Source organism: Phyllobates terribilis, unplaced genomic scaffold, assembly GCF_046119375.1.
Source record: "Phyllobates terribilis strain yellow unplaced genomic scaffold, ASM4611937v1 Scaffold_1__5_contigs__length_1240528914, whole genome shotgun sequence".
Classification (NCBI taxonomy): domain Eukaryota; kingdom Metazoa; phylum Chordata; class Amphibia; order Anura; family Dendrobatidae; genus Phyllobates; species Phyllobates terribilis.
Genome location: NW_027362761.1, coordinates 949,878,327 through 950,020,868, shown reverse-complemented (window position 1 = coordinate 950,020,868; position 142,542 = coordinate 949,878,327).

The window sequence follows — 142,542 nt, the reverse complement described above, 5'->3', positions numbered from 1 at the left end:
TGTGACCCCCATGCTCCCCTGACCTCTACCCCATTCAGAACCTCTGGAGCATCATCAAAAGGAGTGTCTATGATGGCGGGAGGCAGTTCACATCTAAGCAACAGCTCTGGGAGGGTATTCTGTCCTCATGCAAAACAATTGAAGCAGAAACCATCCAAAACCTGACAAATTCAATGGACGAGAGAGTTCAGAAGCTCCTTTCGAACAAGGGGTCCTATGGGAAAATGTAACATCACCTAGAATAAAGTTTTGAGTTGAAAACTGTTTGATTTCAGTTTCTAATAACCTGCTAATGCTTATAATTTCAAAAATGACCATTTTTTTGGTCTTTATTAAAATGAAAAGGTTGATCGAAAAGTTTGGGGGATCTAAGAGTGTAGCAACCCAGTAGTCATGATTACTTCGAATTCTGACAATATGAGGGTCATGTTGCAGGTAGTGCAGCAAGAAGGCACTTATGTGTCTTGCGCATCTCGGAGCCCCAAAATTATTTTCCGGGCTAGATGCAGCTAAAAATTATTATTAATTTTAAATCTGGTGGAGCTTAGTATAGATGGGCTAATAGGATCAGTGCTGCACACTGCTACAAAGCCCAAATTATTTTCCAGTCAAGATACAGATAAACATGATTAGTAATTTGAAAGCTTAAAACGGTTGGTAGGGTGATTTTAACCAATCATCAAGCTTTTACTCTCCCCAGGATGACACGGGGGTAGAAAAGTCATTTCGGATCCATGATTTGTTCATCTTTATGAACGTGAGTCTGTCTACATTATCAGTGGAGAGCCGCGTGCGCTTATCTGTCAGCACACCACCAGCAGCGCTGAACACACGTTCAGACAGAACGCTGGCTGCGGGGCATGACAAGATCTCCAAGGCGTAAGTGGCTAGCTCCGGCCACTTATCCAGATTGGAAGCCCAAAAGGAGCAAGGGTCCAGTGACACAGTCATGGCTTCAATGTTTACTTGGAGATACTCCTGTACCATCGTCTCTAGGCGTTGACTATGTGTCAGACTTCTTGTCTCCTGTGGCCTTGCAAAGGATGGGCTAAAATAGTGGTGAAATGATTCCGCAAAATTGATGTTACCAGCAGATACTGTGGTTCTGTTACGGTTTGAGTGCTGAACACTTGACGGTCCCACGGTTGGCAAGTTGGAACTGTGAGATTCACTACGTGCACCACTGGTGTTTTTTGGAAAAGCACATGTAAGATTCTGCAACAGTCTCTGCTGATACTCCTGCATGCGTGCATCCCTTTCTATGGCAGGAATAATTTCTGCAAATTTACTTTTGTACCGGGGATCTAACAGTGTGGCAACCCAGTAGTCAGGATTATTTCTAATTCTCACAATTCTCACATGTTGCAGGTAGTGCAGCAAGAAGGCACTCATGTGTGTTGCGCATCCAGGAGCACCAAGTCCCTGTTGTGTTGGTGGCGAGGTAACAATCATGCTTCCTTCCTCTTTCCTCTCCCCCCAGCCTCGCACAACAGAAATGTGATCAAGGTCTCCCTCATCTGATGAGTCTTCCATCAGTTCGTCCTCCACTTCTTCCTGGGCTCCTGCACCTTCCTCACTAGTTTGGCTGCTACCATGCGCCCTGGTAAAACCATCTCCCCCACCCTCACATGCCTGCCGCCTTGGTGCTGCCGACCGTCTGGACCTTGCAGATGTTAGCCCTTCCGCATACAACTCCTCCTCCTCTACTTCCTCCACCTCCTCTTGTGCCACCACCTGACTCCGAATTCTGTTTAACATGTGCTCCAGCATGTAAATCACCGGAATAGTCATGCTGATAATGGCATCGTCAGCACTAAACATCTTCGTCGCCATTTCAAAACTGTGCAGAAGGGTGCATAGGTCCCTGATCTGAGACCACTCCTCCAGCGTGATTTGCCCCACCTCCGGATCTCATTGGCCCAGGCTATACGTCAGAACGTATTGCACCAGGGCTTGTCGGTGCTGCCACAGTCGCTGCAACATGTGCAGAGTTGAATTCCACCAGGTAGGCACATCGCATTTTAGCCGGTGAAGTGGCAGGCCCAACGACTTCTGTAGAGATGTAAGTCGCTGAGCTGCGGGATGCGAATGGCGGAAGTGAGCACACAGTGACCGTGCCCTCTGCAGAAGGCCATCTAGTCTGGGATAGTGAGCTAAAAATTGCTGGACAACCAGGTTCAACACGTGAACCATACAAGGCACGTGTGTGACATTGCCCCGGCGAAGGGCCGCACCCAGGTTTGCAGCATTGTCAAACACGGCCTTCCCTGGTTTCAGGTCCAGTGGAGACAACCATTCATGAAATTGGTTCTCCAGAGCTGACCACAACTCCTCAGCTGTGTGACTCACATTTCCCAGACATTTCAAAGTAAAAACCGCCTGATGACGTTGAGCCCTACTGCCAGCATAGTAAGGAGGTGTGCAGGATCCCTTCTGCGCAGTTAGAAAGCTTGTGGCATGACCAGACAGGCTTTGGGTGCAGGTGGAAGACCGAGAGGAGGTTGAGGAGGCAGAAGCAGTGGAGGAACTTTGACATAAAGAGGATTGACGCACAACTCGTGGGGACGGCAAGACTTGGACAGCAGCCCCTTGTCCTGCTGTCACCATAGTTACCCAGTGCCCAGTCAGCGACATGTAACGCCCCTGTCCATGCCTACTCGTCCAAGTGTCTGTGGTGAAATGCACCCTGTCACACACAGAGTTTCTCAAAGAAGCGGTGATGTTGTGTGCGACATGCTGGTGGAGCGCAGGCACACCTTTCTTTGAGAAGTAGTGCCGACTGGGCATCTGGTACTGGGGCACTGCGACGGACATAAGGTCTCGAAAATCCTCTGTGTCCACCAGGCGGAAAGGCAGCATTTCTGTAGCCAAGAGCTTGCAGATGGTGAAATTCAACCTCTTAGCTTTCTCATAGCTAGGAGGAAATGGTCTTTTACTTGTCCACATCTGAGGGACCTAGGGCTGGCTATTGTGCTTAGACGGGGTTGATAAGGGTGTTCCCGGCAAACTGCCGGTCTGTGAGGAAGATGCAGGCGGACATGTTAGGTTGCCTTGATCCAAAGGTGGTGCTATCGATGTCGGACAGCGCTCAACACCAGCTGGTGTTACCACCTCCAAAGAAAATGATGACCTGCCAATCACGCTGGCTGTTGCGTGTAAAGAGGTGGCAGGTCTGCGCCCCAAAACAGGTGTGACTGCTGTCCCCCCAGTCATAGAGGATGAAGAGGCCGCGGATCCACAAGATATGGCAGACGGTGGTTGGCCCGGCCGGCTAGGCCGCATTGTAGCACACTGAGCTTCCCACTGCAACTTATGCTTCATGTCCATGTGCCGGTTCATGCATGAAGTACTCAAACTATGCATTTTTTGGCCTCTACTTAGCTTTTGCTGACAAATGTTACAGATAACACGAGTTGGGTCATCTTTATTGATCTGAAAAAATTCCCAGGCTATGCAAGGCTTAGCACCCATGCGACCTGAAGAGCCACCACGACTTGTGGTGAGAGGCAGAGTTGTGTTTGAGGATGCAGTTGTTGACGTGCTTCCAGTACTACGTCTCTGTCCAGGAAGGCGCAACCTGACCTCGTCGTCACTAGCATCTTCCTCCACCTCTTCTGCTGACCTCATCTCTTGGCTGACTGTGGGTTGACAGTAAGTGGGATCTCCAACCTCATCATCATCACCCTGTGCGTTATCACACCCGTCGTCCTCAGAGCCAACCTGTTCCTGCCCTGACAAAAAACTAAAGTTGTCGCTCCAATCAGGTATTTGAGTCTCATCATCGTCTTCCTCATTGTCTCCACCAACAGGAGTTACAGTTTGGGAATGAGGGTCTACATTATGGTCAGAACCTTCTGCGTCTGGTCCTGGATCCGATTCATAAAGATTCTGGGCATCAGTGCAGATCATTTCCTCGTCTGGATTCACAGAAGCGCTGGAGTCGACCTCTGATTCCCAGGCTATAGTATGAGTAAACAGCTCTGCAGACTCAACCATCTGTTCTACCTCATACTCAGACGGGCAGCTGGAGATTTGGGAGCTGTGAGGAAGCAAGTGCGATTGGGGTGACACCTTTGAGGACTGGAGTATTTGTGATGTTGAAGTTGATGTGGAGGAGAACCCACTTAAAGGAGCACTTGATATCCGTTGAAGCACCTGCTGTTTTTGTGCCTCATCTGGAATTTGTAGCGATTGGCGTGACCGTAAGAAAGGGATCTTATCACATTGTCCGCTAAAAGAAGTAGACATTTTGGTTTGGCTGGAAGATGGTCTTTCTTCTGTAGATGTTACTGTTGTTTTAACACCTACCCCACGGACACAACCTTTTTTCCCCTTCCCAACACGCCTATTCCCCTTTCCACCAGCAGCAGGCCTTTTTCCACTCATTTTGGTGGTTAACTAATTCACAACTCTGGAGTTGTTTGCACAAAAAAACAATGGATGGGAACTGAGCAGAGATGAGTGGCCAAACTGTGGTATTAGGCCAAAAGTATTGGCTGGGTTAGATGCAGAAAAAAATTATATTCAATTTGCAACCTGATGGAGGTCAGTATAGATGGACTAATAGAGAAAGTCCCACACACTGCTAGAAGCCCAAATATTTTTTCAGAGGTAGATGCAGAAAAAAAATTATTTTTAATTTGCAACCTGATGGAGGTCTGTATAGATGGATTAATAGAACAAGTCCCACACACAGCTAGAAGCCCAATATTTTTTCAGAGGTAGATGCAGAAAAAAAATATATTCAGTTTGCAACTTGATGGAGGTCAGTATAGATGGACTAATAGAGAAAGTCCCACACACTGCTAGAAGGCCAAATATTTTTTCAGAGCTAGATGCAGACAAAAAATTATTTTTAATTTGCAACCTGATGGAGGTCAGTATAGATGGACTAATAGAGAGAGTCCCACACACTGCTAGAAGGCCAAATATTTTTTCAGAGCTGGATGCAGATAAAAATTATTTTTAATTTGCAACCTGATGGAGGTCAGTATAGATGGACTAATAGAGAAAGTCCCACACACTGCTAGAAGGCCAAATATTTTTTCAGAGCTAGATGCAGAAAAAAATTATATTCAGTTTGCAACCTGATGGAGGTCAGTATAGATGGACTAATTGAACAAGTCCCACACACAGCTAGAAGCCCAAATATTTTTTCAGAGGTAGATGCAGATATAAATTATTTTTAATTTGCAACCTGATGGAGGTCAGTATAGATGGACTAATAGAGAAAGTCCCACACACTGCTAGAAGGCCAAATATTTTTTCAGAGCTGGATGCAGATAAAAATTATTTTTAATTTGCAACCTGATGGAGGTCAGTATAGATGGACTAATAGAGAAAGTCCCACACACTGCTAGAAGGCCAAATATTTTTTCAGAGCTAGATGCAGACAAAAAATTATTTTCAGTTTGCAACCTGATGGAGGTCAGTATAGATGGACTAATAGAACAAGTCCCACACACAGCTAGAAGCCCAAATATTTTTTCAGAGGTAGATGCAGAAAAAAAATATATTCAGTTTGCAACCTGATGGAGGTCTGTATAGATGGATTAATAGAACAAGTCCCACACACAGCTAGAAGCCCAATATTTTTTCAGAGGTAGATGCAGAAAAAAAATATATTCAGTTTGCAACCTGATGAAGGTCAGTATAGATGGACTAATAGAACAAGTCCCACACACTGCTAGAAGCCCAAATATTTTTTCAGAGGTAGATGCAGAAAAAAATTATATTCAGTTTGCAACCTGATGGAGGTCAGTAGAGATGGACTAATTGAACAAGTCCCACACACAGCTAGAAGCCCAAATATTTTTTCAGAGGTAGATGCAGATATAAATTATTTTTAATTTGCAACCTGATGGAGGTCAGTATAGATGGACTAATAGAGAAAGTCCCACACACTGCTAGAAGGCCAAATATTTTTTCAGAGCTGGATGCAGATAAAAATTATTTTTAATTTGCAACCTGATGGAGGTCAGTATAGATGGACTAATAGAGAAAGTCCCACACACTGCTAGAAGGCCAAATATTTTTTCAGAGCTAGATGCAGAAAAAAATTATATTCAGTTTGCAACCTGAGGGAGGTCAGTATAGATGGACTAATAGAACAAGTCCCACACACAGCTAGAAGCCCAAATATTTTTTCAGAGGTAGATGCAGATAAAAATTATTTTTAATTTGCAACCTGATGGAGGTCAGTATAGATGGACTAATAGAGAAAGTCCCACACACTGCTAGAAGGCCAAATATTTTTTCAGAGCTACATGCAGACAAAAAATTATTTTCAGTTTGCAACCTGATGGAGGTCTGTATAGATGGATTAATAGAACAAGTCCCACACACAGCTAGAAGCCCAATATTTTTTCAGAGGTAGATGCAGAAAAAAAATATATTCAGTTTGCAACCTGATGGAGGTCAGTATAGATGGACTAATAGAACAAGTCCCACACACTGCTAGAAGCCCAAATATTTTTTCAGAGGTAGATGCAGAAAAAAATTATATTCAGTTTGCAACCTGATGGAGGTCTGTATAGATGGATTAATAGAACAAGTCCCACACACAGCTAGAAGCCCAATATTTTTTCAGAGGTAGATGCAAAAAAAAAATATATTCAGTTTGCAACCTGATGGAGGTCAGTATAGATGGACTAATAGAGAAAGTCCCACACACTGCTAGAAGGCCAAATATTTTTTCAGAGCTAGATGCAGAAAAAAATTATATTCAGTTTGCAACCTGATGGAGGTCAGTATAGATGGACTAATAGAACAAGTCCCACACACTGCTAGAAGCCCAAATATTTTTTCAGAGCTAGATGCAGAAAAAAATTATATTCAATTTGCAACCTGATGGAGGTCAGTATAGATGGACTAATAGAATGATGCTATGCCCAAAAGATTTTACTTCACTAGGTGCAGTAAAAAAATTGGTATTCTATACACAGGTGGTATATCTTGCAACACAGATAGGCTACTCCACTGACTAACACACTCTGCAATAGGCCAAAAAGGATTAGCTTTGCTAGATTCAGCCAAATGCTGTGAAAAAAACTTGCACAGCACTGGCACAGACCTGCCTGGCAAAAACTGATAGGAACTGATGTAACCTAGTCCTGAAAAGGACTGCAATTACAATTAGTCTTTACTCCCACAATCTATCTATTTAAGAGCACAGACCTGCCTGATAAAAGTCGTAGGAAATGCTGTAACCTAGTCCTTAAAAGGACTGCAATCACAACTATTCCCTACTCCCAAGCTATCTGTAGATTTGTGCGAAAATTGGCTTGAAATTAACAAGGTATAGCGCACACAGCAACAGCGGTGCCGTCTAACACGCAGCTGCAGCAGTGAGAAAATGGTGGCGACGGGGAAAATGGCTTGGTCTTATAGGGCAAGGACATGTGACATACACTGCCAATGACACATGCCCTTGCTTGTGTGAAAAAAGCACTTCGCTCCATGTGTGCGCTGCTGATAGGCTGACAGATTGCACCTCCCCACTGTAAATGCGGGAAAGAGAAAAAAAAATGGAGATCTTCATTATTCCTGCAGAGATCCATCCCCTGCCCCTCCCCCCACCCCGCTGTACACTCAAACTGTGTATTAACATTAATTTTCATCATTACTGAGAAAAAATCCAGTTATGATTTTGGTGCACGAACAGTTATCGAACATAACCTCGAACAGCCGAATTTTTCTCAAATCGTTCGTGTTCGCCGAACGGCTCGAACACCGCCCAAAACAGCTCGAATTTGAGATTGGCGAACAGTTCGAGTAGAACAAGGCTCATCTCTAGTTCTATTACATGCACAACAGCAGAAGAAGCAGTGGTTCGCCCCATAAAGTCGGGTGCTTTGCTGCCATGTGCCTGATCATGCTGGTGGTGGTCAGGCTGGTAGTTTTGTCACCCCTGCTGTTGGGGTACTCTGCCTCCCTCACCCTGTGTACTGCTGGCCTCGCTCTGCGTGTCCTCCTGCCACGTTGGGTCAGTTACTAGATCATCCACCACCTCCTCCTCTTCCATTTGCGCACCACCATCCTCCTCCTCACTTCGTGGCAATTGTGTCTCATCATCGTCCACCTTTTGTGACAAATTGCCAGCGTCGACTTCCTATGCCCGCGGCTTTTCAAATATTTGGGCATCGCAACATGGGATCTCCTCTTCCACCACTTCAAGTGGAGCAGGCGAGGGGCACAAATATGGAAATGGACCAGTGAACTGCTCTTCAGAGTGTCCAAGTGTTGTATCAGTTGCTGTCTGACCACACTCGGCATGGTGGGAGGAAGGAGCATCAGGGTGGGGAGGAGTATGCGGTCGAGACTCACAGCTACTAAAACTTGAACGTGTGGAAGACAGACCGGAGGTGGTGGTGCCCAGGTAACTGGAATTATTTTCTGCTATCCAATTAATAACCTGTTCACACTGATCAGTTCGCAATACTGGTGTTGTAGTGTGCTTACCTAGTAATTCGGTCCAGAAGTTGGAGCGAGAAGATGTGGCTGTTGGTTGTGGCACATTTTCACCCTGGCCACAGCCCCGTTCTCTACACGCACCATCACCAGAACATCAAGTTCCACGTCCCATGCCACACGCCAAGCCCATTGTAAATGAAGTAAAATAGCTTACACTCGCACTATCAATGGAAAAAGGGTAATAAAAAGTAGATTAGAACCGTGGAAGAGGAAAACCACAGTTATATTTTTCTGGCCTACACCATACTCTTTTAAACAGATATATTTGTGTCTGACCAGTCAGGGAAACCCTATTACAGTTTTTTTTTTACGGCAAAAAATGCCAAAAGCAGGATAATACAGAGATTTGACCCGTGGAACTGCAAAACCACAGTTCAATTTTTCTGGCCTACACCAGACTCTTTTAAACAGATATATTGGTGTCTGACCAGTCAGGGAGACACTATTACAGTTTTTTTACGACAAAAAATGCCAAAAGCAGGATAACACAGAGATTTGACCCGTGGAACTGCAAAACCCCAGTTATAGTTATGTGGCGTACACCAGACTCTTTTAAACAGATATATTTGTGTCTGAACAGTCAGGGAGACACTATTACAGTTTTTTTTACGCAAAAAATGCCAAAAGCTGGATAATACAGAGATTTGTCCCATGGAACTGCAAAACCACAGTTCTATTTTTCTGGCCTACAACAGAATGTTTTAAACAGATATATTGGTGTCTGACCAGTCAGGGAGTCACTATTACAGTATTTTTTTATGGCAAAAAATGGCGAATACAGGATAATATAGAGATTTGACCCGTGGAACTGCAAAACCACAGTTATATTTTTCTGGCCTACACCAGACTCTTTTAAACAGATATATTGGTGTCTGACCAGTCAGGGAGACACTATTACATTTTTTTTTACGGCAAAAATGCCAAAAGCAGGATAATACAGAGATTTGACCCGTGGAACTGCAAAACCACAGTTATAGTTATGTGGTGTACACCAGGATCTTTTAAACAGATATATTGGTGTCTGACCAGTCAGGGAGACACTATTAAATATTTTGTTTACGTCAATAAATGCCAAAAACAGGACAATACAGAGATTTGACCCGTGGAACTGCAAAACCACAGCTATAATTATGTGGCATATACCAGAATCTTTTAAACAGATATATTGGTGTCTGACCAGTCAGGGAGACACTATTACAGCTTTTTTTATAGCAAAAAATGCCAAAAACAGGATAATACAGAGATTTGACCCGTGGAGCTGCAAAACCACAGTTCTATTTCTCTGGCCTACACCAGACTCTTTTAAACAGATATATTGGTGTCTGAACAGTCACAGACACACTCAATTTTTTTTGGGGGGGGGGGGTGAATACCAAAAAGTTAATAAGACGCGTATTTGTACAGTCTGACTGAGGAAAAAAAAAATACAGGATTTAGATGAAAAAAAAAAAAATTTCCTGGCTACTGAGACCGGTGTGATAAGTCTAGCAATTTGACCAACAGGAGCACACAGGACTGTAATGCAGCGTTTGCTGGTATAACCACTGCGCCTCCTATACAGCCTGCCTGCCTGCCTGATATCTGGGATGGATATTAGTCCTGAGAAGGACTGTTTGTTTGATTTGGCAGGCTTTAGAGACCCTGCACTACCTATTTCACACTATATACAGTACAGACCAAAAGTTTGGACACACCTTCTTATTTAAAGATTTTTCTGTATTTTCATGACTATGAAAATTGTACATTCACACTGAAGGCATCAAAACTATGAAGTAACACATGTGGAATTATATACTTAACAAAAAAGTGTGAAACAACTGAAAATATGTCTTATATTCTAGGTTCTTCAAAGTAGCCACCTTTTGCTTTGATGACTGCTTTGCACACTCTTGGCATTCTCTTGATGAGCTTCAAGTGGTAGTTACTGGAAATGCTCTTCCAACAATTTTGAAGGAGTTCCCAGAGATGCATATCACTTGTTGGCCCTTTTGCCTTTACTCTGCGGTCCAGCTCATCCCAAACCATCTCAATTGGGTTCAGGTCTGGTGACTGTGGAGGCCAGGTCATCTGGCGTAGCACCCCATCACTCTCCTTCTTGGTCAAATAGCCGTTACACAGCCTGGAGGTGTGTTTGGGGTCATTGTCCTGTTGAAAAATAAATGATGGTCCAACTAAACGCAAACCGGATGGAATAGCATGCCGCTGCAAGATGCTGTGGTAGCCATGCTGGTTCAATATGCCTTCAATTTTGAATAAATCCTCAATAGTGTCACCAGCAAAGCACCCCCACACCATCACACCTCCTCCTCCATGCTTCACGGTGGGAACCAAGCATGTAGTGTCCATCCGTTCACCTTTTCTGCGTCGCACAAAGACACGGTGGTTGGAACCAAAGATCTCAAATTTGGACTCATCAGACCAAAGCACAGATTTCCACTGGTCTAATGTCCATTCCTTGTGTTCTTTAGCCCAAACAAGTCTCTTCTGCTTGTTGCCTGTCCTTAGCAGTGGTTTCCTAGCAGCTATTTTACCATGAAGGCCTGCTGCACAAAGTCTCCTCTTAACAGTTTTGTTGTAGAGATGTGTCTGCTGCTAGAACTTTGTGTGGCATTGACCTGGTCTCTAATCTGAGCTGCTGTTAACCTGCGATTTCTGAGGCTGGTGACTCGGATAAACTTATCCTCAGAAGCAGAGGTGATTCTTGGTCTTCCTGTCCTGGGGCGGTACTCATGTGAGCCAGTTTCTTTGTAGCACTTGTTGGTTTTTGCAACTGCACTTGGGGACACTTTCAAAGTTTGCCCAATTTTTCGGACTGATTGACCTTCATTTCTTAAAGTAATGATGGCCACTCATTTTTCTTTACTTAGCTGCTTTTTTCTTGCCATAATACAAATTCTAACAGTCTATTCAGTAGGACTATCAGCTGTGTATCCACCTGACTTCTGCACAACACAACTGATGGTCCCAACCCCATTTATAAGGCAAGAAATCCCACTTATAAAATCTGACAGGGCACACCTGTGAAGTGAAAATCATTTCCGGTGACTACCTCTTGAAGATCATCAAGAGAATGCCAAGAGTGTGCAAAGCAGTCATCAAAGCAAAAGGTGGCTACTTTGAAGAACCTAGAATATAAGACATATTTTCAGTTGTTTCACACTTTTTTGTTAAGTATATAATTCCACATGTGTTAATTCATAGTTTTGATGCCTTCAGTGTGAATGTACAATTTTCAAAGTCATGAAAATACAGAAAAATCTTTTAATGAGAAGGTGTGTCCAAACTTTTGGTCTGTACTGTATCTCTCCCTAACTCAGCAGCACCCTCTCTACACTGTCTGATCCGGAGCAACTGTGTCCAAGATGGCGGCGCCCGATTTTAAATACTCGAGGTGACGCTGTGCGACCAGCCAATCACTGTAATGCCCACAAACAACATGGCTGCGGCATTCTAGTGACTGACTGGCAATCTCTGCATGTTCATTGGCTTTGTAAAGAGCGCCAAACGTGCAGGGAGAAGACCCGAGCTCCCGCCCGAGTAACCCGGAAATGCTCGGTGCTCGCCGAACATCCCAAGTAGTGAGATGCTCGGGCGTGTAACGAGCAGTGTCGAGCATGCTCGCTCAACACTAGTGATAAACCATTTTTGTTTTCTCCCCAGGGTTCTCGGTTGTGTCTGACAGCCCAAAACTGGAACAGCTCCTGCTAGATTGAAGGAGCTTTTATCCTATTCACCAAAGTCACAATGGCATAAGGTTAAAGCCCTGTACCACGTGTTGTAATTTTACTGAGTAAATGCGTGGCCATGTTTTTTTTTAGATGATTTTAATAGATTTTACATATATGATGAGGTTTTTTCTTTTTTTTAGCATTTAAATGAAGAACAATTCACATAATAATGTGTGTGATTGAGCAAAGAAAAAGTATCACTGCCATTAGAGTGTCAGAGGTAATTGTTGGTTGAATCTACATTCTTTGACTTTAGTTCATTATTTGGTAAGTACTGCCTTTTGCTTTTCAAGCTTCATCTAAATCAGTACGAATCAGTAAATCTATTTTGAAGAATACATCTAAAAATGTCATATTAATTTCAAGGTTCAGCAGAATGATTACTTCATCCATTAGGGGTAGATAATGTTATAATTTTATGATAAATATTGGAAAATTGAAGCATCATGCATAACAATATTATTAGTATACCATTCAATATGTATAGAGCCAACTAATTTGTATGTCAGCATGATATCCATTTCTTTAATGTCAGCACTAGAATGGCTCTTCATTGTGGTTGTAAGCAGCCTAGAATGAGCCTTTGTTCACTGACCGATTGATAATTTCATTGACTTTGATAACCTGACAGCATGAATAACTGTTGTGAAGTTTAACTACTTCAGTTCATGCAAAAAAATGTGTTTTCCACCATGCAGAATTATACTAATGTAAACTATCAATTAATCCATCAGAGATCATACAATCTATCCACTGCAAATGGATTTTATGTTGAATTTCATGAAATCCAAAGGTCCCAGTGAATTTGAAAAATTTACAATGCAAATCACACAGATCTAAAAAAAAATAAACCCCATGATAAGCAAGGAGCAACAACAATTTACTTATCCGTGTAAACAAGCCCTTATACTGTGTAGATACGGAATCAATATTTGCATCCAGTAACTTACTGCTGACTCTTCATCTGATTAGAGCCATTTTCTTGTTTCCATGTTTTTTCTCCACCATGTCAAACGTTCATGTCAATGTGCTAAGGCCGTGTCACAGTCACTGAAGAATTTACCGCACAGATCATCGTGCCCCTAAAAATAAAAGGTCACATATAAATATACATTTATTTCCTGAATACCAAATTTCCCCACACTGCACTGTCAGACATGCACCCACCATTAATATACTACTATGTAACCCACCATTCACAATATAAACTGACAACCCAACATTGTGCCCCTATTCATTATAATTAGTTAATTTTCCACCTCCAATAAAAATACAAATGAATTAGCCATGGTACTCTTTACCCCAATTCATTACCAGTTATTTTTCTGTGTCCTCAATGCCCTACCACTCCTCCTGCTCTCCCAATTCATTATAATTAAAGGTCCTCCCCTTAATTTAATACTGTTACATGTCCACCATTTCATTATGTCTTTTCTCCCACCCAATCCCCACTCCCCAGCTCATTATAATGTAATATTCTCTCTCTCACCATGAATTCATTATAATGTAATGTCCTCTCTCCCAACCCTAATTCATTATTCGAGCGCATTGCTGCGGTGGAAAAAGGGGAATTACCTGTACCTATTCAGGATTTTTGGAGAGTTTTTTCTGAGGAGAAGTCACAAATTTTGCCTCCCCATAGAGACTATGATTGTACCATTGAATTTGTCCCTGGAGCGACTCTTCCTAAAAGTCGTTTATTTAATCTTACTATTCCTGAGAGAAAGGCTTTCGAGGAATACATACAGACAAGCTTGGCCGCCGGTCACATTAGGCCTTCCAAGTCTCCTGTGGCTGTTGGATTTTCTTTTGTAAGAAAAAAAGATGGCGGTTTACGTCCTTGTCTGGACTTTCGTGAGATTAATAAAATTACTGTACGAAATCCTTACCCACTGCCATTGATTCCTGATTTATTTAACCAGCTAGTGGGGGCCAAGTGGTTCTCTAAAATTGATCTCCGGGGGGCATACAATTTGTTGCGCATGAAGGAGGTTGTTTGTGCCTAGGACCTTTAGGAGAGATTTGTTTGTTGAGTGTCATGAGTCTCGGTTGGCAGGTCATCCAGGAATTTCTGAGACCAAGAGACTTGTGGGTCGCAGTTTTTGGTGGCCTGGATGGCAGAAGGAAGTCATTAAGTGGGTGCACCAATGTACTGTGTGTGCTAGATCCAAGTCTTCGCATGCTCCTGCTGCGGGGTTGCTTTGCCCTCTGGAGGTTCCTAGTGCACCTTGGACACATCTGGCTATGGACTTTATTACTGACCTTCCCCCCTCTGAAGGTTTCACGGTCATCTGGGTGGTCGTGGACCGTTTTAGCAAGATGTGTCACTTGGTTCCCTTCATCAAACTGCCTTGCGCTAAGACACTCGCTAAGGCCTTTGTCAAGGAAATTGTCAGACTACATGGTGTTCCTACTGACATTGTTTCTGATAGGGGACCTCAGTTCGTGGCTCGTTTTTGGCGTGCCTTTTGTGACAGGTTGGGAGTTCATTTGTCGTTTTCATCTGGATATCATCCTGAGTCTAATGGCCAGACAGAAAGGAAGAACCAGGATGTTGAGCAGTTCTTGCGTTGTTTTGTGGCAGACAATCAAGAGGGGTGGTCTGAGTTTCTGCCACTTGCTGAATTTGCTTTTAACAACCATACATCCTCTTCTGCTGGGTGTTCGCCTTTTTTTTGTTGTTCTGGGAGACATCCGTCTTTTGGGTCATTCTCCAAATTGGTTTCGGCTGTGCCTGAGGAGGAGAGTTTTTCCGGTGATTTGGAGAGAGTTTGGACGGATGTGCGTGGTAATCTTCAGGAGGCTAACAAAAAATCTAAGAGGTACTTTGATAGGAAACGGCAAGAGGTTTTGTTTGCTGTTAGTGACCTGGTTTGGTTGTCCTCTAAGAATCTGCGATTGAGGATTCCTTCTAAAAAATTGGGTCCCAAGTTCATAGGGCCCTTTAAGGTGCTTCAGATAGTTAACCAATCTGTTAGGTTGGAGGTTCCTACGTCCTGGAAGATTAACCCGGTGTTTCATGTTTCTCTGTTGAAAAAAGCTGATGTGTCGGATGGTGACGCCTCTGCCACTGTTCCTCCGGTGGTGGAGGACGGGGAATATGAAATTTCCCGCATCCTAAATTCTAGACGGTATAGAGGGAGTTTGCAGTATCTCGTCGCTTGGAAGGGTTTCGGACCTGAGGATAACTCATGGGTGAGGGCAGATGATGTTTCTGCTTCCAGACTGGTCAGAGCGTTTCACAGGAGGTTTCCTGGTAAGCCTGGGCCTAGGGGATCCGGAGGATCCTCTTAGAAGAGGGGGTACTGTTAGAACTCTCCTGTTAGGTTTTTTTTAGTTTGCTGGTCACATGACCATTTTTGCCTATTTAATCCGGCTCCGCCCTCCTGGTCTTGCTGGACTTCATTGTATTTACTACTCTTGAGCTAGCTTGGTGCTCTGTTGCCGTTCTCTGCTAGTTTTGCTAGGTCTTCTGACCTCTATGCTTTTTGTTGTGTGTTTGTCTTTGACTGCTACTATTTCCGCTAGGAGGTGTCCAACTTATCCCAGTCCCTAGTTCTTGTAGGGATCCCTCCCTCACATCTATAGCTCTTCGTACAGACTAGCCGAGGACTTTAGCGGGTCTGATCGCAGGATCAGGTTCCCCGTTGCATCGTAGGGATCTAGTTTAGTTCTATTGTAGGGACAGTTCTCCTGTCTTTCCTTAGTCCCTGTAGCAGGTCATAACAACAGTAGCTTAACAAGACGTTTTTAATGCCCTTTGGAAGAGACGTGGAGTTCAGAGCGGTTTAACAAGACGGTTTTAATGCCCCTTGGAAGAGACGTGGAGGTCACAGTAGCTTAACAAGACGGTTTTAATGCCCCTTGGTAGACACGTGGAGGTCAGAGTGGTTTAACAAGATGGTTTTAATGCCCCTTGCAAGAGACGAGAAGGTCAGAGTGGTTTAACCAGACGGTTTTAATGCCCATTGGAAGAGAAGTGGAGGTCACAGTAGCTTAACAAGACGGTTTTAATGCCCCTTGGAAGAGACGTGGAGGTCAGAGTGGTTTAACAAGACGGTTTTAATGCCCCTTGGAAGAGACGTGGAGGTCAGAGTGGTTTAACAAGACAGTTTTAATGCCCCTTGGAAGAGACACGGAGGTAGATTGGATTAACAAGATGGTTTTAATGCCCCTTGGCAGAGACGTGGAGGTCAGAGTGGTTTAACAAGACGGTTTTAATGCCCCTTGGAAGAGACGTGGAGGTCAAAGTAGCTTAACAAGAGAGTTTTAATTCCCCTTGGAAGATACGTGGAGGTCAAAGTGGTTTAACAAGACAGTTTTAGTGCACCATGGAGGAGACATGGAGGTCAGAGTGGTTTAACAAGACGGTTTTTATGCCCCTTGGTAGAGACGTGGAGGTCAGAGTGGTTTAACAAGACTGTTTTAATGCCCCTTGGAAGAGACATGGAGATCAGAGTGGTTTAACAAGGCGGTTTTAATGCCCCTTGGAAGATACCCGGTGGTCAGAGTGGTCTAACAAGACGGTTTTAATGCCCCTTGGAAGAGACGTGGAGGTCACAGTGGTTTAACAAGACGGTTTTAATGCCCCTTGGAGGAAATGTGGAGGTCAGAGTGGTAACTAGACGGTTTTAATGCCCGTTGGCAGAGACGTAGAGGTCAGAGTGGTTTAACCAGACAGTTTTACTGCCCCTTTGAAGAGACGTGGAGGTCAGAGTGGTTTAACAAGACAGTTTTAATGCCCCTTGGAAGAGACGTGGGGGTCAGAGTGGTTTAACAAGATGGTTTAAATACCCCTTGGAAAAGACGTTGGGGTCAGAGTGGTTTAACAAGATGGTTTTAATGCCCCTTGGAAAAGATGTGGAGCTCACATTAGCAAACAAGACGGTTTTATTGCCCCTTGGAAGAGACGTGGAGGTCAGAGTGGTTTAACAAGATGGTTTTAATGCTCCTTGGAAGAGACGTGAAGGTCAAAATGTTTTAACAAGACGGTTTTAATGCCCCTTGGAAGAGACGTAGAAGTCAGAGTGGTCTAACTAGACGGGTTTAATGCCCCTTGGAAGAGACGTGGAGGTCAGACTGGTTTAACAAGATGGTTTTAATGACCCTTGGAAGAGACGTGGAGGTCAGAGTGGTTTAACAAGACAGTTTTAATGCCCCTTGGAAGAGACATAGAGGTCAGAGTTGTTTAACAAGACGGTTTTAATGCCCCTTGGAAGAGACGTAGAGGTCAGAGTGGTAACAAGAAGGTTTTACTGCCCCTTGGAAGAGACGTGGAGGTCAGAGTGATTTAACAAGACGGTTTTAATGCTCCTTGGAGAAGATGTTGATGTCAGAGTACCTTAACAAGACGGTTTTAATGCCCCTTGGAAGAGACGTGGAGTTCAGACTGGTTTAACAAGACGGTTTTAATGCCCCTTGGAAGAGACGTGGAGGTCACATTAGCTTGAAAAGACGGTTTTAATGCCCCTTGGAAGAGACTTGGAGGTCAGAGTGGTTTAACAAGATGGTTTTAGTGCCCCTTCGAAGAGGCGTGGAGGTCAGAGTGGTTTAACAAGACAGTTTTAATGCCCCTTGGAAGAGACGTGGAGGTTAGAGTGGTTAACAAAACGGTTTTAATGCCCCTTGGAAGAGACGTGGAGGTCAGAGTGGTTTAACAAGACTGTTTTAATGCCCCTTGGAAGAGACGTGGAGATCAGAGTGGTTTAACAAGACGGTTTTAATGCCCCTTGGAAGAGACGTGGAGGTCAAAGTGGTTTAACAACATGTTTTTAATGCCCCTTGGAAGAGTCGTGGAGGTCACAGTAGCTTAACAAGATGGGTTTAATGCCCCTTGGAAGAGACGTGGAGTTCAGAGTGGTTTAACAAGACGGTTTTAATGCCCCTTGTAAGAGATGTTGACGTCAGAGTACCTTAACAATACTCTTTTAATGCCCCTTGGAAGACACGTGGAGTTCAGACTCGTTTAACAAGACGGTTTTAATGCCCCTTGGAAGAGACGTGGAGGTCACAGTAGCTTTACAAGACGGGTTTAATGCCCCTTGGAAGAGACGTGGAGGTCAGAGTGGTTTAACAAGACGGTTTTAATTCCCCTTGGAAGAGGCGTGGAGGTCAGAGTGGTTTAACAAGACGATTTTAATGCCCCTTGGAAGAGACGTGGAGGTTAGAGTGGTTTAACAAGACGGTTTTAATGCCCCTTAGAAGTGACTTGGAGGCCAGAGTGGTTTAACAAGACAGTTTTAATGCCCCTTGGAAGAGACGAGGAGGTCAGAGTGGTTAAACAAGATGGTTTTAATGCCCCTTGGAAGAGACATGGAGGTCAGAGTTGTTTATCAAGACGGTTTTAATGCCCCTTGGAAGAGACGTGGAGGTTAGAGTGGTTTAACAAGACGGTTTTAATGCCCCTTGGAAGAGACGTGGAGGTCACAGTAGCTTTATAAGACGGGATTAATGCCCCTTGGAAGAGACGTGGAGGTCAGAGTGGTTTAACAAGACGGTTTTAATGCCCCTTGAAAGAGGCGTGGAGGTCAGAGTGGTTTAACAAGACGATTTTAATGCCCCTTGGAAGAGACGTGGAGGTTAGAGTGGTTTAACAAGACGGTTTTAATGCCCCTTAGAAGTGACTTGGAGGCCAGAGTGGTTTAACAAGACAGTTTTAATGCCCCTTGGAAGAGAAGTGGAGGTCAGAGTGGTTTAACAAAACTGTTTTAATGCCCCTTGGAGGAAATGTGGAGGTCAGAGTGGTTTAACAGCACGGTTTTAATGCCCCTTGGAAGAGACGTGGAGGTCACAGTAGCTTAACAAGACGGGTTATAATGCCCGTTGGAAGAGACGTGGAGGTCAGAGAGGTTTAACAAGACGGTTTTAATGCCCCTTGGAAGAGACTTGGAGTTCAGAGTGGTTTAACATCACGGTTTTAATGCCCATTGGAAGAGACGTGGAGGTCACAGTATCTTAACAAGACGGGTTTAATGCCCCTTGGAAGAGACATGGAGGTCAGAGTGGTTTAACAAGACTGTTTTAATGCCCCTTGGAAGAGACGTAGCGGTCAGAGTGGTAACAAGACAGTTTTAATGCCCCTTGGAAGCGACGTGGAGGTCAGAGTGGTTTAACAAGATGTTTTAATGCCCCTTGGAAAAGATGCTGACGTCAGAGTAGCTTAACAAGACGGTTTAAATGCCCCTTGTAAGAGACGTGGAGTTCAGACTGGTTTAGCAAGACGGTTTTAATGCCCCTTGGAAGAGACGAGGAGGTCAGAGTGGTTAAACAAGATGGTTTTAATGCCCCTTGGAAGAGACATGGAGGTCAGAGTGGTTTATCAAGACGGATTTAATGCCCCTTGGAAGAGACGTGGAGGTTAGAGTGGTTTAACAAGACGGTTTTAATGCACCTTGGAAGATAAGTGGAGGTCAGAGTGGTTTAACAAGACGGTTTTAATGCCCCTTGGAAGAGACGTGGAGGTCACAGTAGCTTAACAAGACTGTTTAATGCCCCTTGCAAGAGATGTGGAGGTCAGAGTCATTTAACAAGATAGTTTTAATGCCCCTTGGAAGAGACTTGGAGGTCAGAATGGTTTAACAAGACAGTTTTAATGCCCCTTGGAAGAAACGTGGAGGTCAGACTGGTTTAACAACACAGTTTTAATGCCCCTCGGAAGAGATGTGGAGGTCACAGTAGCTTAACAAGACGGTTTTAATGCCCCTTGGAAGAGACGTGGAGTTCAGAGTGGTTTAACAAAATGGTTTTAATGCCCCTTGGAAGAGACGTGGAGGTCACAGTAGGTTAACAAGACAGTTTTAATGACCCTTGGAAGAGACGTGGAGGTCACAGTAGCTTACCAAGAATGTTTTAATGCCCCTTGGAAGAGGCGTGGAGGTCATAGTAACTTAACAAGACAGTTTTAATGCCCCTTGAAAGAGAAGTGTATGTCACAGTAGCTTAAAAAGACAGGTTTAATGCCTCTTGGAAGAGATTTGAAGGTCAGAGTGGTTTTACAAGTCAATTTTAATGCCCCTTGGAAGAGACGTGGAGGTCAGAGTGGTTTAACAAGGCGGTTTTAATGCCCCTTGGAAGCGACGCGGAGGTCAGAGTGGTTTAAAAAGATGATTTTAATGCCCCTTGGATGTGACGCGGATGTCAGAGTGGTTTAACAAGACGGTTTTAATGCCCCTTGGAAGAGACGTGGTGGTCAGGGTGGTAACAAGACGGTTTTACTGCCCCTTGGAAGAGACGTGGAGGTCATAGTAGCTTAAAAAGACTGTTTTAATGCCCCATGGAAGAGACGTGGAGGTCAGAGTGGTTTCACAAGATGGTTTTAATGCCCCTTGGAAGAGACGTGGAGGTCTTAGTGGTTTAACAAGACGGTTTTAATGCCCCTTGGAAGAGATGTGGAGGTCAGAATGGTTTAACAAGACGGTTTTAATGCCCCTTGGAAGAGACATGGAGGTCAGAGTGGTTTAACAAGATGGTTTTAATGCCCCTTGGAAGAGACATGGAGGTCAGAGTGATTTAACAAGACGGTTTTAATGCCCCTTGGAAGAGACGTGAAGGTCACAGTAGCTTAACAAGACGGATTTAGTGCCCCTTGGAAGATACGTGGAGTTCAGAGTGGTTTAACAAGACGGTTTTATTGCCCCTTGGAAGAGACGTGAAGGTCACAGTAGGTTAACAAGATGGTTTTAGTGCCCCCTTGGAAGAGACGTGGAGTTCAGAGTGGGTTAACAAGACGGTTTTAATGCCTCTTGTTAGAGATGTTGACGTCAGAGTACCTTAACAAGACTGTTTTAAGGCCCCTTGGAAGACACATGGAGTTCAGACTCGTTTAACAAGACGTTTTTAATGCCCCTTGGAAGAGACATGGAGGTCACAGTAGCTTTACAAGACGGGTTTAATGCCCCTTGGAAGAGACGTGGAGGTCAGAGTGGTTTAACAAGACGGTTTTAATGCCCCTTGGAAGAGGCGTGGAGGTCAGAGTGGTTTAACAAGTCGGTTTTAATGCCCCTTGGAAGAAACGTGGAGGTTAGAGTGGTTTAACAAGACGGTTTTAATGCCCCTTAGAAGTGACTTGGAGGCCAGAGTGGTTTAACAAGACAGTTTATTGCCCCTTGGAAGAGAAGTGGAGGTCAGAGTGGTTTAAGAAAACTGTTTTAATGCCCCTTGGAAGAGATGTGGAGGTCAGAGTGGTTTAACAACACGGTTTTAATGCCCCTTGGAAGAGACGTGGAGGTCACAGTAGCTTAACAAGACGGGTTATAATGCCCGTTGGAAGAGACGTGGAGGTCAGAGAGGTTTAACAAGACGGTTTTAATGCCCCTTGGAAGAGACTTGGAGGTCAGAGTGGTTTAACAACACGGTTTTAATGCCCATTGGAAGAGAAGTGGCGGTCGCATTATCTTAACAAGACGGGTTTAATGCCCCTTGGAAGAGACATGGAGGTCAGAGTGGTTTAACAAGACTGTTTTAATGCCCCTTGGAAGAGACGTAGCGGTCAGAGTGGTAACAAGAAGGTTTTAATGCCCCTTGGAAGAGACGTGGAGGTCACAGTAGCTTAACAAGACGGGTTATAATGCCCGTTGGAAGAGACGTGGAGGTCAGAGAGGTTTAACAAGACGGTTTTAATGCCCCTTGGAAGAGACTTGGAGGTCAGAGTGGTTTAACAACACGGTTTTAATGCCCATTGGAAGAGAAGTGGCGGTCGCATTATCTTAACAAGACGGGTTTAATGCCCCTTGGAAGAGACATGGAGGTCAGAGTGGTTTAACAAGACGATTTTAATGCCCCTTGGAAGAGACGTGGAGGTTAGAGTGGTTTAACAAGACGGTTTTAATGCCCCTTACAAGTGACTTGGAGGCCAGAGTGGTTTAACAAGACAGTTTTAATGCCCCTTGGAAGAGAAGTGGAGGTCAGAGTGGTTTAACAAAACTGTTTTAATGCCCCTTGGAAGAGACGTGGAGGTCAGAGTGGTTTAACAACACGGTTTTAATGCCCCTTGGAAGAGACGTGGAGGTCACAGTAGCTTAACAAGACGGGTTATAATGCCCGTTGGAAGAGACGTGGAGGTCAGAGTGGTTTAACAAGACTGTTTTAATGCCCCTTGGAAGAGACATAGCGGTCAGAGTGGTAACAAGACGGTTTTAATGCCCCTTGGAAGCGACGTGGAGGTCAGAGTGGTTTAACAAGACGTTTTAATGCCCCTTGGAAAAGATGTTGACATCAGATTAGCTTAACAAGACGGTTTTAATGCCCCTTGTAAGAGACGTAGAGTTCAGACTGGTTTAGCAAGACGGTTTTAATGCCCCTTGGAAGAGACGAGGAGGTCAGAGTGGTAAAACAAGATGGTTTTAATGCCCCTTGGAAGAGACATGGAGGTCAGAGTGGTTTATCAAGACCGTTTTAATGCCCCTTCGAAGAGACGTGGAGGTTAGAGTGGTTTAACAAGACGGTTTTAATGCACCTTGGAAGATAAGTGGAGGTCAGAGTGGTTTAACAAGACGGTTTTAATGCCCCTTGGAAGAGACGTGGAGGTCACAGTAGCTTAACAAGACTTTTAATGCCCCTTGCAAGAGATGTGGAGGTCACAATCATTTAACAAGATAGTTTTAATGCCCCTTCGAAGAGACTTGGAGGTCAGAGTGGTTTAACAAGACAGTTTTAATGCCCCTTGGAAGAAACGTGGAGGTCAGACTGGTTTAACAAGACAGTTTTAATGCCCCTCGGAAGAGATGTGGAGGTCACAGTAGCTTAACAAGACGGTTTTAATGCCCCTTGGAAGAGACGTGGAGCTCAGAGTGGTTTAACAAAACGGTTTTAATGCCCCTTGTAAGAGACGTGGAGGTCACAATAGGTTAACAAGACAGTTTTAATGACCCTTGGAAGAGACGTGGAAGTCACAGTAGCTTACCAAGACTGTTTTAATGCCCCTTGGAAGAGACGTGGAGGTCACAGTAACTTAACAAGACAGTTTTAATGCCCCTTGAAAGAGAAGTGGAGGTCACAGTAGCTTAAAAAGAAGGGTTTAATGCCTCTTGGAAGAGATTTGGAGGTCAGAGTGGTTTAACAAGACAGTTTTAATGCCCCTTGGAAGAGACGTGGAGGTCAGAGTGGTTTAGCAAGGCGGTTTTAATGCCCCTTGGAAGCGACGCGGAGGTCAGAGTGGTTTAAAAAGATGATTTTAATGCCCCTTGGAAGAGACGCGTGCGTCAGAGTAGTTTAACAAGACGGTTTTAATGCCCCTTGGAAGAGATGTGGAGGTCAGAATGGTTTAACAAGACGGTTTTAATGCCCCTTGGAAGAGACGTGGAGGTCAGAGTGGTTTAACAAGATGGTTTTAATGCCCCTTGGAAGAGACGTGGAGGTCACAGTAGCTTAAAAAGACGGATTTAGTGCCCCTTGGAAGATACGTGGAGTTCAGAGTGGTTTAAAAAGACGGTTTTAATGCCACCTTGGAAGAGACTTGGAGGTTAGAGTGGTTTAACAAGATGGTTTTAATGCCCCTTGGAAGAGAAGTGGAGGTCAGAGTGGTTTAACCAGACGGTTTTAATGCCCCTTGGAAGAGACGTGGAGGTCACAGTAGCTTAACAAGACAGTTTTAATGCCCCTTGGAAGAAACGTGGAGGTCAGAGTGGTTTAACAAAACGGTTTTAATGCCCCTTGGAAAAGACGTGGCGGTCAGAATGGTTTAACAAGACGGTTTTAATGCCCCTTGGAAGAGACGTGGAGGTCAGAGTGGTTTAACAAGATGGTTTTTATGCCCCTTGGAAGAGTCGTGGAGGTCAGAGTGGTTTAACAAGACAGTTTTAATGCCCCTTGGAAGAGATGTGGTGGTCAGAATGGTTTAACAAGACGTTTTTAATGCACCTTGGAAGAGATGTGAAGGTCACAGTAGGTTAACAAGATGGTTTTAGTGCCCCCTTGGAAGAGACGTGGAGTTCAGAGTGGTTTAACAAGACAGTTTTAATGCCTCTTGTAAGAGATGTTGACGTCAGAGTACCTTAGCATGACGGTTTTAAGGCCCCTTGGAAGACACGTGGAGTTCAGACTGGTTTAACAAGACGGTTTTAATGCCCCTTGGAAGAGACGTGGAGGTCAGAGTGGTTTAACAAGACGGTTTTAATGCCCCTTGGAAGAGGCGTGTAGTTCAGAGTGGTTTATCAAGACGGTTTTAATGCCCCTTGGAAGAGGCGTGGAGGTCAGAGTGGTTTAACAAGTCGGTTTTAATGCCCCTTGGAAGAAACGTGGAGGTTAGAGTGGTTTAACAAGACGGTTTTAATGCCCCTTAGAAGTGACTTGGAGGCCAGAGTGGTTTAACAAGACAGTTTATTGCCCCTTGGAAGAGAAGTGGAGGTCAGAGTGGTTTAAGAAAACTGTTTTAATGCCCCTTGGAAGAGATGTGGAGGTCAGAGTGGTTTAACAACACGGTTTTAATGCCCCTTGGAAGAGACGTGGAGGTCACAGTAGCTTAACAAGACGGGTTATAATGCCCGTTGGAAGAGACGTGGAGGTCAGAGAGGTTTAACAAGACGGTTTTAATGCCCCTTGGAAGAGACTTGGAGGTCAGAGTGGTTTAACAACACGGTTTTAATGCCCATTGGAAGAGAAGTGGCGGTCGCATTATCTTAACAAGACGGGTTTAATGCCCCTTGGAAGAGACATGGAGGTCAGAGTGGTTTAACAAGACTGTTTTAATGCCCCTTGGAAGAGACGTAGCGGTCAGAGTGGTAACAAGAAGGTTTTAATGCCCCTTGGAAGAGACGTGGAGGTCACAGTAGCTTAACAAGACGGGTTATAATGCCCGTTGGAAGAGACGTGGAGGTCAGAGAGGTTTAACAAGACGGTTTTAATGCCCCTTGGAAGAGACTTGGAGGTCAGAGTGGTTTAACAACACGGTTTTAATGCCCATTGGAAGAGAAGTGGCGGTCGCATTATCTTAACAAGACGGGTTTAACGCCCCTTGGAAGAGACATGGAGGTCAGAGTGGTTTAACAAGACGATTTTAATGCCCCTTGGAAGAGACGTGGAGGTTAGAGTGGTTTAACAAGACGGTTTTAATGCCCCTTACAAGTGACTTGGAGGCCAGAGTGGTTTAACAAGACAGTTTTAATGCCCCTTGGAAGAGAAGTGGAGGTCAGAGTGGTTTAACAAAACTGTTTTAATGCCCCTTGGAAGAGACGTGGAGGTCAGAGTGGTTTAACAACACAGTTTTAATGCCCCTTGGAAGAGACGTGGAGGTCACAGTAGCTTAACAAGATGGGTTATAATGCCCGTTGGAAGAGACGTGGAGGTCAGAGTGGTTTAACAAGACGGTTTTAATGCCCCTTGGAAGAGGCGTGTAGTTCAGAGTGGTTTATCAAGACGGTTTTAATGCCCCTTGGAAGAGACGTGGAAGTTAGAGTGGTTTAACAAGACGGTTTTAATGCCCATTGGAAGTGACTTGGAGGTCAGAGTGGTTTAACAAGACAGTTTTAATGCCCCTTGGAAGAGACGTGGAGGTCAGAGTGGTTTAACAAGACTGTTTTAATGTCCCTTGGAAGAGACGTGGAGGTCAGAGTGGTTTAACAACACGGATTTAATGCCCCTTGGAAGACACGTGGAGGTCACAGTAGCTTAACAAGACGGGTTATAACGCCCGTTGGAAGAGACGTGGAGGTCAGAGTGGTTTAACAAGACGGTTTTAATGCCCCTTGGAAGAGACTAGGAGGTCACAGTATCTTAACAAGACGGGTTTAATGCCCCATGGAAAAGATGCTGACGTCAGAGTAGCTTAACAAGACAGTTTTAATGCCCCTTGGAAGAGACGTGGAGGTCAGAGTGGTTAAACAAGATGGTTTTAATGCCCCTTGGAAGAGGCGTGGAGGTCAGAGTGGTTTACCAAGACGGTTTTAATGCCCCTTGGAAGAGACGTGGAGGATAGAGTGGTTTAACAAGACCGTTTTAATGCACCTTGGAAGATAAGTGGAGGTCAGAGTGGTTTAACAAGACGTTTTTAATGCCCCTTGGAAGAGATGTGGAGGTCAGAATGGTTTAAAAAGACGGTTTTAATGCCCCTTGGAAGAGACTAGGAGGTCACAGTATCTTAACAAGACGGGTTTAATGCCCCTTGGAAAAGATGCTGACGTCAGAGTAGCTTAACAAAACAGTTTTAATGCCCCTTGGAAGAGACGTGGAGGTCAGAGTGGTTAAACAAGATGGTTTTAATGCCCCTTGGAAGAGACGTGGAGGATAGAGTGGTTTAACAAGACGGTTTTAATGCACCTTGGAAGATAAGTGGAGGTCAGAGTGGTTTAACAAGACGGTTTTAATGCCCCTTGGAAGAGATGTGGAGGTCAGAATGGTTTAACAAGACGGTTTTAATGCCCCTTGGAAGAGACGTGGAGGTCAGAGTGGTTTAACAAGATGGTTTTAATGCCCCTTGGAAGAGACGTGGAGGTCAGAGTGGTTTAACAAGACGGTTTTAATGCCACTTGCAAAAGACGTGGAGGTCAGAGTGATTTAACAAGACGGTTTTAATGCCCCTTGGAAGAGACGTGAAGGTCACAGTAGCTTAAAAAGACGAATTTAGTGCCCCTTGGAAGATACGTGGAGTTCAGAGTGGTTTAAAAAGACGGTTTTAATGCCACCTTAGAAGAGACGTGGAGGTTAGAGTGGTTTAACAAGATGGTTTTAATGCCCCTTGGAAGAGAAGTGGAGGTCAGAGTGGTTTAACCAGACGGTTTTAATGCCCCTTGGAAGAGACGTGGAGGTCACAGTAGCTTAACAAGACAGTTTTAATGCCCCTTGGAAGAAACGTGGAGGTCAGAGTGGTTTAACAAGATGGTTTTAATGCTCCTTGGAAGAGTCGTGGAGGTCAGAGTCGTTTAACAAGACGGTGTCAATGCCCCTTGGAAGAGATGTGGTGGTCAGAATGGTTTAACAAGACGGTTTTAATGCACCTTGGAAGAGATGTGAAGGTCACAGTAGGTTAACAATATGGTTTTAGTGCCCCCTTGGAAGAGACGTGGAGTTCAGAGTGGTTTAACAAGACAGTTTTAATGCCTCTTGTAAGAGATGTTCACGTCAGAGTACCTTAGCATGACGGTTTTAAGGCCCCTTGGAAGACACGTGGAGTTCAGAATGGTTTAAGAAGACGGTTTTAATGCCCCTTGGAAGAGACGTGGAGGTCACAGTAGCTTTTCAAGACGCGTTTAATGCCCCTTGGAAGAGACGTGGAGGTCAGAGTGGTTTAACAAGACGGTTTTAATGCCCCTTGGAAGAGGCATGTAGTTCAGAGTGGTTTATCAAGACGGTTTTAATGCCCCTTGGAAGAGACGTGGAGGTTAGAGTGGTTTAACAAGACGGTTTTAATGCCCATTGGAAGTGACTTGGAGGTCAGAGTGGTTTAACAAGACAGTTTTAATGCCCCTTGGAAGAGACGTGGAGGTCAGAGTGGTTTAACAAGACTGTTTTAATGCCCCTTGGAAGAGACGTGGAGGTCAGAGTGGTTTAACAACACGGATTTAATGCCCCTTGGAAGACACTTGGAGGTCACAGTAGCTTAACAAGACGGGTTATAACGCCCGTTGGAAGAGACGTGGAGGTCAGAGTGGTTTAACAAGATGGTTTTAATGCCCCTTGGAAGAGACTAGGAGGTCAGAGTGGTTTAACAACACGGTTTTAATGCCCATAGGAAGAGACGTGGAGGTCACAGTATCTTAACAAGACGGGTTTAATGCCCCTTGGAAAAGATGCTAACGTCAGAGTAGCTTAACAAGACAGTTTTAATGCCCCTTGGAAGAGACGTGGAGGTCAGAGTGGTTAAGCAAGATGGTTTTAATGCCCCTTGGAAGAGGCGTGGAGGTCAGAGTGGTTTATCAAGACGGATTTAATGCCCCTTGGAAGAGACGTGGAGGTTAAAGTGGTTTAACAAGACGGTTTTAATGCACCTTGGAAGATAAGTGGAGGTCAGAGTGCTTTAACAAGACGGTTTTAATGCCCCTTGGAAGAGACGTGGAGGTCACAGTAGCTTAACAAGACTGATTAATGCCCCTTGCACGAGATGTGGAGGTCAGAGTCATTTAACAAGATAGTTTTAATGCCCCTTGGAAGAGACTTGGAGGTCAGAATGGTTTAACAAGACAGTTTTAATGCCCCTTGGAAGAAACGTGGAGGTCAGACTGGTTTAACAACACAGTTTTAATGCCCCTCGGAAGAGATGTGGAGGTCACAGTAGCTTAACAAGACGGTTTTAATGCCCCTTGGAAGAGACGTGGAGTTCAGAGTGGTTTAACAAAACGGTTTTAATGCCCCTTGGAAGAGACGTGGAGGTCACAGTAGGTTAACAAGACAGTTTTAATGACCCTTGGAAGAGACGTGAAGGTCACAGTAGCTTACCAAGACTGTTTTAATGCCCCTTGCAAGAGACGTGGAGGTCACAGTAACTTAACAAGACAGTTTTAATGCCCCTTGAAAGAGAAGTGTATGTCACAGTAGCTTAAAAAGACAGGTTTAATGCCTCTTGGAAGAGATTTGGAGGTCAGAGTGGTTTAACAAGTCAGTTTTAATGCCCCTTGGAAGAGACGTGGAGGTCAGAGTGGTTTAACAAGGCGGTTTTAATGCCCCTTGGAAGCGACGCGGAGGTCAGAGTGGTTTAAAAAGATGATTTTAATGCCCCTTGGAAGTGACGCGGACATCAGAGTGGTTTAACAAGACGGTTTTAATGCCCCTTGGAAGAGACGTGGAGGTCACAGTAGCTTAAAAAGACTATTTTAATGCCCCATGGAAGAGACGTGGAGGTCAGAGTGGTTTCACAAGATGGTTTTAATGCCCCTTGGAAGAGACGTGGAGGTCTTAGTGGTTTAACAAGACGGTTTTAATGCCCTTTGGAAGAGATGTGGAGGTCAGAATGGTTTAACAAGACGGTTTTAATGCCCCTTGGAAGAGACATGGAGGTTAGAGTGGTTTAACAAGATGGTTTTAATGCCCCTTGGAAGAGACATGAAGGTCAGAGTGGTTTAACCAGACGGTTTTAATGCCCCTTGGAAGAGACGTGGAGGTCACAGTAGCTTAACAAGACAGTTTTAATGCCCCTTGGAAGAAACGTGGAGGTCTTAGTGGTTTAACAAGATGGTTTTAATGCCCCTTGGAAGAGGTGTGGAGGTCAGAGTGGTTTACCAAGACGGTTTTAATGCCCCTTGGAAGAGACGTGGAGGTTAGAGTGGTTTAACAAGACGGTTTTAATGCACCTTGGAAGATAAGTGGAGGTCAGAGTGGTTTAACAAGACGGTTTTAATGCCCCTTGGAAGAGATGTGGAGGTCAGAATGGTTTAACAAGACGGTTTTAATGCCCCTTGGAAGAGACTAGGAGGTCACAGTAGCTTAAAAAGACTGTTTTAATGCCCCATGGAAGAGACGTGGAGGTCTTAGTGGTTTAACAAGACGGTTTTAATGCCCCAGGGAAGAGATGTGGAGGTCAGAATGGTTTAACAAGACGGTTTTAATGCCCCTTGGAAGAGACATGGAGGTTAGAGTGGTTTAACAAGATGGTTTTAATGCCCCTTGGAAGAGACATGGAGGTCAGAGTGGTTTAACAAGACGATTTTAATGCCACTTGCAAGAGACGTGGAGGTCAGAGTGATTTAACAAGACGGTTTTAATGCCCCTTCGAAGAGACGTGAAGGTCACAGTAGCTTAACAAGACGGATTTAGTGCCCCTTGGAAGATACGTGGAGTTCAGAGTGGTTTAACAAGACGGTTTTATTGCCCCTTGGAAGAGACGTGAAGGTTACAGTAGGTTAACAAGATGGTTTTAGTGCCCCCTTGGAAGAGACGTGGAGTTCAGAGTGGTTTAACAAGACGGTTTTAATGCCCCATGTTAGAGATGTTGACGTCAGAGTACCTTAACAAGACTGTTTTAAGGCCCCTTGGAAGACACTAGGAGTTCAGACTCGTTTAACAAGACATTTTTAATGCCCCTTGGAAGAGACGTGGAGGTCACAGTAGCTTTACAAGACGGGTTTAATGCCCCTTGGAAGAGGCGTGGAGGTCAGAGTGGTTTAACAAGACGGTTTTAATGCCCCTTGGAAGAGACGTGGAGGTTAGAGTGGTTTAACAAGACGGTTTTAATGCCCCTTAGAAGTGACTTGGAGGCCAGAGTCGTTTAACAAGACAGTTTATTGCCCCTTGGAAGAGAAGTGGAGGTCAGAGTGGTTTAAGAAAACTGTTTTAATGCCCCTTGGAAGAGACGTGGAGGTCAGAGTGGTTTAACAACACGGTTTTAATGCCCCTTGGAAGAGACGTGGAGGTCACAGTAGCTTAACAAGACGGGTTATAATGCCCATTGGAAGAGACGTGGAGGTCAGAGAGGTTTAACAAGACGGTTTTAATGCCCCTTGGTAGAGACTTGGAGGTCAGAGTGGTTTAACAACACGGTTTTAATGCCCATTGGAAGAGAAGTGGCGGTCACAGTATCTTAACAAGACGGGTTTAATGCCCCTTGGAAGAGACATGGAGGTCAGAGTGGTTTAACAAGACTGTTTTAATGCCCCTTGGAAGAGACGTAGCGGTCAGAGTGGTAACAAGAAGGTTTTAATGCCCCTTGGAAGAGGCGTGGAGGTCAGAGTGGTTTAACAAGACGATTTTAATGCCCCTTGGAAGAGACGTGGAGGTTAGAGTGGTTTAACAAGACGGTTTTAATGCCCCTTAGAAGAGACGTGGAGGTCAGAGTGGTTTAACAAGATGGTTTTAATGCCCCTTGGAAGAGAAGTGGAGGTCAGAGTGGTTTAACCAGACGGTTTTAATGCCCCTTGGAAGAGACGTGGAGGTCACAGTAGCTTAACAAGACAATTTTAATGCCCCTTGGAAGAAACGTGGAGGTCAGAGTGGTTTATCAAGACGGTTTTAATGCCCATTGGAAAAGACGTGGAGGTCAAAATGGTTTAACAAGACAGTTTTAATGCCCCTTGGAAGAGACGTGGAGGTCAGAGTGGTTTAACAAGATGGTTTTAATGCCCCTTGGAAGAGTCGTGGAGGTCAGAGTGGTTTAACAAGACGGTTTTAATGCCCCTTGGAAGAGATGTGGTGGTCAGAATGGTGTAACAAGACGGTTTTAATGCACCTTGGAAGAGATGTGAAGGTCACAGTAGGTTAACAAGATGGTTTAAGTGCCCCCTTGGAAGAGACGTGGAGTTCAGAGTGGTTTAACAAGACAGTTTTAATGCCTCTTGTAAGAGATGTTGACATCAGAGTACCTTAGCATGACGGTTTTAAGGCCCCTTGGAAGACACGTGGAGTTCAGACTGGTTTAACAAGACGGTTTTAATGCCCCTTGGAAGAGACGTGGAGGTCAGAGTGGTTTAACAAGACGGTTTTAATGCCCCTTGTAAGAGGCGTGTAGTTCAGAGTGGTTTATCAAGACGGTTTTAATGCCCCTTGGAAGAGACGTGGAGGTTAGAGTGGTTTAACAAGACGGTTTTAATGCCCATTGGAAGTGACTTGGAGGTCAGAGTGGTTTAACAAGACAGTTTTAATGCCCCTTGGAAGAGACGTGGAGGTCAGAGTGGTTTAACAAGACTGTTTTAATGTCCCTTGGAAGAGACGTGGAGGTCAGAGTGGTTTAACAACACGTATTTAATGCCCCTTGGAAGACACGTGGAGGTCACAGTAGCTTAACAAGACGGGTTATAACGCCCGTTGGAAGAGACGTGGAGGTCAGAGTGGTTTAACAAGACGATTTTAATGCCCCTTGGAAGAGACTAGGAGGTCACAGTATCTTAACAAGACGGGTTTAATGCCCCTTGGAAAAGATGCTGACGTCAGAGTAGCTTAACAAGACAGTTTTAATGCCCCTTGGAAGAGACGTGGAGGTCAGAGTGGTTAAAAAAGATGGTTTTAATGCCCCTTGGAAGAGGCGTGGAGGTCAGAGTGGTTTACCAAGACGGTTTTAATGCCCCTTGGAAGACACGTGGAGGATAGAGTGGTTTAACAAGACCGTTTTAATGCACCTTGGAAGATAAGTGGAGGTCAGAGTGGTTTAATAAGACGTTTTTAATGCCCCTTGGAAGAGATGTGGAGGTCAGAATGGTTTAACAAGACGGTTTTAATGCCTCTTGGAAGAGACTAGGAGGTCACAGTATCTTAACAAGACGGGTTTAATGCCCCTTGGAAAAGATGCTGACGTCAGAGTAGCTTAACAAGACAGTTTTAATGCCCCTTGGAAGAGACGTGGAGGTCAGAGTGGTTAAACAAGATGGTTTTAATGCCCCTTGGAAGAGGCGTGGAGGTCAGAGTGGTTTACCAAGACAGTTTTAATGCCCCTTGGAAGAGACGTGGAGGATAGAGTGGTTTAACAAGACGGTTTTAATGCACCTTCGAAGATAAGTGGAGGTCAGAGTGGTTTAACAAGACGGTTTTAATGCCCCTTCGAAGAGATGTGAAGGTCAGAATGGTTTAACAAGACGGTTTTAATGCCCCTTGGAAGAGACGTGGAGGTCAGAATGGTTTAACAAGATGGTTTTAATGCCCCTTGGAAGAGACGTGGAGGTCAGAGTGGTTTAACAAGACGGTTTTAATGCCACTTGCAAAAGACGTGGAGGTCAGAGTGATTTAACAAGACGGTTTTAATGCCCCTTGGAAGAGACGTGAAGGTCACAGTAGCTTAAAAAGACGAATTTAGTGCCCCTTGGAAGATACGTGGAGTTCAGAGTGGTTTAAAAAGACGGTTTTAATGCCACCTTGGAAGAGACGTGGAGGTTAGAGTGGTTTAACAAGATGGTTTTAATGCCCCTTGGAAGAGAAGTGGAGGTCAGAGTGGTTTAACCAGACGGTTTTAATGTCCCTTGGAAGAGACGTGGAGGTCACAGTAGCTTAACAAGACAGTTTTAATGCCCCTTGGAAGAAACGTGGAGGTCAGAGTGGTTTAACAAGACGGTTTTAATGCCCCTTGGAAAAGACGTGGAGGTCAGAATGGTTTAACAAGGCGGTTTTAATGCCCCTTGGAAGAGACGTGGAGGTCAGAGTGGTTTAACAAGATGGTTTTAATGCCCCTTGGAATAGTGGTGGAGGTCAGAGTGGTTTAACAAGACTTTTTCAATGCCCCTTGGAAGAGATGTGGTGGTCAGAATGGTTTAACAAGACGGTTTTAATGCACCTTGGAAGAGATGTGAAGGTCACAGTAGGTTAACAATATGGTTTTAGTGCCCCCTTGGAAGAGACGTGGAGTTCAGAGTGGTTTAACAAGACAGTTTTAATGCCTCTTGTAAGAGATGTTGACGTCAGAGTACCTTAGCATGACGGTTTTAAGGCCCCTTGGAAGACACGTGGATTTCAGACTGGTTTAACAAGACGGTTTTAATGCCCCCTTGGAAGAGACGTGGAGGTTAGAGTGGTTTAACAAGATGGTTTTAATGCCCCTTGGAAGAGAGGTGGAAGTCAGAGTGGTTTAACCAGACGGTTTTAATGCCCCTTGGAAGAGACGTGGAGGTCACAGTAGCTTAACAAGACAGTTTTAATGCCCCTTGGAAGAAACGTGGAGGTCAGAGTGGTTTAACAAGATGGTTTTAATGCCCCTTGGAAGAGACGTGGAGGTCAGAGTGGTTTAACAAGATGGTTTAAATGCCCCTTGGAAGAGTCGTGGAGGTCAGAGTGGTTTAACAAGACGGTTTTAATGCCCCTTGGAAGAGATGTGGTGGTCAGAATGGTTTAACAAGATGGTTTTAATGCCCCTTGGAAGTGACTTGGAGGTCAGAGTGGTTTAACAAGACAGTTTTAATGCCCCTTGGAAGAGACGTGGAGGTCAGAGTGGTTTAACAAGACGGTTTTAATGCCCCTTGGAAGAGATGTGGTGGTCAGAATGGTTTAACAAGATGGTTTTAATGCCCCTTGGAAGTGACTTGGAGGTCAGAATGGTTTAACAAGACGGTTTTAATGCCCCTTGTAAGAGATGTTGACGTCAGAGTACCTTAGCAAGATGGTTTTAAGGCCCCTTGGAAGACACGTGGAGTTCAGACTGGTTTAACAAGATGGTTTTAATGCCCCTTGGAAGAGACATGGAGGTCACAGTAGCTTTACAAGACGGGTTTAATGCCACTTGGAAGACACGTGGAGGTCAGAGTGGTTTAACAAGATGGTTTTAATTCCCCTTGGAAGAGGCGTGGAGGTCACAGTGGTTTAACTAGACAGTTATAATGCCCCTTAGAAGAGACGTGGAGGTCAGAGTGTTTAACAAGACGATTTTAATGCCCCTTGGAAGAGACTTGGAGGTCAGAGTGGTTTAACAAGACAGTTTTAATGCCCCTTGGAAGAGACGTGGAGGTCAGAGTGTTTAACAAGACTGTTTTAATGCCCCTTGGAAGAGACGTGGAGGTCAGAGTGGTTTAACAACACGGTTTTAATGCCCCTTGGAAGAGATGTGGAGGTAACAGTAGCTTAACAAGACGGGTTATAAAGCCCGTTGGAAGAGACGTGGAGGTCAGAGTGGTTTAAAAAGACGGTTTTAATGCCCTTTGGAAGAGACTTGGAGGTCAGTGTGGTTTAACAACACGGTTTTAATGCCCATTGGAAAAGACGTGGAGGTCACAGTATCTTAACAAGACGGGTTTAATGCCCCTTGGAAGAGACATGGAGGTCAGAGTGGTTTAACAAGACGGTTTTAATGCCCCTTGGAAGAGACATGGAGTTCAGAGTGGTTTAACAAAACGGTTTTAATGCCCCTTGTAAGAGACGTGGAGGTCACAGTAGGTTAACAAGACAGTTTTAATGACCCTTGGAAGAGACGTGGAGGTCACAGTAACTGAACAAGACAGTTTTAATGCCCCTTGAAAGAGAAGTGGAGGTCACAGTAGCTTAAAAAGACGGGTTTAATGCCTCTTGGAAGAGATTTGGAGGTCAGAGTGGTTTAACAAGACAGTTTTAATGCCCCTTGGAAGAGACGTGGAGGTCAGAGTGGTTTAACAAGGCGGTTTTAATGCCCCTTGGAAGCGACGCGGAGGTCAGAGTGGTTTATAAAGATGATTTTAATGCCCCTTGGAAGAGACGCGTGCGTCAGAGTGGTTTAACAAGACGGTTTTAATGCCCCGTGGACGAGATGTGGAGGTCAGAATGGTTTAACAAGACGGTTTTAATGCCCCTTGGAAGAGACGTGGAGGTCAGAGTGGTTTAACAAGATGGTTTTAATGCCCTTTGGAAGAGACGTGGAGGTCAGAGTGGTTTAACAAGACGGTTTTAATGCCACTTGCAAAAGACGTGGAGGTCAGAGTGATTTAACAAGACGGTTTTAATGCCTCTTGGAAGAGACGTGAAGGTCACAGTAGCTTAAAAAGACGGATTTAGTGCCCCTTGGAAGATACGTGGAGTTCAGAGTGGTTTAAAAAGACGGTTTTAATGCCACCTTGGAAGAGACGTGGAGGTTAGAGTGGTTTAACAAGATAGTTTTAATGCCCCTTGGAAGAGAAGTGGAGGTCAGAGTGGTTTAACCAGACGGTTTTAATGCCCCTTGGAAGAGACGTGGAGGTCACAGTAGCTTAACAAGACAGTTTTAATGCCCCTTGGAAGAAACGTGGAGGTCAGAGTGGTTTAACAAGACGGTTTTAATGCCCCTTGGAAAATACATGGAGGTCAGAATGGTTTAACAAGACGGTTTTAATGCCCCTTGGAAGAGACGTGGAGGTCAGAGTGGTTTAACAAGATGGTTTTAATGCCCCTTGGAAGAGTCGTGGAGGTCAGAGTGGTTTAACAAGACGGTTTTAATGCACCTTGGAAGAGATGTGAAGGTCACAGTAGGTTAACAAGATGGTTTTAGTGCCCCCTTGGAAGAGACGTGGAGTTCAGAGTGGTTTAACAAGACAGTTTTAATGCCTCTTTTAAGAGATGTTGACGTCAGAGTACCTTAGCATGACGGTTTTAAGGCCCCTTGGAAGACACGTGGAGTTCAGACTGGTTTAACAAGACGGTTTTAATGCCCCTTGGAAGAGACGTGGAGGTCACAGTAGCTTTACAAGACGGGTTTAATGCCCCTTGGAAGAGACGTGGAGGTCAGAGTGGTTTAACAAGACGGTTTTAATGCCCCTTGGAAGAGGCGTGTAGTTCAGAGTGGTTTATCAAGACGGTTTTAATGCCCCTTGGAAGAGACGTGGAGGTTAGAGTGGTTTAACAAGACGGTTTTAATGCCCATTGGAAGTGACTTGGAGGTCAGAGTGGTTTAACAAGACAGTTTTAATGCCCCTTGGAAGAGACGTGGAGGTCAGAGTGGTTTAACAAGACTGTTTTAATGCCCCTTGGAAGAGACGTGGAGGTCAGAGTGGTTTAACAACACGGATTTAATGCCCCTTGGAAGAGACTAGGAGGTCAGAGTGGTTTAACAACACGGTTTTAATGCCCATTGGAAGAGACGTGGAGGTCACAGTATCTTAACAAGACGGGTTTAATGCCCCTTGGAAAAGATGCTGACGTCAGAGTAGCTTAACAAGACAGTTTTAATGCCCCTTGGAAGAGATGTGGAGGTCAGAGTGGTTAAACAAGATGGTTTTAATGCCCCTTGGAAGAGGCGTGGAGGTCAGAGTGGTTTACCAAGACGGTTTTAATGCCCCTTGGAAGAGACGTGGAGGATAGAATGGTTTAACAAGACGGTTTTAATGCACCTTGGAAGATAAGTGGAGGTCAGAGTGGTTTAACAAGACGGTTTTAATGCCCCTTGGAAGAGACGTGGAGGTCAGAATGGTTTAACAAGACAGTTTTCATGCATCTTGGAAGAGACGTGGAGGTCAGAGTGGTTTAACAAGGCCGTTTTAATGCCCCTTGGAAGATATGCGAAGGTCAGAGTGGTTTAACAAGACGGTTTTAATGCCCCTTGGAAGAGGAGTGGAGGTCACAGAAGCTTAACAAGACGGTTTAATGCCCCTTGGAAGAGACATGGAGGTCAGAGTCATTTAACCAGACAGTTTTAATGCCCCTTGGAAGAGACGTGGAGGTCAGAGTTGTTTAACAAGACAGTTTTAATGCCCCTTGGAAGAAACGTTGAGGTCAGAGTGGTTTAACAAGACGGTTTTAATGCCCCTTGGAAAAGATGTGGAGGTCACAGTAGCTTAACAAGATGGTTTTAATGCCCCTTGGAAGAGACGTGGAGGTCAGAGTGGTTTAAAAAGATGGTTTTAATGCCCCTTGGAAGAGACGTGGAGGTCAGAGTCGTTTAACAAGACTGTTTTAATGCCCCTTGGAAGAGATGTGAAGGTCAGAATGGTTTAACAAGACGGTTTTAATGCCCCTTGGAAGAGACGTGGAGGTCAGAGTGGTTTAGCTAGATGGTTTTAATGCCCCTTGGAAGAGACGTGGAGGTCAGAGTGGTTTAACAAGACGGTTTTAATGCCACTTGCAGGAGACGTGGAGGTCAGAGTGGTTTAACAAGTCGGTTGTAATGCCCCTAGGAAGAGACGTGAAGGTCACAGTAGCTTAACAAGACGGTTTTAGTGCCCCTTGGAAGATACGTGGAGTTCAGAGTGGTTTAACAAGACGGTTTTAATGCCCCCTTGGAAGAGACGTGGAGGTTAGAGTGGTTTAACAAGATGGTTCTAATGCCCCTTGGAAGAGACGTGGAGGTCAGAGTGGTTTAACCAGACGGTTTTAATGTCCCTTGGAAGAGACGTGGAGGTCACAGTAGCTTAAAAAGACAGTTTTAATGCCCCTTGGAAGAAACGTGGAGGTCAGAGTGGTTTAACAAGATGGTTTTAATGCCCCTTGGAAGAGACGTGGAGGTCAGAGTGGTTTAACAAGATGGTTTTAATGCCCCTTGGAAGAGTCGTGGAGGTCAGAGTGGTTTAACAAGACGGTTTTAATGCCCCTTGGAAGAGATGTGGTGGTCAGAATGGTTTATCAAGACGGTTTTAATGCCCCTTGGAAGTGACTTGGAGGTCAGATTGGTTTAACAAGACAGTTTTAATGCCCCTTGGAAGAGACGTGGAGGTCAGAATGGTTTAACAAGACGGTTTTAATGTCCCTTGTAAGAGATTTTGACGTCAGAGTACCTTAGCAAGATGGTTTTAAGGCCCCTTGGAAGACACGTGGAGTTCAGACAGGTTTAACAAGATGGTTTTAATGCCCCTTGGAAGAGACATGGAGGTCACAGTAGCTTTACAAGACGGGTTTAATGCCTCTTGGAAGAAACGTGGAGGTCAGAGTGGTTTAACAAGATGGTTTTAATGCCCCTTGGAAGAGACGTGGAGGTCAGAGTGGTTTAACAAGATGGTTTTAATGCCCCTTGGAAGTGTCGTGGAGGTCAGAGTGGTTTAACAAGACGGTTTTAATGCCCCTTGGAAGAGATGTGGTGGTCAGAATGGTTTAACAAGACGGTTTTAATGCCCCTTGGAAGTGACTTGGAGGTCTGAGTGGTTTAACAAGACAGTTTTAATGCCCCTTGGAAGAGACGTGGAGGTCAGAATGGTTTAACAAGACGGTTTTAATGCCCCTTGTAAGAGATGTTGACGTCAGAGTACCTTAGCAAGATGGTTTTAAGGCCCCTTGGAAGACACGTGGAGTTCAGACTGGTTTAACAAGACGGTTTTAATGCCCCTTGGAAGAGACATGGAGGTCACAGTAGCTTTACAAGACGGGGTTAATGCCCCTTGGAAGAGACGTGGAGGTCAGAGTGGTTTAACAAGACAGTTTTAATGCCCCTTGGAAGAGCCGTGGAGGTCACAGTGGTTTAACTAGACAGTTTTAATGCCCCTTGGAAGAAAAGTGGAGGTCAGAGTGGTTTAACAAGACGGTTTTAATGCCCCTTGGAAGAGACGTGGAGGTCAGAGTGGTTTAACAAGATGGTTTTAATGCCCCTTGGAAGAGACATGGAGGTCAGAGTGGTTTAACAAGACGGTTTTAATGCCACATGCAAGAGCCTTGGAGGTCAGAGTGGTTTAACAAGACGGTTTTAATGCCCCTTGCAAGAGACGTGGAGGTCAGAGTGGTTTAACAAGATGGTTTTAATGCCCCTTGGAAGAGATGTGGAGGTCAGAGTGGTTTAACAAGACGGTTTTAATGCCACTTGCGAGAGACGTGGAGGTCAGAGTGGTTTAACAAGACGAATTTAATGCCCCTTGGAAGAGATGTGAAGGTTACAGTAGGTTAACAAGATGGTTTTCGTGCTCCCTTGGAAGAGACGTGGAGTTCAGAGTGGCTTAACAAGACGGTTTTAATGCCCCTTGTAAGAGACGTGGAGGTTAGAGTGGTTTAACAAGATGGTTTTAATGCCCCTTGGAAGAGACGTGGAGGTCAGAGTCGCTTGACCAGACTGTTTTAATGCCCCTTGGAAGAGACGTGGAGGTCAGAGTGGTTTAACAAGACGGTTTTAATGCCCCTTGGAAGAGATGTGGTGGTCAGAATGGTTTAACAAGATGGTTTTAATGCCCCTTGGAAGAGACGTGAAGTTCAGAGTCACTTGACCAGACTGTTTTAATGCCCCTTGGAAGAGACGTGGAGGTCAGAGTGGTTTAACAAGATGGTTTTAGCGCCCCCTTGGAAGAGACGTGGCGGTCAGAGTGGTAACAAGACGGTTTTAATGCCCCTTGGAAGAGACGTGGAGGTCACAGTAGCTTAAAAAGACAGTTTTAATGCCCCTTGGAAGAGACGTGGAGGTCAGAGTTGTTTAACAAGATGGTTTTAATGCCCCTTGGAAGAGATGTGGAGGTCAGAATGGTTTAACAAGACGGTTTTAATGCCACTTGGAAGAGATGTGGAGGTCAGAATGGTTTAACAAGACGGTTTTAATGCCCCTTGGAAGAGACGTGGAGGTCAGAGTCGTTTAACAAGACAGTTTTAATGCCACTTGGAAGAGACGTGGAGGTCAGAGTGGTTTAACAAGATGGTTTTAATGCCCCTTGGAAGAGACGTGGAGGTCAGAGTGGTTTAACAAGACAGTTTTAATTCCCCTTGCAAGAGACGGGGAGGTCATAGTGGTCCTACAAGACGGTTTTAATGCCCTTTGGAAGAGACGTGACGTTCAGAGTGGTTTAGCAAGATGGTTTTAATGCCCCTTGGAAGAGACATGGAGGTTACAGTGGTTTAACAAGATGGTTTTAATGCCCCTTGGAAGAGACATGGAGGTCAGAGTGGATTAACAAGACGGTTTTAATGCCCCTTGGGAGAGACGTGGAGTACAGAGTGGTTTTGTCACGCTGTCTCTGTATACTGGAGGTAGGGGGCCTAAGCTGACCCTAAGCTGGGGCCCTGACTAATCCCTCAACCTGGAGGTACTGTTAAAGGTACAGAGGTCCAGGCCGCCAGCGTAACCCCTACCTCCTGAAGATCCCTGCACCTCAGTAATCTAGTCCTGAGAAGGACCCCGATCACAACCAAAGGGAACAAGAAATAATATGCCCAAACACAGTATTTAGACGAACGAGACAGTACAAGGGAAAAACCAAAACCACCTTGCATACAAACAACTACTCAACTACAACAGAGGGAAAACCAACGGGAAAGGAGATAAATGATAAAGCGAGGAAAGGGAAAAAACACTTCCAAATACACTTATCTCAGCAACTCCAAACACCACGATCCGCTCTGTCAGTCTGAATGAAATGCTTTCACCGACACCTCCCAAACAGACCAGCAGGTATATGAAGGAGTCTCACTACAGAAGTATTGATTGCAGCTGGGCGAGGCTGGACCTCATCTAGCCCAGAGAGAGAGAGAGAATTAACTCCCTCACTGCCGAGAAACACAAAGCACCAACAAGTCAGCTGCGAGAAGTCAGGCTGTGTACTCGTGACGATCTTCGTGGCAACACACCCGTGACAGTACCCCCCCTTCTACGAGGGGCCTCCGGACCCTCAGGGCCAGGTTTATCCGGGTGAGTCGTGTGGAAGGCCCGAACTAATCGGTCAGCGTTAATATCCGACGCAGGAACCCACATCCTCTCCTCAGGACCATACCCCTTCCAATGAACCAGGTACTGAAGGGACCGGCGATTAAAGCGTGAATCAATGACCCTCGATACCTGGAACTTCAAGTTACCATTGACAACCACTGGAGGGGGAGGTAAAAGTGACGGTACCACCGGCGCCACATACCTCTTAAGCAATGATCTGTGAAACACGTTGTGAATTTTAAACGTAGGGGGGAGGTCAAGACGGAATGCCACCGGATTAATAATAGAACTGATTCTGTACGGCCCGATGAACCTGGGACCCAGTTTCCAGGAGGGAACCTTAAGTTTTATATTCCTGGTAGACAACCATACCCGATCGTTCACACTTAGGTCCGGACCAGACACTCTCCTCCTATCAGCCATACGTTTGTATCGGTTCCCCATAGTATTCAGATTCTTCAGCACCCCTCTCCATACTGAAGCGAGTGATGAGGAAAATCGTTCCTCCTCAGGAACCCCCGAAGAGCCCCCCCCACTGAAAGTACAAAACTGGGGGTGAAAACCATATGCCCCAAAAAACGGGGACTTACCAGTGGACTCGCTCCGCCTATTATTAAGAGCAAACTCTGCCAGAGGTAAGAAAGAAGCCCAGTCCTCCTGGTTCTCTGACACAAAACACCGGAGATATGTCTCCAAGCTCTGGTTCATACGTTCCGTCTGACCATTGGTCTGAGGATGAAAAGCCGATGAGAATGACAACTGCATCCCCCGCCGTGCACAAAACGCCTTCCAGAACTTAGACACAAACTGAGACCCCCGATCAGACACCACCTCGGAGGGTACCCCGTGAAGCCTCACAATCTCCCCAATGAACACCTGCGCAAGAGTTTTATCATTAGGGAGAGCCGGAAGAGCGATAAAATGTGCCATCTTGCTGAACCTGTCCACTACAACGAGTATGACCGTTTTACCCGAAGACGGAGGGAGGTCCGTAATAAAGTCCATAGACAGATGAGTCCAAGGACGCTCCGGGATCTTCAAAGGTAAGAGGGCCCCAGACGGACGGGTATGTGAGGTCTTAGAGCGCGCACAAACCCCACAGGACGCGACAAAAGTTACCACCTCCTTATGTAAATTAGGCCACCAAAACCGACGCGAGAGGAGATCCACAGTAGCTTTACTCCCCGGGTGTCCTGCAAAAACTGAGTTATGGTGTGCCTCGATCACCTTTTGTCGCAACTGATCTGGAACAAACAATCTCCCTGGAGGTCCAACAGGGGCGTCCCCCTGAGCCTCCAATACCTCCTCCTCCAGCTCAGAGCATACTGCCGAAACCACCACCCCCTCCTGAAGGATAGGAATCGGGTCGTCCGTATTCCCGGCCCCCGGGAAACTACGAGATAAGGCATCCGCCTTTACATTTTTTGACCCAGGACGATATGTAACGACAAAATTAAACCTGGTAAAAAACAATGACCACCTAGCTTGTCTGGGATTCAGACGTTTCGCGGACTCCAGATATAGCAGGTTCTTGTGATCGGTGATGACGGTGACCGGATGAACAGCCCCCTCCAGAAAATGGCGCCACTCCTCAAAAGCTAACTTAATGGCCAAGAGTTCCCTATTGCCGACATCGTAATTCCTCTCAGCGGACGACAATTTTTTAGAGAAAAAGGCGCACGGATGCCACTTACCAGGGGACGAACCCTGTGACAATACTGCTCCCACCCCTACCTCGGAAGCGTCTACCTCTACAATGAATGGCTGAGACGCATCAGGTTGAATGAGTATGGGCGCCGAGGCAAAACATTTTTTCAAAGAGGAGAATGCTTGACAAGCCTTGTCAGACCACCTAGAAAAATCCGTCCCCTTTTTAGTCATGTCAGTGAGAGGCTTAACCATGGACGAGAAATTACGAATGAACTTCCGGTAATAATTAGCAAACCCCAGGAAACGTTGTAGTGCCTTAAGATTCTCTGGCCGATCCCACTCAAGAACTGCCCGCACTTTCCCAGGGTCCATACGAAAACCGGACGCTGAAACCAGGAAGCCTAAAAACTGGAGTTCCTGTACGGCGAACACACACTTTTCCCACTTGGCATACAGTTTATTATCCCGCAAGATCTGTAACACCTGCCTAACGTGCTCCTGATGAGACACCAGATCCGGCGAGTAAATTAGGATATCATCCAGATATATGACAACAAACTGTCCCACCAAGCGGCGAAAAATGTCATTAACAAAGTGTTGAAACACCGCCGGGGCATTAGTCAGACCGAATGGCATGACAAGGTTCTCATAATGCCCCTCCGGAGTGTTAAACGCCGTCTTCCACTCATCCCCCTCCTTCATCCTAATCAGATTGTACGCCCCCCTGAGATCCAACTTAGAAAACCATTTGGCGCCCACGATCTGATTAAAGAGATCGGGAATAAGTGGGAGCGGATACGGATCTCGGACCGTAATCCGATTAAGTTCACGGAAATCAAGGCAAGGGCGTAGGCCTCCATCTTTCTTCTTAACAAAGAAGAACCCCGCAGCCACCGGTGAAGATGAAGGTCTAATATGCCCCTTAGCCAGACTTTCTGAGATATAATCCTTCATGGCCTGCCTCTCAGGACCAGAAAGGTTATACAACCTAGCTTTAGGTAACTTGGCCTCAGGGAGCAGTTTTACAGAACAGTCATACACGCGATGAGGAGGTAGTTCCTGACACCCTTTCTCCGAGAATACATCCTCAAAGTCCGCCAGAAATGGAGGTAAGACCCAAGGAGTAACCGCACCAATGACCGTGTTCATGCAGTTTTTATTACAGAATTTACTCCATTGGCTTATCTCCCTGGTTTGCCAATTAATAACCGGGTTATGCTTAGCTAACCAAGGAAGGCCCAACACAATAGGAGTGGGACGACCCTCCAACACGTAGAAAGACAACAGTTCTTTATGTATTGCCCCCACTTGAAGTTTTACGTCATGCACAACTTGCAAAAAACTTCCCTGCCCGAGAGGCCTGGCATCGATCGAGAATATGGGGATGGGTTTAGCCAACTCACTCAACCGCATACCTTGAACCCGGGCAAACCGAGCATCAACCAGATTAGCCCCGGCCCCACTATCCAGAAGAACAGATATCCTCTCAGTTCTCGTACCCACCACCACCTCCGCCGGTACGAGAAACTGAGACGAACCTAGGGACGAAATACCTACTCCCAGATTGCCGTCCACCACACAACCTGGGATCAACAGTTTTCCGACGACTCTTCACTCTGCAAGGGACGGGATGGACACCCCCCAATAAAATGTCCCTTTCTCCCGCAGAAGAAACACCTTCCTGCCTTATGGCGCACCACCGGTCCCCTCCCCCGAAATGATGTCCCTCCTAATTGCATAGGCTCCTCTGGACTGACCAGGGGAACCACCATATGAGGGGACCTTGTAGGAGGTGGAGTCATCACAGGGGGTAGAGTTATCCCGCACCTCTCCCGAAGCCGTCTGTCCACGCGAATAGCGAGGGCCATAGCGGCTTCCAGAGACACGGGAGAGTCATACTGTGCCAACACATCCTGTAATTTGTCGGATAAACCATGACAAAACTGGCTCCTAAGAGCCGGGTCATTCCACTGGGTGTCCGTGGCCCACCTACGGAACTCCGAACAGAATTCCTCTGCCGGACGATCTCCCTGCTGGATCCTACGTAACTTAGACTCAGCAAGGGAGATCCGATCTGGGTCATCATATACGAGTCCCAGGGCAGCAAAAAACCTATCCACTGACTGGAGAGCCAGGGAACCCGGGGGAAGAGAGAACGCCCAAGATTGTGGGTCCCCTTGTAGGAGCGAGATGACAATTCCCACCCTTTGTTCTTCACTCCCCGATGACCGAGGCCGCAGCCGAAAGTACAATTTACATGCCTCCCGGAAAACAAAAAACTTGTCCCGCCCCCCAGTGAACCTATCAGGGAGAGCTACTTTAGGTTCTGGTCCAGCTTGCTCCTGAGGATGCCAAACCTTGGACCTAACGTCCGCCAGCTCCATGGACAAACTCTGCAATTGCCGAGCTAGACCGGCTACTGGATCCATAGTAGCTGGAGAAAAACTAAGTGGGTCGGTGAAAATGTGACGCTGTCTCTGTATACTGGAGGTAGGGGGCCTAAGCTGACCCTAAGCTGGGGCCCTGACTAATCCCTCAACCTGGAGGTACTGTTAAAGGTACAGAGGTCCAGGCCGCCAGCGTAACCCCTACCTCCTGAAGATCCCTGCACCTCAGTAATCTAGTCCTGAGAAGGACCCCGATCACAACCAAAGGGAACAAGAAATAATATGCCCAAACACAGTATTTAGACGAACGAGACAGTACAAGGGAAAAACCAAAACCACCTTGCATACAAACAACTACTCAACTACAACAGAGGGAAAACCAACGGGAAAGGAGATAAATGATAAAGCGAGGAAAGGGAAAAAACACTTCCAAATACACTTATCTCAGCAACTCCAAACACCACGATCCGCTCTGTCAGTCTGAATGAAATGCTTTCACCGACACCTCCCAAACAGACCAGCAGGTATATGAAGGAGTCTCACTACAGAAGTATTGATTGCAGCTGGGCGAGGCTGGACCTCATCTAGCCCAGAGAGAGAGAGAGAATTAACTCCCTCACTGCCGAGAAACACAAAGCACCAACAAGTCAGCTGCGAGAAGTCAGGCTGTGTACTCGTGACGATCTTCGTGGCAACACACCCGTGACAGGTTTAACAAGACAGTTTTAATGCCCCTTGGAAGAAATGTGGAGGTCAGAGTGATTTAACAAGACAGTTTTAATGCCCCTTGGAAAAGATGTGGAGGTCACAGTAGTTTAACAAGACGGTTTTAGTGACCCTTGGAAGAGACATGACGTTCAGAGTGGTTTAACTATACGGTTTTAATGCCCCTTGGAAGAGACATGGAGGTTACAGTGGTTTAACAAGATGGGTTTAATGCCCCTTGGAAGAGACGTGGAGGTCAGAGTGGTTTAACCAGACGGTTTAATACCCCGTGGAAGAGACATGGAGGTCACTGTTGCTTAACAATACGGGTTTAATGCCCCTTGGAAGAGACGTGGAGGTCAGAGTGGTTTAGCAAGACTGTTTTAATGCCCCTTGGAAGAGACGTGGCGGTCAGAGTGGTTTAACAAGACTGTTTTAATGCCCCTTGGAAGAGACACGGAGGTAGAGTGGATTAACAAGACAGTTTTAATGCCCCTTGGTAGAGACGTGGAGGTCAGAGAGGTTTAACAAAACAGTTTTAATGCCCCTTGGAAGAGACGTGGAGGTCACAGTAGCTTAACAAGACGGTTTTAATGCCCCTTGGAAGAGACGTGGAGGTTAAAGTGGTTTAACAAGACAGTTTTAATGCCCGTTGAAAGAGACTTGGAGGTCAGAGTGGTTTAAGAAGACGGTTTTAATGCCCCTTGGAAGAGACGTGGAGGTCACAGTAGCTTAACAAGACACTTTTAATGCCCATTGGAAGAGACGTGGGGGTCACAGTATCTTATAAAGACTGGTTTAATGCCCCTTGCAAGAGGTTTGGAGGTCAGAGTGGTTTAACAAGACAGTTTTAATGCCCCTTGGAAGAGACGTGGAGGTCAGAGTGGTTTAAAAAGACGGTTTTGTTTCCCCTTGGAAAAGACATGGAGGTCAGAGTGGTAACAAGACCGTTTTAATGCCCCATGGAAGAGACATGGAGGTCAGAGTGGTTTAACAAGACGATTTTAATGCCACTTGCGAGAGACGTGGAGGTCAGAGTGGTTTAACAAGACGGTTTTAATGCCCCTTGGAAGAGACGTGAAGGTCACAGTAGGTTAACAAGATGGTTTTAGTGCTCCCTATGAAGAGACGTGGAGTTCAGAGTGGGTTAACAAGACGGTATTAATGCCCCTTGTAAGAGACGTTTAGGTTAGAGTGGTTTAACAAGATGGTTTCAATTCCCCTTGGAAGAGACGTGGAGGTCAGAGTCGTTTGACCAGACTGTTTTAATGCCCCTTGAAAGAGACGTGGAGGTCACAGTAGCTTTACAAGACGGGTTTAATGCCCCTTGGAAGAGACGTGGAGGTCAGATTGATTTATCAAGACGGTTTTAATGCCCCTTGGAAGAGACGTGGAGGTCAGAGTGGTTTAACAAGACGGTTTTATTGCCCCTTGGAATAGACACGGAGGTAGAGTGGATTACCAAAATGTTTTAATGCCCCTTGGCAGAGACTTGGAGGTCAGAGTGGTTTAATAAGATGGTTTTAATGCCACTTGGAAGAGACGTGGAGGTCACAGTAGCTTAACAAGACGGTTTTAATGCCCCAAGGAAGAGACGTGGAGGTCAGAGTGGTTTAACAAGACGGTTTTAATGCCCCTTGGAAAAGTTGTTGACGTCAGAGTAGCTTCACAAGACGATTTTAATGCCCCTCGAAAGAGACGTGAATTTCACATTAGCTTAAAAAGATGGTTTTAATGCCCCTTGGAAGAGACGTGGAGGTTAGAGTGGTTTAACAAGACTGTTTTAATGCCCCTTGGAAAAATTGGAGGTCAGAGTGTTTTAACCAGACAGTTTTAATGCACCTTGGATGAGACGTGGAGGTCACAGTGGTCTAACAAGAAGGTTTTAGTGCCCCTTGGAAGAGACGTGGAGTTCAGAGTGGTTTAACAAGATGGTTTTAATGCCCCTGGGAAGAGACGTGGAATTTAGAGTGGTTTAACAAGATGGTTTTAATGCCCCTTGGAAGAGAAGTGGAGGTCAAAGTGGTTTAACTAGACGGTTTTAATGCCCCTTGGAAGAGATGTGGAGGTCAGAGTGGTTTAACAAGACGGTTTTAAAGCCCCTTGGAAGAGACGTGGAGGTCAGAGTGGTTTAACAAGACGGTTTTAATGCCCCTTGGAAGAGACGTGGAGGTCAGAGTGGTTTAGCAAGACGGTTTTAATGCCTCTTGGAAGAGATGTGGAGGTCAGAGTGGTTTAACAAGACGGTTTTAATGCCCCTTGGAAAAGTTGTTGACGTCAGAGTAGCTTCACAAGACGATTTTAATGCCCCTCGAAAGAGACGTGAATTTCACATTAGCTTAAAAAGATGGTTTTAATGCCCCTTGGAAGAGACGTGGAGGTTAGAGTGGTTTAACAAGACTGTTTTAATGCCCCTTGGAAAAATTGGAGGTCAGAGTGTTTTAACCAGACAGTTTTAATGCCCCTTGGATGAGACGTGGAGGTCACAGTGGTCTAACAAGAAGGTTTTAGTGCCCCTTGGAAGAGACGTGGAGTTCTGAGTGGTTTAACAAGATGGTTTTAATGCCCCTGGGAAGAGACGTGGAATTTAGAGTGGTTTAACAAGATGGTTTTAATGCCCCTTGGAAGAGAAGTGGAGGTCAAAGTGGTTTAACTAGACGGTTTTAATGCCCCTTGGAAGAGATGTGGAGGTCAGAGTGGTTTAACAAGATGGTTTTAAAGCCCCTTGGAAGAGACGTGGAGGTCAGAGTGGTTTAACAAGACGGTTTTAATGCCCCTTGGAAGAGACGTGGAGGTCAGAGTGGTTTAGCAAGACGGTTTTAATGCCTCTTGGAAGAGATGTGGAGGTCAGAGTGGTTTAACAAGACGGTTTTAATGCCCCTTGGAAGAGACATGGAGGTCAGAGTGGTTTAACAAGACGGTTTTAATGCCCCTTGGAAGAGACGTGGAGGTCAGAATGGTGTAACAAGACGGTTTTAATGCCCCTTGTAAGAGACGTGGAGGTCAGAGTGGTTTAACAAGACGGTTTTAATGCCCCTTGGCAGAGACGTGGAGGTCAGAGTGGTTTAACAAGACGGTTTTAATGCCCCTTGGAAGAGACGTGTAGGTCACAGAAGCTTTAAAAGACGGGTTTAATGCCCCTTGGAAGAGATTTGGAGGTCAGAGTGGTTTAACAAGACAGTATTAATGCCCCTTGTAAGAGACGTGAAGGTCAGAGTGATTTAAAAAGGCGGTTTTAATGCCCCTTGGAAGAGACGCGGAGGTCAGAGCGGTTTAACAAGACGATTTTAATGCCCCTTGGAAGAGACATGGAGGTCAGAGTGGTTTAACAAGATCATTTTAATGCCCCTTGGAAAAGATGTTGACGTCAGAGTAGCTTAACAAGACGGTTTTAATGCCCCTTGGAAGAGACGTGGAGTTCAGAGTGGTTTAACAAGATTGTTTTAATGCCCCTTGGAAGAGACGTGGAGGTCACATTAGCTTAAAAAGACGGTTTTAATGCCCCTTGGAAGAGACGTGGAGGTCAGAGTGGTTTAACAAGATGGTTTTAATGCCCCTTGGAAGAGGCGTGTAGGTCAGAGTGGTTTAACAAACGGTTTTAATGCCCCTTGGAAGAGACGTGCAGGTTAGAGTGGTTTAACAAGACGGTTTTAATGCAACTTGGAAAAGAAGTGGAGGTCAGAGTGGTTTAACAAGACAGTTTTAATATCCCTTGGAAGAGACATGGAGGTTAGAGTGGTTTAACAAAACGGTTTTAATGCCCCTTGGATAAGAAGTGGAGGTCAGATTGGTTTAACAAGACGGTTTTAATGCCCCTTGGAAGAGACGTGGAGGTCAGAGTCGTTTAACAACACGGTTTTAATGCCCCTTGGAAGACACGTGGAGGTCAGAGTGTTTAACAAGATGGTTTTAATGCCCCTTGAAGAGACGTGGAGGTCACCGTAGCTTAACAAGACGGTTTTAATGCCCCTTGGAAGAGACGTGGCTTTCAGAGTGGTTTAACAAGACCGTTTTAATGCCCCTTGGAAGAGACATGGAGGTTAGAGTGGGTTAAAAAGATGGTTTTAATGCCCCTTGGAAGAGACGTGGAGGTCAGAGTGGTTTAAAAAGATGGTTTTAATGCCCCTTGGAAGAGACGTGGAGGTCAGAGTAGTTTAACAAGACAGTTTTAATGCCCCTTGGAAAAGATGTGGAGGTCATAGTAGCTTAACAAGATGGTTTTAATGCCCCTTGGAAGAGACTTGGAGTTCAGGGTGGTTTACCAAGACGATTTTAATGCCCCTTGGGAGAGACGTGGAGGTCACAGTAGCTTAACAAGACGGTTTTAATGCCCCTTGGAAGAGACGTTGTTGTCAGTGTGGTTTAACAAGATGGTTTTAATGCCCCTTGGAAGAGATGTGGAGGTCAGAGTGGTGTAACAAGATGGTTTTAATGCCCCTTGGAAGAGATGTGGAGGTTAGAATGGTTTAACAAGACGGTTTTAATGCCCCTTGGAAGAGACGTGGAGGTCAGAGTGGTTTAACAAGACGGTTTTAATGCCCCTTGGAAGAAACGTGGAGGTCAAAGTGGTTTAACAAGATGGTTTTAATGCCCCTTGGAAGAGACGTGGAGGTCAGAGTGGTTTAACAAGATGGTTTTAATGCCCCTTGGAAGATACGAGGAGGTCAGAGTGGTTTAGCAAGATGGTTTTAATGCCCATTGCAAGAGACGTGGAGGTCTGAGTGGTTTAACAAGACGGTTTTAATTCCCCTTGGAAGAGACGTGGAGGTCACAGTAGCTTAACAAGACAGTTTTAGTGCCCCTTGGAAGAGACGTGGAGTTCAGAGTGGTTTAACAACACGGTTTTAATGCCCCTTGGAAGACACGTGGAGGTCAGAGTGTTTAACAAGATGGTTTTAATGCCCCTTGAAGAGATGTGGAGGTCACCGTAGCTTAACAAGACGGTTTTAATGCCCCTTGGAAGAGACGTGGCTTTCAGAGTGGTTTAACAAGACCGTTTTAATGCCCCTTGGAAGAGACATGGAGGATAGAGTGGTTTAAAAAGATGGTTTTAATGCCCCTTGGAAGAGACGTGGAGGTCAGAGTGGTTTAAAAAATGGTTTTAATGCCCCTTGGAAGAGACGTGGAGGTCAGAGTAGTTTAACAAGACGGTTTTAATGCCCCTTGGAAAAGATGTGGAGGTCATAGTAGCTTAACAAGATGGTTTTAATGCCCCTTGGAAGAGACTTGGAGTTCAGGGTGGTTTACCAAGACGATTTTAATGCCCCTTGGGAGAGACGTGGAGGTCACAGTAGCTTAACAAGACGGTTTTAATGCCCCTTGGAAGAGACGTTGTTGTCAGTGTGGTTTAACAAGATGGTTTTAATGCCCCTTGGAAGAGATGTGGAGGTCAGAGTGGTGTAACAAGATGGTTTTAATGCCCCTTGGAAGAGATGTGGAGGTTAGAATGGTTTAACAAGACGGTTTTAATGCCCCTTGGAAGAGACGTGGAGGTCAGAGTGGTTTAACAAGACGGTTTTAATGCCCCTTGGAAGAAACGTGGAGGTAAAAGTGGTTTAACAAGATGGTTTTAATGCCCCTTGGAAGAGACGTGGAGGTCAGAGTGGTTTAACAAGATGGTTTTAATGCCCCTTGGAAGATACGAGGAGGTCAGAGTGGTTTAGCAAGATGGTTTTAATGCCCCTTGCAAGAGACGTGGAGGTCTGAGTGGTTTAACAAGACGGTTTTAATTCCCCTTGGAAGAGACGTGGAGGTCACAGTAGCTTAACAAGACAGTTTTAGTGCCCCTTGGAAGAGACGTGGAGTTCAGAGTGGTTTAACAAGACGGTTTTAATGCCCCTTGGAAAAGACGAGGAGTTTAGAGTGGTTTAAACAGATGGTTTTAATGCCCCTTGGAAGAGACGTGGAGGTCACAGTAGCTTTACAAGGCGGTTTTAATGCCCCTTGGAAGAGACGCGGAGGTCAGAGTGGTTTAACAAGACGATTTTAATGACCCGTGGAAGAGACGTGGAGTTCAGAGTGGTTTAACAAGATGGTTTTAATGCCACTTGGAAGAGACGAGGAGGTTAGAGTGGTTTAAACACATGGTTTTAATGCCCCTTGGAAGAGACGTGGAGGTCACAGTAGCTTTACAAGGCGGTTTTAATGCCCCTTGGAAGAGACGCGGAGGTCAGAGTGGTTTAACAAGACGGTTTTAATGCCCCTTGGAAGAGACGTGAAATGCAGAGTGGTTTAACAAGACGGTTTTAATGCCCCTTGGAAGAGACATGGAGGTTAGAGTGGTTTAAAAAGATGGTTTTAATGCCCCTTGGAAGAGACGTGGAGGTCAGAGTGGTTTAAAAAGATGGTTTTAATGCCCCTTGGAAGAGACGTGGAGGTCAGAGTAGTTTAACAAGACAGTTTTAATGCCCCTTGGAAAAGATGTGGAGGTCATAGTAGCTTAACAAGATGGTTTTAATGCCCCTTGGAAGAGACTTGGAGTTCAGGGTGGTTTACCAAGACGATTTTAATGCCCCTTGGGAGAGACGTGGAGGTCACAGTAGCTTAACAAGACGGTTTTAATGCCCCTTGGAAGAGACGTTGTTGTCAGTGTGGTTTAACAAGATGGTTTTAATGCCCCTTGGAAGAGATGTGGAGGTCAGAGTGGTGTAACAAGATGGTTTTAATGCCCCTTGGAAGAGATGTGGAGGTTAGAATGGTTTAACAAGACGGTTTTAATGCCCCTTGGAAGAGACGTGGAGGTCAGAGTGGTTTAACAAGACGGTTTTAATGCCCCTTGGAAGAGACGTTGTTGTCAGTGTGGTTTAACAAGATGGTTTTAATGCCCCTTGGAAGAGATGTGGAGGTCAGAGTGGTGTAACAAGATGGTTTTAATGCCCCTTGGAAGAGATGTGGAGGTTAGAATGGTTTAACAAGACGGTTTTAATGCCCCTTGGAAGAGACGTGGAGGTCAGAGTGGTTTAACAAGACGGTTTTAATGCCCCTTGGAAGTAACGTGGAGGTCAAAGTGGTTTAACAAGATAGTTTTAATGCCCCTTGGAAGAGACGTGGAGGTCAGAGTGGTTTAACAAGATGGTTTTAATGCCCATTGCAAGAGACGTGGAGGTCTGAGTGGTTTAACAAGACGGTTTTAATTCCCCTTGGAAGAGACGTGGAGGTCACAGTAGCTTAACAAGACAGTTTTAGTGCCCCTTGGAAGAGACGTGGAGTTCAGAGTGGTTTAACAACACGGTTTTAATGCCCCTTGGAAGACACGTGGAGGTCAGAGTGTTTAACAAGATGGTTTTAATGCCCCTTGGAAGAGACGTGGAGGTCAGAGTGGTTTAACAAGATGGTTTTAATGCCACTTGGAAGAGACGAGGAGGTTAGAGTGGTTTAAACACATGGTTTTAATGCCCCTTGGAAGAGACGTGGAGGTCACAGTAGCTTTACAAGGCGGTTTTAATGCCCCTTGGAAGAGACGCGGAGGTCAGAGTGGTTTAACAAGACGGTTTTAATGCCCCTTGGAAGAGACGTGAAATGCAGAGTGGTTTAACAAGACGGTTTTAATGCCCCTTGGAAGAGACGTGGAGGTCACATTAGCTTAAAAAGATGGTTTTAATGCCCCTTGGAAGAGACGTGGAGGTCAGAGTGGTCTAACAAGATGGTTTTAATGCCCCTTGGAAGAGGTGTGGAGGTCAGAGTGGTTTAACAAGATGGTTTTAATGCCCCTTGGAAGATACGTAAAGGTTAGAGTGGTTTAACAAGACGGATTTAATGCCGCTTGGAAAAGAAGTTGAGGTCAGAGTGGTTTAACATGACGATTTTAATGCCCCTTGGAAGAGACGTGGAGGTCAGAGTGGTCTAACAAGATAGTTTTAATGCCCCTTGGAAGAGACGTGGAGGTCAGAGTCGTTCAACAAGACGGTTTTAATGCCTCTTGGAAGAGACGTGGAGGGCAGAGTGGTTTAACAAGAAGTTTTTTGTGCCCCTTGGAAGAGACGTGGAGGTCACCGTAGCTTAAGAAGACGGTTTAAATACCCCTTGGAAGAGACGTGGAGTTCAGATTGGTTTAACAAGACGGTTTTAATGCCCCTTGGAAGAGACATGGAGGTTAGAGTGGTTTAACAAGATGGTTTTAATGCCCCTTGGAAGAGTCGTGGAGGTCAGAGTGGTTTATCAAGACGGTTTTAATGCCACTTGGAAAAGATGTGTAGGTCACAGTAGCTTAACAAGACGGTTTTAATGCCCCTTGGAAGAGACGTGGAGTTCAGAGTGGTTTAACAAGACGATTTTAATGCCCCTTGGAAGAGACGTGGAGGTCACAGTAGCTTAACAAGACGATTTTAATGCCCCTTGGAAGAGACGTGGAGGTCAGTGTGGTTTAACAAGATGGTTTTCATGCCCCTTGGAAGAGACGTGGAGGTCAGAGTGGTTTAACAAGATGGTTTTAATATCCCTTGGAAGAGATGTGGAGGTCAGAATGGTTTAACAAGACGGTTTTATTGCCCCTTGGAAGAGACGTGGAGGTCAGAGTGGTTTAACAAGATGGTTTTAATGCCCCTTGGAAGAAACGTGGAGGTCAGAGTGGTTTAACAACATGGTTTTAATGCCCCTTGGAAGAGACGTGGAGATCAGAGTGGTTTAACAAGATGGTTTTAATTCCCCTTGGAAGAGACGTGGAGGTCACAGTAGCTTCACAAGATGGTTTTACTGCCCTTTGGAAGAGGCGTGGATTTCAGAGTGTTTAACAAGAAGTTTTAATGCCCCTTGGAAGAGACGTGGAGGTTAGAGTGGTTTAACAAGATGGTTTTAAGGCTCCTTTGAAGAGACATGGAGGTCAGAGTGGTCTAACAAGATGGTTTTAATGCGCCTTGGAAGAGACGTAGAGGTCACAGCAGCTTAACAAGACGGTTTAATGCCCCTTCGAAGAGATGTGGAGGTCAGAGTCATTTAACAAGACAGTTTTAATGCCCCTTGGAAGAGACGAGGAGGTCAGCGTGGATTAACAAGACAGTTTTAGTGCCCCTTGGAAGAAACGTGGAGGTCAGAGTGGTTTAGCAATACAGTTTTAATGCTCCTTGGAAAAGATGTGGAGGTCACAGTAGCTTAACAGGAAGGTTTTAATGCCCTGTGGAATAGACGTAGAGGTCAGAGTGGTTTAAGAAGATGGTTTTAATGCCCCTTGGAAGAGATGTGGAGGTCAGAATGGTTTAACAAGATGGTTTTAATGTCCCTTGGAAGAGACGTGGAGGTCAGAGTGGTTTAACAAGACGGTTTTAATGCCCCTTGGAAGAAACGTTGAGGTCAAAGTGGTTTAACAAGATGGTTTTAATGCCCCTTGGAAGAGACGTGGAGGTCAGAGTGGTTTAACAAGATGGTTTTAATGCCCCTTGCAAGAGACGTGGAGGTCTGAGTGGTTTAACAAGACGGTTTTAATTACCCTTGGAAGAGACGTGGAGGTCACAGTAGCTTAACAAGACGGTTTTAGTGCCCCTTGGAAGAGACGTGGAGTTCAGAGTGGTTTAACAAGACGTTTTTAATGCCCCTTGGAAGAGACGTGGAGGTTACAGTGGTTTAACAAGATGGTTTTAATGCCCCTTTGAAGAGACGTGGAGGTCAGAGTGGTTTAAACAGATGGTTTTAATGTCCCTTGGAAGAGACGTGGAGGTCGCAGTAGCTTTACAAGGCGGTTTTAATGCCCCTTGGAAGAGACGCGGAGGTCAGAGTGGTTTAACAAGACGATTTTAATGCCCCGTGGAAGAGACGTGGAGTTCAAAGTGGTTTAACAAGACTGTTTTAATGCCCCTTGGAAAAGATGTTGACGTCAGAGTAGATTAACAAGACGGTTTTAAAGCCCCTTGGAAGAGACGAGAAGTACAGAGAGGTTTAACAAGACGGTTTTAATGCCCCTTGGAAGAGACGTGGAGGTCACATTAGCTTAAAAAGACGGTTTTAATGCCCCTTGGAAGAGACGTGGAGGTCAGAGTGGTCTAACAAGATGGTTTTAATGCCCGTTGGAAGAGGTGTGGAGGTCAGAGTGGTTTAAGAAGACGGTTTTAATGCCCCTTGGAAGATACGTGGAGGTTAGAGTGGTTTAACAAGACGGTTTTAATGCCCCTTGGAAGAGTCGTGGAGGTCAGAGTGGTTTAGCAATACTGTTTTAATGCCCCTTGGAAGAGACATCGAGGTCACCTTAGCTTAAGAAGACGGTTTTAATGCACTTTGGAAGATACGTGGAGTTCAGAGTGGTTTAATAAGACAGTTTTAATGTCTCCTTGGAAGAGACATGGAGGTTAGAGTGGTTTAACAAGATGGTTTTAATGCCCCTTGGAAGAGACGTGGAGTCCAGAGTGGTTAAACAAGACTGTTTTAATGCCCCTTGGAAGAGACGTGGAGGTCAGAGCGGTTTAACAAGATGGTTTTAATGCCCCTTGGAAAAGTTGTGTAGGTCACAGTAGCTTAACAAGACGGTTTTAATGCCCCTTGGAAGAGACGTGGAGTTCAGAGTGGTTTAACAAGACGATTTTAATGCCCCTTGGAAGAGACGTGGAGGTCACAGTAGCTTAACTAGACGGCTTTAATGCCCCTTGGAAGAGACGTGGAGGTCAGAGTGGTTTAACAAGATGGATTTCATGCCCTTTGGAAGAGACGTGGAGGTCAGAGTGGTTTAACAAAATGGTTTAAATAACCCTTGGAAGAGATGTGGAGGTCAGAATGGTTTAACAAGACGGTTTTAATGCCCCTTGTATGAGACATGGAGGTCAGAGTGGTTTAACAAGACGGTTTTAATGCCCCTTGGAAGAAAAGTGGAGGTCAGAGTGGTTTAACAACATTGTATTAATGCCCCATGGAAGAGACGTGGAGATCAGAGTGGTTTAACAAGATGGTTTTAATGCCCTTTGGAAGAGACGTGGAGGTCAAGGTGGTATAACAAGATGGTTTTAATGCCCCTTGGAAGAGACGTGGAGGTCACAGTAGCTTAACAAGACGGTTTTACTGCCCTTTGGAAGAGGCGTGGATTTCAGAGTGTTTTAACAAGACGGTTTTAATGCCCCTTGGAAGAGACGTGGAGGTTAGAGTGGTTTAACAAGATGGTTTTAAGGCTCCTTTGAAGAGACGTGAAGGTCAGAGTGGATTAACAAGATGGTTTTAATTCGCCTTGGAAGAGACGTGGAGGTCACAGCAGCTTAACAAGACGGTTTAATGCCCCTTCGAAGAGATGTGGAGATCAGTCATTTAACAAGACAGTTTTAATGCCCCTTGGAAGAGACGAGGAGGTCAGCGTGTTTTAACAAGACAGTTTTAGTGCCCCTTGGAAGAAACGTGGAGGTCAGAGTGGTTTAACAATACAGTTTTAATGCCCCTTGGAAAAGATGTGGAGGTCACAGTAGCTTAACAAGAAGGTTTTAATGCCCTGTGGAATAGACGTGGAGGTCAGAGTGGTTTAACAAGATGGTTTTAATGCCCCTTGGAAGAGACGTAGAGGTCATAGTGGTTTAACAAGACGGTTTTAATGCCCCTTGGAAGAGACGTGGAGGTCAGAATGGTTTAGCAAGATGGTTTTAATGCCCCTTGGAAGAGACGTGGAGGTCAGAGTGGTTTAACAAGATGGTTTTAATGCCCCTTGGAAGAGACGTGGAGGTCAGAGTGGTTTAACAAGATGGTTTTAATGCCCCTTGAAAGAGACGTGGAGGTCAGAGTCGTTTAACAAGACGGTTTTAATGCCCCTTGGAAGAGACGTGGAGGTCAGAGTGGTTTAACAAGACGGTTTTAATGCCCCTTGGAAGAGACGTGGAGGTCGCAGTAGCTTTACAAGGCGGTTTTAATGCCCCTTGGATGAGACGCGGACCTCAGAGTGGTTTAACAAGACGATTCTAATGCCCCGTGGAAGAGACGTGGAGTTCAAAGTGGTTTAACAAGACGGTTTTAATGCCCCTTGGAAAAGATGTTGACGTCAGAGTAGATTAACAAGACGGTTTTAAAGCCCCTTGGAAGAGAAGAGAAGTACAGAGAGGTTTGACAAGACAGATTTAATGCCCCTTGGAAGAGACGTGGAGGTCACATTAGCTTAAAAAGACGGTTTTAATGCCCCTTGGAAGAGACGTGGAGGTCAGAGTGGTCTAACAAGATGGTTTTAATGCCTGTTGGAAGAGGTGTGGAGGTCAGAGTGGTTTAAGAAGACGGTTTTAATGCCCCTTGGAAGATACGTGGAGGTTAGAGTGGTTTAACAAGACGGTTTTAATGCCCCTTGGAAGAGTCGTGGAGGTCAGAGTGGTTTAGCAAGACTGTTTTAATGCCCCTTGGAAGAGACATCGAGGTCACCGTAGCTTAAGAAGACGGTTTTAATGCTCCTTGGAAGATACGTGGAGTTCAGAGTGGTTTAATAAGACAGTTTTAATGCCTCCTTGGAAGAGACATGGAGGTTAGAGTGATTTAGCAAGATGGTTTTAATGCCCCTTGGAAGAGACGTGGAGTCCAGAGTGGTTAAACAAGACTGTTTTAATGCCCCTTGGAAGAGACGTGGAGGTCAGAGCGGTTTAACAAGATGGTTTTAATGCCCCTTGGAAGAGAAGTGTAGGTCAAAGTGATTTAACAAGACGGTTTAATTGCCCCACGGAAGAGACACGGAGGTAGAGTGGTTTAACAAGACGGTTTTAATGTCCCTTGGAAGAGACGTGGAGGTCAGAGTGGTTTAACAAGACAGTTTTAATGCCCCTTGGAAGAAACGTGGAGGTCAGAGTGGTTTAACAAGACGGTTTTAATGCCCCTTGGAAAAGTTGTGTAGGTCACAGTAGCTTAACAAGACGGTTTTAATGCCCCTTGGAAGAGACGTGGAGTTCAGAGTGGTTTAACAAGACGATTTTAATGCCCCTTGGAAGAGACGTGGAGGTCACAGTAGCTTAACAAGACGGTTTTAATGCCCCTTGGAAGAGACGTGGAGGTCAGAGTGGTTTAACAAGATGGTTTTCATGCCCCTTGGAAGAGACGTGGAGGTCAGAGTGGTTTAACAAGATGGTTTTAATAACCCTTGGAAGAGATGTGGAGGTCAGAATGGTTTAACAAGACGGTTTTAATGCCCCTTGGATGAGACACGGAGCTCAGAGTGGTTTAACAAGACGGTTTTAATGCCCCTTGGAAGAAAAGTGGAGGTCAGAGTGGTTTAACAACATTGTTTTAATGCCCCTTGGAAGAGACGTGGAGATCAGAGTGGTTTAACAAGATGGTTTGAATGCCCTTTGGAAGAGAGGTGGAGGTCAAAGTGGTTTAACAAGATGGTTTTAATGCCCCTTGGAAGAGACGTGGAGGTCACAGTAGCTTAACAAGACGGTTTTACTGCCCTTTCGAAGAGGCGTGGATTTCAGAGTGTTTTAACAAGAAGGTTTTAATGCCCCTTGGAAGAGACGTGGAGGTAAGAGTGGTTTAACAAGATGGTTTTAAGGCTCCTTTGAAGAGACGTGGAGGTCAGAGTGGTTTAACAAGATGGTTTTAATGCGCCTTGGAAGAGACGTGGAGGTCACAGCAGCTTAACAAGACGGTTTAATGCCCCTTCGAAGAGATGTGGAGATCAGAGTCATTTAACAAGACAGTTTTAATGCCCCTTGGAAGAGACGAGGAGGTCAGCGTGTTTTAACAAGACAGTTTTAGTGCCCCTTGGAAGAAACGTGGAGGTCAGACTGGTTTAACAATACAGATTTAATGCCCGTTGGAAAAGATGTGGAGGTCACAGTAGCTTAACAAGAAGGTTTTAATGCCATGTGGAATAGACGTGGAGGTCAGATTAGTTTAACAAGATGGTTTTAATGCCCCTTGGAAGAGACGTAGAGGTCATAGTGGTTTAACAAGACGGTTTTAATGCCCCTTGGAAGAGATGTGGAGGTCAGAGTCGTTTAACAAGACGGTTTTAATGCCCATTGGAAGAGACGTGGAGGTCAGAGTGATTTAACAAGACGGTTTTAATGCCCCTTGGAAGAGACTTGGAGGTCAGAGTGGTTTAACCCGACGGTTTTAATGCCCCTTGGAAGAGACGTGGAGGTCACTGTAGCTTAACAATGCGGGTTTAATGCCCCTTGGAAGAGACATGGAGATTAGAGTGGTTTAACAAGATGGTTTTAATGCCCCTTGGAAGAGACGTGGAGGTCAGAGTGGTTTAACAAGACGGTTTTAATGCCCCTTGGAAGAAACGTGGAGGTCAGAGTGGTTTAACAAGACGGTTTTAATGCCACCTTGGAAAAGATGTGGAGGTCACAGTTGCTTAACAAGACGGTTTTAATGCCCCTTGGAAGAGACGTGGAGTTCAGAGTGGTTTAACAAGACGGTTTTAATGCCCCTTGGAAGAGACGTGGAGGTCACAGTAGCTTGACCAGACAGTTTTAATGCTCCTTGGAAAAGATGTTGACTTCAGAGTAGCTTAACAAGACGGTTTTAATGCCCCTTGGAAGAGACGTGGAGGTCAGAGTGGTTTAACAAGACGGTTTTAATGCCCCTTGGAAGAAACGTGGAGGTCAGAGTGGTTTAACAAGACGGTTTTAATGCCACCTTGGAAAAGATGTGGAGGTCACAGTAGCTTAACAAGACGGTTTTAATGACCCTTGGAAGAGACGTGGAGTTCAGAGTGGTTTAACAAGACGGTTTTAATGCCCCTTGGAAGAGACGTGGAGGTCACAGTAGCTTGACAAGACGGTTTTAATGCTCCTTGGAAAAGATGTTGACTTCAGAGTAGCTTAACAAGACGGTTTTAATGCCCCTTGGAAGAGACGTGGAGGTCAGAGTGGTTTAACAAGACGGTTTTAATGCCTCTTGGAAGAGACTTGAAGGTCAGAGTGGTTTAACCAGACGGTTTTAATGCCCCTTGGAAGAGACGTGGAGGTCACTGTAGCTTAACAAGACGGGATTAATGCCCCTTGGAAGAGACATGGAGTTCAGAGTGGTTTAACAAGACGGTTTTAATGCCTCTTGGAAGAGTCGTGGAGGTCAGAGTGGTATAGCAAGATGGTTTTAATGCCCCTTGGAAGAGACACGGAGGTAGAGTGGATTAACAAGACGGTTTTAATGCCCCTTGGCAGAGACGAGGGGGTCAGAGAGGTTTAACAAGACGGTTTTAACGCCCCTTGGAAGAGTCGAGGAGGTCACAGTAGCTTAACAAGAGGGTTTTAATGCCCCTTGGAAGAGACGTGGAGGTCAAAGTGGTTTAACAAGACAGTTTTAATGCCCTTTGGAAGAGACGTGGAGGTCAGAGTGGTTTTACAAGACGGTTTTAATGCCCGTTGGAAGAGACGTGGAGGTCACAGTAGCTTAGCAAGACAGTTTTAATGCCCCTTGGAAGAGACGTGGAGATCACAGTAGCTTAAAAAGTTTGGTTTATTGCCCCTTGGAAGAGATTTGGAGGTCAGAGTGGTTTAACAAGACAGTTTTAATGCCCCTTGGAAGAGACGTGGAGGTCAGAGTGGTTTAAAAAGGCGGACTTAATGTCCCTTGGAAGAGATGCGGAGGTCAGAGTGGTTTAACAAGACGGTTTTAATGCCCCTTGGAAGAGACGTCGAGGTCAGAGTGGTAACAAGACGGTTTTAATGCCCCTTGGAAGAGACGTGGAGGTCAGAGTGGTTTAACAAAACGGTTTTAATGCCCATTGGGAAAGATGTTGACGTCAGTGTAACTTATCAAGACGGTTTTAATGCCCCTTGAAAGAGACGTGAAGTTCAGAGTGGTTTAACAAGACGGTTTTAATGCCCTTTGGAAGAGACGAGGAGGTCAGAGTCGTTTAACAAGATGGTTTTAATGCCCCTTGGAAGAGACGTGGAGGTCGGAGTGCTTTAACAAGATGGTTTTAATGCCCCTTGGAAGAGACGTGGAGTTCAGAGTGGTTTAACAAGACGGTTTTAATGCCCCTTGGAAGAGACATGGAGGTCACATTAGCTTAACAAGACGGTTTTAATGCTCCTTGGAAAAGATGTTGACTTCAGAGTAGCTTAACAAGACGGTTTTAATGCCCCTTGGAAGAGACGTGGAGGTCAGAGTGGTTTAACAGGACGGTTTTAATGCCCCTTTGAAGAGACTTGAAGGTCAGAGTGGTTTAACCAGATGGTTTTAATGCCCCTTGGAAGAGACGTGGAGGTCACTGTAGCTTAACAAGACGGGATTAATGCCCCTTGGAAGAGACGTGGAGGTCAGAGTGGTTTAACAAGACGGTGTTAATGCCTCTTGGAAGAGTCGTGAAGGTCAGAGTGGTTTAGCAAGATGGTTTTAATGCCCCTTGGAAGAGACGTTGAGGTCACAGTAGCTTAACAAGACTGTTTTAATGCCCCTTGGAAGAGACATGGAGGTCAAAGTGGTTTAACAAGACAGTTTTAATGCCCCATGGAAGAGACGTTGAGGTCAGAGTGGTTTAGCAAGACGGTTTTAATGCCCGTTGGAAGAGACGTGGAGGTCACAGTAGCTTAAAAAGATTGGTTTATTGCCCCTTGGAAGAGATTTGGAGGTCAGAGTGGTTTAACAAGACAGTTTTAATGCCCCTTGGAAGAGACGTGGAGGTCAGAGTGGCTTAAAAAGGCGGTTTTAATGCCCCTTGGAAGAGACGCGGAGGTCAGAGTGGTTTAACAAGACGGTTTTAATGCCCCTTGGAAGAGACGTGGAGGTCAGAGTGGTAACAAGACTGTTTTAATGCCCCTTGGAAGAGACGTGGAGGTCAGAGTGGCTTAACAAGACAATTTTAATGCCCATTGGGAATTATGTTGACGTTAGTGGAGCTTAACAAGACGGTTTTAATGCCCCTTGGAAGAGACGTGAAGTTCAGAGTGGTTTAACAAGACGGTTTTAATGCCCCTTGGAAGAGACGAGGAGGTCAGAGTGGTTTAACAAGATGGTTTTAATGCCCCTTGGAAGAGACTTGGAGGTCAGAGTGCTTTAACAAGATGGTTTTAATGCCCCTTGGAAGAGACGATTAGGTCAGAATGGTTTAACAAGACGGTTTTAATGCCCCTTGGATTAGCCGTGGAGGTCAGAGTGGTTTAACAAGACGGTTTTAATGCCCCTTGGAAGAGATTTAGGGGTCAGAGTGGTTTGACAAGACGGTTTTAATGCCCCTTGGTAGAGACGTGGAGGTCACTGTAGCTTAACAAGACGGATTTAATGCCCCTTGGAAGAGACGTCGAGGTCACTGTAGCTTAACAAGACGGGTTTAATGCCCCTTGGAAGAGGAGTGGAGGTCACATTAGCTTAAAAAGACGGTTTTAATGCCCCTTGGAAGAGACGTGGAGGTCACATTAGCTTAAAAAGACGGTTTTAATGCCCCTTGGAAGAGACGTGGAGGTCAGAGTGGTCTAACAAGATGGTTTTAATGCCCGTTGGAAGAGGTGTGGAGGTCAGAGTGGTTTAAGAAGACGGTTTTAATGCCCCTTGGAAGATACGTGGAGGTTAGAGTGGTTTAACAAGACGGTTTTAATGCCCCTTGGAAGAGTCGTGGAGGTCAGAGTGGTTTAGCAATACTGTTTTAATGCCCCTTGGAAGAGACATCGAGGTCACCGTAGCTTAAGAAGACGGTTTTAATGCACTTTGGAAGATACGTGGAGTTCAGAGTGGTTTAATAAGACAGTTTTAATGCCTCCTTGGAAGAGACATGGAGGTTAGAGTGGTTTAACAAGATGGTTTTAATGCCCCTTGGAAGAGACGTGGAGTCCAGAGTGGTTAAACAAGACTGTTTTAATGCCCCTTGGAAGAGACGTGGAGCTCAGAGTGGTTTAACAAGACGATTTTAATGCCCCTTGGAAGAGACGTGGAGGTCACAGTAGCTTAACTAGACGGCTTTAATGCCCCTTGGAAGAGACGTGGAGGTCAGAGTGGTTTAACAAGATGGATTTCATGCCCTTTGGAAGAGACGTGGAGGTCAGAGTGGTTTAACAAAATGGTTTAAATAACCCTTGGAAGAGATGTGGAGGTCAGAATGGTTTAACAAGACGGTTTTAATGCCCCTTGGATGAGACATGGAGGTCAGAGTGGTTTAACAAGACGGTTTTAATGCCCCTTGGAAGAAAAGTGGAGGTCAGAGTGGTTTAACAACATTGTATTAATGCCCCATGGAAGAGACGTGGAGATCAGAGTGGTTTAACAAGATGGTTTTAATGCCCTTTGGAAGAGACGTGGAGGTCAAGGTGGTATAACAAGATGGTTTTAATGCCCCTTGGAAGAGACGTGGAGGTCACAGTAGCTTAACAAGACGGTTTTACTGCCCTTTGGAAGAGGCGTGGATTTCAGAGTGTTTTAACAAGACGGTTTTAATGCCCCTTGGAAGAGACGTTGAGGTTAGAGTGGTTTAACAAGATGGTTTTAAGGCTCCTTTGAAGAGACGTGAAGGTCAGAGTGGATTAACAAGATGGTTTTAATTCGCCTTGGAAGAGACGTGGAGGTCACAGCAGCTTAACAAGACGGTTTAATGCCCCTTCGAAGAGATGTGGAGATCAGTCATTTAACAAGACAGTTTTAATGCCCCTTGGAAGAGACGAGGAGGTCAGCGTGTTTTAACAAGACAGTTTTAGTGCCCCTTGGAAGAAACGTGGAGGTCAGAGTGGTTTAACAATACAGTTTTAATGCCCCTTGGAAAAGATGTGGAGGTCACAGTAGCTTAACAAGAAGGTTTTAATGCCCTGTGGAATAGACGTGGAGGTCAGAGTGGTTTAACAAGATGGTTTTAATGCCCCTTGGAAGAGACGTAGAGGTCATAGTGGTTTAACAAGACGGTTTTAATGCCCCTTGGAAGAGATGTGGAGGTCAGAATGGTTTAGCAAGATGGTTTTAATGCCCCTTGGAAGAGACGTGGAGGTCAGAGTGGTTTAACAAGATGGTTTTAATGCCCCTTGGAAGAGACGTGGAGGTCAGAGTGGTTTAACAAGATGGTTTTAATGCCCCTTGAAAGAGACGTGGAGGTCAGAGTCGTTTAACAAGACGGTTTTAATGCCCCTTGGAAGAGACGTGGAGGTCAGAGTGGTTTAACAAGACGGTTTTAATGCCCCTTGGAAGAGACGTGGAGGTCGCAGTAGCTTTACAAGGCGGTTTTAATGCCCCTTGGATGAGACGCGGAGGTCAGAGTGGTTTAACAAGACGATTCTAATGCCCCGTGGAAGAGACGTGGAGTTCAAAGTGGTTTAACAAGACGGTTTTAATGCCCCTTGGAAAAGATGTTGACGTCAGAGTAGATTAACAAGACGGTTTTAAAGCCCCTTGGAAGAGAAGAGAAGTACAGAGAGGTTTGACAAGACAGATTTAATGCCCCTTGGAAGAGACGTGGAGGTCACATTAGCTTAAAAAGACGGTTTTAATGCCCCTTGGAAGAGACGTGGAGGTCAGAGTGGTCTAACAAGATGGTTTTAATGCCTGTTGGAAGAGGTGTGGAGGTCAGAGTGGTTTAAGAAGACGGTTTTAATGCCCCTTGGAAGATACGTGGAGGTTAGAGTGGTTTAACAAGACGGTTTTAATGCCCCTTGGAAGAGTCGTGGAGGTCAGAGTGGTTTAGCAAGACTGTTTTAATGCCCCTTGGAAGAGACATCGAGGTCACCGTAGCTTAAGAAGACGGTTTTAATGCTCCTTGGAAGATACGTGGAGTTCAGAGTGGTTTAATAAGACAGTTTTAATGCCTCCTTGGAAGAGACATGGAGGTTAGAGTGATTTAGCAAGATGGTTTTAATGCCCCTTGGAAGAGACGTGGAGTCCAGAGTGGTTAAACAAGACTGTTTTAATGCCCCTTGGAAGAGACGTGGAGGTCAGAGCGGTTTAACAAGATGGTTTTAATGCCCCTTGGAAGAGAAGTGTAGGTCAAAGTGATTTAACAAGACGGTTTAATTGCCCCACGGAAGAGACACGGAGGTAGAGTGGTTTAACAAGACGGTTTTAATGTCCCTTGGAAGAGACGTGGAGGTCAGAGTGGTTTAACAAGACAGTTTTAATGCCCCTTGGAAGAAACGTGGAGGTCAGAGTGGTTTAACAAGACGGTTTTAATGCCCCTTGGAAAAGTTGTGTAGGTCACAGTAGCTTAACAAGACGGTTTTAATGCCCCTTGGAAGAGACGTGGAGTTCAGAGTGGTTTAACAAGACGATTTTAATGCCCCTTGGAAGAGACGTGGAGGTCACAGTAGCTTAACAAGACGGTTTTAATGCCCCTTGGAAGAGACGTGGAGGTCAGAGTGGTTTAACAAGATGGTTTTCATGCCCCTTGGAAGAGACGTGGAGGTCAGAGTGGTTTAACAAGATGGTTTTAATAACCCTTGGAAGAGATGTGGAGGTCAGAATGGTTTAACAAGACGGTTTTAATGCCCCTTGGATGAGACACGGAGCTCAGAGTGGTTTAACAAGACGGTTTTAATGCCCCTTGGAAGAAAAGTGGAGGTCAGAGTGGTTTAACAACATTGTTTTAATGCCCCTTGGAAGAGACGTGGAGATCAGAGTGGTTTAACAAGATGGTTTGAATGCCCTTTGGAAGAGAGGTGGAGGTCAAAGTGGTTTAACAAGATGGTTTTAATGCCCCTTGGAAGAGACGTGGAGGTCAGAGTGGTTTAACAAGACGGTTTTAATGCCCCTTGGAAGAAACGTGGAGGTCAGAGTGGTTTAACAAGACGGTTTTAATGCCACCTGGGAAAAGATGTGGAGGTCACAGTTGCTTAACAAGACGGTTTTAATGCCCCTTGGAAGAGACGTGGAGTTCAGAGTGGTTTAACAAGACGGTTTTAATGCCCCTTGGAAGAGACGTGGAGGTCACAGTAGCTTGACCAGACAGTTTTAATGCTCCTTGGAAAAGATGTTGACTTCAGAGTAGCTTAACAAGACGGTTTTAATGCCCCTTGGAAGAGACGTGGAGGTCAGAGTGGTTTAACAAGACGGTTTTAATGCCCCTTGGAAGAAACGTGGAGGTCAGAGTGGTTTAACAAGACGGTTTTAATGCCACCTTGGAAAAGATGTGGAGGTCACAGTAGCTTAACAAGACGGTTTTAATGACCCTTGGAAGAGACGTGGAGTTCAGAGTGGTTTAACAAGACGGTTTTAATGCCCCTTGGAAGAGACGTGGAGGTCACAGTAGCTTGACAAGACGGTTTTAATGCTCCTTGGAAAAGATGTTGACTTCAGAGTAGCTTAACAAGACGGTTTTAATGCCCCTTGGAAGAGACGTGGAGGTCAGAGTGGTTTAACAAGACGGTTTTAATGCCTCTTGGAAGAGACTTGAAGGTCAGAGTGGTTTAACCAGACGGTTTTAATGCCCCTTGGAAGAGACGTGGAGGTCACTGTAGCTTAACAAGACGGGATTAATGCCCCTTGGAAGAGACATGGAGTTCAGAGTGGTTTAACAAGACGGTTTTAATGCCTCTTGGAAGAGTCGTGGAGGTCAGAGTGGTATAGCAAGATGGTTTTAATGCCCCTTGGAAGAGACACGGAGGTAGAGTGGATTAACAAGACGGTTTTAATGCCCCTTGGCAGAGACGAGGGGGTCAGAGAGGTTTAACAAGACGGTTTTAACGCCCCTTGGAAGAGACGAGGAGGTCACAGTAGCTTAACAAGAGGGTTTTAATGCCCCTTGGAAGAGACGTGGAGGTCAAAGTGGTTTAACAAGACAGTTTTAATGCCCTTTGGAAGAGACGTGGAGGTCAGAGTGGTTTTACAAGACGGTTTTAATGCCCGTTGGAAGAGACGTGGAGGTCACAGTAGCTTAGCAAGACAGTTTTAATGCCCCTTGGAAGAGACGTGGAGATCACAGTAGCTTAAAAAGTTTGGTTTATTGCCCCTTGGAAGAGATTTGGAGGTCAGAGTGGTTTAACAAGACAGTTTTAATGCCCCTTGGAAGAGACGTGGAGGTCAGAGTGGTTTAAAAAGGCGGACTTAATGTCCCTTGGAAGAGATGCGGAGGTCAGAGTGGTTTAACAAGACGGTTTTAATGCCCCTTGGAAGAGACGTCGAGGTCAGAGTGGTAACAAGACGGTTTTAATGCCCCTTGGAAGAGACGTGGAGGTCAGAGTGGTTTAACAAAACGGTTTTAATGCCCATTGGGAAAGATGTTGACGTCAGTGTAACTTATCAAGACGGTTTTAATGCCCCTTGAAAGAGACGTGAAGTTCAGAGTGGTTTAACAAGACGGTTTTAATGCCCTTTGGAAGAGACGAGGAGGTCAGAGTGGTTTAACAAGATGGTTTTAATGCCCCTTGGAAGAGACGTGGAGGTCGGAGTGCTTTAACAAGATGGTTTTAATGCCCCTTGGAAGAGACGTGGAGTTCAGAGTGGTTTAACAAGACGGTTTTAATGCCCCTTGGAAGAGACATGGAGGTCACATTAGCTTAACAAGACGGTTTTAATGCTCCTTGGAAAAGATGTTGACTTCAGAGAAGCTTAACAAGACGGTTTTAATGCCCCTTGGAAGAGACGTGGAGGTCAGAGTGGTTTAACAGGACGGTTTTAATGCCCCTTTGAAGAGACTTGAAGGTCAGAGTGGTTTAACCAGATGGTTTTAATGCCCCTTGGAAGAGACGTGGAGGTCACTGTAGCTTAACAAGACGGGATTAATGCCCCTTGGAAGAGACGTGGAGGTCAGAGTGGTTTAACAAGACGGTTTTAATGCCTCTTGGAAGAGTCGTGAAGGTCAGAGTGGTTTAGCAAGATGGTTTTAATGCCCCTTGGAAGAGACGTTGAGGTCACAGTAGCTTAACAAGACTGTTTTAATTCCCCTTGGAAGAGACATGGAGGTCAAAGTGGTTTAACAAGACAGTTTTAATGCCCCATGGAAGAGACGTGGAGGTCAGAGTGGTTTAGCAAGACGGTTTTAATGCCCGTTGGAAGAGACGTGGAGGTCACAGTAGCTTAAAAAGATTGGTTTATTGCCCCTTGGAAGAGATTTGGAGGTCAGAGTGGTTTAACAAGACAGTTTTAATGCCCCTTGGAAGAGACGTGGAGGTCAGAGTGGCTTAAAAAGGCGGTTTTAATGCCCCTTGGAAGAGACGCGGAGGTCAGAGTGGTTTAACAAGACGGTTTTAATGCCCCTTGGAAGAGACGTGGAGGTCAGAGTGGTAACAAGACTGTTTTAATGCCCCTTGGAAGAGACGTGGAGGTCAGAGTGGCTTAACAAGACAATTTTAATGCCCATTGGGAATTATGTTGACGTTAGTGGAGCTTAACAAGACGGTTTTAATGCCCCTTGGAAGAGACGTGAAGTTCAGAGTGGTTTAACAAGACGGTTTTAATGCCCCTTGGAAGAGACGAGGAGGTCAGAGTGGTTTAACAAGATGGTTTTAATGCCCCTTGGAAGAGACTTGGAGGTCAGAGTGCTTTAACAAGATGGTTTTAATGCCCCTTGGAAGAGACGATTAGGTCAGAATGGTTTAACAAGACGGTTTTAATGCCCCTTGGATTAGCCGTGGAGGTCAGAGTGGTTTAACAAGACGGTTTTAATGCCCCTTGGAAGAGATTTAGGGGTCAGAGTGGTTTGACAAGACGGTTTTAATGCCCCTTGGTAGAGACGTGGAGGTCACTGTAGCTTAACAAGACGGATTTAATGCCCCTTGGAAGAGACGTCGAGGTCACTGTAGCTTAACAAGACGGGTTTAATGCCCCTTGGAAGAGGCGTGGAGGTCAGAGTGGTTTAACAAGATGGTTTTAATGTCGCTTGGAAGAGACGTGGAGGTTAGAGTGGTTTAACAAGACGGTTTTAATGCCCCTTATAAAAGAAGTGGAGGTCAGAGTGGTTTAACAAGACGGTTTTAGTGCCACTTGGAAGAGACATGGAGGTCAGAGTGGTCTAACAAGATGGTTTTAATGTCCCTTGGAAGAGACGTGGAGGTCAGAGTGGTTTAACAAGACGGTTTTAATGCCCCTTGGAAGAGACATGGAGGTCAGAGTGGTTTAACAAGACGGTTTTAATGCCCCTTGGAAAAGATGTGGAGGTCACAGTAGCTTAACAAGACGGTTTTAATTCCCCGTGGAATAGACGTGGAAGTCACAGTAGTTAAACAAGATGGTTTTAATGCCCCTTGGAAAAGACGTGGAGGTCAGAGTGGTTTAACAAGATGGTTTTAATGCCCCTTGGAAGAGACGTGGAGGTCAGAGTGGTTTAACAAGATGGTTTTAATGCCCCTTGGAAGAGATGTGGAGGTCAGAATGATTTAACAAGATGGTTTTAATGCCCCTTGGAAGAGACGTGGAGGTCAGAGTGGTTTAACAAGATGGTTCTAATGCCCCTTGGAAGAGACGTGGCGGTCAGAGTGGTTTAACAAGACGGTTTTAATGCCCCTTGGAAGAGACTTGGAGGTCAGAGTGTTTTAACCAGGCGGTTTTAATGCACCTTGGTAGAGACGTTTAGGTCACTGTAGCTTAACAAGATGGGTTTAATGCCCCTTGGAAGAGTCGTGGAGGTCAGAGTGGTTTAGCAAGATGGTTTTAATGCCCCTTGGAAGAGACACGGAGGTAGAGTGGATTAACAAGACCGTTTTAATGCCCCTTGGCAGAGACGAGGGGGTCAGAGTGGTTTAACAAGACGGTTTTAATGCCCCTTGGAAGAGACGTGGAGGTCACAGTAGCTTAACAAGAGGGTTTTAATGCCCCTTGGAAGAGACATGGAGGTCAAAGTGGTTTAACAAGACTGTTTTAATGCCCCTTGGAAGAGACGTGGAGGTCAGAGTGGTTTAATAAGACGGTTTTAATGCACGTTGGAAGAGACGTGGAGGTCACAGTAGCTTAGCAAGACAGTTTTAATGCACCTTGGAAGAGACGTGGAGGTCACAGTAGCTTAAAAAGATTGGTTTATTGCCCCTTGGAAGAGATTTGGAGGTCAGAGTGGTTTAAGAAGACAGTTTTAATGCCCCTTGGCAGAGACGTGGAGGTCAGAGTGGTTTAAAAAGGCGGTTCTAATGCCTCTTGGAAGAGACGCGGAGGTCAGAGTGGTTTAACAAGAAGGTTTTAATTCCCCTTGGAAGAGACGTGTAAGTCAGAGTGGTAACAAGACGGTTTTAATGCCCCTTGGAAGAGACGTGGAGGTCACAGTGGTTTAACAAGATGGTTTTAATGCCCATTGGGAAAGATGTTGACGTCAGTGTAGCTTAACAAGATGGTTTTAATGCCCCTTGGAAGAGACGTGGAGTTCAGAGTGGTTTAACAAGACGGTTTTAATGCCCCTTGGAAGAGAAGTGGAGGTCACATTAGCTTAAAAAGACGGTTTTAATGCCCCTTGGAAGAGACGTGGAGGTCAGAGTGGTTTAACAAGACGGTTTTAATACCCCTTGGAAGATACGTGCAGGTTAGAGTGGTTTAACAAGACGGGATTAATGCCCCTTATAAAAGAAGTGGAGGTCAGAATGGTTTAACAAGACGGTTTTAATGCCCCTTGATAGAGGCGTGGAGGTCAGAGTGGTTTAACAAGACGGTTTTAATGCCCCTTGGAAGAGACGTGGAGGTTAGAGTGGTTTAAAAAGACGGGTTTAATGCCCCATATAAAAGAAGTGGAGGTCAGAATGGTTTAACAAAACGGTTTTAATGCCCCTTGGAAGAGACATGGAGGTCAGAGTGGTTTAACAATACAGTTTTAATGCCCCTTGGAAAAGTAGTGGAGGTCACAGTAGCTTAACAAGACGTTTTTAATGCCCCTTGGAATAGACGTGGAAGTCACAGTAGTTAAACACGACGGTTTTAATGCCCCTTGGAAGAGACGTTTAGGTCAGAGTGGTTTAACAAGATGGTTGTAATGCCCCTTCGAAGAGACGTGGAGGTCAGAGTGGTTTAGCAAGATGGTTTTAATGCCCCTTGGAAGAGATGTGGAGGTCAGGATGGTTTAACAAGATGGTTTTAATGCCCCTTGGAAGAGACGTGGAGGTCAGAGTGGTTTAACAACATGGTTTTAATGCCCCTTGGAAGAGATGTGGAGGTCAGAATGGTTTAACAAGATGGTTTTAATGCCCTTGGAAGAGACGTGGAGGTAAGAGTGCTTTAACAAGATGGTTTTAATGCCACTTGGAAGAGACGAGGAGGTCAGAGTGGTTTAACAAGACGGTTTTAATGCCCCTTGGAAGAGCCGTGGAGGTCAGAGTGGTTTAACAAGTCGGTTTTAATGCCGCTTGAAAGAGATTTGGGGGTGAGAGTGGTTTAACAAGACTGTTTTAATGCCCCTTGGAAGAGACGTGGAGGTCACTGTAGCTTAACAAGACGGGTTTAATGCCCCTTGGAAGAGGCGTGGAAGTCAGAGTGGTTTAACAAGACGGTTTTAATGCCCCTTGGAAGAGAAGTGGAGGTTAGAGTGGTTTAACAAGACGGTTTTAATGCCCCTTATAAAAGAAGTGGAGGTCAGAGTGGTTTAACAAGACGGTTTTAATGCCCCTTGGAAGAGACGTGGAGGTCAGAGTGGTCTAACAAGATGGTTTTAATGCCCCTTGGAAGAGACGTGGAGGTCAGAGTGGTTTAACAAGACGGTTTTAATGCCCCTTGGAAGAGACATGGAGGTCAGAGTGGTTTAACAAGATGGTTTTAATGCCCCTTGGAAGAGACGTGGAGGTCAGAGTGCTTTTACAAGATGGTTTTAATGCCCCTTGGAAGAGACGAGGAGGACAGAGTTGGTTAACAAGACGGTTTTAATGCCCCTTGGAAGAGCCGTGGAGGTCAGAGTGGTTTAACAAGATGGTTTTAATGCCCCTTGGAAAAGATGTGGAGGTCGCAGTAGCTTAACAAGACGGTTTGAATGCCCCGTGGAATAGACGTGGAAGTCACAGTAGTTAAACTAGACGTTTTAATGCCCCTTGGAAGAGACGTGGAGGTCAGAGTGGTTTAACAAGATGGTGTTAATGCCCCTTGGAAGAGACGTGGAGGTCAGATTGGTTTAACAAGACAGTTTAAATGCCCCTTGGAAGAGACTTGGAGGTCAGAGTGGTTTAACCAGACGGTTTTAATGCCCCTTGGAAGAGAGGTGGAGGTCACTGTAGCTTAACAAGACGGGTTTAATGCCCCTTGGAAGAGGCGTGGAGGTCAGAGTTGTTTAACAAGATGGTTTTAATGCCCCTTGGAAGAGACATGGAGGTTAGAGTGGTTTAACAAGACGGTTTTAATGCCCCTTATAAAAGAAGTGGAGGTCAGAGTGGTTTAACAAGAGGGTTTTAATGCCCCTTGGAAGAGAAGTGGAGGTCAGAGTGGTCTAACAAGATGGTTTTAATGCCCCTTGGAAGAGACGTGGAGGTCAGAGTGGTTTAACAAGACGGTTTTAATGCCCCTTGGAAGAGCCGTGGAGGTCAGAGTGGTTTAACAAGACGGTTTTAATGCACCTTGGAAGAGATTTGGAGGTCAGAGAGGTTTAACAAGACGGTTTTAATGCCCCTTGGAAGAGACGTGGAGGTCACTGTAGCTTAACAAGACGGGTTTAATGCCCCTTGGAAGAGGCGTGGAGGTCAGAGTGGTTTAACAAGATGGTTTTAATGCCCCTTGGAAGAGACGTGGAGGTTAGAGTGGTTTAACAAGACGGTTTTAATGCCCCTTATAAAGAAGTGGAGGTCAGAGTGGTTTAACAACATAATTTTCATGCCCCTTGGAAGAGACGTGGAGGTCAGAGTGGTCTAACAAGATGGTTTTAATGCCCCTTGGAAGAGACGTGGAGGTCAGAGTGGTTTAACAAGTCGGTTTTAATGCCACTTGGAAGAGACATGGAGGTGAGAGTGGTTTAACAAGACAGTTTTAATGCCCCTTGGAAAAGATGTGGAGGTCGCAGCATCTTAACAAGACGGTTTTAATGCCCTGTGGAATAGACGTGGAAGTCACAGTAGTTAAACAAGACGGTTTTAATGCCCCTTGGAAGAGACGTGGAGGTCAGAGTGGTTTAACATGATGGTTTTAATGCCCCTTGGAAGAGACGTGGAGGTCAGAGTGGTTTAACAAGACGGTTTTAATGCCCCTTGGAAGAGATGTAGAGGTCAGAATGGTTTAACAAGATGGTTTTAATGCCGCTTGGAAGAGACGGGGAGGTCATAGTGGTTTAACAAGATGGTTTTAATGCCCCTTGGAAGAGACGTGGAGGTCAGAGTGCTTTAACAAGATGGTTTTAATGCCCCTTGGAAGAGACGAGGAGGTCAGAGTGGTATAACAAAACGGTTTTAATGCCCCTTCGAAGAGCCGTGGAGGTCAGAGTGGTTTAACAAGACGGTTTTAATGCCACCTTGGAAAAGATGTGGAGGTCACAGTAGCTTAACAAGACGGTTTTAATGCCCCTTGGAAGAGACGTGGAGTCCAGAGTGGTTTAACAAGATGGTTTCAATGCCACTTGGAAGAGACGTGGAGGTCAGAGTAGCTTAACAAGACGGTTTTAATGCCCCTTGGAAAAGATGTTGACTTCAGAGTGGTTTAACAAGACGGTTTTAATGCCTCTTGGAAGAGACGTGAAGGTCAGAGTGGTCTAACAAGATGGTTTTAATGCCCCTTGGAAGAGACGTGGAGGTCAGAGTGGTTTAACATGACGGTTTTAATGCCCCTTGGAAGAGACATGGAGGTCAGAGTGGTTTAACAAGACGGTTTTAATGACCCTTGGAAGAGACATGGAGGTCAGAGTGGTTTAACAATACAGTTTTAATGCCCCTTGGAAAAGATGTGGAGGTCACAGCAGCTTAACAAGACGGTTTTAATGCCCCGTGGAATAGACGTGGAAGTCACAGTAGTAAAAAAAGACGGTTTTAATGCCCCTTGGAAGAGACGTTTAGGTCAGAGTGGTTTAACAAGATGGTTTTAATGCCCCTTCGAAGAGACGTGGAGGTCAGAGTGGTCTAACAAGACGGTTTTAATGCCCCTTATAAAAGAAGTGGAGGTCAGAGTGGTTTAACAAGACGGTTTTAATGCCACTTGGAAGAGACATGGAGGTCAGTGTGGTCTAACAAGATGGTTTTAATGTCCCTTGGAAGAGACGTGGAGGTCAGAGTGGTTTAACAAGACGGTTTTAATGCCCCTTGGAAGAGACATGGAGGTCAGAGTGGTTTAACAAGACAGTTTTAATGCCCCTTGGAAAAGATGTGGAGGTCACAGTAGCTTAACAAGACGGTTTTAATTCCCCGTGGAATAGACGTGGAAGTCACAGTAGTTAAACAAGATGGTTTTAATGCCCCTTGGAAAAGACGTGGAGGTCAGAGTGGTTTAACAAGATGGTTTTAATGCCCCTTGGAAAAGTTGTGTAGGTCACAGTAGCTTAACAAGACGGTTTTAATGCCCCTTGGAAGAGACGTGGAGTTCAGAGTAGTTTAGCAAGACGATTTTAATGCCCCTTGAAAGAGACGTGGAGGTCACAGTAGCTTAACTAGACGGCTTTAATGCCCCTTGGAAGAGACGTGGAGGTCAGAGTGGTTTAACAAGATGGATTTCATGCCCTTTGGAAGAGACGTGGAGGTCAGAGTGGTTTAACAAAGTGGTTTAAATAACCCTTGGAAGAGATGTGGAGGTCAGAATGGTTTAACAAGACGGTTTTAATGCCCCTTGGATGAGACATGGAGGTCAGAGTGGTTTAACAAGACGGTTTTAATGCCCCTTGGAAGAAAAGTGGAGGTCAGAGTGGTTTAACAACATTGTATTAATGCCCAATGGAAGAGACGTGGAGATCAGAGTGGTTTAACAAGATGGTTTTAATGCCCTTTGGAAGAGACGTGGAGGTCAAGGTGGTATAACAAGATGGTTTTAATGCCCCTTGGAAGAGACGTGGAGGTCACAGTAGCTTAACAAGACGGTTTTACTGCCCTTTGGAAGAGGCGTGGATTTCAGAGTGTTTTAACAAGACGGTTTTAATGCCCCTTGGAAGAGACGTGGAGGTTAGAGTGGATTAACAAGATGGTTTTAAGGCTCCTTTGAAGAGACGTGAAGGTCAGAGTGGATTAACAAGATGGTTTTAATTCGCCTTGGAAGAGACGTGGAGGTCACAGCAGCTTAACAAGACGGTTTAATGCCCCTTCGAAGAGATGTGGAGATCAGTCATTTAACAAGACAGTTTTAATGCCCCTTGGAAGAGACGAGGAGGTCAGCGTGTTTTAACAAGACAGTTTTAGTGCCCCTTGGAAGAAACGTGGAGGTCAGAGTGGTTTAACAATACAGTTTTAATGCCCCTTGGAAAAGATGTGGAGGTCACAGTAGCTTAACAAGAAGGTTTTAATGCCCTGTGGAATAGACGTGGAGGTCAGAGTGGTTTAACAAGATGGTTTTAATGCCCCTTGGAAGAGACGTAGAGGTCATAGTGGTTTAACAAGACGGTTTTAATGCCCCTTGGAAGAGATGTGGAGGTCAGAATGGTTTAGCAAGATGGTTTTAATGCCCCTTGGAAGAGACGTGGAGGTCAGAGTGGTTTAACAAGATGGTTTTAATGCCCCTTGGAAGAGACGTGGAGGTCAGAGTGGTTTAACAAGATGGTTTTAATGTCCCTTGGAAGAGACGTGGAGGTCAGAGTGGTTTAACAAGACGGTTTTAATGCCCCTTGGAAGAGACGTGGAGGTCGCAGTAGCTTTACAAGGCGGTTTTAATGCCCCTTGGATGAGACGCGGAGGTCAGAGTGGTTTAACAAGACGATTCTAATGCCCCGTGGAAGAGACGTGGAGTTCAAAGTGGTTTAACAAGACGGTTTTAATGCCCCTTGGAAAAGATGTTGACGTCAGAGTAGATTAACAAGACGGTTTTAAAGCCCCTTGGAAGAGACGAGAAGTACAGAGAGGTTTGACAAGACGGATTTAATGCCCCTTGGAAGAGACGTGGAGGTCACATTAGCTTAAAAAGACGGTTTTAATGCCCCTTGGAAGAGACGTGGAGGTCAGAGTGGTCTAACAAGATGGTTTTAATGCCTGTTGGAAGAGGTGTGGAGGTCAGAGTGGTTTAAGAAGACGGTTTTAATGCCCCTTGGAAGACACGTGGAGGTTAGAGTGGTTTAACAAGACGGTTTTAATGCCCCTTGGAAGAGTCGTGGAGGTCAGAGTGGTTTAGCAAGACTGTTTTAATGCCCCTTGGAAGAGACATCGAGGTCACCGTAGCTTAAGAAGACGGTTTTAATACCCCTTGGAAGATACGTGGAGTTCAGAGTGGTTTAATAAGACAGTTTTAATGCCTCCTTGGAAGAGACATGGAGGTTAGAGTGATTTAGCAAGATGGTTTTAATGCCCCTTGGAAGAGACGTGGAGTCCAGAGTGGTTAAACAAGACTGTTTTAATGCCCCTTGGAAGAGACGTGGAGGTCAGAGCGGTTTAACAATATGGTTTTAATGCCCCTTGGAAGAGAAGTGTAGGTCAAAGTGATTTAACAAGACGGTTTAATTGCCCCACGGAAGAGACACGGAGGTAGAGTGGTTTAACAAGACGGTTTTAATGTCCCTTGGAAGAGACGTGGAGGTCAGAGTGGTTTAACAAGACAGTTTTAATGCCCCTTGGAAGAAACGTGGAGGTCAGAGTGGTTTAACAAGACGGTTTTAATGCCCCTTGGAAAAGTTGTGTAGGTCACAGTAGCTTAACAAGACGGTTTTAATGCCCCTTGGAAGAGACGTGGAGTTCAGAGTGGTTTAACAAGACGATTTTAATGCCCCTTGGAAGAGACGTGGAGGTCACAGTAGCTTAACAAGACGGTTTTAATGCCCCTTGGAAGAGACGTGGAGGTCAGAGTGGTTTAACAAGATGGTTTTCATGCCCCTTGGAAGAGACGTGGAGGTCAGAGTGGTTTAACAAGATGGTTTTAATAACCCTTGGAAGAGATGTGGAGGTCAGAATGGTTTAACAAGACGGTTTTAATGCCCCTTGGAAGAGTCGTGGAGGTCAGAGTGGTTTAGCAAGACTGTTTTAATGCCCCTTGGAAGAGACATCGAGGTCACCGTAGCTTAAGAAGACGGTTTTAATACCCCTTGGAAGATACGTGGAGTTCAGAGTGGTTTAATAAGACAGTTTTAATGCCTCCTTGGAAGAGACATGGAGGTTAGAGTGATTTAGCAAGATGGTTTTAATGCCCCTTGGAAGAGACGTGGAGTCCAGAGTGGTTAAACAAGACTGTTTTAATGCCCCTTGGAAGAGACGTGGAGGTCAGAGCGGTTTAACAATATGGTTTTAATGCCCCTTGGAAGAGAAGTGTAGGTCAAAGTGATTTAACAAGACGGTTTAATTGCCCCACGGAAGAGACACGGAGGTAGAGTGGTTTAACAAGACGGTTTTAATGTCCCTTGGTAGAGACGTGGAGGTCAGAGTGGTTTAACAAGACAGTTTTAATGCCCCTTGGAAGAAACGTGGAGGTCAGAGTGGTTTAACAAGACGGTTTTAATGCCCCTTGGAAAAGTTGTGTAGGTCACAGTAGCTTAACAAGACGGTTTTAATGCCCCTTGGAAGAGACGTGGAGTTCAGAGTGGTTTAACAAGACGATTTTAATGCCCCTTGGAAGAGACGTGGAGGTCACAGTAGCTTAACAAGACGGTTTTAATGCCCCTTGGAAGAGACGTGGAGGTCAGAGTGGTTTAACAAGATGGTTTTCATGCCCCTTGGAAGAGACGTGGAGGTCAGAGTGGTTTAACAAGATGGTTTTAATAACCCTTGGAAGAGATGTGGAGGTCAGAATGGTTTAACAAGACGGTTTTAATGCCCCTTGGATGAGACACGGAGCTCAGAGTGGTTTAACAAGACAGTTTTAATGCCCCTTGGAAGAAAAGTGGAGGTCAGAGTGGTTTAACAACATTGTTTTAATGCCCCTTGGAAGAGACGTGGAGATCAGAGTGGTTTAACAAGATGGTTTGAATGCCCTTTGGAAGAGAGGTGGAGGTCAAAGTGGTTTAACAAGATGGTTTTAATGCCCCTTGGAAGAGACGTGGAGGTCACAGTAGCTTAACAAGACGGTTTTACTGCCCTTTCGAAGAGGCGTGGATTTCAGAGTGTTTTAACAAGAAGGTTTTAATGCCCCTTGGAAGAGACGTGGAGGTAAGAGTGGTTTAACAAGATGGTTTTAAGGCTCCTTTGAAGAGACGTGGAGGTCAGAGTGGTTTAACAAGATGGTTTTAATGCGCCTTGGAAGAGACGTGGAGGTCACAGCAGCTTAACAAGACGGTTTAATGCCCCTTCGAAGAGATGTGGAGATCAGAGTCATTTAACAAGACAGTTTTAATGCCCCTTGGAAGAGACGAGGAGGTCAGCGTGTTTTAACAAGACAGTTTTAGTGCCCCTTGGAAGAAACGTGGAGGTCAGAGTGGTTTAACAATACAGATTTAATGCCCCTTGGAAAAGATGTGGAGGTCACAGTAGCTTAACAAGAAGGTTTTAATGCCCTGTGGAATAGACGTGGAGGTCAGATTAGTTTAACAAGATGGTTTTAATGCCCCTTGGAAGAGACGTAGAGGTCATAGTGGTTTAACAAGACGGTTTTAATGCCCCTTGGAAGAGATGTGGAGGTCAGAGTCGTTTAACAAGACGGTTTTAATGCCCCTTGGAAGAGACGTGGAGGTCAGAGTGATTTAACAAGACGGTTTTAATGCCCCTTGGAAGAGACTTGGAGGTCAGAGTGGTTTAATCCGACGGTTTTAATGCCCCTTGGAAGAGACGTGGAGGTCACTGTAGCTTAACAATGCGGGTTTAATGCCCCTTGGAAGAGACATGGAGATTAGAGTGGTTTAACAAGATGGTTTTAATGCCCCTTGGAAGAGACATGGAGGTCAGAGTGGTTTAACAAGACGGTTTTAATGCCACCTTGGAAAAGATGTGGAGGTCACAGTTGCTTAACAAGACGGTTTTAATGCCCCTTGGAAGAGACGTGGAGTTCAAAGTGGTTTAACAAGACGGTTTTAATGCCCCTTGGAAGAGACGTGGAGGTCACAGAAGCTTGACCAGACGGTTTTAATGCTCCTTGGAAAAGATGTTGACTTCAGAGTAGCTTAACAAGACGGTTTTAATGCCCCTTGGAAGAGACGTGGAGGTCAGAGTGGTTTAACAAGACGGTTTTAATGCCCCTTGGAAGAAACGTGGAGGTCAGAGTGGTTTAACAAGACGGTTTTAATGCCACCTTGGAAAAGATGTGGAGGTCACAGTAGCTTAACAAGACGGTTTTAATGCCCCTTGGAAGAGACGTGGAGTTCAGAGTGGTTTAACAAGACGGTTTTAATGCCCCTTGGAAGAGACGTGGAGGTCAGAGTGGTTTAATAAGACGGTTTTAGTGCCTCTTGGAAGAGACTTGAAGGTCAGAGTGGTTTAACCAGACGGTTTTAATGCCCCTTGGAAGAGACGTGGAGGTCACTGTAGCTTAACAAGACGGGATTAATGCCCCTTGGAAGAGACATGGAGGTCAGAGTGGTTTAACAAGATGGTTTTAATGCCTCTTGGAAGAGTCGTGGAGGTCAGAGTGGTATAGCAAGATGGTTTTAATGAACCTTGGAAGAGACACGGAGGTAGAGTGGATTAACAAGACGGTTTTAATGCCCCTTGGCAGAGACGAGGGGGTCAGAGAGGTTTAACAAGACGGTTTTAACGCCCCTTGGAAGAGACGAGGAGGTCACAGTAGCTTAACAAGAGGGTTTTAATGCCCCTTGGAAGAGACGTGGAGGTCAAAGTGGTTTAACAAGACAGTTTTAAAGCCCTTTGGAAGAGACGTGGAGGTCAGAGTGGTTTTACAAGACGGTTTTAATGCCCGTTGGAAGAGACGTGGAGGTCACAGTAGCTTAGCAAGACAGTTTTAATGCCCCTTGGAAGAGACGTGGAGATCACAGTAGCTTAAAAAGTTTGGTTTATTGCCCCTTGGAAGAGATTTGGAGGTCAGAGTGGTTTAACAAGACAGTTTTAATGCCCCTTGGAAGAGACGTGGAGGTCAGAGTGGTTTAAAAAGGCGGACTTAATGTCCCTTGGAAGAGATGCGGAGGTCAGAGTGGTTTAACAAGACGGTTTTAATGCCCCTTGGAAGAGACGTCGAGGTCAGAGTGGTAACAAGACGGTTTTAATGCCCCTTGGAAGAGACGTGGAGGTCAGAGTGGTTTAACAAAACGGTTTTAATGCCCATTGGGAAAGATGTTGACGTCAGTGTAACTTATCAAGACGGTTTTAATGCCCCTTGAAAGAGACGTGAAGTTCAGAGTGGTTTAACAAGACGGTTTTAATGCCCTTTGGAAGAGACGAGGAGGTCAGAGTGGTTTAACAAGATGGTTTTAATGCCCCTTGGAAGAGACGTGGAGGTCGGAGTGCTTTAACAAGATGGTTTTAATGCCCCTTGGAAGAGACGTGGAGTTCAGAGTGGTTTAACAAGACGGTTTTAATGCCCCTTGGAAGAGACATGGAGGTCACATTAGCTTAACAAGACGGTTTTAATGCTCCTTGGAAAAGATGTTGACTTCAGAGTAGCTTAACAAGACGGTTTTAATGCCCCTTGGAAGAGACGTGGAGGTCAGAGTGGTTTAACAGGACGGTTTTAATGCCCCTTGGAAGAGACTTGAAGGTCAGAGTGGTTTAACCAGATGGTTTTAATGCCCCTTGGAAGAGACGTGGAGGTCACTGTAGCTTAACAAGACGGGATTAATGCCCCTTGGAAGAGACGTGGAGGTCAGAGTGGTTTAACAAGACGGTTTTAATGCCTCTTGGAAGAGTCGTGAAGGTCAGAGTGGTTTAGCAAGATGGTTTTAATGCCCCTTGGAAGAGACGTTGAGGTCACAGTAGCTTAACAAGACTGTTTTAATGCCCCTTGGAAGAGACATGGAGGTCAAAGTGGTTTAACAAGACAGTTTTAATGCCCCATGGAAGAGACGTGGAGGTCAGAGTGGCTTAAAAAGGCGGTTTTAATGCCCCTTGGAAGAGACGCGGAGGTCACAGTAGCTTAAAAAGATTGGTTTATTGCCCCTTGGAAGAGATTTGGAGGTCAGAGTGGTTTAACAAGACAGTTTTAATGCCCCTTGGAAGAGACGTGGAGGTCAGAGTGGCTTAAAAAGGCGGTTTTAATGCCCCTTGGAAGAGACGCGGAGGTCAGAGTGGTTTAACAAGACGGTTTTAATGCCCCTTGGAAGAGACGTGGAGGTCAGAGTGGTAACAAGACTGTTTTAATGCCCCTTGGAAGAGACGTGGAGGTCAGAGTGGCTTAACAAGACAATTTTAATGCCCATTGGGAATTATGTTGACGGTAGTGGAGCTTAACAAGACGGTTTTAATGCCCCTTGGAAGAGACGTGAAGTTCAGAGTGGTTTAACAAGACGGTTTTAATGCCCCTTGGAAGAGACGAGGAGGTCAGAGTGCTTTAACAAGATGGTTTTAATGCCCCTTGGAAGAGACGATTAGGTCAGAATGGTTTAACAAGACGGTTTTAATGCCCCTTGGAATAGCCGTGGAGGTCAGAGTGGTTTAACAAGACGGTTTTAATGCCCCTTGGAAGAGATTTAGGGGTCAGAGTGGTTTGACAAGACGGTTTTAATGCCCCTTGGTAGAGACGTGGAGGTCACTGTAGCTTAACAAGACGGATTTAATGCCCCTTGGAAGAGACGTCGAGGTCACTGTAGCTTAACAAGACGGGTTTAATGCCCCTTGGAAGAGGCGTGGAGGTCAGAGTGGTTTAACAAGATGGTTTTAATGTCGCTTGGAAGAGACGTGGAGGTTAGAGTGGTTTAACAAGACGGTTTTAATGCCCCTTATAAAAGAAGTGGAGGTCAGAGTGGTTTAACAAGACGGTTTTAATGCCACTTGGAAGAGACATGGAGGTCAGAGTGGTCTAACAAGATGGTTTTAATGTCCCTTGGAAGAGACGTGGAGGTCAGGGTGGTTTAACAAGACGGTTTTAATGCCCCTTGGAAGAGACATGGAGGTCAGAGTGGTTTAACAAGACAGTTTTAATGCCCCTTGGAAAAGATGTGGAGGTCACAGTAGCTTAACAAGACGGTTTTAATTCCCCGTGGAATAGACGTGGAAGTCACAGTAGTTAAACAAGATGGTTTTAATGCCCCTTGGAAAAGACGTGGAGGTCAGAGTGGTTTAACAAGATGGTTTTAATGCCCCTTGGAAGAGACGTGGAGGTCAGAGTGGTTTAACAAGATGGTTTTAATGCCCCTTGGAAGAGATGTGGAGGTCAGAATGATTTAACAAGATGGTTTTAATGCCCCTTGGAAGAGACGTGGAGGTCAGAGTGGTTTAACAAGATGGTTCTAATGCCCCTTGGAAGAGACGTGGAGGTCAGAGTGGTTTAACAAGACGGTTTTAATGCCCCTTGGAAGAGACTTTGAGGTCAGAGTGTTTTAACCAGGCGGTTTTAATGCACCTTGGTAGAGACGTTTAGGTCACTGTAGCTTAACAAGATGGGTTTAATGCCCCTTGGAAGAGTCGTGGAGGTCAGAGTGGTTTAGCAAGATGGTTTTAATGCCCCTTGGAAGAGACAAGGAGGTAGAGTGGATTAACAAGACCGTTTTAATGCCCCTTGGCAGAGACGAGGGGGTCAGAGTGGTTTAACAAGACGGTTTTAATGCCCCTTGGAAGAGACGTGGAGGTCACAGTAGCTTAACAAGAGGGTTTTAATGCCCCTTGGAAGAGACATGGAGGTCAAAGTGGTTTAACAAGACTGTTTTAATGCCCCTTGGAAGAGACGTGGAGGTCAGAGTGGTTTAATAAGACGGTTTTAATGCACGTTGGAAGAGACGTGGAGGTCACAGTAGCTTAGCAAGACAGTTTTAATGCACCTTGGAAGAGACGTGGAGGTCACAGTAGCTTAAAAAGATTGGTTTATTGCCCCTTGGAAGAGATTTGGAGGTCAGAGTGGTTTAAGAAGACAGTTTTAATGCCCCTTGGCAGAGACGTGGAGGTCAGAGTGGTTTAAAAAGGCGGTTCTAATGCCCCTTGGAAGAGACGCGGAGGTCAGAGTGGTTTAACAAGAAGGTTTTAATTCCCCTTGGAAGAGACGTGTAAGTCAGAGTGGTAACAAGACGGTTTTAATGCCCCTTGGAAGAGACGTGGAGGTCACAGTGGTTTAACAAGATGGTTTTAATGCCCATTGGGAAAGATGTTGACGTCAGTGTAGCTTAACAAGACGGTTTTAATGCCCCTTGGAAGAGACGTGGAGTTCAGAGTGGTTTAACAAGACGGTTTTAATGCCCCTTGGAAGAGAAGTGGAGGTCACATTAGCTTAAAAAGACGGTTTTAATGCCCCTTGGAAGAGATGTGGAGGTCAGAGTGGTTTAACAAGATGGTTTTAATGCCCCTTGGTAGAGGCGTGGAGGTCAGAGTGGTTTAACAAGACGGTTTTAATACCCCTTGGAAGATACGTGCAGGTTAGAGTGGTTTAACAAGACGGGTTTAATGCCCCTTATAAAAGAAGTGGAGAACAGAATGGTTTAACAAGACGGTTTTAATGCCCCTTGATAGAGGCGTGGAGGTCAGAGTGGTTTAACAAGACGGTTTTAATGCCCCTTGGAAGAGACGTGGAGGTTAGAGTGGTTTAAAAAGACGGGTTTAATGCCCCATATAAAAGAAGTGGAGGTCAGAATGGTTTAACAAAACGGTTTTAATGCCCCTTGGAAGAGACATGGAGGTCAGAGTGGTTTAACAATACAGTTTTAATGCCCCTTGGAAAAGTAGTGGAGGTCACAGTAGCTTAACAAGACGTTTTTAATGCCCCTTGGAATAGACGTGGAAGTCACAGTAGTTAAACAAGACGGTTTTAATGCCCCTTGGAAGAGACGTTTAGGTCAGAGTGGTTTAACAAGATGGTTTTAATGCCCCTTCGAAGAGACGTGGAGGTCAGAGTGGTTTAGCAAGATGGTTTTAATGCCCCTTGGAAGAGATGTGGAGGTCAGGATGGTTTAACAAGATGGTTTTAATGCCCCTTGGAAGAGACGTGGAGGTCAGAGTGGTTTAACAACATGGTTTTAATGCCCCTTGGAAGAGATGTGGAGGTCAGAATGGTTTAACAAGATGGTTTTAATACCCCTTGGAAGAGACGTGGAGGTAAGAGTGCTTTAACAAGATGGTTTTAATGCCACTTGGAAGAGACGAGGAGGTCAGAGTGGTTTAACAAGACGGTTTTAATGCCCCTTGGAAGAGCCGTGGAGGTCAGAGTGGTTTAACAAGTCGGTTTTAATGCCGCTTGAAAGAGATTTGGGGGTGAGAGTGGTTTAACAAGACTGTTTTAATGCCCCTTGGAAGAGACATGGAGGTCACTGTAGCTTAACAAGACGGGTTTAATACCCTTGGAAGAGACGTGGAGGTCACTGTAGCTTAACAAGACGGGTTTAATGCCCCTTGGAAGAGGCGTGGAGGTCAGAGTGGTTTAACAAGACGGTTTTAATGCCCCTTGGAAGAGAAGTGGAGGTTAGAGTGGTTTAACAAGACGGTTTTAATGCCCCTTATAAAAGAAGTGGAGGTCAGAGTGGTTTAACAAGACGGTTTTAATGCCCCTTGGAAGAGACGTGGAGGTCAGAGTGGTCTAACAAGATGGTTTTAATGCCCCTTGGAAGAGACGTGGAGGTCAGAGTGGTTTAACAAGACGGTTTTAATGCCCCTTGGAAGAGACATGGAGGTCAGAGTGGTTTAACAAGATGGTTTTAATGCCCCTTGGAAGAGACGTGGAGGTCAGAGTGCTTTTACAAGATGGTTTTAATGCCCCTTGGAAGAGACGAGGAGGACAGAGTTGGTTAACAAGACGGTTTTAATGCCCCTTGGAAGAGCCGTGGAGGTCAGAGTGGTTTAACAAGATGGTTTTAATGCCCCTTGGAAAAGATGTGGAGGTCGCAGTAGCTTAACAAGACGGTTTGAATGCCCCGTGGAATAGACGTGGAAGTCACAGTAGTTAAACTAGACGTTTTAATGCCCCTTGGAAGAGACGTGGAGGTCAGAGTGGTTTAACAAGATGGTTTTAATGCCCCTTGGAAGAGACGTGGAGGTCAGATTGGTTTAACAAGACAGTTTTAATGCCCCTTGGAAGAGACTTGGAGGTCAGAGTGGTTTAACCAGACGGTTTTAATGCCCCTTGGAAGAGAGGTGGAGGTCACTGTAGCTTAACAAGACGGGTTTAATGCCCCTTGGAAGAGGCGTGGAGGTCAGAGTTGTTTAACAAGATGGTTTTAATGCCCCTTGGAAGAGACATGGAGGTTCGAGTGGTTTAACAAGACGGTTTTAATGCCCCTTATAAAAGAAGTGGAGGTCAGAGTGGTTTAACAAGACGGTTTTAATGCCCCTTGGAAGAGAAGTGGAGGTCAGAGTGGTCTAACAAGATGGTTTTAATGCCCCTTGGAAGAGACGTGGAGGTCAGAGTGGTTTAACAAGACGGTTTTAATGCCCCTTGGAAGAGCCGTGGAGGTCAGAGTGGTTTAACAAGACGGTTTTAATGCACCTTGGAAGAGATTTGGAGGTCAGAGAGGTTTAACAAGACTGTTTTAATGCCCCTTGGAAGAGACGTGGAGGTCACTGTAGCTTAACAAGACGGGTTTAATGCCCCTTGGAAGAGGCGTGGAGGTCAGAGTGGTTTAACAAGATGGTTTTAATGCCCCTTGGAAGAGACGTGGAGGTTAGAGTGGTTTAACAAGACGGTTTTAATGCCCCTTATAAAGAAGTGGAGGTCAGAGTGGTTTAACAACATAATTTTAATGCCCCTTGGAAGAGACGTGGAGGTCAGAGTGGTCTAACAAGATGGTTTTAATGCCCCTTGGAAGAGACGTGGAGGTCAGAGTGGTTTAACAAGTCGGTTTTAATGCCACTTGGAAGAGACATGGAGGTGAGAGTGGTTTAACAAGACAGTTTTAATGCCCCTTGGAAAAGATGTGGAGGTCGCAGTATCTTAACAAGACGGTTTTAATGCCCTGTGGAATAGACGTGGAAGTCACAGTAGTTAAACAAGACGGTTTTAATGCCCCTTGGAAGAGACGTGGAGGTCAGAGTGGTTTAACATGATGGTTTTAATGCCCCTTGGAAGAGACGTGGAGGTCAGAGTGGTTTAACAAGACGGTTTTAATGCCCCTTGGAAGAGATGTAGAGGTCAGAATGGTTTAACAAGATGGTTTTAATGCCGCTTGGAAGAGACGGGGAGGTCATAGTGGTTTAACAAGATGGTTTTAATGCCCCTTGGAAGAGACGTGGAGGTCAGAGTGCTTTAACAAGATGGTTTTAATGCCCCTTGGAAGAGACGAGGAGGTCAGAGTGGTATAACAAAACGGTTTTAATGCCCCTTCAAAGAGCCGTGGAGGTCAGAGTGGTTTAACAAGACGGTTTTAATGCCACCTTGGAAAAGATGTGGAGGTCACAGTAGCTTAACAAGACGGTTTTAATGCCCCTTGGAAGAGACGTGGAGTTCAGAGTGGTTTAACAAGATGGTTTCAATGCCACTTGGAAGAGACGTGGAGGTCAGAGTAGCTTAACAAGACGGTTTTAATGCCCCTTGGAAAAGATGTTGACTTCAGAGTGGTTTAACAAGACGGTTTTAATGCCTCTTGGAAGAGACGTGAAGGTCAGAGTGGTCTAACAAGATGGTTTTAATGCCCCTTGGAAGAGACGTGGAGGTCAGAGTGGTTTAACAAGACGGTTTTAATGCCCCTTGGAAGAGACATGGAGGTCAGAGTGGTTTAACAAGACGGTTTTAATGCCCCTTGGAAGAGACATGGAGGTCAGAGTGGTTTAACAATACAGTTTTAATGCCCCTTGGAAAAGATGTGGAGGTCACAGCAGCTTAACAAGACGGTTTTAATACCCCGTGGAATAGACGTGGAAGTCACAGTAGTAAAAAAAGACAGTTTTAATGCCCCTTGGAAGAGACGTTTAGGTCAGAGTGGTTTAGCAAGATGGTTTTAATGCCCCTTCGAAGAGACGTGGAGGTCAGAGTGGTTTAACAAGACGGTTTTAATGCCCCTTATAAAAGAAGTGGAGGTCAGAGTGGTTTAACAAGACGGTTTTAATGCCACTTGGAAGAGACATGGAGGTCAGAGTGGTCTAACAAGATGGTTTTAATGTCCCTTGGAAGAGACGTGGAGGTCAGAGTGGTTTAACAAGACGGTTTTAATGCCCCTTGGAAGAGACATGGAGGTCAGAGTGGTTTAACAAGACAGTTTTAATGCCCCTTGGAAAAGATGTGGAGGTCACAGTAGCTTAACAAGACGGTTTTAATTCCCCGTGGAATAGACGTGGAAGTCACAGTAGTTAAACAAGATGGTTTTAATGCCCCTTGGAAAAGACGTGGAGGTCAGAGTGGTTTAACAAGATGGTTTTAATGCCCCTTGGAAGAGACGTGGAGGTCAGAGTGGTTTAACAAGATGGTTTTAATGCCCCTTGGAAGAGATGTGGAGGTCAGAATGATTTAACAAGATGGTTTTAATGCCCCTTGGAAGAGACGTGGAGGTCAGAGTGGTTTAACAAGATGGTTCTAATGCCCCTTGGAAGAGACGTGGAGGTCAGAGTGGTTTAACAAGACGATTTTAATGCCCCTTGGAAGAGACTTGGAGGTCAGAGTGTTTCAACCAGGCGGTTTTAATGCACCTTGGTAGAGACGTTTAGGTCACTGTAGCTTAACAAGATGTGTTTAATGCCCCTTGGAAGAGTCGTGGAGGTCAGAGTGGTTTAGCAAGATGGTTTTAATGCCCCTTGGAAGAGACACGGAGGTAGAGTGGATTAACAAGACCGTTTTAATGCCCCTTGGCAGAGACGAGGGGGTCAGAGTGGTTTAACAAGACGGTTTTAATGCCCCTTGGATGAGACGTGGAGGTCACAGTAGCTTAACAAGAGGGTTTTAATGCCCCTTGGAAGAGACATGGAGGTCAAAGTGGTTTAACAAGACTGTTTTAATGCCCCTTGGAAGAGACGTGGAGGTCAGAGTGGTTTAATAAGATGGTTTTAATGCACGTTGGAAGAGACGTGGAGGTCACAGTAGCTTAGCAAGACAGTTTTAATGCACCTTGGAAGAGACGTGGAGGTCACAGTAGCTTAAAAAGATTGGTTTATTGCCCCTTGGAAGAGATTTGGAGGTCAGAGTGGTTTAAGAAGACAGTTTTAATGCCCCTTGGCAGAGACGTGGAGGTCAGAGTGGTTTAAAAAGGCGGTTCTAATGCCCCTTGGAAGAGACGCGGAGGTCAGAGTGGTTTAACAAGAAGGTTTTAATTCCCCTTGGAAGAGACGTGTAAGTCAGAGTGGTAACAAGACGGTTTTAATGCCCCTTGGAAGAGACGTGGAGGTCACAGTGGTTTAACAAGATGGTTTTAATGCCCATTGGGAAAGATGTTGACGTCAGTGTAGCTTAACAAGACGGTTTTAATGCCCCTTGGAAGAGACGTGGAGTTCAGAGTGGTTTAACAAGACGGTTTTAATGCCCCTTGGAAGAGAAGTGGAGGTCACATTAGCTTAAAAAGACGGTTTTAATGCCCCTTGGAAGAGACGTGGAGGTCAGAGTGGTTTAACAAGATGGTTTTAATGCCCCTTGGTAGAGGCGTGGAGGTCAGAGTGGTTTAACAAGACGGTTTTAATACCCCTTGGAAGATACGTGCAGGTTAGAGTGGTTTAACAAGACGGGTTTAATGCCCCTTATAAAAGAAGTGGAGGTCAGAATGGTTTAACAAGGCGGTTTTAATGCCCCTTGATAGAGGCGTGGAGGTCAGAGTGGTTTAACAAGATGGTTTTAATGCCCCTTCGAAGAGACGTGGAGGTCAGAGTGGTTTAACAAGATGGTTTTAATGCCCCATGGAAGAGATGTGGAGGTCAGAATGGTTTAACAAGATGGTTTTAATGCCCCTTGGAAGAGACGTGGAGGTCAGAGTGGTTTAACAAGATGGTTTTAATGCCCCTTGGAAGAGACATGGAGTTCAGAGTGGTTTAACAAGACAGTTTTAATGCCCCTTTGAAGAGACATGGAGGTCACTGTAGCTTAACAAGACGGGTTTAATGCCCCTTGTAAGAGGCGTGGAGGTCAGAGTGGTTTAACAAGATGGTTTTAATGCCCCTTATAAAGAAGTGGAGGTCAGAGTGGTTTAACAAGACGGTTTAATGCCCCTTGGAAGAGACGTGGAGGTCACTGTAGCTTAACAGGACGGGTTTAATGCCCCTTTGGAAGAGACATGGTGGTCATATTGGTTTAACAAGATGGTTGTAATGCCCCTTGGAAGAGACGTGGAGGTCAGAGAGCTTTAACAAGATGGTTTTAATGCCCCTTGGAGGAGACGTGGAGGTCAGAGTGGTTTAACAGGTCGGTTTTAATGCCCCTTGGAAGAGACATCGAGGTCAGAATGGTTTAACAAGACAGTTTTAATGCCCTTTGGAAAAGATGTGGAGGTCGCAGTAGCTTAACAAGACGGTTTTAATGCCCCGTGGATTAGACGTGGAAGTCACAGTAGTTAAACAAGACCGTTTTAATGCCCCTTGGAAGAGACGTGGAGGTCAGAGTGGTTTAACAAGAAGGTTTTAATGCCCCTTGGAAGAGACGTGGAGGTCAGAGTGGTTTAACAAGACGGTTTTAATGCCCCTTGGAAGAGATGTGGAGGTCAGAATGGTTTAACAAGATGGTTCTAATGCCCCTTGGAAGAGACATTGTGGTCATAGTGGTTTAACAAGATGGTTTTAATGCCCCTTGGAAGAGACGTGGAGGTCAGAGTGGTTTAACAAGACGGTTTTAATGCCCCTTGGAAGAGACGTGGAGGTCACAGTAGCTTAACAAGCAGGTTTTAATGCCCCTTGGAAGAGACGTGGAGGTCAAAGTGGTTTAACAGGACAGTTTTAATGCCCCTTGGAAGAGACGTGGAGGTCAGAGTGGTTTAACTAGACGGTTTTAATGCCCCTTGGAAGAGACGTGGAGGTCAGAGTGGTTTAACTAGACGGTTTTAATGCCCCTTGGTAGAGACGTTGAGGTCACAGTAGCTTAAAAAGACGGTTTTATTGCCCCTTGGAAGAGATTTGGAGGTCAGAGTGGTTAAACAGGACAGTTTTAATGCCCCTTGGAAGAGATGTGGAGGTCAGAATGTTTTAAAAAGGCGGTTTTAATGCCCCTTGGAAGAGACGCGGAGGTCAGAGTGGTTTAACAAGATGGTTTTAATGCCCCTTGGAAGAGACGTGTAGGTCAGAGTGGTAACAAGACGGTTTTAATGCCCCTTGGAAGAGACGTGGAGGTTAGAGTGGTTTAACAAGAAAGTTTTAATACCCCTTGGGAAAGATGTTGACGTCAGAGTAGCTTAACAACACGGTTTTAATGCCCCTTGGAAGAGACGTGGAGTTCATAGTGGTTTAACAAGACGGTTTTAATGCCCCTTGGAAGAGACGTGGAGGTCAGAGTGGTTTAACTAGACGGTTTTAATGCCCCTTGGTAGAGACGTTGAGGTCACAGTAGCTTAAAAAGACGGTTTTATTGCCCCTTGGAAGAGATTTGGAGGTCAGAGTGGTTAAACAGGACAGTTTTAATGCCCCTTGGAAGAGATGTGGAGGTCAGAATGGTTTAAAAAGGCGGTTTTAATGCCCCTTGGAAGAGACGCGGAGGTCAGAGTGGTTTAACAAGATGGTTTTAATGCCCCTTGGAAGAGACGTGTAGGTCAGAGTGGTAACAAGACGGTTTTAATGCCCCTTGGAAGAGACGTGGAGGTTAGAGTGGTTTAACAAGAAAGTTTTAATACCCCTTGGGAAAGATGTTGACGTCAGAGTAGCTTAACAACACGGTTTTAATGCCCCTTGGAAGAGACGTGGAGTTCAGAGTGGTTTAACAAGACGGTTTTAATGCCCCTTGGAAGAGACGTGGAGGTCAGAATGGTTTAACAAGATGGTTTTAATGCCCCTTGGAAGAGGCGTGGAGGTCAGAGTGGTTTAACAAGACGGTTTTAATGACCCTTGGAAGAGACGTGGAGGTTAGAGTGGTTTAACAAGAAAGTTTTAATGCCCCTTGGAAAAGAAGTGGAGGTCAGAGAGGTTTAACAAGACGGTTTTAATGCCCCTTGGAAGAGACACGGAGGTAGAGTGGTTTAACAAGACGGTTTTAATACCCCTTGGAAGAGACTTGGAGGTCAGAGTGGTTTAACAAGACGGTTTTAATGCCCATTGGAAGAGACGTGGAGGTCAGAATCATTTAACAAGACACTTTTAATGCCCCTTGGAAGAGACGTGGAGGTCAGAGTGGTTTAACAAGACGGTTTTAATGCCCCTTGGAAGAGACATGGAGGTCAGCGTGGTTTAACAAGACGGTTTTAATGCCCCTTGGAAGAGACATGGAGGTCAGAGTGGTTTAACAATACAGTTTTAATGCCCCTTGGAAAAGATGTGGAGGTCACAGCAGCTTAACAAAACGGTTTTAATGCCCCGTGGAATAGACGTGGAAGTCACAGTAGTAAAAAAAGACGGTTTTAATGCCCCTTGGAAGAGACGTTTAGGTCAGAGTGGTTTAACAAGATGGTTTTAATGCCCCTTCGAAGAGACGTGGAGGTCAGAATGGTTTAACAAGATGGTTTTAATGCCCCTTGGAAGAGATGTGGAGGTCAGAATGGTTTAACAAGATGGTTTTAATGCCCCTTGGAAGAGACGTGGAGGTCAGAGTGGTTTAACAAGATGGTTTTAATGCCCCTTGGAAGAGACATGGAGGTCAGAGTCCTTTAACAAGATGGTTTTAATGCCCCTTGGAAGAGACGAGGAGGTCAGAGTGGTTTAACAAGACGGTTTTAATGCCCCTTGGAAGAGACGTGGAGGTCAGAGTGGTTTAACAAGTCGGTTTTAATGCCCCTTGGAAGAGATTTGGGGGTCAGAGTGGTTTAACAAGACGGTTTTAATGCCCCTTGGAAGAGACATGGAGGTCACTGTAGCTTAACAAGACGGGTTTAATGCCCCTTGGAAGAGACGTGGAGGTCAGAGTGGTTTAACAAGATGGTTTTAATGCCCCTTGGAAGAGACGTGGAGGTCAACGTGGTTTAACAAGACTGTTTAATGCCCCTTGGAAGAGATGTGGGGGTCAGAATGGTTTAACAAGATGGTTTTAATGCCCCTTGGAAGAGACGAGGAGGTCAGAGTGGTTTAACAAGATGGTTTTAATGCCCCTTGGAAGAGACGTGGAGGTCAGAGTGCTTTTACAAGATGGTTTTAATGCCCCTTGGAAGAGATGAGGAGGACAGAGTGGGTTAACAAGACGGTTTTAATGCCCCTTGGAAGAGCCGTGGAGGTCAGAGTGGTTTAACAAGACGGTTTTAATGCCCCTTGGAAGAGATTTGGAGGTCAGTGTGGTTTAACAAGACGGTTTTAATGCCCCTTGGAAGAGACGTGGAGGTTACTGTAGCTTAACAAGACGGGTTTAATGCCCCTTGGAAGAGACGTGGAGGTCAGCGTGGTTTAACAAGACGGTTTTAATGCCTCTTGGAAGAGTCGTGGAGGTCAGAGTGGTTTAGGAAGACGGTTTTAATGCCCCTTGGAAGAGACACGGAGGAGGGTGGATAAACAAGACGGTTTTAATGCCCCTTTGCAGAGACGTGGAGGTCACAGTAGCTTAACAAAAGTGTTTTAATGCCCCTTGGAAGAGACGTGGATGTCAAAGTGTTTTAACAAGACAGTTTTAATTCCCCTTGGCAGAGACGTGGAGGTCAGAGTGGTTTAACAAGACCGTTTTAATGCCCCTTGGAAGAGACGTGGAGGTCACAATAGCTTAACAAGACAGTTTTAATGCCCCTTGGAAGAGACGTGGAGGTCACAGTAGCTTAAAAAGACGGGTTTAATGTCCCTTGGAAGAGATTGGGAGGTCAGAGTGGTTTAACAAGACAGTTTTAATGCCCCTTGGAAGAGACGTGGAGGTTAGAATGGTTTAAAAAGGCGGTTTTAATGCCCCTTGGAAGAGACGCGGAGGTCAGAGTGGTTTAACAAGACGGTTTTAATGCCCCTTGGAAGAGACGTTTAGGTCACAATAGCTTAAAAAGACTGTATTAATGCCACTTGGAAGAGACGTGGAGGTCAGAGTGGTTTAACAAGATAATTTTAATGCCCCTTGGAAGAGGCGTGGAGGTCAGAGTGGTTTAACCAGACGTTTTAATGGACCTTGGAAAAGAAGTGGAGGTCAGAGTGGTTTAACAAAACGGTTTTAATGCCCCTTGGAAGAGACGTGGAGGTCAGAGTGGTCTAATAAGATGGTTTTAATGCCCCTTGGAAGAGATGTGGAGGTCAGACTGGTTTAACAAGACAGTTTTAATGCCCCTTGGAAGAGACATGGAGGTTAGAGTGGTTTAACAAGACGGTTTTATGCCCCTTGGAAGAGACGTGGAGGTCAGAGAGGTTTAACAAGATGGTTTTAATGCCCCTTGGAAGAGACGTGGAGGTCACCGTAGCTTAACAAGACGTTTTTAATGCCCCTTGGAAGAGACGTTGAGTTCAGAGTGGTTTAACAAGACTGTTTTAATTCCCCTTGGAAGAGACATGGAGGTTAGAGTGGTTTAACAATATGGTTTTAATGCCCCTTGGAAGAGACGTGGAGGTCAGAGTGCTTTAACATGACGGTTTTAATGCCCCTTGGAAGAGACAAAGAGGTAGAGTGGATTAACAAGACTGTTTTAATGCCCCTTGGCAGAGACTTGGAGGTCAGAGTGGTTTAACAAGACGGTTTTAATGCCCCTTCGAAGAGACGTGGAGGTCATAGTAGCTTAACAAGACTGTTTTAATGCCCCTTGGAAGAGACGTGGAGGTTAAAGTGGTTTAACAAAACAGCTTTAATGCCCCTTGGAAGAGATGTGGAGGTGAGAGTGGTTTAACAAGACGGTTTTAATGCCCCTTGGAAGAGACGTGGAGGTCAGAGTGGTTTAACAAGACGGTTTTAATGCCCCTTGGAAGAGACGTGGAAGTCACAGTAGCTTAACAAGACGGTTTTAATGCCCCTTGGAAGAGATGTGGAGGTCAGAGTGGTTAACAAGACGGTTTTAATGCCCCTTGGAAGAGACTTGAAGGTCATAGTGGTTTAACAAGACGGTTTTAATGCCCTTTGAAAGAGACACGGAGGTAGAGTGGATTAACAAGACTGTTTTAATGCCCCTTGGCAGAGACTTGGAGGTCAGAGTGGTTTAACAAGACGGTTGTAATGCCCCTTGGAAGAGACGTGGAGGTCACAACAGCTTAGCAAGACGGTTTTAATGCCCCTTAAAAGAGACATGGAGGTTAAAGTGGTTTAACAAGATGGTTTTAATGCCTCTTGGAGGAGTCGTGGAGGTCAGAGTGGTTTAGCAAGATGGTTTTAATGCCCCTTGGAAGAGACACGGAGGAAGAGTGGATTAACAAGACGGTTTTAATGCCCCTTGGCAGAGACGAGGAGGTCAGAGTGGTTGAACAAGACGGTTTTAATGCCCCTTGGAAGAGACGTGGAGGTCACAGTAGCTTAACAAGAGGGTTTTAATGCCCCTTGGAAGAGACGTGGGGGTTAAAGTGGTTTAACAAGACAGTTTTAATGCCCCTTGGAAGAGACGTGGAGGTCAGAGTGGTTTAACAAGTCTTTTTTAATGCCCTTTGGAAGAGACGTGTAGGTCACAGTAGCTTAGCAAGACAGTTTTAATGCCCCTTGGAAGAAACGTGGAGGTCACAGTAGCTTAAAAAGAATGGTTTATTGCCCCTTGGAAGAGATTTGGAGGTCAGAGTGGTTTAACAAGACAGTTTTAATGCCCCTTGGAAGAGACGTGGAGGTCAAAGTGGTTTAAAAAGGCGGTTCTAATGCCCCTTGGAAGAGACGTGGAGGTCAGAATGGTTTAACAAGACGGTTTTAATGCCCATTGGGAAAGATGTTGACATCAGTGTAGCTTAACAAGACGGTTTTAATGACCCTTGGTAGAGACGTGGAGTTCAGAGTGGTTTAACAAGACAGTTTTAATGCCCCTTGGAAAAGATGTGGAGGTCACAGTAGCTTAACAAGGCGGTTTTAATGCCCCGTGGAATAGACTTGGAAGTCACAGTAGTTAAACAAGACGGTTTTAATGCCCCTTGGAAGAGACGTTTAGGTCAGAGTGGTTTTACAAGATGGTTTTAATGCCCCTTTGAAGAGACGTGGAGGTCAGAGTGGTTTAACAAGATGGTTATAATGCCCCTTGGAAGAGACGTGGAGGTCAGAGTGCTTTAACAAGATGGTTTTAATGCCCCTTGGAAGAGACGAGGAGGTCAGAGTGGTTTAACAAGACGGTTTTAATGCCCTTTGGAAGAGCCGTCGAGGTCAGAGTGGTTTAACAAGATGGTTTTAATGCCCCTTGGAAGAGATTTGGGGGTCAGAGTGGTTTAACAAGACGGTTTTAATGCCCCATGGTAGAGACATGGAGGTCACTGTAGTTTACAAGACGGGTTTAATGCCCCTTGGAAGAGACGTGGAGGTCACTGTAGCTTAACAAGACGGGTTTAATGCCCCTTAGAAGAGGCGTGGAGGTCAGAGTGGTTTAACAAGACGGTTTTAATGCCCCTTGGAAGAGACGTGGAGGTTAGAGTGGTTTAACAAGACTGTTTTAATGCCCCTTATAAAAGAAGTGGAGGTCAGAGTGGTTTAACAAGACGGTTTTAATGCCCCTTGGGAGAGACGTGGAGGTCAGAGTGGTCTAACAAGATGGTTTTAATGCCCCTTGGAAGAGACGTGGAGGTCAGAGTGGTTTAACAAGACGGTTTTAATGCCCCTTGGAAGAGACATGGAGGTCAGTGTGGTTTAACAATATGGTTTTAATGCCCCTTGGAAGAGACGTGGAGGTCAGAGTGCTTTTACAAGATGGTTTTAATTCCCCTTGGAAGAGACGAGGAGGACAGAATGGGTTAACAAGACGGTTTTAATGCCCCTTGGAAGAGCCGTGGAGGTCAGAGTGGTTTAACAAGACGGTTTTAATGCCCCTTGGAAAAGATGTGGAGGTCGCAGTAGCTTAACAAGACTGTTTTAATGCCCCGTGGAATAGACGTGGAAGTCACAGTAGTTAAAAAAGATGGTTTTAATGCCCCTTGGAATAGACGTGGAGGTCAGAGTGGATTAACAAGTCGGTTTTAATGCCCCTTGGAAGAGATTTGGGGGTCAGAGTGGTTTAACAAGACGGTTTTAATGCCCCTTGGAAGAGACATGGAGGTCACTGTAGCTTAACAAGACGGGTTTAATGCCCATTGGAAGAGACGTGGAGGTCAGAGTGGTTTAACAAGATGGTTTTAATGCCCCTTGGAAGAGACGTGGAGGTCAACGTGGTTTAACAAGACTGTTTAATGCCCCTTGGAAGAGATGTGGAGGTCAGAATGGTTTAACAAGATGGTTTTAATGCCCCTTGGAAGAGACGTGGAGGTTACTGTAGCTTAACAAGACGGGTTTAATGCCCCTTGGAAGAGACGTGGAGGTCAGCGTGGTTTAACAAGACGGTTTTAATGCCTCTTAGAAGAGTCGTGGAGGTCAGAGTGGTTTAGGAAGACTTTTTTAATGCCCCTTGGAAGAGACATGGAGGTAGGGTGGATAAACAAGACGGTTTTAATGCCCCTTGGCAGAGACGTGGAGGTCAGAGTGGTTTAACAAGATGGTTTTAATGCCCCTTGGAAGAGACGTGGAGGTCACAGTAGCTTAACAAAAGGGTTTTAATGCCCCTTGGAAGAGACGTGGATGTCAAAGTGTTTTAACAAGACAGTTTTAATGCCCCTTGGCAGAGACGTGGAGGTCAGAGTGGTTTAACAAGACCGTTTTAATGCCCCTTGGAAGAGACGTGGAGGTCACAATAGCTTAACAAGACAGTTTTAATGCCCCTTGGAAGAGACTTGGAGGTTAGAGTGGTTTAACAAGATGGTTTTAATGCCCCTTGGAAGAGACGTGGAGGTCAGAGTGGTTTAACAAGACAGTTTTAATGCCCCTTGGAAGAGACGTGGAGGTCAGAGTGGTTTCACAAGACGGTTTTAATGCCCCTTGAAAGAGACACGGAGGTAGAGTGGATTAACAATACTGTTTTAATGCCCCTTGGCAGAGACTTGGAGGTCAGAGTGGTTTAACAAGACGGTTGTAATGCCCCTTGGAAGAGACGTGGAGGTCACAATAGCTTAGCAAGATGGTTTTAATGCCCCTTGGAAGAGACATGGAGGTTAAAGTGGTTTAACAAGACGGTTTTAATGCCTCTTGGAAGAGTCGTGGAGGTCAGAGTGGTTTAGCAAGATGGTTTTAATGCCCCTTGGAAGAGACACGGAGGAAGAGTGGATTAACAAGACGGTTTTAATGCCCCTTGGCAGAGACGAGGAGGTCAGAGTGGTTGAACAAGACGGTTTTAATGCCCCTTCGAAGAGACGTGGAGGTCACAGTAGCTTAACAAGAGGGTTTTAATGCCCCTTGGAAGAGACGTGGGGGTTAAAGTGGTTTAACAAGACAGTTTTAATGCCCATTGGAAGAGACGTGGAGGTCAGAGTGGTTTAACAAGATGGTTTTAATGCCCCTTGGAAGAGATTTGGGGGTCAGAGTGGTTTAACAAGACGGTTTTAATGCCCCTTGGTAGAGACATGGAGGTCACTGTAGTTTAACAAGACGGGTTTAATGCCCCTTGGAAGAGACGTGGAGGTCACTGTAGCTTAACAAGACGGGTTTAATGCCCCTTAGAAGAGGCGTGGAGGTCAGAGTGGTTTAACAAGACGGTTTTAATGCCCCTTGGAAGAGACGTGGAGGTTAGAGTGGTTTAATAAGACTGTTTTAATGCCCCTTATAAAAGAAGTGGAGGTCAGAGTGGTTTAACAAGACGGTTTTAATGCCCCTTGGGAGAGACGTGGAGGTCAGAGTGGTCTAACAAGATGGTTTTAATGCCCCTTGGAAGAGACGTGGAGGTCAGAGTGGTTTAACAAGACGGTTTTAATGCCCCTTGGAAGAGACATGGAGGTCAGTGTGGTTTAACAAGATGGTTTTAATGCCCCTTGGAAGAGACGTGGAGGTCAGAGTGCTTTTACAAGATGGTTTTAATTCCCCTTGGAAGAGACGAGGAGGACAGAATGGGTTAACAAGACGGTTTTAATGCCCCTTGGAAGAGCCGTGGAGGTCAGAGTGGTTTAACAAGACGGTTTTAATGCCCCTTGGAAAAGATGTGGAGGTCGCAGTAGCTTAACAAGACTGTTTTAATGCCCCGTGGAATAGACGTGGAAGTCACAGTAGTTAAACAAGATGGTTTTAATGCCCCTTGGAATAGACGTGGAGGTCAGAGTGGATTAACAAGTCGGTTTTAATGCCCCTTGGAAGAGATTTGGGGGTTAAAGTGGTTTAACAAGACAGTTTTAATGCCCCTTGGAAGAGACGTGGAGGTCAGAGTGGTTTAACAAGATGGTTTTAATGCCCCTTGGAAGAGATTTGGGGGTCAGAGTGGTTTAACAAGACGGTTTTAATGCCCCTTGGTAGAGACATGGAGGTCACTGTAGTTTAACAAGACGGGTTTAATGCCCCTTGGAAGAGACGTAGAGGTCACTGTAGCTTAACAAGACGGGTTTAATGCCCCTTAGAAGAGGCGTGGAGGTCAGAGTGGTTTAACAAGACGGTTTTAATGCCCCTTGGAAGAGACGTGGAGGTTAGAGTGGTTTAACAAGACTGTTTTAATGCCCCTTATAAAAGAAGTGGAGGTCAGAGAGGTTTAACAAGACGGTTTTAATGCCCCTTGGGAGAGACGTGGAGGTCAGAGTGGTCTAACAAGATGGTTTTAATGCCCCTTGGAAGAGACGTGGAGGTCAGAGTGGTTTAACAAGACGGTTTTAATGCCCCTTGGAAGAGACATGGAGGTCAGTGTGGTTTAACAAGATGGTTTTAATGCCCCTTGGAAGAGACGTGGAGGTCAGAGTGCTTTTACAAGATGGTTTTAATTCCCCTTGGAAGAGACGAGGAGGACAGAATTGGTTAACAAGACGGTTTTAATGCCCCTTGGAAGAGCCGTGGAGGTCAGAGTGGTTTAACAAGACGGTTTTAATGCCCCTTGGAAAAGATGTGGAGGTCGCAGTAGCTTAACAAGACTGTTTTAATGCCCCGTGGAATAGACGTGGAAGTCACAGTAGTTAAACAAGATGGTTTTAATGCCCCTTGGAATAGACGTGGAGGTCAGAGTGGATTAACAAGTCGGTTTTAATGCCCCTTGGAAGAGATTTGGGGGTCAGAGTGGTTTAACAAGACGGTTTTAATGCCCCTTGGAAGAGACATGGAGGTCACTGTAGCTTAACAAGACGGGTTTAATGCCCCTTGGAAGAGACGTGGAGGTCAGAGTGGTTTAACAAGATGGTTTTAATGCCCCTTGGAAGAGACGTGGAGGTCAACGTGGTTAAACAAGACTGTTTAATGCCCCTTGGAAGAGATGTGGAGGTCAGAATGGTTTAACAAGATGGTTTTAATGTCCCTTGGAAGAGACGAGGAGGTCAGAGTGGTTTAACAAGATGGTTTTAATGCCCCTTGGAAGAGACGTGGAGGTCAGAGTGCTTTTACAAGATAGTTTTAATGCCCCTTGGAAGAGATGAGGAGGACAGAGTGGGTTAACAAGACGGTTTTAATGCCCCTTGGAAGAGATTTGGAGGTCAGAGTGGTTTAACAAGACGGTTTTAATGCCCCTTGGAAGAGATTTGGAGGTCAGAGTGGTTTAACAAGACGGTTTTAATGCCCCTTGGAAGAGACGTGGAGGTTACTGTAGCTTAACAAGACGGGTTTAATGCCCCTTGGAAGAGACGTGGAGGTCAGCGTGGTTTAACAAGACGGTTTTAATGCCTCTTGGAAGAGTCGTGGAGGTCAGAGTGGTTTAGGAAGACGGTTTTAATGCCCCTTGGAAGAGACACGGAGGTAGGGTGGATAAACAAGACGGTTTTAATGCCCCTTGGCAGAGACGTGGAGGTCAGAGTGGTTTAACAAGATGGTTTTAATGCCCCTTGGAAGAGACGTGGAGGTCACAGTAGCTTAACAAAAGGGTTTTAATGCCCCTTGGAAGAGACGTGGATGTCAAAGTGTTTTAACAAGACAGTTTTAATGCCCCTTGGCAGAGACATGGAGGTCAGAGTGGTTTAACAAGACCGTTTTAATGCCCCTTGGAAGAGACATGGAGGTCACAATAGCTTAACAAGACAGTTTTAATGCCCCTTGGAAGAGACGTGGAGGTCACAGTAGCTTAAAAGGACGGATTTAATGCCCCTTGGAAGAGATTGGGAGGTCAGAGTGGTTTAACAATACAGTTTTAATGCCCCTTGGAAGAGACGTGGAGGTTAGAATGGTTTAAAAAGGCGGTTTTAATGCCCCTTGGAAGAGACGCGGAGGTCAGAGTGGTTTAACAAGACGGTTTTAATGCCCCTTGGAAGAGACGTTTAGGTCACAATAGTTTAAAAAGACTGTATTAATGCCACTTGGAAGAGACGTGGAGGTCAGAGTGGTTTAACAAGATTATTTTAATGCCCCTTGGAAGAGGCGTGGAGGTCAGAGTGGTTTAACCAGACGGTTTTAGTGGCCCTTGGAAAAGAAGTGGAGGTCAGAGTGGTTTAACAAGACGGTTTTAATGCCCCTTGGAAGAGACGTGGAGGTCAGAGTGGTCTAATAAGATGGTTTTAATGCCCCTTGGAAGAGACGTGGAGGTCAGACTGGTTTAACAAGACAGTTTTAATGCCCCTTGGAAGAGACATGGAGGTTAGAGTGGTTTAACAAGACGGTTTAATGCCCCTTGGAAGAGACGTGGAGGTCAGATAGGTTTAACAAGATGGTTTTAATGCCCCTTGGAAGAGACGTGGAGGTCACCGTAGCTTAACAAGACGTTTTTAATGCCCCTTGGAAGAGACGTGGAGTTCAGAGTGGTTTAACAAGACTGTTTTAATTCCCCTTGGAAGAGACATGGAGGTTAGAGTGGTTTAACAATATGGTTTTAATGCCCCTTGGAAGAGACGTGGAGGTCAGAGTGCTTTAACATGACGGTTTTAATGCCCCTTGGAAGAGACAAAGAGGTAGAGTGGATTAACAAGACAGTTTTAATGCCCCTTGGCAGAGACTTGGAGGTCAGAGTGGTTTAACAAGACGGTTTTAATGCCCCTTCGAAGAGACGTGGAGGTCATAGTAGCTTAACAAGACTGTTTTAATGCCCCTTGGAAGAGACGTGGAGGTTAAAGTGGTTTAACAAAACAGCTTTAATGCCCCTTGGAAGAGATGTGGAGGTGAGAGTGGTTTAACAAGACGGTTTTAATGCCCCTTGGAAGAGACGTGGAGGTCAGAGTGGTTTAACAAGACGGTTTTAATGCCCCTTGGAAGAGACGTGGAGGTCACAGTAGCTTAACAAGACGGTTTTAATGCCCCTTGGAAGAGATGTGGAGGTCAGAGTGGTTAACAAGACGGTTTTAATGCCCCTTGGAAGAGACTTGGAGGTTAGAGTGGTTTAACAAGATGGTTTTAATGCCCCTTGGAAGAGACGTGGAGGTCAGAGTGGTTTAACAAGACAGTTTTAATGCCCCTTGGAAGAGACGTGGAGGTCAGAGTGGTTTCACAAGACGGTTTTAATGCCCCTTGAAAGAGACACGGAGGTAGAGTGGATTAACAAGACTGTTTTAATGCCCCTTGGCAGAGACTTGGAGGTCAGAGTGGTTTAACAAGACGGTTGTAATGCCCCTTGGAAGAGACGTGGAGGTCACAATAGCTTAGCAAGACGGTTTTAATGCCCCTTGGAAGAGACATGGAGGTTAAAGTGGTTTAACAAGACGGTTTTAATGCCTCTTGGAAGAGTCGTGGAGGTCAGAGTGGTTTAGCAAGATGGTTTTAATGCCCCTTGGAAGAGACACGGAGGAAGAGTGGATTAACAAGACGGTTTTAATGCCCCTTGGCAGAGACGAGGAGGTCAGAGTGGTTGAACAAGACGGTTTTAATGCCCCTTCGAAGAGACGTGGAGGTCACAGTAGCTTAACAAGAGGGTTTTAATGCCCCTTGGAAGAGACGTGGGGGTTAAAGTGGTTTAACAAGACAGTTTTAATGCCCCTTGGAAGAGACGTGGAGGTCAGAGTGGTTTAACAAGTCTTTTTTAATGCCCTTTGTAAGAGACGTGTAGGTCACAGTAGCTTAGCAAGACAGTTTTAATGCCCCTTGGAAGAGACGTGGAGGTCACAGTAGCTTAAAAAGATTGGTTTATTGCCCCTTGGAAGAGATTTGGAGGTCAGAGTGGTTTAACAAGACAGTTTTAATGCCCCTTGGAAGAGACGTGGAGGTCAAAGTGGTTTAAAAAGGCGGTTCTAATGCCCCTTGGAAGAGACGTGGAGGTCAGAGTGGTTTAACAAGACGGTTTTAATGCCCATTGGGAAAGATGTTGACATCAGTGTAGCTTAACAAGACGGTTTTAATGCCCCTTGGTAGAGACGTGGAGTTCAGAGTGGTTTAACAAGACAGTTTTAATGCCCCTTGGAAAAGATGTGGAGGTCACAGTAGATTAACAAGGCGCTTTTAATGCCCCGTGGAATAGACGTGGAAGTCACAGTAGTTAAACAAGACGGTTTTAATGCCCCTTGGAAGAGACGTTTAGGTCAGAGTGGTTTTACAAGATGGTTTTAATGCCCCTTTGAAGAGACGTGGAGGTCAGAGTGGTTTAACAAGATGGTTATAATGCCCCTTGGAAGAGACGGGGAGGTCAGAGTGCTTTAACAAGATGGTTTTAATGCCCCTTGGAAGAGACGAGGAGGTCAGAGTGGTTTAACAAGACGGCTTTAATGCCCCTTGGAAGAGCCGTCGAGGTCAGAGTGGTTTAACAAGATGGTTTTAATGCCCCTTGGAAGAGATTTGGGGGTCAGAGTGGTTTAACAAGACGGTTTTAATGCCCCTTGGTAGAGACATGGAGGTCACTGTAGCTTAACAAGACGGGTTTAATGCCCCTTGGAAGAGACGTGGAGGTCACTGTAGCTTAACAAGACGGGTTTAATGCCCCTTAGAAGAGGCGTGGAGGTCAGAGTGATTTAACAAGACGGTTTTAATGCCCCTTGGAAGAGACGTGGAGGTTAGAATGGTTTAACAAGACAGTTTTAATGCCCCTTATAAAAGAAGTGGAGGTCAGAGTGGTTTAACAAGACGGTTTTAATGCCCCTTGGGAGAGACGTGGAGGTCAGAGTGGTCTAACAAGATGGTTTTAATGCCCCTTGGAAGAGACGTGGAGGTCAGAGTGGTTTAACAAGACGGTTTTAATGCCCCTTGGAAGAGACATGGAGGTCAGAGTGGTTTAACAAGATGGTTTTAATGCCCCTTGGAAGAGACGTGGAGGTCAGAGTGCTTTTACAAGATGGTTTTAATTCCCCTTGGAAGAGACGAGGAGGACAGAATGGGTTAACAAGACGGTTTTAATGCCCCTTGGAAGAGCCGTGGAGGTCAGAGTGGTTTAACAAGACGGTTTTAATGCCCCTTGGAAAAGATGTGGAGGTCGCAGTAGCTTAACAAGACTGTTTTAATGCCCCGTGGAATAGACGTGGAAGTCACAGTAGTTAAACAGGATGGTTTTAATGCCCCTTGGAATAGACGTGGAGGTCAGAGTGGATTAAAAAGATGGTTTTAATGCCCCTTGGAAGAGACGTGGAGGTCAGAGTGGTTTAACAAGACGGTTTTAATGCCCCTTGGAAGAGATGTGGAGGTCAGAATGGTTTAACAAGATGGTTTTAATGCCCCTTGGAAGAGACGTGGAGGTCAGAGTGGTTTAACAAGATGGTTTTAATGCCCCTTGGAAGAGACGTGGAGGTCAGAGTGCTTTTAATAGATGGTTTTAATGCCCCTTGGAAGAGACGAGGAGGACAGAGTGGTTTAACAAGATGGTTTTAATGCCCCAAGGAAGAGATTTGGAGGTCAGAGTATTTTAACAAGACGGTTTTAATGCCCCTTGGAAGAGCCGTGGAGGTCAGAGTGGTTTAACAAGATGGTTTTAATGCCCCAAGGAAGAGATTTGGAGATCAGAGTATTTTTACAAGACGGGTTTAATGCCCCTTGGAAGAGACGTGGAGGTCAACGTGGTTTAACAAGACGGTTTTAATGCCTCTTGGAAGAGTCGTGGAGGTCAGAGTGGTTTAGGAAGATGGTTTTAATGCCCCTTGGAAGAGACACGGAGGTAGGGTGGATAAACAAGACGGTTTTAATGCCCCTTGGCAGAGACGTGGAGGTCAGAGTGGTTTAACAAGATGGTTTTAATGCCCCTTGGAAGAGACGTGGAGGTCACAGTAGCTTAACAAAAGGGTTTTAATGCCCCTTGGAAGAGACGTGGATGTCAAAGTGTTTTAACAAGACAGTTTTAATGCCCCTTGGCAGAGACGTGGAGGTCAGAGTGGTTTAACAAGACCGTTTTAATGCCCCTTGGAAGAGACGTGGAGGTCACAATAGCTTGACAAGACAGTTTTAATGCCCCTTGGAAGAGACGTGGAGGTCACAGTAGCTTAAAAAGACGGGTTTAATGCCCCTTGGAAGAGATTGGGAGGTCAGAGTGGTTTAACAAGATGGTTTTAATGCCCCTTGGAAGAGACGTGGAGGTCAGAGTGCTTTTACAAGATGGTTTTAATTCCCCTTGGAAGAGACGAGGAGGACAGAATGGGTTAACAAGACGGTTTTAATGCCCCTTGGAAGAGCCGTGGAGGTCAGAGTGGTTTAACAAGACGGTTTTAATGCCCCTTGGAAAAGATGTGGAGGTCGCAGTAGCTTAACAAGACTGTTTTAATGCCCCGTGGAATAGACGTGGAAGTCACAGTAGTTAAACAGGATGGTTTTAATGCCCCTTGGAATAGACGTGGAGGTCAGAGTGGATTAAAAAGATGGTTTTAATGCCCCTTGGAAGAGACGTGGAGGTCAGAGTGGTTTAACAAGACGGTTTTAATGCCCCTTGGAAGAGATGTGGAGGTCAGAATGGTTTAACAAGATGGTTTTAATGCCCCTTGGAAGAGACGTGGAGGTCAGAGTGGTTTAACAAGATGGTTTTAATGCCCCTTGGAAGAGACGTGGAGGTCAGAGTGCTTTTAATAGATGGTTTTAATGCCCCTTGGAAGAGACGAGGAGGACAGAGTGGTTTAACAAGATGGTTTTAATGCCCCAAGGAAGAGATTTGGAGGTCAGAGTATTTTAACAAGACGGTTTTAATGCCCCTTGGAAGAGCCGTGGAGGTCAGAGTGGTTTAACAAGATGGTTTTAATGCCCCAAGGAAGAGATTTGGAGATCAGAGTATTTTTACAAGACGGGTTTAATGCCCCTTGGAAGAGACGTGGAGGTCAGCGTGGTTTAACAAGACGGTTTTAATGCCTCTTGGAAGAGTCGTGGAGGTCAGAGTGGTTTAGGAAGATGGTTTTAATGCCCCTTGGAAGAGACACGGAGGTAGGGTGGATAAACAAGATGGTTTTAATGCCCCTTGGCAGAGACGTGGAGGTCGGAGTGGTTTAACAAGATGGTTTTAATGCCCCTTGGAAGAGACGTGGAGGTCACAGTAGCTTAACAAAAGGGTTTTAATGCCCCTTGGAAGAGACGTGGATGTCAAAGTGTTTTAACAAGACAGTTTTAATGCCCCTTGGCAGAGACGTGGAGGTCAGAGTGGTTTAACAAGACCGTTTTAATGCCCCTTGGAAGAGACGTGGAGGTCACAATAGCTTGACAAGACAGTTTTAATGCCCCTTGGTAGAGACGTGGAGGTCACAGTAGCTTAAAAAGACGGGTTTAATGCCCCTTGGAAGAGATTGGGAGGTCAGAGTGGTTTAACAAGACAGTTTTAATGCCCCTTGGAAGAGACAAAGAGGTAGAGTGGATTAACAAGACTGTTTTAATGCCCCTTGGCAGAGACTTGGAGGTCAGAGTGGTTTAACAAGACGGTTTTAATGCCCCTTCGAAGAGACGTGGAGGTCAGACTGGTTTAACAAGACAGTTTTAATGCCCCTTGGAAGAGACATGGAGGTTAGAGTGGTTTAACAAGACGGTTTAATGCCCCTTGGAAGAGACGTGGAGGTCAGAGAGGTTTAACAAGATGGTTTTAATGCCCCTTGGAAGAGACGTGGAGGTCACCGTAGCTTAACAAGACGTTTTTAATGCCCCTTGGAAGAGACGTGGAGTTCAGAGTGGTTTAACAAGACTGTTTTAATTCCCCTTGGAAGAGACATGGAGGTTAGAGTGGTTTAACAATATGGTTTTAATGACCCTTGGAAGAGACGTGGAGGTCAGAGTGCTTTAACATGACGGTTTTAATGCCCCTTGGAAGAGACAAAGAGGTAGAGTGGATTAACAAGACTGTTTTAATGCCCCTTGGCAGAGACTTGGAGGTCAGAGTGGTTTAACAAGACGGTTTTAATGCCCCTTCGAAGAGACGTGGAGGTCATAGTAGCTTAACAAGACTGTTTTAATGCCCCTTGGAAGAGACGTGGAGGTTAAAGTGGTTTAACAAAACAGCTTTAATGCCCCTTGGAAGAGATGTGGAGGTGAGAGTGGTTTAACAAGACGGTTTTAATGCCCCTTGTAAGAGACGTGGAGGTCAGAGTGGTTTAACAAGACGGTTTTAATGCCCCTTGGAAGAGACGTGGAGGTCACGGTAGCTTAACAAGACGGTTTTAATGCCCCTTGGAAGAGATGTGGAGGTCAGAGTGGTTAACAAGACGGTTTTAATGCCCCTTGGAAGAGACTTGGAGGTTAGAGTGGTTTAACAAGATGGTTTTAATGCCCCTTGGAAGAGACGTGGAGGTCAGAGTGGTTTAACAAGACAGTTTTAATGCCCCATGGAAGAGACGTGGAGGTCAGAGTGGTTTAACAAGACGGTTTTAATGCCCCTTGAAAGAGACACGGAGGTAGAGTGGATTAACAAGACTGTTTTAATGCCCCTTGCCAGAGACTTGGAGGTCAGAGTGGTTTAACAAGACGGTTGTAATGCCCCTTGGAAGAGACGTGGAGGTCACAATAGCTTAGCAAGACGGTTTTAATGCCCCTTGGAAGAGACATGGAGGTTAAAGTGGTTTAACAAGACGGTTTTAATGCCTCTTGGAAGAGTCGTGGAGGTCAGAGGGGTTTAGCAAGATGGTTTTAATGCCCCTTGGAAGAGACACGGAGGAAGAGTGGATTAACAAGACGGTTTTAATGCCCCTTGGCAGAGACGAGGAGGTCAGAGTGGTTGAACAAGACGGTTTTAATGCCCCTTGGAAGAGACGTGGAGGTCACAGTAACTTAACAAGAGGGTTTTAATGCCCCTTGGAAGAAACGTGGGGGTTAAAGTGGTTTAACAAGACAGTTTTAATGCCCCTTGGAAGAGACGTGGAGGTCAGAGTGGTTTAACAAGTCTTTTTTAATGCCCTTTGGAAGAGACGTGTAGGTCACAGTAGCTTAGCAAGACAGTTTTAATGCCCCTTGGAAGAGACGTGGAGGTCACAGTAGCTTAAAAAGATTGGCTTATTGCCCCTTGGAAGAGATTTGGAGGTCAGAGTGGTTTAACAAGACAGTTTTAATGCCCCTTGGAAGAGAAGTGGAGGTCAAAGTGGTTTAAAAAGGCGGTTCTAATGCCCCTTGGAAGAGACGTGGAGGTCAGAGTGGTTTAACAAGACGGTTTTAATGCCCATTGGGAAAGATGTTGACATCAGTGTAGCTTAACAAGACGGTTTTAATGCCCCTTAGTAGAGACGTGGAGTTCAGAGTGGTTTAACAAGACAGTTTTAATGCCCCTTGGAAAAGATGTGGAGGTCACAGTAGCTTAACAAGGCGGTTTTAATGCCCCGTGGAATAGACGTGGAAGTCACAGTAGTTAAACAAGACGGTTTAAATGCCCCTTGGAAGAGACGTTTAGGTCAGAGTGGTTTAACAAGATGGTTTTAATGCCCCTTTGAAGAGACGTGGAGGTCAGAGTGGTTTAACAAGATGGTTATAATGCCCCTTGGAAGAGACGTGGAGGTCAGTGTGCTTTAACAAGATGGTTTTAATGCCCCTTGGAAGAGACGAGGAGGTCAGAGTGGTTTAACAAGACGGTTTTAATGCCCCTTGGAAGAGCCGTCGAGGTCAGAGTGGTTTAACAAGATGGTTTCAATGCCCCTTGGAAGAGATTTGGGGGTCAGAGTGGTTTAACAAGACGGTTTTAATGCCCCTTGGTAGAGACATGGAGGTCACTGTAGCTTAACAAGACGGGTTTAATGCCCCTTGGAAGAGACGTGGAGGTCACTGTAGCTTAACAAGACGGGTTTAATGCCCCTTAGAAGAGGCGTGGAGGTCAGAGTGGTTTAACAAGACGGTTTTAATGCCCCTTGGAAGAGACGTGGAGGTTAGAGTGGTTTAACAAGACTGTTTTAATGCCCCTTATAAAAGAAGTGGAGGTCAGAGTGGTTTAACAAGACGGTTTTAATGCCCCTTGGGAGAGACGTGGAGGTCAGAGTGGTCTAACAAGATGGTTTTAATGCCCCTTGGAAGAGACGTGGAGGTCAGAGTGGTTTAACAAGACGGTTTTAATGCCCCTTGGAAGAGACATGGAGGTCAGAGTGGTTTAACAAGATGGTTTTAATGCCCCTTGGAAGAGACGTGGAGGTCAGAGTGCTTTTACAAGATGGTTTTAATTCCCCTTGGAAGAGACGAGGAGGACAGAATGGGTTAACAAGACGGTTTTAATGCCCCTTGGAAGACCCGTGGAGGTCAGAGTGGTTTAACAAGACGGTTTTAATGCCCCTTGGAAAAGATGTGGAGGTCACAGTAGCTTAACAAGACTGTTTTAATGCCCCGTGGAATAGACGTGGAAGTCACAGTAGTTAAACAAGATGGTTTTAATGCCCCTTGGAATAGACGTGGAGGTCAGAGTGGATTAACAAGATGGTTTTAATGCCCCTTGGAAGAGATGTGGAGGTCAGAGTGGTTTAACAAGACGGTTTTAATGCCCCTTGGAAGAGATGTGGAGGTCAGAATGGTTTAACAAGATGGTTTTAATGCCCCTTGGAAGAGACGTGGAGGTCAGAGTGGTTTAACAAGATGGTTTTAATGCCCCTTGGAAGAGACGTGGAGGTCAGAGTGCTTTTAATAGATGGTTTTAATGCCCCTTGGAAGAGACGAGGAGGACAGAGTGGTTTAACAAGATGGTTTTAATGCCCCAAGGAAGAGATTTGGAGGTCAGAGTATTTTAACAAGACGGTTTTAATGGCCCTTGGAAGAGGCGTGGAGGTCAGAGTGGTTTAACAAGATGGTTTTAATGCCCCAAGGAAGAGATTTGGAGATCAGAGTATTTTAACAAGACGGTTTTAATGCCCCTTGGAAGAGAGGTGGAGGTCAGCGTGGTTTAAAAAGACGGTTTTAATGCCTCTTGGAAGAGTCATGGACGTCAGAGTGGTTTAGCAAGACGGTTTTAATGCCCCTTGGAAGAGACACGGAGGTAGAGTGGATTAACAAGATGGTTTTAATGCCCCTTGGCAGAGACGTGGAGGTCAGAGTGGTTTAACAAGACGGTTTTAATGCCCCTTGGAAGAGACGTGGAGGTCACAGTAGCTTAACAAGAGGGTTTTAATGCCCCTTGGTAGCGACGTGGATGTCAAAGTGTTTTAACAAGACAGTTTTAATGTCCCTTGGAAGATGCATGGAGGTTAGAGTGGTTTAATAAGATGGTTTTAATGCCCCTGCGAAGAGACGTGGAGGTCAGAGTCGTTTGACAAGACGGTTTTAATGCCCTTTGGAAGAGAAGTGGAGGTCAGAGTGCTTTAACAAGACAGTTTTAATGCCCCTTGAAAGAGACACGGAGGTAGAATGGATTAAAAAGACTGTTTTAATGCCCCTTGGCAGAGACTTGGAGGTCAGAGTGGTTTAACAAGACGGTTTTAATGCCCCTTGGAAGAGACGTGGAGGTCATGGTAGCTTAACAAGACTGTTTTAATGCCCCTTGGAAGAGACGTGGAGGTTAAAGTGGTTTAACAAGACGGTTTTAATGCCCCTTGGCAGAGACGTGGAGGTCAGAGTGGTTTAACAAGACGGTTTTAATGCCCCTTGGAAGAGACGTGGAGGTCACAGTAGCTTAACAAGAGGGTTTTAATGCCCCTTGGTAGAGACGTGGATGTCAAAGTGTTTTAACAAGACAGTTTTAATGTCCCTTGGAAGATGCATGGAGGTTAGAGTGGTTTAATAAGATGGTTTTAATGCCCCTGCGAAGAGACGTGGAGGTCAGAGTGGTTTGACAAGACGGTTTTAATGCCCTTTGGAAGAGAAGTGGAGGTCAGAGTGCTTTAACAAGACAGTTTTAATGCCCCTTGAAAGAGACACGGAGGTAGAATGGATTAAAAAGACTGTTTTAATGCCCCTTGGCAGAGACTTGGAGGTCAGAGTGGTTTAACAAGACGGTTTTAATGCCCCTTGGAAGAGACGTGGAGGTCATGGTAGCTTAACAAGACTGTTTTAATGCCCCTTGGAAGAGACGTGGAGGTTAAAGTGGTTTAACAAGACGGTTTTAATGCCCCTTGGCAGAGACGTGGAGGTCAGAGTGGTTTAACAAGACAGTTTTAATGCCCCTTGGAAGAGACGTGGAGGTCACAGTAGCTTAACAACAGGGTTTTAATGCCCCTTGGAAGAGACGTGGATGTCAAAGTGTTTTAACAAGACAGTGTTAATGCCCCTTGGAAGAGACGTGGAGGTCAGAGTGGTTCAACAAGACGGTTTTAATGCCCATTGGAAGAGACGTGGATGTCACAGTAGCTTGACAAGACAGTTTTAATGCCCCTTGGAAGAGACGTGGAGGTCACAGTAGATTAAGATGACGGGTTTATTGCCCCTTGGAAGAGATTTGGAGGTCAGAGTGGTTTAGCAAGACAGTTTTAATGCCCCTTGGAAGAGACGCGGAGGTCAGAGTGGTTTAACAAGACGGTTTTAATGCCCCTTGGAAGAGACTTGTAGGTCAGAGTGGTAACAAGACAGTTTTAATGCCCCTTGGAAGAGACGTGGAGGTCACAGTAGATTAAGAAGATGTGTTTATTGCCCCTTTGAAGAGGCGTGGAGGTCAGAGTGGTTTAACAAGACTGTTTAAATGCCCCTTGGAAGAGACGTGGAGGTCATAGTAGCTTAACAAGACTGTTTTAATGCCCCTTGGAAGAGACGTGGAGGTTAAAGTGGTTTAACAAGACGGTTTTAATGCCCCTTGGAATAGACGTGGAGGTCAGAGTGGTTTAACAAGACGATTTTAATGCCCCTTGGAAGAGACGTGGAGGTCAGAGTGGTTTAACAAGACGGTTTTAATGCCCCTTGGAAGAGACGTGGAGGTCACAGTAGCTTAACAAGATGGGTTTAATGCCCCTTGGAAGAGATGTGGAGGTCAGAGTGGTTAACAAGACTGTTTTAATGCCCCTTGGAAGAGACGTGGAGGTTAAAGTGGTTTAACAAGACGGTTTTAATGCCCCTTGCAAGAGACTTGGAGGTTAGTGTTGTTTAACAAGATGGTTTTAATGCCCCTTGGAAGAGACGTGGAGGTCAGAGTGGTTTAACAAGACGATTTTAATGCCCCTTGGAAGAGACGTGGAGGTCAGAGTGGTTTAACAAGTCGGTTTTAATGCCCCTTGGAAGAGACACGGAGGTAGAGTGGATTAACAAGACTGTTTTAATGCCCCTTGGCAGAGACTTGGCGGTCAGAGTCGTTTAACAAGACGGTTGTAATGCCCCTTGGAAGAGACGTGGAGGTCACAGTAGCTTAGCAAGACGGTTTTAATGCCCCTTGGAAGAGACGTGGAGGTTAAAGTGGTTTAACAAGATGGTTTTAATGCCCCTTGGAAGAGACGTGGAGATCAGAGTGGTTTAACAAGATGGTTTTAATGCACCTTTGAAGAGACGTGGAGGTCAGAGTGGTTTAACAAGACCGGTTTAATGCCCCTTGGAAGAGATGTGGAGGTCAGAGTGGTTTAACAAGAAGGTATTAATGCCTCTTGGAAGAGACGTGGAGGTCACAGTAGCTTAATAAGACGGTTTAATGCCCCTTGGAAGAGATGTGGAGGTCAGAATCATTTAACAAGACACTTTTAATGCCCATTGGAAGAGACGTGGAGGTCAGAGTGGTTTAACACGACGATTTTAATGCCCCTTGGAAGAAACGTGGAGGTCAGAGTGTTTTAACAAGACGGTTTTAATGCCACCTTGGAAAAGATGTGGAGATCACAGTAGCTTAACAAGATGGTTTTAATGCCCCTTGGAAGAGACGTGGAGTTGAGAGTAGTTTAACAAGACAGTTTTAATGCCCCTTGGAAGAGACGTGGAGGTCACAGTAGCTTAACAAGACGGTTTTAATGCACCTTGGAAAAGACGTTGACGTCAGAGTAGCTTAACAGGATGGTTTTAATGCCCTTGGAAGAGACGTGGAGTTCAGAGTGGTTTAACAAGATGGTTTTAATGCCCCTTGGCAGAGACCTGGAGGTCACATTAGCTTAAAAAGACAGTTTTAATGCCCCTTGGAAGAGACGTGGAGGTCAGAGTGGTTTAACAAGATGGTTTTAATGCCCCTTGGGAGAGGCGTGGAGGTCAGAGTGGTTTAACAAGACAGTTTTAATTCCCCTTGGAAGAGACGTGGAGGTTAGAGTGGTTTAACAAGACGGTTTTAATGCACCTTGGAAAAGAAGTGGAGGTCAGAGTGGTTTAACAAGATGGTTTTAATGCCCCTTGGAAGAGACGTGGAGGTCAGAGTGGTCTAACAAGATGGTTTTTATGCCCCTTGGAAGAGACGTGGAAATCAGAGAGGTTTAACAAGACGGTTTTAATGCCCCTTGGAAGAGACATGGAGGATAGAGTGGTTTAACAAGACGGTTTTAATGCCCCTTGGAAGAGACGTGGAGGTCAGAGTGGATTAACAAGACGGTTTTAATGCCCCTTGGAACAGACGTGGAGGTCACCTTAGCTTAACAAGACGGGTTTAATGCCCCTTGGAAGAGAAGTGGAGTTCAGAGTGGTTTAACAAGACGGTTTTAATGCCCCTTGGAAGAGACATGGAGGTTAGAGTGGTTTAACAAGATGGTTTTAATGCCCCTTGGAAGAGACGTGGAGGTCAGAGTGGTTTAACAAGACAGTTTTAATGCCCCTTGGAAGAGACGTGGAGGTCACAGTAGCTTAACAAGACGGTTTTAATGCCCCTTGGAAAAGATGTTGACGTCAGAGTAGCTTAACAGGACGGTTTTAATGCCCCTTGGAAGAGACGTGGACTTCAGAGTTGTTTAACAAGACGGTTTTAATGCCCCTTGGAAGAGACGTGGAGGTCACATTAGCTTAAAAAGACAGTTTTAATGCCCCTTGGGAGAGACGTGGAGGTCAGAGTGGTTTAACAAGATGGTTTTAATGCCCCTTGGAAGAGACGAGGAGGACAGAGTGGTTTAACAAGATGGTTTTAATGCCCCAAGGAAGAGATTTGGAGGTCAGAGTATTTTAACAAGACGGTTTTAATGGCCCTTGGAAGAGGCGTGGAGGTCAGAGTGGTTTAACAAGATGGTTTTAATGCCCCAAGGAAGAGATTTGGAGATCATAGTATTTTAACAAGACGGTTTTAATGCCCCTTGGAAGAGAGGTGGAGGTCAGCGTGGTTTAAAAAGACGGTTTTAATGCCTCTTGGAAGAGTCATGGACGTCAGAGTGGTTTAGCAAGACGGTTTTAATGCCCCTTGGAAGAGACACGGAGGTAGAGTGGATTAACAAGATGGTTTTAATGCCCCTTGGCAGAGGCGTGGAGGTCAGAGTGGTTTAACAAGACGGTTTTAATGCCCCTTGGAAGAGACGTGGAGGTCACAGTAGCTTAACAAGAGGGTTTTAATGCCCCTTGGTAGAGACGTGGATGTCAAAGTGTTTTAACAAGACAGTTTTAATGTCCCTTGGAAGATGCATGGAGGTTAGAGTGGTTTAATAAGATGGTTTTAATGCCCCTGCGAAGAGACGTGGAGGTCAGAGTGGTTTGACAAGACGGTTTTAATGCCCTTTGGAAGAGAAGTGGAGGTCAGAGTGCTTTAACAAGACAGTTTTAATGCCCCTTGAAAGAGACACGGAGGTAGAATGGATTAAAAAGACTGTTTTAATGCCCCTTGGCAGAGACTTGGAGGTCAGAGTGGTTTAACAAGACGGTTTTAATGCCCCTTGGAAGAGACGTGGAGGTCATGGTAGCTTAACAAGACTGTTTTAATGCCCCTTGGAAGAGACGTGGAGGTTAAAGTGGTTTAACAAGACGGTTTTAATGCCCCTTGGCAGAGACGTGGAGGTCAGAGTGGTTTAACAAGACAGTTTTAATGCCCCTTGGAAGAGACGTGGAGGTCACAGTAGCTTAACAAGAGGGTTTTAATGCCCCTTGGAAGAGACGTGGATGTCAAAGTGTTTTAACAAGACAGTGTTAATGCCCCTTGGAAGAGACGTGGAGGTCAGAGTGGTTCAACAAGACGGTTTAATGCCCATTGGAAGAGACGTGGATGTCACAGTAGCTTGACAAGACAGTTTTAATGCCCCTTGGAAGAGACGTGGAGGTCACAGTAGATTAAGATGACGGGTTTATTGCCCCTTGGAAGAGATTTGGAGGTCAGAGTGGTTTAACAAGACAGTTTTAATGCCCCTTGGAAGAGACGCGGAGGTCAGAGTGGTTTAACAAGACGGTTTTAATGCCCCTTGGAAGAGACTTGTAGGTCAGAGTGGTAACAAGACAGTTTTAATGCCCCTTGGAAGAGACGTGGAGGTCACAGTAGATTAAGAAGATGTGTTTATTGCCCCTTTGAAGAGGCGTGGAGGTCAGAGTGGTTTAACAAGACTGTTTAAATGCCCCTTGGAAGAGACGTGGAGGTCATAGTAGCTTAACAAGACTGTTTTAATGCCCCTTGGAAGAGACGTGGAGGTTAAAGTGGTTTAACAAGACGCTTTTAATGCCCCTTGGAATAGACGTGGAGGTCAGAGTGGTTTAACAAGACGATTTTAATGCCCCTTGGAAGAGACGTGGAGGTCAGAGTGGTTTAACAAGACGGTTTTAATGCCCCTTGGAAGAGACGTGGAGGTCACAGTAGCTTAACAAGATGGGTTTAATGCCCCTTGGAAGAGATGTGGAGGTCAGAGTGGTTAACAAGACTGTTTTAATGCCCCTTGGAAGAGACGTGGAGGTTAAAGTGGTTTAACAAGACGGTTTTAATGCCCCTTGCAAGAGACTTGGAGGTTAGTGTTGTTTAACAAGATGGTTTTAATGCCCCTTGGAAGAGACGTGGAGGTCAGAGTGGTTTAACAAGACGATTTTAATGCCCCTTGGAAGAGACGTGGAGGTCAGAGTGGTTTAACAAGTCGGTTTTAATGCCCCTTGGAAGAGACACGGAGGTAGAGTGGATTAACAAGACTGTTTTAATGCCCCTTGGCAGAGACTTGGCGGTCAGAGTCGTTTAACAAGACGGTTGTAATGCCCCTTGGAAGAGACGTGGAGGTCACAGTAGCTTAGCAAGACGGTTTTAATGCCCCTTGGAAGAGACGTGGAGGTTAAAGTGGTTTAACAAGACGGTTTTAATGCCCCTTGGAAGAGACGTGGAGATCAGAGTGGTTTAACAAGATGGTTTTAATGCACCTTTGAAGAGACGTGGAGGTCAGAGTGGTTTAACAAGACGGGTTTAATGCCCCTTGGAAGAGATGTGGAGGTCAGAGTGGTTTAACAAGAAGGTATTAATGCCTCTTGGAAGAGACGTGGAGGTCACAGTAGCTTAATAAGACGGTTTAATGCCCCTTGGAAGAGATGTGGAGGTCAGAATCATTTAACAAGACACTTTTAATGCCCATTGGAAGAGACGTGGAGGTCAGAGTGGTTTAACACGACGATTTTAATGCCCCTTGGAAGAAACGTGGAGGTCAGAGTGTTTTAACAAGACGGTTTTAATGCCACCTTGGAAAAGATGTGGAGATCACAGTAGCTTAACAAGATGGTTTTAATGCCCCTTGGAAGAGACGTGGAGTTGAGAGTAGTTTAACAAGACAGTTTTAATGCCCCTTGGAAGAGACGTGGAGGTCACAGTAGCTTAACAAGACGGTTTTAATGCACCTTGGAAAAGACGTTGACGTCAGAGTAGCTTAACAGGATGGTTTTAATGCCCTTGGAAGAGACGTGGAGTTCAGAGTGGTTTAACAAGATGGTTTTAATGCCCCTTGGCAGAGACCTGGAGGTCACATTAGCTTAAAAAGACAGTTTTAATGCCCTTTGGAAGAGACGTGGAGGTCAGAGTGGTTTAACAAGATGGTTTTAATGCCCCTTGGGAGAGGCGTGGAGGTCAGAGTGGTTTAACAAGACAGTTTTAATTCCCCTTGGAAGAGACGTGGAGGTTAGAGTGGTTTAACAAGACGGTTTTAATGCACCTTGGAAAAGAAGTGGAGGTCAGAGTGGTTTAACAAGATGGTTTTAATGCCCCTTGGAAGAGACGTGGAGGTCAGAGTGGTCTAACAAGATGGTTTTTATGCCCCTTGGAAGAGACGTGGAAATCAGAGAGGTTTAACAAGACGGTTTTAATGCCCCTTGGAAGAGACATGGAGGATAGAGTGGTTTAACAAGACGGTTTTAATGCCCCTTGGAAGAGACGTGGAGGTCAGAGTGGATTAACAAGACCGTTTTAATGCCCCTTGGAACAGACGTGGAGGTCACCGTAGCTTAACAAGACGGTTTTAATGCCCCTTGGAAGAGAAGTGGAGTTCAGAGTGGTTTAACAAGACGGTTTTAATGCCCCTTGGAAGAGACATGGAGGTTAGATTGGTTTAACAAGATGGTTTTAATGCCCCTTGGAAGAGACGTGGAGGTCAGAGTGGTTTAACAAGACAGTTTTAATGCCCCTTGGAAGAGACGTGGAGGTCACAGTAGCTTAACAAGACGGTTTTAATGCCCCTTGGAAAAGATGTTGACGTCAGAGTAGCTTAACAGGATGGTTTTAATGCCCCTTGGAAGAGACGTGGACTTCAGAGTTGTTTAACAAGACGGTTTTAATGCCCCTTGGAAGAGACGTGGAGGTCACATTAGCTTAAAAAGACAGTTTTAATGCCCCTTGGGAGAGACGTGGAGGTCAGAGTGGTTTAACAAGATGGTTTTAATGCCCCTTGGAAGAGGCGTGGAGGTCAGAGTGGTTTAACAAGACGGTTTTAATGCCCCTTGGAAAAGATGTGGAGGTCGCAGTAGCTTAACAAGACTGTTTTAATGCCCCGTGGAATAGACGTGGAAGTCACAGTAGCTAAACAAGACGGTTTTAATGCCCCTTGGAATAGACGTGGAGGTCAGAGTGGTTTAACAAGTTGGTTTTAATGCCCCTTGGAAGAGACGTGGAGGTCAGAGTGGTTTAACAAGACGGTTTTAATGCCCCTTGGAAGAGATGTGGAGGTCAGAATGGTTTAACAAGATGGTTTTAATGCCCCTTGGAAGAGACATGGAGGTCAGAGTGGTTTAACAAGATGGTTTTAATGCCCCTTGGAAGAGACGTGGAGGTCAGAGTGCTTTTAATAGATGGTTTTAATGCCCCTTGGAAGAGACGAGGAGGACAGAGTGGGTTAACAAGACGGTTTTAATGCCCCTTGGAATAGACGTGGAGGTCAGAGTGGTTTAACAAGTTGGTTTTAATGCCCCTTCGAAGAGACGTGGAGGTCAGAGAGGTTTAACAAGACGGTTTTAATGCCCCTTGGAAGAGATGTGGAGGTCAGAATGGTTTAACAAGATGGTTTTAATGCCCATTGGAAGAGACGTGGAGGTCAGAGTGGTTTAACAAGATGGTTTTAATGCCCCTTGGAAGAGACGTGGAGGTCAGAGTGCTTTTAATAGATGGTTTTAATGCCCCTTGGAAGAGACGAGGAGGACAGAGTGGGTTAACAAGACGGTTTAAATGCCCATTGGAAGAGCCGTGGAGGTCAGAGTGGTTTAACAAGATGGTTTTAATGCCCCAAGGAAGAGATTTGGAGGTCAGAGTGGTTTAACAAGATGGTTTTAATGCCCCTTGGAAGAGGCGTGGAGGTCAGAGTGGTTTAACAAGACGGTTTTAATGCCCCTTGGAAAAGATGTGGAGGTCGCAGTAGCTTAACAAGACTGTTTTAATGCCCCGTGGAATAGACGTGGAAGTCACAGTAGCTAAACAAGACGGTTTTAATGCCCCTTGGAAGAGACGTGGAGGTCAGAGTGGTTTAACAGTTTGGTTTTAATGCCCCTTGGAAGAGACGTGGAGGTCAGAGTGGTTTAACAAGACGGTTTTAATGCCTCTTGGAAGAGATGTGGAGGTCAGAATGGTTTAACAAGATGGTTTTAATGCCGCTTGGAAGAGACGTGGAGGTCAGAGTGGTTTAACAAGATGCTTTTAATGCCCCTTGGAAGAGACGTGGAGGTCAGAGTGCTTTTAATAGATGGTTTTAATGCCCCTTGGAAGAGACGAGGAGGACACAGTGGGTTAACAAGACGGTTTTAATGCCCCTTGGAAGAGCTGTGGAGGTCAGAGTGGTTTAACAAGATGGTTTTAATGCCCCAAGGAAGAGATTTGGAGGTCAGAGTATTTTAACAAGACGGTTTTAATGCCCCTTGGAAGAGACGTGGAGGTCACTGTAACTTAACAAGACGGGTTTAATGCCGCTTGGAAGAGTCGTGGAGGTCAGCGTGGTTTAAAAACACGGTTTTAATGCCTCTTGGAAGAGTCGTGGAGGTCAGAGTGGTTTAGCAAGACGGTTTTAATGCCCCTTGGAAGAGACGTGGAGGTCACAGTAGCTTAACAAGAGGGTTTTAATTCCCCTTGGTAGAGACGTGGATGTCAAAGTGTTTTAACAAGACAGTTTTAATGCCCCTTGGAAGAGACGTGGAGGTCAGAGTGGTTTAACAAGACAGTTTTAATGCCCCTTGGAAGAGACGTGGAGGTCACAGTAGCTTGACAAGACAGTTTTAATGCCCCTTGGAAGAGAAGTGGAGGTCAAAATAGATTAAAAAGACGGGTTTATTGCCCCTTGGAAGAGCTGTGGAGGTCAGATTGGTTTAACAAGATGGTTTTAATGCCCCAAGGAAGAGATTTGGAGGTCAGAGTGGTTTAACAAGACAGTTTTGATGCCCCTTGGAAGAGATGCGGAGGTCAGAGTGGTTTAACAAGACGGTTTTATTGCCCCTTGGGAAAGATGTTGACGTCAGTGTAGCTTAACAAGACGGTTTTAATGCCCCTTGGAAGAGACGTGGAGGTCAGAGTGGTTTACAAGACAGTTTTAATGCCCCTTGGAAGAGACGTTTAGGTCACCGTAGCTTAACAAGACGTTTTTAATGCCCCTTGGTAGAGACGTGGAGTTCAGAGTGGTTTAACAAGACCGTTTTAATTCCCCTTGGAAGAGACATGGAGGTTAGAGTTGTTTAACAAGATGGTTTTAATGCAACTTGGAAGAGAGGTGGAGGTCAGATTGGTTTAACAAGACGATTTTAATGCCCCTTGGAAGAGAAGTGGAGGTCAGAGTGCTTTAACAAGACGGTTTTAATGCCCCTTGGAAGAGACACGGAGGTAGAGTGGATTAAAAAGACTGTTTTAATGCCCCTTGGCAGAGACTTGGAGGTCAGAGTGGTTTAACAAGACGGTTTTAATGCCCCTTGGAAGAGACGTGGAGGTCATAGTAGCTTAAAAAGACTGTTTTAATGCCCCTTGGAAGAGACGTGGAGGTTAAAGTGGTTTAACAAGACGGTTTTAATGCCCCTTGGCAGAGACGTGGAGGTTAAAGTGGTTTAACAAGACAGTTTTAATGCCCCTTGGAAGAGACGTGGAGGTAACAGTAGCTTAACAAGAGGGTTTTAATGCCCCTTGCAAGAGACGTGGATGTCAAAGTGTTTTAACAAGACAGTTTTAATGCCCCTTGGAAGAGACATGGAGGTCAGAGTGGTTTAACAAGACGGTTTTAATGCCCCTTGGAAGAGACGTGAAGGTCACAGTAGCTTGACAAGACAGTTTTAATGCCCCTTGGAAGAGACGTGGAGGTCACAGTAGATTAAGAAGACGGGTTTATTGCCCCTTGGAAGAGATTTGGAGGTCAGAGTGGTTTAACAAGACAGTTTTAATGCCCCTTGGAAGAGACGTGGAGGTCAGAGTGGTAACAAGACAGTTTTAATGCCCCTTGGAAGAGACATGGAGGTCACAGTAGATTAAGAAGACGGGTTTATTGCCCCTTGGAAGAGATTTGGAGGTCAGAGTGGTAACAAGACAGTTTTAATGCCCCTTGGAAGAGACATGGAGGTCACAGTAGATTAAGAAGACGGGTTTATTGCCCCTTGGAAGAGATTTGGAGGTCAGAGTGGTTTAACAAGACAGTATTAATGCCCCTTGGAAGAGACGCGGAGGTCAGAGTGGTTTAACAAGACGGTTTTAATGCCCCTTGGAAGAGACTTGTAGGTCAGAGTGGTAACAAGACGGTTTTAATGCCCCTTGGAAGAGACGCGGAGGTCAGAGTGGTTTAACAAGACGGTTTTAATGCCCCTTGGAAGAGACTTGTAGGTCAGAGTGGTAACAAGACGGTTTTAATGCCCCTTGGAAGAGACGTGGAGGTCAGAGTGGTTTAACAAGACGGTTTTAATGCCCCTTGGGAAAGATGTTGACGTCAGTGTAGCTTAACAAGACGGTTTTAATGCCCCTTGGAAGAGACGTGGAGTTCAGAGTGGTTTAACCAGACGGTTTTAATGCCCCTTGGAAGAGACGTTTAGGTCACATTAGCTTAAAAAGACGGTTTTAATGCCCCTTGGAAGAGACATGGAGGTCAGAGTGGTTTAACAAGATTATTTTAATGCCCCTTTGAAGAGGCGTGGAGGTCAGAGTGGTTTAACAAGACTGTTTTAATGCCCCTTGGAAGAGACGTGGAGGTCATAGTAGCTTAACAAGACTGTTTTAATGCCCCTTGGAAGAGACGTGGAGGTTAAAGTGGTTTAACAAGACGGTTTTAATGCCCCTTGGAAGAGACGTGGAGGTCAGAGTGGTTTAACAAGATGATTTTAATGCCCCTTGGAAGAGACGTGGAGGTCAGAGTGGTTTAACAAGACGGTTTTAATGCCCCTTGGAAGAGACGTGGAGTTCACAGTAGATTAACAAGATGGGTTTAATGCCCCTTGGAAGAGATGTGGAGGTCAGAGTCGTTAACAAAACGGTTTTAATGCCCCTTGCAAGAGACTTGGAGGTCACAGTGGTTTAACAAGACGGTTTTAATGCCCCTTGGAAGAGACGTGGAGGTCAGAGTGGTTTAACAAGACCGTTTTAATGCCCCTTGGAAGAGACTCGGAGGTAGAGTGGATTAACAAGACTGTTTTAATGCCCCTTGGCAGAGACTTCGAGGTCAGAGTGGTTTAACAAGACGGTTGTAATGCCCCTTGGAAGAGACGTGGAGGTCACAGTAGCTTAGCAAGACGGTTTTAATGCCCCTTGGAAGAGACGTGGAGGTCAGAGTGGTTTAACAAGACGGTGTTAATGCCGCTTGGAAGAGACGTGGAGGTCACAGTAGATTAACAAGATGGGTTTAATGCCCCTTGGAAGAGATGTGGAGGTCAGAGTGGTTAACAAAACGGTTTTAATGCCCCTTGCAAGAGACTTGAAGGTCAGAGTGGTTTAACAAGACGGCTTTAATGCCCCTTGGAAGAGACGTGGAGGTCAGAGTGGTTTAACAAGACCGTTTTAATGCTCCTTGGAAGAGACACGGAGGTAGAGTGGATTAACAAGACTGTTTTAATGCCCCTTGGCAGAGACTTGGAGGTCAGAGTGGTTTAACAAGACGGTTGTAATGCCCCTTGGAAGAGACGTGGAGGTCACAGTAGCTTAGTAAGACGGTTTTAATGCCCCTTGAAAGAGACGTGGGGGTCAGAGTGGTTTAACAAGACGGTTTTAATGCCCCTTGGAAGAGACGTGGAGGTCACAGTAGCTTAACAAGACGGGTTTAATGCCCCTTGGAAGAGATGTGGAGGTCAGAGTGGTTTAACAAGACGGTATCAATTCCTCTTGGAAGAGACGTGGAGGTCACAGTAGCTTAATAAGACGGTTTAATGCCCCTTGGAAGAGATGTGGAGGTCAGAATCATTTAACAAGACACTTTTAATGCCCATTGGAAGAGACGTGGAGGTCAGAGTGGTTTAACACGACGGTTTTAATGCCCCTTGGAAGAAACATGGAGGTCAGAGTGTTTTAACAAGACGGTTTTAATGCCACCTTGGAAAAGATGTGGAGGTCACAGTAGCTTAACAAGATGGTTTTAATGCCCCTTGGAAGAGACGTGGAGTTGAGAGTGGTTTAACAAGACAGTTTTAATGCCCCTTGGAAGAGACGTGGCGGTCACAGTAGCTTAACAAGACGGTTTTAATGCCCCTTGGAAAAGATGTTGACGTCAGAGTAGCTTAACAGGATGGTTTTAACGCCCCTTGGAAGAGACGTGGAGTTCAGAGTGGTTTAACAAGATGGTTTTAATGCCCCTTGGTAGAGACGTGGAGGTAACATTAGCTTAAAAAGACAGTTTTAATGCCCCTTGGAAGAGACGTGGAAGTCAGAGTGGTTTAACAAGATGATTTTAATGCCCCTTGGAAGAGGCGTGGAGGTCAGAGTGGTTTAACAAGACGGTTTTAATGCCCCTTGGAAGAGACGTGAAGTTAGAGTGGTTTAACAAGACGGTTTTAATGCACCTTGGAAAAGAAGTGGAGGTCAGAGTGGTTTAACAAGATGGTTTTAATGCCCCTTGGAAGAGACGTGGAGGTCAGAGTGGTCTAACAAGATGGTTTTAATGCCCCTTGGAAGAGACGTGAAGGTCAGAGTGGTTTAACAAGACGGTTTTAATGCCCCTTGGAAGAGAAATGGAGGATAGAGTGGTTTAACAAGACGGTTTTAATGCCCCTTGGAAGAGACGTGGAGGTCAGAGTGGTTTAACAAGACGGTTTTAATGCCCCTTGGAACAGACGTGGAGGTCACCGTAGCTTAACAAGACGGTTTTAATGCCCCTTGGAAGAGACGTGGAGTTCAGAGTGGTTTAACAAGACGGTTTTAATGCCCCTTGGAAGAGACATGGAGGTTAGAGTGGTTTAACAAGATGGTTTTAATGCCCCTTGGAAGAGACGTGGAGGTCAGAGTGGTTTAACAAGACAGTTTTAATGCCCCTTGGAAGAGACGTGGAGGTCACAGTAGCTTAACAAGACGGTTTTAATGCCCCTTGGAAAAGATGTTGACGTCAGAGTAGCTTAACAGGACGGTTTTAATGCCCCTTGGAAGAGACGTGAAGGTCACATTAGCTTAAAAAGACAGTTTTAATGCCCCTTGGGAGAGACGTGGAGGTCAGAGTGGTTTAACAAGATGGTTTTAATGCCCTTTGGAAGAGATGTGGAGGTCAGAGTCGTTAACAAAACGGTTTTAATGCCCCTTGCAAGAGACTTGGAGGTCACAGTGGTTTAACAAGACGGTTTTAATGCCCCTTGGAAGAGACGTGGAGGTCAGAGTGGTTTAACAAGACCGTTTTAATGCCCCTTGGAAGAGACTCGGAGGTAGAGTGGATTAACAAGACTGTTTTAATGCCCCTTGGCAGAGACTTCGAGGTCAGAGTGGTTTAACAAGACGGTTGTAATGCCCCTTGGAAGAGACGTGGAGGTCACAGTAGCTTAGCAAGACGGTTTTAATGCCCCTTGGAAGAGACGTGGAGGTCAGAGTGGTTTAACAAGACGGTGTTAATGCCTCTTGGAAGAGACGTGGAGGTCACAGTAGATTAACAAGATGGGTTTAATGCCCCTTGGAAGAGATGTGGAGGTCAGAGTGGTTAACAAAACGGTTTTAATGCCCCTTGCAAGAGACTTGAAGGTCAGAGTGGTTTAACAAGACGGTTTTAATGCCCCTTGGAAGAGACGTGGAGGTCAGAGTGGTTTAACAAGACCGTTTTAATGCTCCTTGGAAGAGACACGGAGGTAGAGTGGATTAACAAGACTGTTTTAATGCCCCTTGGCAGAGACTTGGAGGTCAGAGTGGTTTAACAAGACGGTTGTAATGCCCCTTGGAAGAGACGTGGAGGTCACAGTAGCTTAGTAAGACGGTTTTAATGCCCCTTGAAAGAGGCGTGGGGGTCAGAGTGGTTTAACAAGACGGTTTTAATGCCCCTTGGAAGAGACGTGGAGGTCACAGTAGCTTAACAAGACGGGTTTAATGCCCCTTGGAAGAGATGTGGAGGTCAGAGTGGTTTAACAAGACGGTATCAATTCCTCTTGGAAGAGACGTGGAGGTCACAGTAGCTTAATAAGACGGTTTAATGCCCCTTGGAAGAGATGTGGAGGTCAGAATCATTTAACAAGACACTTTTAATGCCCATTGGAAGAGACGTGGAGGTCAGAGTGGTTTAACACGACGGTTTTAATGCCCCTTGGAAGAAACATGGAGGTCAGAGTGTTTTAACAAGACGGTTTTAATGCCACCTTGGAAAAGATGTGGAGGTCACAGTAGCTTAACAAGATGGTTTTAATGCCCCTTGGAAGAGACGTGGAGTTGAGAGTGGTTTAACAAGACAGTTTTAATGCCCCTTGGAAGAGACGTGGAGGTCACAGTAGCTTAACAAGACGGTTTTAATGCCCCTTGGAAAAGATGTTGACGTCAGAGTAGCTTAACAGGATGGTTTTAACGCCCCTTGGAAGAGACGTGGAGTTCAGAGTGGTTTAACAAGATGGTTTTAATGCCCCTTGGTAGAGACGTGGAGGTAACATTAGCTTAAAAAGACAGTTTTAATGCCCATTGGAAGAGACGTGGAAGTCAGAGTGGTTTAACAAGATGATTTTAATGCCCCTTGGAAGAGGCGTGGAGGTCAGAGTGGTTTAACAAGACGGTTTTAATGCCCCTTGGAAGAGACGTGAAGGTTAGAGTGGTTTAACAAGACGGTTTTAATGCACCTTGGAAAAGAAGTGGAGGTCAGAGTGGTTTAACAAGATGGTTTTAATGCCCCTTGGAAGAGACGTGGAGGTCAGAGTGGTCTAACAAGATGGTTTTAATGCCCCTTGGAAGAGACGTGGAGGTCAGAGTGGTTTAACAAGACGGTTTTAATGCCCGCTGGAAGAGACGTGGAGGTCACAGTAGTTTAACAAGACGGTTTTAATGCCCCTTGGAAGAGGCGTGGAGGTCAAAGTGGTTTAACAAGACAGTTTTAATGCCCCTTGGAAGAGACATGGAGGTCAGAGTGGTTTAACAAGACGGTTTTAATGGCCCTTGGAAACGAGGTGGAGGTCAGAGTGGTTTAACAAGACGGTTTTAATGCCCCTTGGAAGAGACGTGGAGGTCAGAGTGGTTTAACAAGACGGTTTTAATGCACGTTGGAAGAGACATGGAGGTTAGAGTGGTTTAACAAGATAGTTTTAATGCCCCTTGGAAGAGACGTGGAGGTCAGAGTGGTTTGACAAGACGGTTTTAATGCCCTTTGGAAGAGGCGTGGAGGTCATAGTGGTTTAACAAGACAGTTTTAATGCCCCTTGGGAGAGACGTGGAGGTCAGAGTGGTTTAACAAGATGGTTTTAATGCCCTTTGGAAGAGGCGTGGAGGTCATAGTGGTTTAACAAGACGGTTTTAATGCCCCTTGGAAGAGACGTGGAGGTCAGAGTGGTTTAACAAGACGGTTTTAATGCCCGCTGGAAGAGACGTGGAGGTCACAGTAGTTTAACAAGACGGTTTTAATGCCCCTTGGAAGAGGCGTGGAGGTCAAAGTGGTTTAACAAGACAGTTTTAATGCCCCTTGGAAGAGACATGGAGGTCAGAGTGGTTTAACAAGACGGTTTTAATGGCCCTTGGAAACGAGGTGGAGGTCAGAGTGGTTTAACAAGACGGTTTTAATGCCCCTTGTAAGAGACGTGGAGGTCAGAGTGGTTTAACAAGACGGTTTTAATGCACGTTGGAAGAGACATGGAGGTTAGAGTGGTTTAACAAGATAGTTTTAATGCCCCTTGGAAGAGACGTGGAGGTCAGAGTGGTTTGACAAGACGGTTTTAATGCCCTTTGTAAGAGACGTGGAGGTCAGAGTGGTTTAATAAAATGGTTTTAATGCCCCTTGGAAGAGACACGGAGGTAGAGTGGATTAACAAGACTGTTTTAATGCCCCTTGGCAGAGACTTGGAGGTCAGAGTGGTTTAACAAGACGGTTTTAATGCCCCTTGGAAGAGACGTGGAGGTCAAAGTAGCTTAACAAGACGGTTTTAATGCCCCTTGGAAAAGACGTGGAGGTTAAAGTGGTTTAACAAGATGGTTTTAATGCCCCTTGGAAGAGACGTGGAGGTCAGAGTGGTTTAATAAGACGGTTTTAATGCCCCCTGGAAGAGACGTGGAGGTCACAGTAGATTAACAAGACGGTTAGAGTGGAGGTCAGAGTGGTTTAACAGGATGGTTTTAATGCCCCTTGGAAGAGACGTGGAAGTCACAGTAGCTTAACAAGACAGTTTTAATGCCCCTTGGAAGAGACGTGGAGTTCACAGTAGCTTACAAAGACAGGTTTAATGCCCCTTGGAAGACACATGGAGGTCAGAGTGGTTTAACAGGATGGTTTTATTGCCCCTTGGAAGAGACGTGGAAGTCACAGTAGCTTAACAAGACAGTTTTAATGCCCCTTGGAAGAGACGTGGAGTTCACAGTAGCTTAAAAAGACAGGTTTAATGCCCCTTGGAAGAGATTTGGAGGTCAGAGTGGTTCAACAAGGCTGTTTTAATGTCCCTTGGAAGAGACTCGGAGGGCAGAGTGGTTTAACAAGACGGTTTTAATGCCCCTTGGAAGAGACGTGGAGTTCAGAGTCGTTTAACAAGACGGTTTTAATGCCCCTTGGAAGAGACGTGGAGGTCAGAGTGGTTTAACAAGATGGTTTTAATGCCCCATGGAAGAGACGCGGAGGTTTGAGTGGTTTAACAAGACTGTTTTAATGCCCCTTGGAAGAGACGTGGAGGTTAGAGTGGTCTAACAAGATTGTTTTAATGCCCCTTGGAAGAGACGTGAAGGTCAGAGTCGATTAACAAGACGGTTTTAATGGCGCTTGGAAGAGACATGGAGGTTAGAGTGGTTTAACAAGATGGTTTTAATGCCCCTTGGAAGAGACATGGAGGTCAGAGTGGTTTAACAAGACGGTTTTAATGCCCCTTGGAAGAGACGTGGAGGTCACCGTAGGTTAAAAAGACGATTTTAATGCCCCTTGGAAGAGACGTGGAGTTCAGAGTGGTTTAATACGACGGTTTTAATGCCCCTTGGAAGAGACAAGGAGATTAGAGTGGTTTAGCAAGATGGTTTTAATGCCCCTTGGAAGAGACGTGGAGTTCAGAGTGGTTTAACAAGATGGTTTTAATGCCCCTTGGCAGAGACGTGGAGGTCATATTAGCTTAAAAAGACAGTTTTAATGCACCTTGGAAGAGACGTGGAGGTCAGAGTGGTTTAACAAGATGGTTTTAATGCCCCTTGGAAGAGGCGTGGAGGTAAGAGTGGTTTAACAAGACGGTTTTAATGCCCCTTGGAAGAGACGTGGAGGTTAGAGTGGTTTAACAAGACGGTTTTAATGCACCTTGGAAAAGAAGTGGAGGTCAGAGTGGTTTAACAAGATGGTTTTAATGCCCCTTGGAAGAGACGTGGAGGTCAGAGTGGTCTAACAAGATGGTTTTAATGCCCCTTGGAAGAGACGTGGAGGTCAGAGTGGTTTAACAAGACGGTTTTAATGCCCCTTGGAAGAGACATGGAGGATAGATTGGTTTAACAAGACGGTTTTAATGCCCCTTGGAAGAGACGTGGAGGTAAGAGTGGTTTAACAAGACGGTTTTAATGCCCCTTGGAACAGACGTGGAGGTCACCGTAGCTTAACAAGACGGTTTTAATGCCCCTTGGAGGAGACGTGGAGTTCAGAGTGGTTTAACAAGACGGTTTTAATGCCCCTTGGAAGAGACATGGAGGTTAGAGTGGTGTAACAAGATGGTTTTAATGCCCCTTGGAAGAGGCGTGGAGGTCAGAGTGGTTTAACAAGACGGTTTTAATGCCCCTTGGAAGAGACGTGGAGGTTAGAGTGGTTTAACAAGACGGTTTTAATGCACCTTGGAAAAGAAGTGGAGGTCAGAGTGGTTTAACAAGATGGTTTTAATGCCCCTTGGAAGAGACGTGGAGGTCAGAGTGGTCTAACAAGATGGTTTTAATGCCCCTTGGAAGAGACGTGAAGGTCAGAGTGGTTTAACAAGACGGTTTTAATGCCCCTTGGAAGAGAAATGGAGGATAGAGTGGTTTAACAAGACGGTTTTAATGCCCCTTGGAAGAGACGTGGAGGTCAGAGTGGTTTAACAAGACGGTTTTAATGCCCCTTGGACCAGACGTGGAGGTCACCGTAGCTTAACAAGACGGTTTTAATGCCCCTTGGAAGAGACATGGAGGTTAGAGTGGTTTAACAAGATGGTTTTAATGCCCCTTGGAAGAGACGTGGAGGTCAGAGTGGTTTAACAAGACAGTTTTAATGCCCCTTGGAAGAGACGTGGAGGTCACAGTAGCTTAACAAGACGGTTTTAATGCCCCTTGGAAAAGATGTTGACGTCAGAGTAGCTTAACAGGACGGTTTTAATGCCCCTTGGAAGAGACGTGAAGGTCACATTAGCTTAAAAAGACAGTTTTAATGCCCCTTGGGAGAGACGTGGAGGTCAGAGTGGTTTAACAAGATGGTTTTAATGCCCTTTGGAAGAGGCGTGGAGGTCATAGTGGTTTAACAAGACGGTTTTAATGCCCCTTGGAAGAGACGTGGAGGTCAGAGTGGTTTAACAAGACGGTTTTAATGCCCCCTGGAAGAGACGTGGAGGTCACAGTAGTTTAACAAGACGGTTTTAATGCCCCTTGGAAGAGGCGTGGAGGTCAAAGTGGTTTAACAAGACAGTTTTAATGCACCTTGGAAGAGACATGGAGGTCAGAGTGGTTTAACAAGACGGTTTTAATGGCCCTTGGAAAAGAAGTCGAGGTCAGAGTGGTTTAACAAGACGGTTTTAATGCCCCTTGGAAGAGACGTGGAGGTCAGAGTCGTCTAACAAGATGGTTTTAATGCCCCTTGGAAGAGACGTGGAGGTCAGAGTGGTTTAACAAGACGGTTTTAATGCACGTTGGAAGAGACATGGAGGTTAGAGTGGTTTAACAAGATAGTTTTAATGCCCCTTGGAAGAGACGTGGAGGTCAGAGTGGTTTGACAAGACGGTTTTAATGCCCTTTGTAAGAGACGTGGAGGTCAGAGTGGTTTAATAAAATGGTTTTAATGCCCCTTGGAAGAGACACGGAGGTAGAGTGGATTAACAAGGCTGTTTTAATGCCCCTTGGCAGAGACTTGGAGGTCAGAGTGGTTTAACAAGACGGTTTTAATGCCCCTTGGAAGAGACGTGGAGGTCAAAGTAGCTTAACAAGACGGGTTTAATGCCCCTTGGAAAAGACGTGGAGGTTAAAGTGGTTTAACAAGACGGTTTTAATGCCCCTTGGAAGAGACGTGGAGGTCAGAGTGGTTTAATAAGACGGTTTTAATGCCCCCTGGAAGAGACGTGGAGGTCACAGTAGATTAACAAGACGGTTAGAGTGGAGGTCAGAGTGGTTTAACAGGATGGTTTTAATGCCCCTTGGAAGAGACGTGGAAGTCACAGTAGCTTAACAAGACAGTTTTAATGCCCCTTGGAAGAGACGTGGAGTTCACAGTAGCTTAAAAAGACAGGTTTAATGCCCCTTGGAAGAGACATGGAGGTCAGAGTGGTTTAACAGGATGGTTTTAATGCCCCTTGGAAGAGACGTGGAAGTCACAGTAGCTTAACAAGACAGTTTTAATGCCCCTTGGAAGAGACGTGGAGTTCACAGTAGCTTAAAAAGACAGGTTTAATGCCCCTTGGAAGAGATTTGGAGGTCAGAGTGGTTCAACAAGGCTGTTTTAATGTCCCTTGGAAGAGACTCGGAGGGCAGAGTGGTTTAACAAGACGGTTTTAATGCCCCTTGGAAGAGACGTGGAGTTCAGAGTCGTTTAACAAGACGGTTTTAATGCCCCTTGGAAGAGACGTGGAGGTCAGAGTGGTTTAACAAGATGGTTTTAATGCCCCATGGAAGAGACGCGGAGGTTTGAGTGGTTTAACAAGACTGTTTTAATGCCCCTTGGAAGAGACGTGGAGGTCAGAGTGGTCTAACAAGATTGTTTTAATGCCCCTTGGAAAAGACGTGAAGGTCAGAGTCGTTTAACAAGACGGTTTTAATGGCGCTTGGAAGAGACATGGAGGTTAGAGTGGTTTAACAAGATGGTTTTAATGCCCCTTGGAAGAGACGTGGAGGTCAGAGTGGTTTAACAAGACGGTTTTAATGCCCCTTGGAAGAGAGGTGGAGGTCACCGTAGGTTAAAAAGACGATTTTAATGCCCCTTGGAAGAGACGTGGAGTTCAGAGTGGTTTAATACGACGGTTTTAATGCCCCTTGGAAGAGACAAGGAGATTAGAGTGGTTTAGCAAGATGGTTTTAATGCCCCTTGGAAGAGACGTGGAGTTCAGAGTGGTTTAACAAGATGGTTTTAATGCCCCTTGGCAGAGACGTGGAGGTCACATTAGCTTAAAAAGACAGTTTTAATGCCCCTTGGAAGAGACGTGGAGGTCAGAGTGGTTTAACAAGATGGTTTTAATGCCCCTTGGAAGAGGCGTGGAGGTAAGAGTGGTTTAACAAGACGGTTTTAATGCCCCTTGGAAGAGACGTGGAGGTTAGAGTGGTTTAACAAGACGGTTTTAATGCACCTTGGAAAAGAAGTGGAGGTCAGAGTGGTTTAACAAGATGGTTTTAATGCCCCTTGGAAGAGACGTGGAGGTCAGAGTGGTCTAACAAGATGGTTTTAATGCCCCTTGGAAGAGACGTGGAGGTCAGAGTGGTTTAACAAGACGGTTTTAATGCCCCTTGGAAGAGACATGGAGGATAGATTGGTTTAACAAGACGGTTTTAATGCCCCTTGGAAGAGACTTGGAGGTCAGAGTGGTTTAACAAGACGGTTTTAATGCCCCTTGGAACAGACGTGGAGGTCACCGTAGCTTAACAAGACGGTTTTAATGCCCCTTGGAAGAGACGTGGAGTTCAGAGTGGTTTAACAAGACGGTTTTAATGCCCCTTGGAAGAGACATGGAGGTTAGAGTGGTGTAACAAGATGGTTTTAATGCCCCTTGGAAGAGACGTGGAGGTCAGAGTCGTTTAACAAGACAGTTTTAATGCCCCTTGGAAGAGACGTGGAGGTCACAGTAGCTTAACAAGACGGTTTTAATGCCCCTTGGAAAAGATGTTGACGTCAGAGTAGCTTAACAGGACGGTTTTAATGCCCCTTGGAAGAGACGTGGAGTCCAGAGTTGTTTAACAAGACGGTTTTAATGCCCATTGGAAGAGACGTGGAGGTCACATTAGCTTAAAAAGACAGTTTTAATGCCCCTTGGAAAAGATGTTGACGTCAGAGTGGTTTAACAACATTGTTTTAATGCCCCTTGGAAGAGGCGTGGAGGTCATAGTGGTTTAACAAGACGGTTTTAATGCCCCTTGGAAGAGACGTGGAGGTCAGAGTGGTTTAACAAGATGGTTTTAATGCCCCCTGGAAGAGACGTGGAGGTCACAGTAGTTTAACAAGACGGTTTTAATGCCCCTTGGAAGAGGCGTGGAGGTCAAAGTTGTTTAACAAGACAGTTTTAATGCCCCTTGGAAGAGACATGGAGGTCAGAGTGGTTTAACAAGACGGTTTTAATGCCCCTTGGAAAAGAAGTGGAGGTCAGAGTGGTTTAACAAGACGGTTTTAATGCCCCTTTGAAGAGACGTGGAGGTCAGAGTGGTTTAACAAGACGGTTTTAATGCCCGTTGGAAGAGACATGGAGGTTAGTGTGGTTTAACAAGATGGTTTTAATGCCCCTTGGAAGAGACGTGGAGGTCAGAGTGGTTTGACAAGACGGTTTTAATGCCCCTTGGAAGAGACGTGGAGGTCAGAGTGGTTTAATAAAATGGTTTTAATGCCCCTTGGAAGAGACACGGAGGTAGAGTGGATTAACAAGACTGTTTTAATGCCCCTTGGCAGAGACTTGGAGGTCAGAGTGGTTTAACAAGACGGATTTAATGCCCCTTGGAAGAGAGGTGGAGGTCAGAGTGGTTTAACAAGACGGTTTTAATGCCCCCTGGAAGAGACGTGGAGGTCACAGTAGATTAACAAGATGGTTTTAATGCCCCTTGGAAGAGACATGGAGGTCAGAGTGGTTTAACAGGATGGTTTTAATGCCCCTTGGAAGAGACGTGGAAGTCACAGTAGCTTAACAAGACAGTTTTAATGACCCTTGGAAGAGACGTGGAGTTCACAGTAGCTTAAAAAGACAGGTATAATGCCCCTTGGAAGAGATTTGGAGGTCAGAGTGGTTCAACAAGGCGGTTTTAGTGTCCCTTGGAAGAGACGCGGAGGTCAGAGTGGCTTAACAAGATGGTTTTAATGCCCCTTGGAAGAGACGTGGAGTTCAGAGTAGTTTAACAAGACGGTTTTAATGCCCCTTGGAAAAGACGTGGAAGTCACATTTGCTTAAAAAGACGGTTTTAATGCCCCTTGGAAGAGACGTGGAGGTCAGAGTGGTTTAACAAGATGGTTTTAATGCCCCTTGGAAGAGGCATGGAGGTCAGAGTGGTTTAACAAGACGGTTTTAATGCCCCTTGGAAGAGACGTGGAGGTCAGAGTGGTCTAACAAGATTGTTTTAATGCCCCTTGGAAGAGACGTGGAGGTCAGAGTCGTTTAACAAGACGGTTTTAATGCCACTTGGAAGAGACGTGGAGGTCAGAGTGGTTTAACAATACGGTTTTAATGGCGCTTGGAAGAGACATGGAGGTTAGAGTGGTTTAACAAGATGGTTTTAATGCCCCTTGGAAGAGACGTGGAGGTCAGAGTGGTTTAACAAGACGGTTTTAATGCCCCTTGGAAGAGACGTGGAGGTCACCGTAGCTTAAAAAGACGATTTTAATGCCCCTTGGAAGAGACGTGGAGTTCAGAGTGGTTTAATACGACCCTTTTAATGCCCCTTGGAAGAGACAAGGAGGTTAGAGTGGTTTAGCAAGATGGTTTTAATGCCCCTTCGAAGAGACGTGGAGGCCAGAGTGGTTTAACAAGACGGTTTTAATGCCCCTTGGAAGAGACGTGGAGGTCAGAGTGGTTTATCAAGATGGTTTTAATGCCCCTTGAAAGAGACGTGGAGTTCAAAGTGATTTAACGAGACGGTTTTAATGCCCCATGGAAGAGACACGGAGGTAGAGAGGATTAACGAGACGGTTTTATTGCCGCTTGGAAGAAACGTGGAGGTCAGAGTGGTTTAACAAAATGGTTTTCATGCCCCTTGGAAAAGATGTGGAGGTCACAGTAGCTTAACAAGACGGTTTTAATGCCCCTTGGAAGAGATGTGGAATTCAGAGTGGTTTAACAAGACGGTTTTAATGTCCCTTGGAAGAGACGTGGAGGTCACAGTAGCTTAACAAGGCGGTTTTAATGCCCCTTGGAAGAGACGTGGAGGTCAGAGTGGTTTAGCAAGATGGTTTTAATGCCCCTTGGAAGAGACGTGGAGGTCAGAGTGGTTTAACAAGACGATATTAATGCCCCTTGGAAGAAATGTGGAGGTCAGAGTAGTTTAACAAGTTGGTTTTAATGCCCCTTGGAAGAGACGTGGAGGTCAGAGTGGTTTAACAAGATGGTTTTAATGCCCCTTGGAAGAGACGTGGAGGTCAGAGTGGTTTAACAATACGGTTTTAATGCCCCTTGCAAGAGACGTGGAGGTCATAGTGGTTTAACAAGATGGTTTTAATGCCCCTTGGAAGAGACGTGGAGGTCACAGTAGCTTAACAAGACTGTTTTAGAGCCCCTTGGAAGAGACGTGGAGTTCAGAGTGGTTTAACAAGACGGTTTTAATGCCCCTTGGAAGAAACGTGGAGGTTAGAGTGCTTTAACAAAATGGTTTTAATGCAGCTTGGAAGAGACGTGGAGGTCAAAGTGGTTTAACCAGATGGTTTTAATGCCCCTTGGAAGAGACATGGAGGTCACTGTAGATTAGCAAGATGGGTTTTATGCCCCTTGGAAGAGACGTGGAGGTCAGAGTGGTAACAAGACGGTTTTAATGCCCCTTGGAAGAGACGTGGAGGTCAGAGTGGTTTAACAAGACGGTTTTAATGCCCCTTGGAAAAGATGTTGATGTCAGAGTAGCTTAACAAGACGGTTTTAAAGCCCATTGGAAGAGACGTGGAGGTCAAAGTGGATTAACAAGATGGTTTTAATGCCCCATGGAAGAGACGTGGAGGTCAGTCTTGTTTAACAAGACGGTTTTAATGCCCCTTGGAAGAGTCGTGGAGGTCACAGTAGCTTAAAAAGACTGGTTTAATGCCCCTTGGAAGAGAGATGGAGGTCAGAGTGGTTTAACAAGACAATTTTAATGCCCCTTGGAAGAGACGTGGAGGTCAGAGTGGTTTAACAAGGCGGTTTTAATGCAACTTGGAAGAGACGCGGAGGTCAGAGTTGTTTAACAAGACGATTTTAATGCCCATTGGAAGAGACGTAGAGGTCAGAGTGGTTTAACAAGACGGTTTTAATGCCCCTTAGAAGAAACGTGGAGGTCAGAGAGGTAACAAGACGGTTTTATTGCCCCTTGGAAGAGACGTGGAGGTCAGAGTGGTTTAACAAGACAGTTTTAATGCCCCTTGGAAAAGATGTTGACATAAGATTTGATTAACAAGACGGTTTTAGTGCCCCTTGGAAAAGACGTGGAGTTCAGAGTGGTTTAGCAAGACGGTTTAAATGCCCCTTGGAAGAGGCTTGGAGGTCAGAGTGGTTTAACAAGATGGTTTCAATGCCCCTTGGAAGAGGCTTGGAGGTCAGAGTGGTTTAACAAGACGGTTTTAATGGCCCATGGCAGAGAGGTGGAGGATAGAGTGGTTTAACAAGACGGTTTTAATGCCCCTTGCAAAAGAAGTGGAGGTCAGAGTGGTTTCAGAAGACCGTTTTAATGCCCCTTGAAAGAGACGTGGAGGTCGGAGTGGTTTAACAAGACCATTTTAATGCCCCTTGGAAGAGTCGTGGAGGTCACAATAGCTTAACAAGATGGGTTTAATGCCCCTTGGAAGAGACGTGGAGGTCATACTGGTTTAACAAGATGGTTTTAATGCCCCTTGGAAGTGACGTGGAGCTCAGAGTGGTTTAACAAGTTGGTTTTAATGCCCCTTGGAAGAGTTGTGGAGGTCAGAGTCGTTAAAAAATACATTTTTAATGCCCCTTGGAAGAGACGTGGATATCACACTAGCTTAACAAGATGGTTTTAATGCCCCTTGGAAGAGAAGTGGAGGTCAGAGTGGTTTAACAAGACCGTTTTAATGCCCCTTGGAAGAGACGTGGAAGTCACAGTAGCTTAACAAGACGGGTTTAATGCCCCTTGGAAGAGATGAGTAGGTCAGAGTTGTTTTACAAGACGGTTTTAATGCCATTTGGAAGAGACGTGGAGGTCAGAGTGGTTTAACAGGACGGTTTTAATGCCACTTGGAAGAGACACGGAGGTAGAGTGGATTAACAAGACGGTTTTAATGCCCCTTGGAAGAGACGTGGATGTCAGAGTGGTTTAACAAGATGGTTTTAATGCCCCTTGGAAGACACGTAGAGGTCGGAGTGGTCTAACAAGACGGTTTTAATGCCCCTTGGAAGAAACATGGAGGTCAGAGTCGTTTAAAAATACGTTTTTAATGCCCCTTGGAAGAGACATGGAGGTCACAGTAGCTTAACAAGATCGTTTTAATGCCCCTTGGAAGAGACGTGGAGTCAGAGTGGTTTAAGAAGACGGTTTTAATGCCCATTGGAAGAGACGTGGAGGTCGGAGTGGTTTAACAAGACCATCTTCATGTCCCTTTAAAGAAACGTGGAGGTCACAGTAGCTTAACAAGACGGTTTTAATGCCCCTTGGAAGAGACGTGGAGCTCACAGTATCTTAACAAGACGGTTTTCATGCCCCTTGGAAGAGACGTGGATATTAGAGTGGTTTAACAAGATGGTTTTAATGCCCATTGGATGAGACGTGAAGGTCAAAGAGGTTTAACAAGACCGTTTTAATGCCCCTTGGAAGAGACGTGGAGGTCACAGTAGCTTAACAAGACAGGTTTAATGCCCCTTGGAAGAGACGTGGAGGTCAGAATGGTTTAACAACACGGTTTTAATGCCCCTTGGAAGAGACGTGGAGGTCAGAGTGGTTTAGCAAGACGGTTTTAATGCCCCTTGGAAAAGATGTGGAGGTCACAGTAGCTTAACAAGACGGTTTTAATGCCCCTTGGAAGAAATTTGGAGGTAAGAGTTGTTTAACAAGATGGTTTTAATGCCCCTTGGAAGAAACATGGAGGTCAGAGTCGTTTAAAAAGACGTTTTTAATGCCCCTTGGAAGAGACATGGAGGTCACAGTAGCTTAACCAGATCGTTTAAATGCCCCTTAGAAGAGATGTGGATGTCAGAGTGGTTTAAGAAGACGGTTTTAATGCCCCCTGGAAGAGACGTGGAGGTCGGAGTGGTTTAACAAGATCATTTTCATGTCCCTTTAAAGAAACATGGAGATCACAGTAGCTTAACAAGACGGTTTTAATGCCCCTTGGAAGAGACGTGGAGGTCACAGTATCTTAACAAGATGGTTTTCATGCCCCTTGGAAGAGACGTGGAGGTTAGAGTGGTTTAACAAGATGGTTTTAATGCCCATTGGATGAGACGTGGAGGTCAAAGAGGTTTAACAAGACGGTTTTAATGCCCCTTGGAAGAGACGTGGAGGTCACAGTAGCTTAACAAGACAGGTTTAATGCCCCTTGGAAGAGACGTGGAGGTCAGAATGGTTTAACAACACGGTTTTAATGCCCCTTGGAAGAGACGTGGAGGTCAGAGTGGTTTAGCAAGACGGTTTTAATGCCCCTTGGAAAAGATGTGGAGTTCACAGTAGCTAAACAAGACGGTTTTAATGCCCCTTGGAAGAAATGTGGAGGTAAGAGTTGTTTAACAAGATGGTTTTAATGCCCCTTGGAAGAAACATGGAGGTCAGAGTCGTTTAAAAAGACGTTTTTAATGCCCCTTGGAAGAGACATGGAGGTCACAGTAGCTTAACCAGATCGTTTAAATGCCCCTTAGAAGAGATGTGGAGGTCAGAGTGGTTTAAGAAGACGGTTTTAATGCCCCTTGGAAGAGACTTGGAGGTCGGAGTGGTTTAGCAAGATCATTTTCATGTCCCTTTAAAGAAACGTGGAGGTCACAGTAGCTTAACAAGACGGTTTTAATGCCCATTGGAAGAGACGTGGAGGTCACAGTATCTTAACAAGACAGTTTTCATGCCCCTTGGAAGAGACGTGGAGGTTAGAGTGGTTTAACAAGATGGTTTTAATGCCCCTTGGAAGAGACGTGGAGGTCAGAGTGGTTTAGCAAGACGGTTTTAATGCCCCTTGGAAAAGATGTGGAGGTCACAGTAGCTTAACAAGACGGTTTTAATGCCCCTTGGAAGAAACATGGAGGTCAGAGTCGTTTAAAAAGACGTTTTTAATGCCCCTTGGAAGAGACATGGAGGTCACAGTAGCTTAACAAGTTCGTTTAAATGCCCCTTGGAAGAGACGTGGAGGTCAGATTGGTTTAAGAAGACAGTTTTAATGCCCCTTGGAAGAGACGTGGAGGTCGGAGTGGTTTAACAAGATCATTTTCATGTCCCTTTAAAGAAACGTGGAGGTCACAGTAGCTTAACAAGACGGTTTTAATGCCCCTTGGAAGAGACGTGGAGGTCACATTATCTTAACAAGACGGTTTTCATGCCCCTTGGAAGAGACGTGGAGGTTAGAGTGGTTTAACAAGATGGTTTTAATGCCCATTGGATGAGACGTGGAGGTCAAAGTGGTTTAACAAGACGGTTTTAATGCCCCTTGGAAGAGACGTGGAGGTTACAGTAGCTTAACAAGACGGGTTTAATGCCCCTTGGAAGAGACGTGGAGGTCAGAGTGGTTTAACAACACGGTTTTAATGCCCCTTGGAAAAGACGTGAAGGTCAGAGTGGTTTAACAAGACGGTGTTAATGGCCCGTGGAAGAGACATGGAGGTAGAGTGGATTAACAAGACGGTTTTAATGCCCTTTGGAAGAGACGTGGAGGTCGGAGTGGTCTAACAAGATGGTTTTAATGCCCTTTGGAAAAGATGTGGAGGTCACAGTAGCTTAACAAGACGGTTTCAATGCTCCTTGGAAGAAACGTGGAGGTAAGAGTGGTTTATAAAGATGGTTTTAATGCCCCTTGGAAGAAACATAGAGGTCAGAGTCGTTTAAAAAGACGGTTTTAATGCCCCTTGGAAGAGACGTGGAGGTTAGAGTGGTTTAACAAGACGGTTTTAATGCCCCTTAGAAGAAACGTGGAGGTCAGAGAGGTAACAAGACGGTTTTATTGCCCCTTGGAAGAGACGTGGAGGTTAGAGTGGTTTAACAAGACGGTTTTAATGCCCCTTGGAAAAGATGTTGACGTAAGAGTTGCTTAACAAGACGGTTTTAGTGCCCCTTGGAAAAGACGTGGAGTTCAGAGTGGTTTAGCAAGACGGTTTAAATGCCCCTTGGAAGAGACGTGGAGGTCACATTAGCTTAAAAAGATGGTTTTAATGCCTCTTGGAAGAGGCTTGGAGGTCAGAGTGGTTTAACAAGATGGTTTCAATGCCCCTTGGAAGAGGCTTGGAGGTCAGAGTGGTTTAACAAGACGGTTTTAATGGCCCATGGAAGAGACGTGGAGGTTAGAGTGGTTTAACAAGACGGTTTTAATGCCCCTTGGAAAAGTAGTGGAGGTCAGAGTGGTTTCAGAAGACCATTTTAATGCCCCTTGGAAGAGTCGTGAAGGTCAGAGTGGTTTCAGAAGACAGTCTTAATGCCCCTTGGAAAAGACGTGGAGGTCGGAGTGGTTTAACAAGACCGTTTTAATGCCCCTTGGAAGAGACGTGGAGGTCACAGTAGCTTAACAAGACGGTTTTAATGCCCATTGGAAGAGACGTGGAGGTCACAGTATCTTAACAAGACGGTTTTAATGTCCCTTGGATGAGACATGGAGGTCACAGTAGCTTAACAAGATGGGTTTAATGCCCCTTGGAAGAGACGTGGAGGTCATACTGGTTTAACAAGATGGTTTTAATGCCCCTTGGAAGTGACGTGGAGGTCAGAGTGGTTTAACAAGTTGGTTTTAATGCCCCTTGGAAGAGACGTGGAGGTCAGAGTCGTTAAAAAATACATTTTTAATGCCCCTTGGAAGAGACGTGGATATCACAGTAGCTTAACAAAATGGTTTTAATGCCCCTTGGAAGAGAAGTGGAGGTCAGAGTGGTTTAACAAGACCGTTTTAATGCCCCTTGGAAGAGACGCGGAAGTCACAGTAGCTTAACAAGACGGGTTTAATGCCCCTTGGAAGAGATGTGTAGGTCAGAGTTGTTTTACAAGACGGTTTTAATGCCCCTTGGAAGAGACGTGGAGGTCAGAGTGGTTTAACAGGACGGTTTTAATGGCCCATGGAAGAGACGTGGAGGTTAGAGTGGTTTAACAAGACGGTTTTAATGCCCCTTGGAAAAGAATTGGAGGTCAGAGTGGTTTCAGAAGAAAGTTTTAATGCCCCTTGAAAGAGACGTGGAGGTCGGAGTGGTTTAACAAGACCATTTTAATGCCCCTTGGAAGAGTCGTGGAGGTCACAGTAGCTTAACAAGATGAGTTTAATGCCCCTTGGAAGAGACGTGGAGGTCATACTGGTTTAACAAGATGGTTTTAATGCCCCTTGGAAGTGACGTGGAGGTCAGAGTGGTTTAACAAGTTGGTTTTAATGCCCCTTGGAAGAGTCGTGGAGGTCAGAGTCGTTAAAAAATACATTTTTAATGCCCCTTGGAAGAGACGTGGATATCACAGTAGCTTAACAAGATGGTTTTAATGCCCCTTGGAAGAGAAGTGGAGGTCAGAGTGGTTTAACAAGACCGTTTTAATGCCCCTTGGAAGAGACGTGGAAGTCACAGTAACTTAACAAGACGGGTTTAATGCCCCTTGGAAGAGATGTGTAGGTCAGAGTTGTTTTACAAGACGGTTTTAATGCCCCTTGGAAGAGACGTGGAGGTCAGAGTGGTTTAACAGGACGGTTTTAATGCCACTTGGAAGAGACACGGAGGTAGAGTGGATTAACAAGACGGTTTTAATGCCCCTTGGAAGAGACATGGAGGTCAGAGTGGTTTAACAAGACGGTTTTAATGCCCCTTGGAAGAGACATGGAGGTCAGAGTGGTTTAACAAGATGGTTTTAATGCCCATTGGAAGAGACGAGGAGTTCAGAGTGGTTTAACAAGACGGTTTTAATGCCCCTTGGAAGAGACCTGGATGTCAGAGTGGTTTAACAAGATGGTTTTAATGCCCCTTGGAAGACACATAGAGGTCGGAGTGGTCTAACAAGACGGTTTTAATGCCCCTTGGAAGAAACATGGAGGTCAGAGTCGTTTAAAAATACGTTTTTAATGCCCCTTGGAAGAGACATGGAGGTCACAGTAGCTTAACAAGATCGTTTTAATGCCCCTTGGAAGAGACGTGGAGTCAGAGTGGTTTAAGAAGACGGTTTTAAAGCCCCTTGGAAGAGACGTGGAGGTCGGAGTGGTTTAACAAGACCATTTTCATGTCCCTTTAAAGAAACGTGGAGGTCACAGTAGCTTAACAAGACGGTTTTAATGCCCCTTGGAAGAGACGTGGAGGTCACAGTATCTTAACAAGACGGTTTTCATGCCCCTTGGAAGAGACGTGGAGGTGAGAGTGGTTTAACAAGATGGTTTGAATGCCCATTGGATGAGACGTGGAGGTCAAAGAGGTTTAACAAGACGGTTTTAATGCCCCTTGGAAGAGACGTGGAGGTCACAGTAGCTTAACAAGACAGGTTTAATGCCCCTTGGAAGAGACGTGGAGGTCAGAATGGTTTAACAACACGGTTTTAATGCCCCTTGGAAGAGACGTGGAGGTCAGAGTGGTTTAGCAAGACGGTTTTAATGCCCCTTGGAAAAGATGTGGAGGTCACAGTAGCTTAACAAGACGGTTTTAATGCCCCTTGGAAGAAATGTGGAGGTAAGAGTTGTTTAACAAGATGGTTTTAATGCCCCTTGGAAGAAACATGAAGGTCAGAGTCGTTTAAAAAGACGTTTTTAATGCCCCTTGGAAGAGACATGGAGGTCACAGTAGCTTAACAAGATCGTTTAAATGCCCCTTAGAAGAGATGTGGAGGTCAGAGTGGTTTAATAAGACGGTTTTAATGCCCCTTGGAAGAGACGTGGAGGTCGGAGTGGTTTAACAAGATCATTTTCAAGTCCCTTTAAAGAAACGTGGAGGTCACAGTAGCTTAAAAAGACGGTTTTAATGCCCCTTGGAAGAGACGTGGAGGTCACAGTATCTTAACAAGACGGTTTTCATGCCCCTTGGAAGAGACGTGGAGGTTAGAGTGGTTTAACAAGATGGTTTTAATGCCCCTTGGAAGAGACGTGGAGGTCAGAGTGGTTTAGCAAGACGGTTTTAATGCCCCTTGGAAAAGATGTGGAGGTCACAGTAGCTTAACAAGACGGTTTTAATGCCCCTTGGAAGAAACATGGAGGTCAGAGTCGTTTAAAAAGACGTTTTTAATGCCCCTTGGAAGAGACATGGAGGTCACAGTAGCTTAACAAGATCGTTTAAATGCCCCTTGGAAGAGACGTGGAGGTCAGATTGGTTTAAGAAGGCAGTTTAAATGCCTCTTGGAAGAGACGTGGAGGTCGGAGTGGTTTAACAAGATCATTTTCATGTCCCTTTAAAGAAACGTGGAGGTCACAGTAGCTTAACAAGACGGTTTTAATGCCCCTTGGAAGAGACGTGGAGGTCACATTATCTTAACAAGACGGTTTTCATGCCCCTTGGAAGAGACGTGGAGGTTAGAGTGGTTTAACAAGATGTTTTTAATGCCCATTGGATGTGACGTGGAGGTCAAAGTGGTTTAACAAGACGGTTTTAATGCCCCTTGGAAGAGACGTGGAGGTCACAGTAGCTTAACAAGACGGGTTTAATGCCCCTTGGAAGAGACGTGGAGGTCAGAGTGGTTTAACAACATGGTTTTAATGCCCATTGGAAAAGACGTGAAGGTCAGAGTGGTTTAACAAGACGGTGT